Consider the following 144,179-nt stretch of genomic DNA (forward strand, 5'->3'; position numbering starts at 1 on the left):
CCGTCGATGCAGAAGGAGAGGAGGAAGAAGGTGACGAGTATTAAACATTCCATCAACCATTCTACAACTCTGTTTCCTACTAGATTGAACAATCAAACCAACTCTCAAATATAAACTCATTATTATGCAAGCTGATCGTAAACACCTTGATCCGTCGGTTATCAAGAACATTTCATTACTTTCGTGCCAAATAAAATAAGAGACACCAAAATTTAAAGTTTATTTATTAACAGTAAATGCTTTCGTGAGATTTTGAAATAAAAAAAAATATGAATAAATTCACATTTTGAAGATTTCTTTCTTTAGAGATTGTCATGCCAATCCATATTTTTTAAGGGTATTTAAACGAAATGTTGTTTGGAGACGCCTGAAAATCGGCATCACACTATTATCATGATTATGTTACACTTCAAATATCAGAAACTAAGATGATGGTGATAAAGATGATGATGACATCGATGAAGATTATTTTGGTGACGATGATGGTTGTGGTATTTTGATGTGTGATTGTAATGAATGTAAAAAAGGAAGATGAGGGGGAGAAGAAGAAGGAAAATGAAAAGAATAAGAAGAGGAGGAATAAGAGGAAGAAGAAGAAAGAGGATGAAAATAATACAAACAGAAAAAAAAGGAGAAGAAGGAACAGAAGAGGAAGAAGAAGAAGAGAATGGGAGGAGAAGATGGTGACGAAGGTAAAGAAGAAAAAGAAGAAGACATGGAAGAAGAAAGAGGAAGAAAAGAATATGAAAAGAAGGAGGAGAAGAAAAAAGAGAACAGGAAGATAGAGAAGAAGAAGACCGAGGAGGAGGTGGAGGCAAAGAATACAAAAAGGAGGAGGAGGAGAAGAAGAAGAAGAAAGAGAAGATGAAGATGAGAAAATGACGTTGTTGGTGATAATGATTGTGACAGCAATTAATAGCTGCCAGTCATGAGTGGTCATTAGCTGAAACTTTTAATTCGATTGCCCAGCGAAAGGACTCCGGTTGTTTTGCAGGTTTATTACTATAAAGGCCAATCTGATATATTAATAACACAACTTAGGCATCTGTCTAATTAATGTTAAATTAATAGTGAATTACCAAAATACAAAGAGTCTTATTGCAGGAATTAAGCATGCTCTTGATGTTTTTGTTTTATTAGGCCTACCCCAAAACACACGGAGCATGAAAAGCTCCGCTTATACACTTTAAACTGGATTTATATTACACACAAAAAATCTGACCCCGGCCATGGCCGCACACCGGATTTTTTTGCGGGGGGGGGGGGACAGGACGCATGATTTTTTTTGGAAAAACTCGAAACTGAGGGAGCGAGCTTTTCTCAAAATCCTCCCCTCCCCCGCTGCGTACGGACATGACTCGGGCCACCGCTGTACTTTCTTGTGCTTGTCTTCCCATACTCCATATCCATGAATCTACTATAATAAGCGGTCTTTTTCTTTAATTTTTCTTATCATCATTAGGTTCAATGTATTAGACTCATTTGCTCATTTTGTTCGCATTACAATTTATTCAGTTATTCATTCACTATTCAATTTGTTCACATTTTATCTTTATTCACACGTTTGATATTATCCCAGTAGAACATCGTCGATGTCATTAAGTAGGAATATTTCTCATGAGGGATATCTTATTTACAAGCTGTGCTTCTTTGGGGTCCCAAACCTGTCATTTGTTTTAGTTCTTTATAATGTAACCATTTATTTTGTTTGTATTTTGTTCTCCTTTGACTGGTTTGAATAAATTCAATTCAATTCAATTCAATATATTTATTCATTCATATGATGTTTTCTTTATAAAAAGCAGGGTAGTCTGAGGCCTGCTTTACAAGGCAGCCCTGCTATCATTCACAATTCGACGATTGTTCCCCCCCCACCCCCGGCCCACACCGGGCCCACACCCCTTTTCTTGAAACTCACACTAACCTGCATATGATTGTACTCTAGAAATTTACACTTAAAATATGACGCATACTCCTTGTTTGCGCTCGCCGATGACAAGGGCGCGGAAATGTAGTTTGATTAATCGAAACTGTATACCAAATCAATTAAGAATTGATGCGGTATACTGTTTCTGAAATAGACCATTCTCAAGTCTATATTATGACGAAATGATACAAAACATACAGGCCTTAGGCCACAAATGAAACTTAATTATGGAACATTATTGAATTATAACATATTTGGTATTTAAACATCTCCAATAGCAACGGGGTCTATTTTTAAGCCCCTCGAAAGACTAGGAAATGTTAAATGCATCCACCCACTGTACATCAGCTGGTATATAAACCCACGCTAACCAACTACGGTTTCATTCATTTGGTTGCTGACGACACATCACCGCCGTGAGCAAGCCTGTGATCAACCGATTGTTACTCTTTTATACATACAGAAACAAGAAAAACTCCAACATGGTAAGCGGAATTATATTCATCTCTTTCTCTCATAAACTAATGTAAATAATTATTACCACAGTTGATTTATAATCTTGAATTACAAATTATTTCCCCGGGAATCTTCCGAAGTTGTGCGATTGCGACATTCAGACTTTCAGTTTCAATGCAGTATGCGCGGCCAAGCAAAATATATTTGTCATCATTTTTAGTGGAAGCTTACATTTTCTATTGTACATGCATATTCAAATGATCCATGGATACCTTATTATGCAGTACCTGAAATGACGTCTTGATGAATCACGCGTTTTCTTCAATGATATAAGTGAAGCCAAAAATCATCAAATTTGGATATCGCCATTTTTTACGTGTAAAGAAAAAAAAAAATGTGTACTCGACCATCGTCTGGACGACAGCCAAAGGTCACACTTTGAAAGGGCGGGATATTTGACGGAGGACAAAGGATTCGTGCCGGATTTGTGTTCCTCTCGAATCCACTGGAGCATCTGAAAGCTCGAGAATCGAAGTCCAAACTCTCAATGCAAACCACGATGTAGAGTAGAGTGCAAGAGACCACAATCGTTTTAAATATTTCGGCAGATTGTTCAGGGTTTTTTTTGTTGTGAGGATTGAGTCAGTGCCGAGTGTCTGTGTGTTCACCTGATATGGGTTGGGTGGTTACGCATGAAATACAGTATAGTGTGCACGCAAACAAAATATATGACGTGGTGTATATGTTACATGTACAGGTAGTCTGGCGGCATCTGCGACGGCCACGTGCGTGGTTTCGTGTGTATAAAGGAGTGGTGCTCGCTTTTGATTGTGATATGCACGAGCGGGTGTTTGGGTGGGGAGGGGGGGGGGGGGGGTAATCGCGTCCTTGATTTTGTCTAGTGTTATAACTTATAAGAGTTGAAAGCAGAATAGACCAGTTCGTAGTTACTTCAGGGACAATTTTGGTCAAATGACCTTTCATTTCTTTCATTATGATGGGCAGATTTCAAAGCAAGATATTACGTAAGCATGCCTTACATAGCAGGATGAAGAAATTGAATAGACCAGGTGACTAGAATAGCACACAAATGAACACTTTACGAAGGTATTTGTTGCATTCCTACTTTGAATGCATATCATAGCATGTTGCACAATGTACTAGCTTGGCAAACTGTGAAATACCAGTCGTTCGTCATGGACGCATTGTTGTTTTTTGTGGATGTACATGATAAACACAATTCAAAAGAATATATGAATAATCAAGAAATCAAAGTTGGTGCTTATCTGATTAGATTTTAAACCACCATGTCACTTTAGTACAAATGACCTTCCTCTGATCATGCGCAGAATATTTTGATCATGCGCAGAAAGGAACTACGAACTGGCTTATAGAAGAAAAATACGAAAAAACATAGTATAAAAGAAGGATAGAATGAAAAATAATTATGGAAAGTTTTTAGCCTATTTTAGGATATTTCTTTACTGTAAGGGATGGTCCGGGCTGAAAGTATTTTATAGCTTAATGAATAGAGTAGAATTCACTGAGCAAAATGCCGAAAATTTCATCAAAAACGGATAACAATTAAAGTTATTGAAGTTTAAAGTTTGGCAATATTTTGTGGAAACAGTCGTCATGAATATTCATTAGGTGGGCTGATGATGTCATATCCCCACTTGTTCTTTTGTATTTTATTATAAGAAATTAGGTTTATTCAAATATTTTTCCCCAAGAACTAAAAAAAAATGGATTGACAACTGATTTAGTGCATTAGATATTTATTACTGCAACTTATTTCATTATAAGGGAAATATATTATTCACACAAGTATGAAATAATGAAACAAATATGATTTTATGTAATATAACATAAGAAAACGGAAAGTAGGAATGTGACATCATCAGCCCACCTATGAATATTCATGACGACTGTTTTCACAAAATATTGCTAAACTTTAAATTTCAATAACTTTATTATTTGTTATCTGATTTTGAGGAAATTTTTGCTCAGTGAATTCTACTCTATGTATTAATATATAAATATTTCCAGCCCGGACCATCCCTTTAAAAATAAAGAAAGAAGCTACAATATCAATATTTTGTGAACACAGTCATATGCACATCGTCATGAATATTTATTAGGTGGGCTGATGATGTCGCATCCCCACTTTTATTTTTCTTATACATGAAATCATAATTCTTTCATTTTTAGCTCATCCGGCCCGAAGGGCCAGATGAGCTTGTGGCGTGGCGTCCGTCGTCTTTCGTCCGTCCACAATTTCAAAATGCTTCTTTTTCGCCATTTCAAGTCCGATTTCAATTCTGTTTGCCTTATATGATAGCACTAGGTAGGGGATTCAAAACTTCTACACAGAATTTTAAAACTCATTAAACATGCTAATTTATGCGCATTTTTCAAAATTCACAACAAATGCTTCTTCATTTGTTGTGAATTTTTAATTTTTTGCTTCCATCTGGTAGAGCTTTATGAGGTTCACCAAACTTCTACACATATTTTTGAAATTTTGAGTAGAACAATTTTTATGCTAATTTATGCGAAATAAATTTATGCATATTTTGAAAATTCTCATAAAATGCTTCTTCTTTATTTGTTGACCGATTTTGATTTTTTTTTCTTCCATCTGATAGAGCTTTATGAGGTTCACCAAAATTTTACACAGTTTTTAAATTTGGAGTAGAAAATTATTTATGCTAATTCATGCGAAATTCATAATTCACAGAAAATGTCTCTTTATTTGTTGACTGAATGTCAAAATGCTTCTTCTTCGTCATTTCAAGTCTGATTTCAATTATGTTTGCTTTATATGATAGCATTAGGTAGGGGATTCAAAATTTCTTCACAGAATTTTGAAACTCATTGAATATGCTAATTTATGCGTGTTTTTTTTAATTCACATAAAATGCTTCTTTAATTGTTGACCGATTTTGATTTTTTTTCTTCCATCTGGTAGAACTTCATGAGGTTCACCAAACTTGTACACAAATATTTTGAAATTTTGTCTAGAAAATTATTTATGCTAATTTATGCAAAGTTTATTCATATATCACACAAAAAAAAATTCTTCATTTATTGATCAATTTCAATTTTGTTTGCTTTATATGATAGCTTGAGGTGGAGATACAAAATTTCAACACAGAATTTTGAACTTTGAAGCTCATTAAATATGCTAATTTATTCATATATTTTCAAAACTCACAAAAATACTTATTTATTTTTGATTGATTTTGATTATTTTTGTTCCATCTGAGAGCTACATGAGGTTCACCAAGGTTCTTCAGAGTTTAGAAATTTTGACTAGAAAATTATTTATGCTTAATTTATATGAAATGTATTCATAGATCACAAAAAATGCTTCTATGTCATTTCTTCATCAATTTCAATTTCATATCCTCAAATTATGTCACCAATGTAATTCTCTACAGTGTCAACTGGGCTGAAATTAAAATTGTGTTAGATTTCGTTGCGAGATGCCGAATGAGCTCCACATCATTGAGGAGCTAGTTTCATACATGTGTAAATGATGTCTCTCCATTATGAAATGAGTTGTGGCAATGCACTTAATCGGTTGTCAATCCAATCGTTATAGTTCTTGGTAGAAAAATTTTGAATAAACCTAATTTTATATAATTAAATCCAAAAGAAGAAGTGAGGATATGACATCACCCCACCTAATGAATATTCATGAAGACATGCCTAGAAATGTTTCACCGGAATAATGCAAATCTTTAAAATTCAATAACTTTGTTAGTTGTTATCCGATTTGGATGAAAATTTCAGCATTTTGCTCTGTGAATTTTACTAAATTTATTTAGATATAAGTATTTTCAACCCGGACCATCTATAAAGAGCCTTGATCAATTAATCTGTCAAGACTGAGTAAACAGTGCCCTCTGGAGGTGATGAACAGTACATGTTGTCACCGCATGCGGATGGCTTGTTGAAACTGTAAGGCCCAACGTAATAAATACCGAGTACTACCACCCCCCCCCCCCTGTTTATACAATTTTATTTATTTTTTTTACATGGAAATTTGAAAATGTCAATAGCTCATCAATCTTAAAAAAAGTAAATAATTTTTAATTTTATATCTAGCGTGAATGTATCTCAGTCCATATCGGCCAAGCCGGAGTCCAGATGGGCAACGCCTGCTGGGAGTTGTACTGCCTTGAGCACGGCATCCAGCCTGATGGTCAGATGCCCTCAGATAAGACCATCGGAGGTGGTGATGACTCCTTCAACACATTCTTCAGTGAGACAGGAGCTGGCAAGCACGTCCCCCGTGCAGTGTTCGTCGATCTCGAACCGTCTGTTGTGGGTAGGTATTACGTCGACATAAACATTTTTTTGTCCTGTTGGATCTTACTCTGCCTAACGACATGTCTAAATTGCGTCATCTGTATATACCGCAAAAGTTCAATTTAAAAAGGAGTTCTACCATTCTGCAATCACTGTCAGTAACTGGTCTCATTTTCCCCAACTTTTTAATCACACGTTGGCCTCCAATTATCTATGTATGCCTATTATAGTCGCGCGGGATTGACTGGTATATTTATTAATAGAAACCCTTGATAAAGACTGCATTGGTTGAAATAAAGTGAAGACGATAAGATAAACGCTGATTTATAATTGATTTCCAATGCACATCATTTCACTATGTATAATCAAAACATCTTATTTCATGCGTTGCTAATTTTAAACAAAAATCGTTCCAAGTTTTCGGAAGCCTCCCTCATCCTCTTCCACAGGGAGAAAAAAAAATCATTTCGGTTTATAGCGAGCTCAATCAATTATGAAATACAAAATCGTAAATCCAGTCATCAAAAAGCCAAGATCGTTTTAGAGGAGTAAATTGTTAAGCCGTTTGAAATTGAAATGAATGTACTACCAGAAATTTAAGAAGTTTATTTTCAGCATTTTCAGAGATGTCTATTTCAAAGATTTTTTTCAAACTTTTTCTTTGTCATCTATTTTGTTTTTTTGTTCAGATGAGGTTCGTACTGGTACATACCGTCAGCTCTTCCACCCTGAGCAGCTGATCACCGGCAAGGAGGATGCTGCCAACAACTACGCCCGTGGTCACTACACGGTCGGTAAGGAACTAATTGACCAAGTTTTGGATCGCATCAGGAAGCTGGCTGACCAGTGCACAGGTCTCCAGGGATTCCTCATCTTCCACAGCTTCGGTGGTGGCACCGGCTCTGGTTTCACCTCTCTGTTGATGGAACGTCTCTCCGTCGACTATGGAAAGAAGTCCAAGCTCGAGTTCGCCGTCTACCCTGCACCGCAGATTTCCACAGCTGTTGTCGAACCCTACAACTCGGTTCTCACAACTCACACCACACTAGAGCACTCCGACTGTGCCTTCATGGTCGACAACGAGGCAATCTACGATATCTGCAGACGTAACCTTGACATCGAGCGACCTTCCTACACCAACCTGAACCGTCTCATCGGCCAGATCGTCTCCTCTATCACTGCTTCTCTACGGTTTGATGGCGCTCTCAATGTTGACCTAACAGAGTTCCAGACCAACTTGGTGCCATACCCACGTATCCATTTCCCTCTGGCTACCTATGCCCCAGTCATCTCTGCTGAGAAGGCCTACCATGAGCAGCTGACCGTCGCAGAGATCACTAACGCCTGCTTCGAGCCTGCCAACCAGATGGTCAAATGCGATCCCCGTCATGGGAAATATATGGCTTGCTGTCTTCTTTACCGTGGTGATGTCGTGCCCAAGGATGTCAACGCCGCCATTGCTACCATCAAGACCAAGCGTACCATCCAGTTCGTCGACTGGTGTCCAACTGGCTTCAAGGTCGGAATCAACTACCAGCCACCCACCGTCGTCCCTGGTGGTGATCTCGCCAAGGTTCAGCGTGCCGTCTGCATGTTGAGCAACACCACCGCAGTTGCAGAAGCATGGGCTCGTCTCGACCACAAGTTCGATCTGATGTACGCCAAGCGTGCCTTCGTCCATTGGTACGTCGGAGAGGGTATGGAGGAAGGAGAGTTCTCTGAGGCTCGTGAGGATTTGGCTGCTCTCGAGAAGGACTACGAAGAAGTCGGTGTTGATTCTGTTGATGCACAGGAAGAGGAGGAAGCAGATGAAGAATACTAACTGCATACTCACCCGTTGCCCATTTTGTCAGTGTAATGTAATATCCTACACAACCAAATGATTTTTAAGATTAAACCATAGGCCTACCTATTAGGAAAAATGCGATTTTCGCCCTCAAATCGGGAGAGAAAACTTATTAAAAACAATCCGAATTAAACACTTTTTAATCATTTCTAAGGACCCATGTAAATGTAAGAATACTAGGGACATTGCGATTTCATAAGTTCTGAATTTTTAAGTCCATTATTATGAAAGGATGAAATTTGTGGAATCACTGTGTAGGTAGTCCTGAAAAAGATGTGTTCTCTCTTTCGGTAACACTTTGGGCAAAATAATTTTTCAATTGTTCTTTAACTTGTTGACCGGATTGGCAACTGCATTCTCTTTCAGGAAAACTTACCCGTGTTCAGGGGCGGAAATCTCTCCCAAAAGGTAGGGGGGACAAGGGGCTGGAAAATTTGACAAGCAAAAAAAAAAAAAAAAAGTTATCACCCCAAATTCAAGGTCATTTCGAAAAAATTAATTTGACAAGCAAAAAAAAAAAAAAAAAAGGCTATCATCCCAAAAGTAAGGTCATCTCGTCCTAAAATACATGTTTTATTTCGATTTTGAATGATGTATTTCTTACCATCATAAAAGACCACAAATAGTAGGGGGGACATTTGATATTGTGTCCCCCCTACTATTTTGAGTAGGGGGGACACGTCCCCCCTGTCCCCCCTGGGATTTCCGCCCATGCCCGTGTTTCTGCAAAAGGCACCTTCATATTCATGCAATACTTCAAAAGCAACAACAGTAAAACATTCCGGATTTCTCCAAGTAAAATTACTTCTCTAATTATCCATGACTTCAAAGAAAATATGAGAATAAAATTGACCAATTTATTTCTCTAAATCATTGTTTCTGATGTTTTTTAGGGAGACTGAGTGATTGCCCAAAGTGTGGAAAGGTGCTGATGGAACTCTTTGAAAATATAAAGAATGAGAGAGATCAGGGGAGTGTTTCATCAACATTTTCATCTGACAAGTTGTCAGATCTGACATCTTTCTCTGATGTTGATTGGCTGAGAGGTACTGTTACTATGGTAACTGTCGGATAAAATGGGACTTGTCGGATAAAACGTCCGACAAGTCCTTTCATGAAACGCTCCCCAGGGGAATAGGATGCTGCTAGATTACGCAAAGATTGAGATGCAGAACTGGGGAATGTTTCACGAAGCATTTTGTCAGTGATCCCCCCCCCCAAAAAAAAAAAAAAAATTAGTTCTGAGCCAATCAGATGCAAGGATTTCAGTAGCTTTTAACAAATAGCCATTGAAAAATCACGGATTAATTTGTCCATGAAATGCTCCCTAGATGCCATAATGGTCGTGGTGGATGACACGGTTGACGATCATGTCGATGGTTATGCCGATGATAATAGGATAAACCAATTAGCGACGTTTATTGCGATGATGTTAATGTATGAAGACTCCTGATATTTATGTGGAGGATGACGAAACCTACTATACAGTGCGTCCCACAAAAAAACGAAACCGAGATTTATCGACGATTTGTCATAACTTAATCACAAATACAACAAATGACCTACCATTGTAAAGCTTAGAATCTCCTTTTTCACCTGAAATTACTTACATTATTTCTCATTCACGCATGAGCGAGAAAAAAAATTTGAAGAGGGATTACCAAAATGTCATTTGGCGGGCTGTATCTGGGTTTCAAAAAGAAAACCACATTTTTTTAATGTCAATATCTGCTCTTTAATTTGATACCTCAATTACAGAAAATGGTCAAGAAATAACAAAGGTCTGGTTATTTTAAATAAGGCTTGAATTTCAATAATTTCATAAAATGAAGAGGTTTTACAGGCTAGCGTTCAAACTCTCTCGACACTCCGTTTTGTTGACGATCAGCCATGCATTAAGTCTTTTGTTAACCATGCGATAGCTTCTGTGGGAAACCAGTGAAAACACGTTTAATTATTATTAATGAAATTATGGGAATACAAGCATTGTTTTGAAGGAACATAACTTATTTACTTCTTGACCATTTTTTGTGATTAAGGTATCAAATAAAAGAGCAGATATTGAACTTTTTAGGCATGTGATTTTGTTTTGGAAATTCAGATACCCCCCGCCAAATGAGTTTTTGGTATCCTTTCTTCAAATTGTTTTTGCTCACTCATGCGTGAATGAGGAATAATCTAAGTAATATCAGATGAAAGAGGAGATTTTAAGCTTTACATTGGTAGGTCATTTGTCTTGTATTTGTGATTAAGTTATGATAAATCATCGCTTAATCTCGGTTTCTTTTTTTTTCTGGGACGCACTGTATATAAGAATGATGCTTGTGAATATGTTAGTGGTAATGATGTAATCATGTTGAAGTTGAGGGGGATGATGATGCTGAAGTTGATGATGATGATGATGATGAAGAAGAAGATGATGATGGTAATGATAATGCTGATGTTGATGCCAGTGTTGATTTTTGTGGTAATGCTCATGTTAGTATCATTGATGATGGAAATAGTGATGGTGGTGGCGAGGGTGGAGATGTGTCCGTGATGGTTTTTTATGGTGATGATGGTAATGGCGGTGTTAGTATCAGTGTCTATGATAATAATGAATGTGGTAGTGATAGGAAAGATTCTGCGACTGCTGCTGCTGATGATGAGGAAGATGATGATAATGCTGGCCCTCGTTTTTATGGTGATTATGGAATGAATCGTGATATTAATCATGTTCACGTTAGTTTTGGTTTTAATTATAATGTTGAAAGTGGTGATGAGGAGGAGGATGATGATGATAAAGATTTTATGGTGGGTGAGATGATTATGGCAGGGGGCGCGTATACCGGGGGACTGAGGCCCCCCTTTTTTAATAATCGTGTACAAAACGTAAAATGACCATCAAGATTGTGATTTTCTATTTGTCGATTTGTCCCGCTTTAATTTGGACAATAAAAAAGGAAGAAGATTGTCAATAAAAAATGAAGGTCATTTCGTATACCACGTACGATTTTACCAGAACAAAAAAATAGGTTGTCAATGAAAAATTTAGGTAATTTTGTCCCACGTACGGTTTGACAAGCAAAAAAAAAAGGTCCATTCAAAAAATTGCCTGTGATTCTCAAAGGGGGGGGGGGAGGCACACTTGTGTATGAACGACATATTTACATTAAAAATATTGACTATTACTCTCAAAAAGGGGTAAGATTGGTAAGATTTCAGGTATGGGTTGATAACCATGGTAACACTTTTTTTATTAACCACACAATGAATTAGTTAGAAAATTTGTACTTGACTTGGATAGGCCTATTAATTACCCTCATTATACAGTGCATATAAAAAACGGGACAGTTTTGAAAAGTCTATAAAAAATTTGTTTCAAAATATTATATCTATATTTTGATGTTAATAGATGCTCTGAAATCTTATCTTTAAAATGCAATTTAAAAAAATAAATTTTGTTCATGCTTGCGCCAGAATAGCAGAAATGAGTAATATGCTGATCAGCAGACTTCCTCTTAACCTTTTCATTATCTGTGCCATAATTTTCGAATTATGCTGTCAAATTTTATTTACTTGAATTATTGTTATTTTTTTATTTAAACTTCTTTTACCTTATGAATTTTCCTTCATAAATAAGAAAAGAAGACTTTTTGTCAACCGTATCAAGAAGATTTGCATTATTAAATGGGAAAACTGGTAATTATTCAAATCCTTTTATTATACGAAACAAATCATGTTATGGTACCTTAAAAGACATGAATCCATTTTTCAAGGGGTTATTGATTCCTTGACCAAGTTTAATTATATGCTTGACAGGACAAACAAGAAGGGATTCATATCTTTCAATAGCAATGGTGTATTGAGTCAATTTTGAAGTAGCTAGATATGGCAGATCGGGTAAAATGTATTATAAAGTTATGAGAGAGCGAAGCGAGCACGCAAATATTCCCACTTTTTTATTACAATATCAAATTTTGTGATAGATTTTGACATGATATTCAGAAAATAAAATCATATTCTACTTTCTATCTTTCCTTTTATTTCCTTTCCATTCTTCTTTCTTGGTCATTATTTTTTTTAATTGAGGGGGGGGGGGGAACATCCCCGAGCCCCCGCCCATCTGTATGGCACTGTTCAAAAGGCAACATAACCTTTGTAGCACACAATGAAAGGATTTGAAACAAATACACGCTCTCCCATACTTCGGTTGAAAAAATTTGTTTTTGCTTGAAGAATAAGGAATATTCAAAGCTAAAAGAGAACATATTAAAAAGAAATAACAAACAATTCAAGCAAATAAATATATTTGAAAATGAATTTTGAACGCATAATTTGAAAATTATGGCAATGATAATAAAAAGGTTAAGAGGAAGTCTGCTGATTAGCAAGAAGTCAGATCATCATATTTTTTTATCATTTTATGCCAGTTTGGAGCAAGCCTCCTTTTTAGCTCCAGACAAAAACATTCCGTGTTCGCTCAAGCATGAACGAACTACATTAAAAAAAATAAAATTTGAAAGATAAGACTTCAGAGCACCTATTAACACCAAAATATAGACATAATAATTTGAAACAAAAAAATTATAGACTATTCAAATATGTCCCGTTTTTTTTATACGCACTGTAGTTGTATATGGTCAAGATGATTTTTGTCATTCAAATTATAAACTGAACCATCTCAATGCTGATGATGATATATTCATTTCAAATTATTATTTCAATTAAAAAACAAAGAATATGGTACATTAATCTTCATCTAAAAATTATTTGGGCATGTAAACAAAGAGGGCTACATAATTAAATGTAGTCCTTTAGCTTGTTTCCCCCCGATGGCTACAACAGTTTGCTCCAAAAAGCTTCCTTGTAAAAACCAACATAGCAGTGGGTCCTCACAAACTCCCCTACCCATCGCCAATCAGCTCAGCCCATTATCCATCTCAGCTTTCGGTCAGTGGTCAAACCATAGCTCTATGGTCACTGGCTCCAAATATGAAGCATGTTGACTGAAAGGCACATGCTGAAACAGGGTATCAGCCAACAAAAATCAAGACCGGGAAACTGTTCCGTCTTTGGGTGATCAGATACGCCTTGGTAGTCATGGTAACTGCTATTGTTACAACACCTGTATGTTCTCATTAAGATGCTCATAACCAGGCGACGGTGACTATCATTGGACCTAACACCAAACATGGAGCTATAGCACTATGCACCAAAGAAATGCTTGCATCAATCGTCCATCTCTAGCTCTCTTCATAGGGCAATGATATGTCTGTATGTGTAAACGGACAGGGCCACCGTACCAGGGCCTCGCTCACATTTGCTCTACGGCGGCCGCACGGCGAGTATAAAACAGCCGTTTTAACATTTTTTGTACCAGCTATACATAGGTGGTTTGAATAAAAATGAATAAAACGGCTGTTTTCGACTCGCCGCACGGCAGCCGTAGAGCAAATGTGACCAAGGTATTGCAAGGGATTTGATTGTCCTCGTCTTACGTAACGGTTGCAGCCTCTGTCGCGTGTGCGACCTCAAGCTGAGGACAGACGTGTGTTAACAGACGTGTTTGTATTTGTCCAGAGACTTGCTTGTCAACAGAGTCCAGTTCAGGGTCTGTCCTTGAGTTACATAATATCAAGGTCAGACGTTTAGTCGCGTGCGGCCTTCAACTCGCGAGGACAGGTATCTGTCGTGAGCGACCTCTCTTACCTCAAGCTGAGGACAGGGAAAGGGGCACGTTTATCGTGGAATAATTCCAGGGTCTTGCGTGTCAACAGAGCTCGTCCTTGTGTTATATAACATCAAGGACAATCAATCAGTCGCGTGCGGTCCCCGGATGATGGGATAGGGTAGAAACATACAGATGTATACTAATTATTAGTATATATCTCTATGGGTAGAAACTAACTTCAAGAATGTTTCGCTCAATAGACCAGTTCGTAGTTACATCAGGGACAATTTTGGTCAAATGACCTTTCATTTATTTCATTATGATAGGCAGATTTCAAAGCAGGATATAACACATGCATGCCTTACATAGCAGGATGGAGAAATTGAATTATACCAGGTGACTAGAATAGCACACCATTGAAGACTCCATGAAGGTATTTGTTGCATTTTTACTTTGAATGCATATTATAGCATGTTGTACAATGTACTTGGCAAACTGCAGTGAAATACCAGTCGTGGACGCATCTTTGTTCTTTGTGGATGCAAATGAAAAACACAATTGAAAAGAATATATGAATAATCAAGACACCAAAGTTGGTGCTTATCTCATTAAAGTTTAAACCACCATGCCACTTTAGTACAAATGACCTTTCTCTGATCATGCGCAGAATGGAACTACGAACTGGCTTAACGGCCATGCCGGGGCGCGAACATGTCTATCTCGCTAATGTATATAGATATATACCGGGGAGTTACAACTTCTTGCTTGGGAGTCTGAGATACAAAAGTAAAAAAAACAAACAAAAAAAAACACACACACACGAAACTACAACGAAGTGAAATGAAAGCTTTTACAACATTATTTCTCCCTACACATAAGCTTGGAGCTTGAGTAACAAAGAAAGTCAGAAATTTCGATATACCTCGTGTGTTTGCTGTGTTCGTCGACAGTGTTATTGCTTATGAGAACCCGCCTTGTCGTTACATTGCCGACTAAAGGGCATTAATGTAAACCTAAAAAGTCAGAAAATTAACTGGTGTCCCCGAACAGATCTGATAATGCATTTATGTCGTTGGGCATATTTAAAGAGAACTAAGACGGTATGACACCTTCACGTTTTGTATTGGTTGACGAGCAACCAATCGTGGCGGAGTGCATCGTTAACCATAGAAACGACTTTTCTTATCTCATTTGCATTATACACGGCAACGGAGTTATGGTTTGCCCAAACAGGTGAATAGTAAATAATAACGCCCTCGAGAGGAACCGTCATTTTGGTTGATTGCTCGCGGCACATCAGACGTCGAAAGCAGTTGCGAAAACTTCTGTTCATCTTATTCACACAAACTGTACAAAGACTCATTTTATCATGGTAAGATAATTTCCATCTTAATTGATATTTTTATCCTACCATCATTAATTTACCAAATATTGATATATATCAATAATTTACAAAATATTGCGAAAATGTCAATTAATTACCACTATTGATAATCATCTTTACTTGTAGGCCTACATCTGGTGATTCTTGCGTCTTTATTATTCACCATGTTTACTATGCCATGAAATTATGTTTTTTTAATTTCACCCGATTTCGTAACACTTGTTTTGCAATCTTCCCCTCATTTTCAATAAAATTCCTGATATTCATTTATGGAGAATGATGTATAAATTGCACCTTGAATTTGTGTTTTAATCATAATTAATGAAGCGTTTAATATACATGTACTTTAATCTTCGTTTCACGTTTAAACAAAATTCATTTTATTATTCATTTAAAATTATACTTGATTTATGCCATGAATGACCATTTCAGCCAAATTTGTGCAATATTCATTTAACTTTTCCATAATTCCTACCATGATTCTTTTTTAAATAGGCAGATTTTCCCAAAAATAATTGTAATGATTTGATTCGAATTCTCGAGCCATTTTTGCGATATTCTAAGTAAGAATGATTTCTTGATAAACCCTGTCTCCTATTTACAATCGCGGAAGGGGGAAAACATTCAAAATTCCCCCAACCCTTTCTTACTTGTTTGCTCTAAACCAAATCAGATTCATGATCTCAATGTATTCCTATTTTTAGAAGCAATTGTTTTAAGAAACTTTGATTTTGTCAAAATCATAGAGGATCATTTGCTTTTGGTGAGAGAAACTTTAAAGTGTCGTATGTTGCATGCATTCTTTGAAATGAGATAGCGATACATCTAAACCAAACAGCTCGTTTGATATGAATCTGAACGTCTTTAATGATCCACATACAGACAATAAGCTGGCTAATCAGTAATTGGAGCTTGTTCTGTTGTTTAATACCAATGACAAGCCATTTTAGTCTCAAATTCATGTGCAATTTCAATTGGACTAACAAGATTTCTCATTGAACCGCTGTCACAATCTCTGTCTTGAGTAAAACAGAGACCGTTATAAATGAAGTGAACTCGGAAAATCAGAGCCTGGAAAATCCTGAATTCTATCATTTGAATTCTCAAAATGGCGTATTTCCACAATTGCTATGCACATATTTGCCTATTTGCCAACCTGTCTGTTAGTGCAGTCCAAAGTACAGGAGATATCTCGAAGTAAAAATCACCCCATTCGACGTTATCTCTTGGAAACCGCAAATATTGATTATGATTGTCATGATCCGTGAACTTTGCATGCAACATTCAAATTAAAGCAGTTGATCAATTGGTTCCAAGGGCCCATCACGTGGCAACGGCTATAACATGTCCATGCCAAACACGTGTCAAATTTCTTGCTGAAAATGCTTAGAAACTTGAAATATAAATATATTTATAAGGTCATTCAAGAAAGTCCATATTGACTCAACATAATTCATAAAGTTTACATAATCTATACACAAACATCGGAGAAAAAGAAAATTACTTAAAAAAACATTAACCTTATATAATTATTAATTAGCTGACAGCATTTTGAAAAAGAGATTCACCTGTATGTTTATGAATAGAAAGATATATTACAGTACGCACGTTGTATTGAAGTCATTTATAAGAAGACAAACAATACCTTCTGAGCATGCCATGGGCGGAAATCAGTCCCCAAAGGTAGGGGGGGGGGGGGACCAGGGCCTGAAAAATTTGACAAGCAAAAAAAAAAAGATTTTCACCCAAAATGTAAGATCATTTAGTCCAAAATACATGTATTATTTCGATTATGAAGTGGCGTATTTTTATCCATCATTAAAGACCAGAAATTGTAGGGGGAACATTTGATATCGTGTCCTCCCTACTATGGACGCGTCCCCCTGTCCCCCCTGGGATTTCCGCCCATGCTTCAGAGAATACTGGTAAAACGGTTTGAGAATACTGAGTCGTATTATAACTTGGACATGGATAAATTCATTACTTATCATGCTGACCGTCAGAAATTTATGATAAGGAAAAAAACATACTAAAAAGCAAAATAGATTCTTTCAAATTGATAACTCCTGTTGACTTGAAGTGGGGTTATCTGATAATAGTGGCCATGAAATTTTAAACAACTCATCTTTGATCAAGAAGTGTAAATATCTTCCTTGATTACCCCCATGCTTTATGTGACATCACTATCTACTTATAGCATGCACTCCCATCGTGCCCATAGCAACGGAAACGTGGCATATACACTAAAAGTTTACCTGTGCAACGGCACGTCTTACGACCAGTGTATGAATTGCTGTGAAAGGGTGAATCATATTCTTAAATGACAAATATATATTTCTTTGATATCTTAATCTTTATCTTAAAATCATATTTCCAATCTACGTTGTTTGAAATGTCAGACTGTTTCACCCCACCCCTCTCACAATTATCACTGTACATATATTTTTTTAAGGATACTGTTTAGTTTAGGTTGTGCCGTTGTAGTAGGTGAATAGTCAGATGGTTGTGCTGACAACAGTGGAGCATTTCACGAAACAACTAGTCAGAGTTTTTTCACTGTTTGTTATAAGCTACTGAAATCATAGCATGTGATTGGCGCAGTGCAAAAAAGTAATTGAAATATATGACTAATTGTTTCATGAAATACTCTCCATGCTGATCCCTTGACAGATACATCAACCCAACTAAACTTCCTATTAGTGACAACTTTGAGACCTTCAAATCCGAACTAAAGACCCATCTTTTCCAGCAACTTTTTGAATAATTTGTGACATCTTGGGGAGCTGGCGCCTTTGAATGATTTTTACAGATATGGCGCTATACAGGCTGTTCATCATCATCATCATCATCATCATCATCATCATCATCATCATCATCATCATCACCATCACCATCATTATCATAAACACCACCATCATCATCACCATCATCATCATCATCATCATCACCACCACCACCGTCATCAGCAGCAGCAGCAGCATCATCATCACCATCATCACCATCACCATCATCACCATCATCATCATCACCATCATCACCATGTGCAGAAGGGAGGGGTGGGCGGTTGCCAATAATAAATTACTTGCCCCTTCCCTAATTGCCAAGAAAAATTCTAAAATTTCAGTAAAAAAAAAGCATAAACGCCGACACGATAAGCTCGATCGATTTGCTCTTTCGTTTACATATATGTCAGGTATGTTGTTCCATGTTACGTTATCCCATGCAATTATAAATGTTCGCTAGTTTCCAGCTTTAATAATCTTCTTTTCATGAAGTCACCTTCAAATTAGAACATAATTGGATTTGGAATAATCCACATTCCACATAACCCCCTTTCCTTAATTTTTTTTCAGCGTGAATGTATCTCTATCCACGTCGGCCAAGCCGGAGTCCAGATGGGCAACGCCTGCTGGGAATTGTACTGCCTTGAGCACGGCATCCAGCCTGACGGTCAGATGCCCTCAGACAAGACCATCGGAGGTGGTGATGACTCCTTCAACACCTTCTTCAGTGAGACTGGAGCTGGCAAGCACGTCCCCCGAGCAGTGTTCGTCGATCTCGAGCCGACCGTAGTTGGTAAGGTTACTTCCAAGGATTCATTTATGATAAGCTCCTAAACACGTCAAAGGCAGATTCGTTTGATGTAAAATATGCTGAAGTATGATATTGACCAACTTAACTTAATATATTGGGTGAACATACTTTTGAACAATGAGATCGAAGATAATTTATTTCTCCACAAACATGTCCAAACAAGGCGATTGTGGAGCGTTGTGGCCGAGTGGATTAGTCTCCGGACTTTGAAACAGAGGGTCGTGGGTTCGAATCCCAGCCATTGCGTAGTTTCCTTCAGCAATAAATTAATCCACATTGTGCTGCACCCAACCCAGGTGAGGTGAATGGGTACCTGGCAGGAATTTATTCCTTGAAATGCACCGAGCACTGGAAGGCTACTTGAGCTACAGCCAGGGTAATAATATCCAAGTCCTTTGGAAGCGCATAGAGACGTTATTCATAATGTGTTATGCGCTATACAAGAACTGACTATTATTATTATTATTATTATTACAATAATGAGAACACCTTTATAATATGATGTAATTTCAGATGAAGTTCGCACTGGTACCTACCGTCAGCTCTTTCACCCTGAGCAGCTGATCACTGGGAAAGAGGATGCTGCCAACAACTACGCCCGTGGTCACTACACCGTCGGAAAGGAACTGATCGATATTGTCCTCGACAGGATCAGGAAGCTGGCTGACCAGTGCACAGGTCTCCAGGGATTCCTCATCTTCCACAGCTTCGGTGGTGGCACCGGTTCTGGCTTTACCTCCCTGTTGATGGAACGGCTCTCCGTCGACTATGGAAAGAAGTCCAAGCTCGAGTTTGCCATCTATCCCGCTCCCCAGATCTCCACGGCTGTTGTCGAACCCTACAACTCAATCCTGACCACCCATACCACCCTCGAGCACTCCGACTGCGCCTTCATGGTCGACAACGAGGCCATCTACGATATCTGCAGACGAAACCTTGATATCGAGCGACCTACCTACACTAACTTGAACCGTCTCATCGGCCAGATCGTCTCCTCCATCACTGCTTCTCTGAGGTTCGATGGCGCCCTCAACGTCGATCTTACTGAGTTTCAGACCAACTTAGTGCCCTATCCCCGTATCCATTTCCCACTTGCCACGTATTCACCAGTCATCTCTGCAGAAAAGGCCTACCACGAGCAGCTGACCGTTTCCGAGATCACTAACTCTTGCTTTGAGCCTGCCAACCAGATGGTAAAGTGTGACCCTCGTCACGGCAAATACATGGCCTGCTGTCTCCTGTACCGTGGTGACGTCGTCCCAAAGGACGTCAACGCCGCCATCGCTACTATCAAGACCAAACGTACCATCCAGTTCGTTGACTGGTGTCCAACTGGGTTCAAGGTCGGTATCAACTATCAGCCACCCACCGTCGTCCCTGGTGGTGATCTTGCCAAGGTTCAACGTGCCGTCTGCATGTTGAGCAACACCACCGCCATCGCCGAGGCTTGGGCCCGCCTCGACCACAAGTTCGATCTGATGTACGCCAAGCGTGCTTTCGTCCATTGGTACGTCGGAGAGGGTATGGAGGAAGGAGAGTTCTCCGAGGCTCGTGAAGATTTGGCTGCTCTCGAGAAAGACTACGAAGAAGTCGGCGTTGATTCCGTCGACGCAGAGGCAGAGGAGGAGGAAGCTGATGAATATTAGAAGTTGCACTATCTGGTTGCATTGTAAAGATTTCCAGCGGGGGGTGGTTGAGGCGGTGTTCCGAAACAATGTTTACATATTAAATCACTTATTCATAGCTCACTGTATCCCCTTCGGTTTATCCATTCTTCGTATCAAGCAATTTACAAAAATTAAATGTTCAAAGATTGTTTGTCCTCGCTTTCTATTTACATTTACATTCAGGTTATAATAATTTGTTCAGCCTCCAAAAATCATAACTATTCCTGTCCGATGGATTTCCTTCTTCAGCTGTTTAGTAAATTAAAAGGCAAACATAGTACATATCACCACCAGCGTAATGCTATCACATTATCATGATCATTATGTTTGACGGCCATGATCATGATGACAATTTGTCCTAATCAATTACCACTTTTTGAAGCTCATGGATTTCCAGCTGTAATCATCAGTGATTTTGTATTAGCCAACCATTTATAAGAGTAGGTTACAACAAGCAATAAGTGCAAAGGTTGTGCAATATTTCATTTTGTTTTTAACTTTCTCCCCCACGATAAATTTTTAAGCAACAATGCGAGCTACATTATTTTGCCAAACAGGCCCATATTATCGGAGACATATGAAATTAAGCCATAAACGTTTGTCCCTTTACCACCCTGTCAGTGTTTAAGTGACTTTACGTTAATTGACGGGAAAGTTCATGAGATCTTAAAATACTACAAGTATAATAGAATCAAGCCGAACATAAAATTACATATATAAATATTGCCTTTACGCAAGATGACCTCTGATTGCGGTGCCTGAATAACACCATTGAAACGCAGGAGATGGAGAACAGTATCGTTATCGCATGCAAAGAACGGGGGGGGGGGGGGGCGTTTCATCAATATTTTCGTCCGACAAGTTGTCAGATCTGACAACTTTCCTGGATTCTGATTGGTTGAGAAGGACTGTTACTATAGTAACTGTCGGAAAAAAATAGGACTTGTCGGATAAAACGTCCGACAAGTCCTTTCATGAAACGCTCCCCTGGAGTTCCACTTGGTTCAATTCCATTAAGTATTTATTATTCTCGGGACCCCACCTTAACGTCACTTCCCTTTTGACTTGTGGGCCACTCTCCGGGAGGGGGGGGGGTGGCACTCGGAAAGGGTAGGGGTGTGTGGCCTCAAACTCTGAAACCACACCCATAAGAACGGTAGTTGCTTATGGAAGGAGGGGCTTAAGAACTAACAAGTTAGGCGTATTAGGTGGACCTCTGCACATGGGGGTGCTTGGGAACTGACTCATGAAATGAGGAGTTTAAGAACGGGGGAGAACGGGTTGGTCAATGAAAAAAAAAAGGTTAAACGATATGCTTATGAACGGCTGGCAAAGTCGTGAAAAGGGGCTCTTAAGGGTTGCACATACCCATATACTGTCATTATGTGCGAGCGCCCCCCTCCCCTCCCCCGACTACTCAATTCATCATGTTCACGGCCGTTTGAATATTATTATGTGCAAGCTAGTATGAAGTCATTATAGGATTCTCGTATGTTAATCGCCACTTTGAATTTCATCTTTTTATTCTGAATGCTAAACCTTGAATTGTTAATGTTTCGTGTATAATGAAAAATCTAAATAAACCTTGAGAACTTTCCTTTATCGTCTGTGTACTTGAACGATTATGACGCCCTCTCGCAACAATAATATGACATCCAAACCATATTATTATTTTAAGAAATTCTATAAATATATAACTAGTAGCCGATTGGTTAGCTGGTGTGCCCTTTTTTACGAACAATCATTTAGCACGCGCGATATTTAATTTCTCTATTTGTATTGAAGTGTTATTCCTCGAAGATGTTTAATCTTGTAGGACCTACTAATGTAATAGGTGGATGGGTGACTAATCTATATTAATAATTATGTCATATAATCGTCACCAATGGTTTAACGTCGTATGGACCGCCTTTGCCGACGACGTCCTACTTACGAAAGCGACTGGCGCGTATAATCTGGAGAGATTGAAGAGCGCCATCATATTCAACAACAACAACAACAACCAGCATGAGTCGTGTGATTTATTAAATATGTTTGTATCAATATGAGCTATATTAAAAGGGAAAAGAGAAAAAAGGGGAGGTAGACAGAGAGGAAGAGGGGGGGGGAATAACTAGGGATATCGAGATGAGAGGGGAAGAAGAGAGAGAGAGAGAAATAGAGTTTAAAAAAAGGGGGAAAAATAGCATGAAGAGGGAAGGAGGATTAGGGGGGTGGGAGGGGGAAAGAGTGAGATGTATAGTATAACGAAAGCAAGGGTAGATGTCTTTCTACTTAAATCGGAATCAGAAAAATTGGAAGAAAAAAAAATCTTTGAATGACATATCACCAGTCGTTTTCATTAGCATGATTGGTTTAGCTGCAATATAAATGTATGTGAGAATATTCTGTTCATGAAATGTTTTTGCGGAGGTAATGGGTGAACCAATACGAACTTTCGATTCACATTCAAATCGTTGCCGAATACTAATCATGCTGATGATTGAATAATCTCAGTCAATTTCCTCGACAATATCTCTATATTGACCCCCCCCCATGTATCTTCATTTATAAAGTGACAATCTCTTTTGATCAAATAATCCTACTTCTTGATGTCAAGAAATCGGATTTTAGAAATTATGAATGCTTTCATGATGATCAAAAAATAATTTTGCGTTGTTCCCGAATTACATTATTGATATCAAGGATATTAGGATTCCCAGAAGAAATACGATTATTAAAATGATATAACTGCTTGACATAACCATGATAACTGTATGGGTATAACACGCAAACACATGTCTAAAACTTGTAGGTGTGACAGGCCCGTCACTCACCAAGCCTCATCATCAATTTGATATTTTCCCATCTATGCCTTCTCTCTATATTTAATGATATACCCCCATCTTTCTTACCAACAACCTATCTCTCTCCACCTCCTTTCTCTCTATTTCCCTCCGCCTTTGGCTTTCAGTATCCTCTCCCCCATCATTACCTTCTCCTATGTACCCTAAACATTTCCCCCTATCTTTCTCTCAATCACCACTTTCTTTCATTATTTCTTCTGGCAAACAAAAATTCTGATGCAAACAAATTTTCGGCATTACTCGATCGCATGCTCGATCTGTAATGAAAATCATAAGTCAGACAAAAATTTGGAACCAGTGGGATTCGAACCTGCCATCTACTGCTTTCAGGGCAGCGGAACATTACAGATCGAGCATGCGATCTTAAACACATAGGAGTAATGCCGAAAATGTGTTTACAAATTATAATTTCCTCCTATTAAAGCCTCTTTATTTACAAGTATTCTGATGTTATCTAACCCCGTTTCCAATCCCTTTTCCCTCTATCATGTATTACCAAAATAAGATTTCAAGATTGGTATGTATAAGGTGGACATTTCTCTACAAACATAGTAGATTGTTCGCTCAGCCCATCGTGTCCTTTGCAGTTTCAACGTATACACAATGGTATTTTGCAGGTCATCTTAATGATAATTAGGGAGTTTTTTTTTACCGCAACGCAGAACGAATCCAGAACAGAGTAAACATGTTGAAAATGCACATTAAATGACAATGGACAGATGGGCGGTCTTTGTCGAAAATTGGCAAACCGGAACTGTTTCGTCATACGTTTCATAGGTGACGAAAAATAGCATATATATATATTGCTTGTCCGGATTCCAGAACGAAACTGCTGTTTTGATTCACCAATTGTCAACAAAGACTTCTTGGTTGCTCTTTGTAATGCATGACGCTTGATAATACATTTTCTTTGTTCTTAATTCCGTTCTGTATCGCCGTGCGAAAACTCACTAATAAGGATATTTAAAAACGCCATCATCGCCATCCAGGTAACTTGATAATTGCCGTCACCACATCCAAAACAATTTCTTTTCCCTACCACTCGCCATAAATCATATCATCTTCATCATCATCATCATCATCATCATCCTCTTTCTCGTCGTCATTACCATTATTATCGCCATCTTCATTTTCACCATCATCTTCATCATCACCATTATCATAATCATCATCATCATCATTCTATTCTCCATCTTCGTTATCATCGCCACCACCAGCACCATCCATCATCATCACCACCATCAGCATTGTCTTCATTACCATCACCCTTCATGTCAGTAATCATACCCTTCATTAACATCGCCGTCGTCATCACCATCGTAACTAGTATCATCATCATCATCATCATTATCATCGTCATTATCATCGTCATTATCATCGTCATCACAATAGTCGAACAAATCCAACTGGTTTCACACTAATATAGATCAGTCCTGCATCAGTCACTGCATTTCACTCGCACATCTCGAACACAATGAAACGACTGATTACAAATTTGATGCCAGGTGTCCTTTTTGCCAAGACTGCAAGAGATATGTCAAAGGTAGACATTTATTTCAAATACTGAAATGGGAATCATATTTTCCCTCCCACATGGGAAAGCTTTAGGAATTAGGTAGATATTGTTTTAGGTGAAACGATCAATTTCTCAAACCAAATCTATGACTTCGGGTTTAAAGGCAAGCTAATATTCGTCTCCTTCCTCCTCTTCTCCTTCCCCTTCGACGGAATCGGTTCCAACTTCTTCGTAGTCCTTCTCGAGAGCAGCCAAATCCTCACGAGCCTCAGAGAACTCTCCTTCCTCCATACCCTCTCCGACATACCAATGGACGAAAGCACGCTTGGCGTACATCAGATCAAACTTGTGGTCGAGACGGGCCCAGGCCTCGGCGATGGCGGTAGTGTTGCTCAACATGCAGACGGCACGCTGAACCTTGGCAAGATCACCACCAGGAACGACGGTGGGAGGCTGGTAGTTGATACCGACCTTGAACCCAGTTGGACACCAGTCGACGAACTGGATGGTACGTTTGGTCTTAATGGTAGCGATGGCGGCGTTGACATCCTTGGGGACGACATCACCACGGTAGAGGAGACAGCATGCCATATATTTGCCGTGACGAGGGTCACACTTCACCATCTGGTTAGCGGGCTCGAAACAGGCGTTGGTGATCTCGGCAACCGTCAACTGCTCGTGATAGGCCTTTTCAGCAGAGATGACCGGGGCATAGACGGCAAGAGGAAAGTGGATACGTGGATAGGGCACCAAGTTGGTCTGGAACTCGGTAAGATCGACGTTGAGGGCGCCGTCAAAACGAAGAGAAGCAGTGATTGATGAAACAATCTGACCGACGAGACGGTTCAGGTTGGTGTAAGTAGGTCGCTCGATGTCGAGATTACGACGACATATATCGTAGATGGCTTCGTTATCGACCATAAAGGCACAGTCGGAGTGCTCGAGGGTGGTATGGGTGGTCAGGATGGAGTTGTAAGGCTCGACGACGGCAGTGGAAATCTGGGGAGCGGGATATATGGCAAACTCCAGCTTGGACTTCTTTCCATAGTCGACGGAAAGACGTTCCATCAACAGAGAGGTGAAGCCAGAGCCGGTGCCACCACCGAAGCTGTGGAAGATGAGGAATCCCTGGAGACCTGTGCACTGGTCAGCCAGCTTCCTGATCCTGTCGAGGACAATATCGATCAGTTCCTTTCCAACGGTGTAGTGACCACGGGCGTAGTTGTTGGCAGCATCCTCCTTGCCGGTGATCAGCTGCTCAGGGTGGAAGAGCTGACGGTAGGTACCAGTACGAACCTCATCTGGAGAAAGGATATAAACATGATAAATTTGGTGAATCCATAAAATATTAGTACAATGTAAGAAAGAACAGTAATGTATATAACACAAAATAACCCAGAACAATTTGTTTAACCACGTCAGCGCTTTACTTGATTTTTTTCCTACTTAACAGTGGTATTGTTGGCGTTTTACTACTTAAGGTATATTGACATTTGTCTATGATGTAGCCCTTTATTCAGTTATTGATTTTGAAGGTTCGCTTCTATTGATCTGCTTGGCTTTTATTTAGATCTCTATCGATTTGAGAGTAACACCATTGTAAGACCATCAATCAAAATGGTATTCTCTGCTGGCATCCATCTAGTCATGTCTAGTTAATCATGGTTATGTGAAATCAAGATATGTTTTGATGTACAGTTGCTTACCGACTACGGTTGGCTCGAGATCGACGAATACGGCACGGGGGACGTGCTTGCCAGCTCCAGTCTCACTGAAGAAGGTGTTGAAGGAGTCATCACCACCTCCGATGGTCTTGTCTGAGGGCATCTGACCGTCAGGCTGGATGCCGTGCTCAAGGCAGTACAACTCCCAGCAGGCATTACCGATCTGGACTCCGGCTTGGCCGACGTGGATAGAGATACATTCACGCTAGGATATGAATGAAATAAAATACATTGTAAGGATAGATTCTGTGTGGGGAAGTGGGTGGTGGTATTGGCACCTGATCGTTAATCTTTTTGTTACAATGAAAGCTAATGAATAGTGTACGTTGTCATGATCATCGAGAGCATGAATTATGTAAGGATAATTTGAAACAGTTCTAGCACCACGAAAATGATTGGACTGTTTCAAAGGTAACAAGTGTGTGTAATTATTCCCCGTATTATGCTACTGCCCGATCAAAATGATGTGCATAATTTTTTTTTTAATAAGATAGTGATATGGAACCTTGATAAGTCATCGTCATATCAAAACAGTGACCAATCGATAGAACCAATCATTAGTGATTTTCCGAAGCACTTTTGCCTGTTAGCTAGCCTAAGAATAAATATCTGGTCACGTGAAGGATTTCAGCCGATCAATTGACCAGGATCCATATCACCATTTAATAAATAGCAATATCAGTTGCACTATCAATCTTACAAGCCCGTCGACACCGGGGCAGATTGCGGTCTGACAAGAGCGTCACGTTTTCTATGTATACCATGAATTATTTTAACAACGGAGAATCGATTTCACTTTCTAACTAGGTAACAATTCGGGCCTCATTAAACCACGACACCACCTGCTTGTACGTTGCCATGGCAACGGCGATGAAGAAATATTGCCGAGTTAATCATGGTTTGGAGTTTGTAGATTTTGATAGGGGCATTCTATAAGCATGATAAGGAGGTGGTGTATAGGGGAACATGCAATCAATCGCAAATTAATTTGAAGTTTTAAAAATCAATCGTAACAAAGAAAAACTCCAAGTCGAGTCATATGGTTGGAGTTCAAAATTTCGGTCTTTTAATTCAGATCATCAGGAACTGAGTTGACACAAATCTTGCCATGTATTGTGTACTTACAATGGATTGTTAATCTGTTTTCATCACCAACAATAAATAAAAATAAACCGATTTGCAAGAAGTATAAATAGATCTACCGTCAGATGACTCCGAATTTGAAACTGATATTGGCATTTGACCGAAAATATTTTTGTTTCTACAGCCGTAAAGCCCTACCCTTTTAGTAATGGACAAATTGTGAGTAAGGGAAGAAATAAGAAAAGCACGTGACGTCACAAAACTTATACCCATCATGAATGTTAAGAAAAACTATAATGGTAATAACAACACATAACAATAACTGATAGGGCGCTAACTATGGACGTTTCTTAGAGCGCTGTTTTGTGACTAATCATGTTAATACTTTGGGACAAAAGGAAATGGGCATGATGAAAAAATTCATGAAAAGGAATCCAACTTCCAAGATTAAAATGATGGAATTCATTATTTATTATAAAACATAGGCAATGTATTTATGCTTTATAAGCCAGAATAAAGTGTATTTACTTATAGATAAGCCAATAATTCAATGACATCGTGTTTTTATTGTTTAGGAGTGTGCAATCAGTCAAATAATACAAAAGGACGTGATGAAAGTCAATAATATTACAATGAAAATAAGGCAACGTACCATATTGAAGTTCTTGAGTTATCAAGTGTTCAGGAAAAAAAATTGTTGACAGTGATGTCCGAAATTCACAAGATGCCTTCGACGTGCGATGTGTCTACAGCAAAAGATGAAAGTATGTCCACTCACTGAATGCGATGCTCGTTTTATACAGTTCTCCCGTTGCTATGGCTCTGACCATCAACAGTTTGTAGATAGCTCTCAGCCAATGGGGGTTGGGGCGACACCCACTGATCTGGGGAGATCAGAGACTCGACCCAATCATCGAAGAAAATGAGGCCAGTGGTCGCCTTTGATCTTGCCTCGATACATGCTATATGAATTGAAAGGTGTCCGGATTCGTACTTGAGGTTGATTCATAATCGATATTTCATTAACTGATTTCTTTGTTCGTGCAGACAGACAGACCACATGTCCAATACCGACCGCTGGCGACGCTCAAACGTCCCTCGACCTTCACACAATATCAATATTTTTGTGAAAGACTCATCCCATGTATCTTTGCATGATTCGCACGTGTAGGCCGTTGCATGAAACGCAACTAAAACAATCAAGCGCAGGTTAAAAAAATGCGCGTTTTCGATTGGTTGAAATTCAAATTGCAATTGAGTTTTTGAGTTGTGTTTGATTGCAAGACTTTCTGAAACGGCCTCCCAGAATGCTGCAGCCACACCACCGAGACCGAAATCAAACCGACCGATGTTCTGTCATTCGATATAACGTAAAAAATTGAATGGTCTGAAATCGGTCTCTTTATTGTGACTGAGCACTAGCCATCGGGTCATATAATCCAGTCAAACTGGGATAAGCTGACAAACTTTATACCTCAGTCACATTTTCTCTACAGGGGGTCGTCCGGCGATTGCCGAAACAGCAGTTTTAACATTTTTGTATCAGCAGCTCATATGTTGGTGGTTTGAATAGGAATGAATAAAAACGGCTGTTTTCTACTCGCCGTACGCGGCCTCCGTTGGGTAAATGTGACCGAGGTATCAGCGGAGCGAATTGGCTCAGTCGGTAATACCTTGGTCACATTTGCTCTACGGCGGCCGTACGGCGAGTCGAAAGCAGCCGTTTTATTAATCTTAATTCAAACCACCAATATGTAGTTGGACAAAAAAATGTTAAAACGGCTGTTTTCGACTCGCCGTAGAGCAAAAGTGACCAAGGTATAAAGCGTCTACCTGTTGAAAAACAGATCAGGGTTCGAGTCCAACCCAGACGGATAAGTGGATAGTGTGCGTGTGTTTATAGACGTGTTCGATAGAATAGCCCCTTATCTATTGTATATCCTGTGGCGGATGGGGGGGGGGGGGGGAGGAGGTAGACACCTGTTTTCTATTTTTTCTCTCTCTTCCCCCTGTTCTTAATCTCTCTCTCCCCTCCTCTCTCTTTCTCTCTCCCAGGTCCTTTATGGATATCATTGGCCTACCATCGTTCACTGATCTGTACATCAGTACCACCATTGCATGACCATCATGAAGTAACAATTACATTATCACTTCAATGGGTTTTCAGGGCCCCGTCTTACAAAGAGTTACGATTGATCCGATCAATCACAACTATGGACGGCTAGCAACGTCAACATCTATGTTAGTTCAAAATATTTTCTAACTATGATGTATATTCATGCATTCATTGTTTTTTTGAACATTTACTGTGTTTCTCTTTGTTTACAAAGAACAGTGGCGTAACTACGGGGGGGGGGGGCATGGGGGTGCACGTGCCCCCCCCCCCAATCGGCTGGCAAAAAAAACGGGGGGAAAGGAGAAAGAGAAGGAGAAAGAAAGAGAAACGTAGTGGGGAAGAAGAAATTATTGTATTTTATATATTATGTTATGTAATATTCTACATATTACATCATATTACATAAGAAATATTTTTCATAAATTTATGAAACATATGTCTTAGGGCGTATATAGAGGGCTAATATGTTCATCATTTCTGGTGCTCGCATTGTCTGAGTAATAAGATAAATATATATATATATATATATATATATATATATAATCCTGTTATACTAAAACATCCCGTTTTCAAGTCAATATACACCAAATATATTTCCTCGCATTTTGGGTATTTATTGTTTTATGTAGTGACATATGCTTTTTTTAAATGACTATTTCATGATTGCCCCCTTTTAAGGTCTGAATATCAAACATTTCCTGTCCGTGCTTGCGTTCGCATTAGTGGACTGGCGAGATGTCTGCTCTTCATATTAAAAAAAATCAGCTCGCGCTTCGCGCTCGCATCATTTGGTTAATGAAATACGTATAATGGTCTAAGTGAATTCCTACAAACAAGCCTTAGAATGGCCCTCTTCAGGTCTGAATTTCAAAAATTTTCAGCTCGCGCTTCAAGCTCGCAATACTTGAGTAGTCAGATATGTATCATGTTCATGATTACAATGACTACAAAAGGTGTTTCATAGGTTCGGTGTCATTCTAACAAAATCAGAAAGCGCTTGCATGGCGCTCGCATTAGATGACTATGGTGAGATATATATGCTCTTTATGAATTCCCTTAAACAGTCCCTGTTTCGGGTCAATATATACAAAAAGTTTCAGCTCGCGCTTCGCGCTCGCATTGTTCGTTTTGTGAGAGAGGTACGTATCATGATTACAAAACTTTGCTTATGATATCCTATCTTAGGTTTGAATATCAAAAATTTTCAGCTCGCGCTTCCCGCTCGCATTATTTGATAAGTGAGATACATATCCGTTTAATGACACCGTCCTTAAAATATCTCTATTAGGTCAGTATACCTTGCAATTGAGCGCGCTTCGCGCGCCCACTAAGTGACTCAACATTTTTGCTGGTGCCCCCCCCCCCAATGCCATGACCCACGGTAAGCCACTGACAAAGAACATTGTGCAAATTTCCTGTAGAAAAAAATATGGTATGGATGGGTTTCCATAGAGTTACGATTGATCGGATCAATCGTAACAGCCCTGGGGCCTGTCTTACAAAGAGTTACGATTGATCCAATCAATCGCAACTATGGACGGCCAGCAACGTCAACATCTATGATTCATGTTTGTTCAAAATATTTTCTAACTATGATGTATCTTCATGCATTCATTGTTTTCTTGAAAATTCATTGTGCTTCTCTTTGTTTGCAAAGAACATTGGGCAAATTTCCCGTAGAAAAAATTATGACACTGATGGATTTCCATAGAGTTACGATTGATTGGATTAATCGTAACTCTTTGTAAGACGGGGCCTTGATCTACATTTGATCATGCACAGATAACCCTCGACGAAAGTTTAAGACCGATTATTGTACGGTTGAAAAAAAACGTTGTTTATTTATTTCTTTAGGTATCTATAGTTACAAAGATTTGGTTCAACAGACAGCGCTTGCATAAAAAACAGGAATGTGTGGACCGTTATTGTTATTTTGCTGTTTTTTGTTTTCGATGACAACAGGGCTCAGCAGTCAACCAATATCAGAGTTTCAACCATTAGCATATAGAGGGGGTTTGCGCACTGCCCCCTCCCCAAAAAGTTCCACGACCAACAAAAGTGAAAGTATACTATTTTATATATATATATATATATATGTTCATGATTTTAAGTCAAAATCACGAAATTAATCTTGATTTTAATATATATAATATAATAATAAGAAAACATTTATAATGCGCAAAACATATCCACCCAATTAGGGGTGCTCAAGGCGCTTACATTAAACTTAACTCACTACTGGTACAACTCCCATCTTTTAACGGCTTTTGGTCTGACGCGGCCGGGGTTTGAACCCCCGACCTCCCGGTTGTGAGACGGACGCTCAACCAACTGAGCCAACACATGCTTGTTTGATATGTTCAATGATAGATAGTTCAACATTATTTGAGGAAGATATTAAAGACGTGGGACGTCTTCTGCTCCCTCATTGCTTAGCCTTACATCCCCCCCCCATCTTGATAGCAGACGTGGTCATTATGACGTCATAAATTTGCCGTTAATACTGGTCACATGTCGTATGCACGTCGTCTTTACGACGTTATTTAAAAATAACTAATTACTAATTTTCCGAAAAACATCGTTGGGCATTATAATTGGGAGAAAACACCCGTTTGCAAATTGCCTTGCTTAAACCGAGGTACCCCACATAGCGATGTATCTAACTCACCTGTTATGTATGAAAGCATCATAAGGATTGAATCCATACGTCGATAATATTCATTGCTATGTCAGGTAATCCTCCGGGACAAGTTTTAGCCAAGCCATTGAAACCCTGTATTCAAGAAGATTTAAAAATAATCAGAATATCGGCGGTCGTGTTCAGATGAAAAACCCTGTTCGTGCTCAGTCCTTCCATTTGGTCCAGGGGTCCATGATATCGTTTTGTTGTCATGGGCTCGTCGGTTTGTTGTTGAGGTCGTTAGAGTTCACTTTGTATTAAACCGCGGAATTTCATTTCATTCTAATCCCATTCAGTTATCGCATACCCCAGAACCATGCTAAGTGGGTGTGGGGTTTAAAAAAATCACTGTTTCGTAGTGCTACAGAATACATTGTTTTCATGGTTACTTACGTCTACATATTCATGGCTTACGTCTACAGATTATCCCCGATTACTCAAGTGTGCACCCTGGGCAGTGAAGTATCAAACTCTATTCAGATATTTCCTATAACCTGAAGGGAATTTGCAGAGCCAGTTTAAAGTCCGATATTGCCTCATACGCATCGTACGTCGAGGTTATCGTTTGAATTAATTCTTCAAGAAGTTTGGAATCTTACTATAAACACATCTCAACATGGTAAGTCAATAGTTCTGTTTTGATTTGTCATTTTCTGCATATTAATTTGTAACATTTCACCGTAACTTTTCGTCGTAACAATGTTGTATTAATGAAAGATTTAAGATTCCCATCGCAAAAGTGGATGTGGCCCTTGTGCATCGGCATCAGTTGTGACGTATTCATGATATGTATCCGTTGCATCTTTCGATGAAAAGTTTGAAGAAAAAAAAAGAAAGAAAAAGCAAGAATTCGGGGAATTGGAGTCCCTTCCATGTAGAGTAGCCATAAAGAGGAGGGTGCTCTCCGGGTTGCTCTTTACCTGGGGACGGGGGGGGGGGGGGGGGGGGGGGGTTAGAAGTAGAACATCACCTCTTTATAATTTTTTCTCTTGTCATTTGATACATCTTGTCAATATTTCATTTTGCAATTGTTGAATCGCATCAGTATTAATTTCCAGTATATTTGAAGTTTGATGTATAATTTGTATAATCATATGGGATTTGGATTTATTGTATAATTTATAGTCGTGTTTCAAATAATTTGTACAACTTGTTTATAGAATGTGATTGTGGACTTTGATTTGAGAGAATACAATAAAAACATCTTTTAAAAATAGATATTCTAGATGACTAGATCATCATTATTGTTTTAAAGAATAGATACCGAGTTGTTATGCCCCAGTCGACCTGCTATATACTATACATATATACATTTTTTAAAGTTGATATTTATTGACAATCACAAATTAAATATGACGAATGACATATCGAACTAAAGCTTAAAGTGTGGAAAGGGCAATGCTATACTTTAGTGATCATACATACCAAAGAATGGCAATCAATTTAAAAATGGTTTTATAACGCCTCTCAGATTGATAGCCGAAAGCTGCGGTTCGTTTTCGAGGTTTATTTCCAATTCGTCTAATGCCAATTCATCCAATTGCCAACTCGTCTACTATCATTTGGTCTATCATCAGTTCGTCTACTCACCACATGGTCTACTCTCATTAGTCTAATGCCATTTTTTCTAATAACCAGTTGGTCCAATAGCCATTTAGTCCATATACCATTTGGTCTAATCAATCTAAAGTGTTAATTGTGCAAAATGAATGAGAAGAAAATGGGTATCAGACCAACTGGTTATTAGACCAAATGTTTGTTAGACGAAATGTTGATGGACGGAATGGCATTAGACTAAATGAAGGTAGACCATGTGGTGAGTGGACGAGTTGGCAGTGGACGAATTGGCAATTTACCGTTTCGAGGGTTTGAGGATGACGTCATTAAGTGTATAATCTAGGAGAGCAGAGATCTCGATCATGTCATACAAATGCTACGTGCTGGCCACACATCCAGACCGAGACCTTCAACAAATCCCACAAAGCCTCACAATGAAAAACACAGAAAATTGCTGAACAAGAGCATGCATGATGAAATATTAAAATAAAACTACATGTTTACACAATTCAATGAATTTGATGTATTTCGAAATGGGTTTTAAAGAGGCCAACCAACTCTGTAATAAGCTTTTTTTACACGGGCCGTGTCGGTGTCATCTATCGAATTTTATCGTCCAAAATATATATATATATTTTTTTATATTTCTGTCCAAAATATTTTTTTTCTCAAAAAAAGGAAAAAAAATCTCACCATCAGTCAGTCCTGTCAAACTAAAGAAGGAAGCTTCACAATTACATTAAATATACAACGTGAATATTTTCTGTTTTCTGCCATCAAAATATGACGATAGCTGGGATTTTTCTGGTTAGCTCAGATTCTAGTTAGGAAGCCTTTCGTGAAACGGGTTTATCAAGATTGGTACTAACTCCGTGGTTGGTGGATAAAGATATGACTAACTTGTGCAGGTGTTGAGGAACGGGCCCCTGAATGACAAGGATTGATTTATTTTCCTGTGGGATGTGCGGGTGTGGTTTTCTTTGTTTCTTTTTTTTCTGTATTATGTTTCTTAAATTTCATTCAGTGAATTTTTGAAGGGGGGGGGGTGAACAAACCAAAATAGCATGGTAATCTTTTTATAAGCGTTTATTTTGAAATGAGGATGGATGCTGAAGTCCCTCAGCCGCCGTGGAACCACGGCCCCTGTCTTGGAACAGCGAATTCTTATTAAACATGTACATTTCGTTAGACGAAAAGTATTATGTAGTACAATATTGTTGACCATTCCTTAATTATCATTTTTGAAATTTATTTTACTATAGCGTGAATGTATCTCTATCCACGTCGGCCAAGCCGGAGTCCAGATCGGTAATGCCTGCTGGGAGTTGTACTGCCTTGAGCACGGCATCCAGCCTGACGGTCAGATGCCCTCAGACAAGACCATCGGAGGTGGTGATGACTCCTTCAACACCTTCTTCAGTGAGACTGGAGCTGGCAAGCACGTCCCCCGTGCCGTATTCGTCGATCTCGAACCAACCGTAATCGGTGAGTAGTAAGTAGCCTTAGCCCGGCCTAAGGTGATAAACAGGCTTTCTTGTTTACGGTTAAATCTAAATATTTTTTTCATTCTTTATTATAGAAAATAGGTTAGATTTATATTTATTTATTTCCGTTCAACAAAATTTTCAAAATATAATCAAAGTAACAATACATATTCAATATAATGACATTTCGTAACACATATTGAAGATAAATTAAACAAAACTAAAGTGTGTTGCAATTATTTTATCTATGAAAAGAATGTAGAAATTACTTGCCAAGAAAAGCAAAGCTTGTATAGAAGGCAAGTCCTTAAACTTAGTTTCAATACTAATTATAAACAAATTATATATACAACTATATACAAAAATGGAGACGGACAAGGAAGACGAGCTTGAAACAAGTAAACAAGTAGATTTGTATGAGAAGTTATTTATATTAACAATAATGTGTACACTGGTATAAATCCCGGGAGGATATTGGTGGGATATATACCCCATATTTTCGGAAAGGCAGGGGTGACCTGTACAATTATATCCCCTACTTTTCAAACCACAAAAAATGATTCTTCTAATCATGAAAATGGTAATACTAACAGTTAATGCGCAGATTCATCTTTAAATCCTCTTAAAATGTTCCAAATTGCTGCCTAAACACTCGCGTGAAAGGGGGGGGGGGGGGGTGTTTGTACAGGTGTAACCCTACACTTCACGCTTCAAGTAAAATTTAAAATAAGATAATGATAATTAATGGCGTACAAATGGGAAGGGATGGACTCCAAAAAATCACGACCAGAAAAGGACTAAAAGAAAGAAAAGCAAAGGAATGATGTTGAAATAATGGTATCATTATTTCTAAATATTCTTTCAAAATCACAAAGTTATTTAAAAAAAAAAGAGGAAATGTTTGCCCCATACGCAATATCTGCCCCTCAAAATCATTGGCTCAGTACGCCACTATTATTGATGGATTATTAAAGAAGACAAATGCTCAACTTGTTTTTCTATATAGATGAGGTTCGAACTGGTACCTACCGTCAGCTCTTCCACCCTGAGCAGCTGATCACCGGTAAGGAGGATGCTGCCAACAACTACGCCCGTGGTCACTACACAGTCGGGAAGGAACTAATTGACCAAGTTCTGGATCGCATCAGGAAGCTGGCTGACCAGTGCACAGGTCTCCAGGGATTCCTCATCTTCCACAGCTTCGGTGGTGGAACTGGCTCAGGGTTCTCATCCTTGCTTATGGAACGTCTCTCCGTCGACTACGGAAAGAAGTCCAAGCTGGAGTTTGCCATCTATCCCGCTCCTCAGGTATCTACCGCTGTCGTCGAGCCTTACAACGCCGTCCTTACTACCCATACCACTCTAGAGCACTCCGACTGTGCCTTCATGGTCGACAACGAGGCCATCTACGATATCTGCCGTCGTAACCTCGACATCGAGCGTCCCACCTACACCAACTTGAACCGCCTTATCGGCCAGATCGTCTCGTCCATAACGGCTTCTCTGCGATTCGATGGCGCACTAAACGTCGATCTTACCGAGTTCCAGACTAACTTGGTGCCTTACCCACGTATCCATTTCCCTCTTGCTGTCTATGCCCCAGTCATTTCTGCTGAGAAAGCATACCACGAGCAGTTGACGGTTTCCGAGATCACCAACGCCTGTTTCGAACCCGCCAACCAGATGGTCAAATGCGATCCTCGCCACGGCAAGTACATGGCCTGCTGTCTCCTGTACCGTGGTGATGTCGTCCCCAAGGATGTCAACGCCGCCATTGCTACCATCAAGACCAAACGTACCATCCAGTTCGTCGACTGGTGTCCAACTGGCTTCAAGGTCGGTATCAACTACCAGCCACCCACCGTCGTCCCTGGTGGTGATCTCGCTAAGGTACAACGTGCCGTCTGCATGTTGAGCAACACCACCGCCATCGCCGAGGCTTGGGCCCGTCTCGACCACAAGTTCGATCTGATGTACGCCAAGCGTGCCTTCGTCCATTGGTACGTCGGAGAGGGTATGGAGGAAGGAGAATTTTCCGAGGCTCGTGAAGACATGGCTGCTCTCGAGAAGGACTACGAAGAAGTCGGTGTAGATTCTGTCGACGAAGAGGGAGAGGAGGAAGAGGACGAATATTAGAAGTTGCACCGTCTGGTTGAAGAGAGGAATATGGGGGGGGGGGGGGTAGCAGTTCTTCGCACATTCACATGCTTTGAATAATTTATTTCATGCAATTCACCAATTCATCTTTGTTCTAACAGGGCTATACAAATAGATAAATATTCCGGAAAAAGTAAATATTTAACATAAAATTATGAACGGGCTAACAACAAAGGCCATGGGGTGGTTTCCTTTGTGATAGTTTGAATTAGCAACAAACGAAAAATGTAAGAAGGATAAGAGGAACAAAAAGGAATAGGAATGTAGGGAGAAAAGCATCGAATAAATAAGGGTATTGGGAAGAGGAGGAACTGCCTTAATGTTATATATCTATATATCTTTATAAAAAAAAGATGAAAAAGTCTCCTTGTAGGCCGATCATCTGGATTGAATTCCGTGGTTTCGCTACACATTTCTTATGGTGGTAGATCATGTTGATCGCCTAATATATAATTCCCATTTTCAGGAAGCCATTGATTTTCTGGCTTCATCACATGGCTTCATACAGTACAGATGCACCAGGAAATTAACATTCTAAAATGCAGTATATCATTGTATCAGCAATAAATGAATTGTACTAATTCTCAATAAGGCGTCGGAATCCTATTGTTGTCGCTATGCTGTTGTTAAGGAAGGAGAAAACGATGATGATGATGGTTATAATGGTAGTGATGGTTGTTGGTGATGTGTTGATGGTGATGATGATGATAATGATAATGATAATGATGATGGTGATGATGATGGTGAGCATGATGATGATGTTGATGATGATAATGATGATGGTGATGATGTGGTGGTAGTGGTGATGATGGTGATGTGGTGGTGGTGGTGGCGGCAGCGGTGGTCGTCGTGATGATGTTGGTCTTGATGACGATGATGATTTTGATTATGATGATGATACCGACGATGTCAATAACGTCAGCGACGAAGATGATGAGGATGACAGTTCTGGATATTCACGGGTGTCCATTTGTATTATTGATTCAATGTCCAGAATATATGCACGGTCGTTAAAAAAGGTTGGAGAGGTTGTACTATGCAAAACAAAGAAGAGATAGATCTACAAATTATACATGTCATAGGAAAGAGGGGTATATAGTGTCATATGAGGTCCAATATGTGCAAGGTATCTGATTATACCGGTCAATTATATGGTGACGCAGCATTTGCTCCTGCGACATTTGCTCTGGTCTTGATATCCCAGAGGGCATAGGATTAGAGTCATGATTGTAAATAGTTTTTGGTTCAGAATAATGTAAAGATAATGATAATGGTTTATTTAGTTTTGTAGGTTAGGTTTCATGTTCGGCTAAACCTGCAGATTATCCGTCGGAGCAATTGTAGTCGGACCTAATGTCATGGAACAAATCATATACTACGAAATAGCGCAGCGAGTGTGTACTCTTTTGTGGTAGACATGTTATTGCATAATCACAATACGGTGTATAAATTAACATGATTAAAGGAGAATGAAACCCTTGAAACTAGCTGAATCCATATCAAAGAGAAAAATCAAAGAAACATATTGTTGAAAGTTTGAGGAAGATTGAATGAATAATAAGAAAGTTATGAGCATTTGAATATTGAGATCACTAGTGCCATGTAGATCCTCCCATCGGCAATGCGACCAAGATCTGTGATATCACACACGTACAACTCCCTCATTACTTTAGTACTTATTTCACTTATATTCTCACTTTTATAGAGTCTATCACAAGGTTAGGTGTTTTCTTTATGAGATGACAAGTACAGAGGTTTCACAACATTATATCATTGATGAATCGTTTGTCATATGATTAGAATGAGCAAAAAGAGATGTTTTGGGGTATATTTTCAGTGTCCGAATGGGAGAGTTGTACGTGTGTGACATCACAGATCTTGGTCGCATTGCCAATGGGAGGATCTCCATAGCATTAGTGATCTCGACATTCAAATGCTCATAACTCTTTTATTGCTAGTCCTATTTTACTCAAAGTTTTGTTGATCTTATTCTTTGATTTTTCTGCTTTCACAAAAGCTAACTTGCTCCAAGAGTTTCATTCTCCTTTAAAGGGGAAGTTCACCCTGACCGTAAAGTTTATCGTAAAAATAGCAGGAAAATAAATATTGGTGAATGATCGAGGGAAATCCATCAAAGATTACTTAAAAAGTGAAAAAAAAACTTAAAATTCTAATGAATTTCCTAACCCTTGATGGATTTTCCTCAACCTTCATTAATATTTTCTATTATTTTTTCTGATATTTTACAACAAACTTTTGTTGGGGCGAACTTTAAGTTCCAAATTTATTTATTTATTTATTTATTAATTAATTAATCAATTAATTAATTCCTTTTAGTTCCCAACCCGATTTTTTTCTCATTTTGAGGAATTAATACTGAAACTACTGATGGGTGATTCCCTGCATGCTGGGTCGTTCGAGATATATTTTGACAACATTTTACTTTTTTTTTTTACTTTAAAAAACAAATTAGCATTTCTCTTGATTAATGGTGATCCAGAAGGGAACAAGAACCACGACAAGTTCACCCCAGGAAAATTCTGACTTGAATAAATAAAGAAAAATCAAACTAGCATAGTGCTGAAAATTTCATCAAAATCGGATGTAAAATAAGAAAGTTATGACATTTTAAAGTTTCGCTTATTTTTCACAAATATGCGCAACTAGTTAAGTCAGCTGATGATGTCCATCACTCACTATTTCGTTTGTTTTTTATTGTTTGAATTATACAATATTTCATTTTGTATAGATTTGACAATAAGGACCAACTTGACTAAACCATATAGCATTAAACAATGCTAATTCCACATGTTCAGGGAGGAATTAATCCTATCACTTGACAATGAGGAGAAAAATAGAATATTTCTAAATTCATATAATAAAATACAAAAGAAATAGCGAGTGGATGACGTCATAGTCTCCTCATTTGCATACCAGCCAGGATGTGCATAAAACTTTTTTGTGAAATTAAGCGAAACTTTAAAAGGTCATAACTTTCTTACTTTATATCCGATTTTGATGAAATTTTCAGTGTTATGCTTGTTGGATTTTTCTCTTTTTATTCAAATCAACTTTTTGTTTGGGTGGACTTGTCCTTTAACTTGACTCGGCTACATATACTCCAGAATTTAATTGCAAAGCAGTACAGTGCCGTGGCGGGACACAAAAGCATAGAATCGCCCCGATGATAGATTACTTTTAGGCACGTTTATTATTATTCAAAACGTCAGTTTGGGCAACAGCACCACTGTCATTCGGTGCATTTGAACTCAAATGGCATGATGGTTTGATAATCAATGAGGAAACCCCTTTTCATTAGATTCGCTAGAAAGCATCAATGCGTCCAATAGCGACTGGTATTTAACAATTTGCCTAATTTTGATACATAGCCTCGTTGGGATCCTAGTCGGAGTAAAATTATATTATGAATGGATTAAAATTCCATTTTTTTTTAACCTTACCACGACCCAGACGTAGGTTGTTTAGCTCGGAGGAAATTAAGGTCGGAGTAGTGCCCCTCTGGACATAGTTACACAGACCTTCCTCCGAACTAGTTATACTCCTGGAAACAAGTAGGAGTACACTCTTAAAATGTTGGGCAACATACCGTCCACACAACAATTGGTTGAAAATTATCCAACTCTAGGTATTTTTCAACCAATACTGTCTAGGTTTCACCCAAGGCACAATTTTTTGGTTTAAAACTACCCAGATTTTGATGAATTTTTAACCAATTGTGGTTTGGACAGTATGTTGCCCAACATTTTAAAAGAATTTATCTTGGTCAGAGGAAGGTCGGAGTTCACCATGACAAAAAATATATTCTAAAAATAGCAGAAATAATTAAAATATTGGAGAAGGGTCGAGAAAAATCCTTGAAAGATTTATAAAGCTATTCTAATTTCAATTTTATTTCTTTGATTTGTGACGTCATATGCGAGCAGCTTCCCATGTATCATGATTTTGTTTAAAAAAAATAAATCTGAAATGTAATTTTCTATTTAAAAAAAGATCTAAATGGGTTTCTAGTATTTACCTTTAGAACGTCAACAGACGAATTATTTCAAACCCGCTCCTGAAAAAAGAAAATTTTTAATCCTCATAAGAATTCAAAAAACGACATCTGTGCATTTTATTACATAAAATATGAGACAACTGCTCGTATAATAATAATAATAAAAATAATAAGGTTTTATTTATCCAGGGTAGCCACTTCGATCATAAGACTGCTCTTCTAGTGGGCCCTGCGTAACATAAATGTTATCATTACCCTTCTCCAGTCAAAATGCTGAGCGCCAAGCAAGAAGGCAGAAGGTCCCATTTTATAAGTCTTTGGTATGACTCGGCCGGGGATCGAACCCACGACCTCCCGTTCATGAGGTGGACGCTCTATACCACTGAGCCACATGACGTCACAAATCAAAAACTTGAAATTCCAACAACTTTCAAAAATCTCTAATATATTATTTTCCTAAAACCTTCAACAATATGTTTCATTTTTTCTGGTACCTGTACAACGAACCTTCGTCAGGGCATGGACCTGTGAAGAGATGGACATTCATCGATTTAATAATGAATTCACTAACAGGTGACTGTTATTATCATCTGATCGTCACCGAGAGAAGGGGCTGAAGGTGTTCGTGATTGGACATATATATTTATCATATTGTTTGCTTGCTTTGTTTGCTTGCATTTATTTCTGCGTTCAAAAACACAATACAAAAATATTTACAATTACAAAATACAAAATAATTCACAATATAAACAATGTAGTCATATTACATTATAAATACAAATAAGAGACAGTGTGAGTATAAATTAATCTTTTATAAATGTAAACATATATATATATAATGTAATAAATGAACGCAGGAGACCGCCATCGTGAGCGGTTAGGCTTGAATTGATGGCGGCCTCATATGATATTGTATGCGCAGTGGATGATAAATCACTGAAATCATGGAAAATCGATATGCAGTTCTTATTTGCCTCTGGTAATCCCAATTCCATGTGTTTTAATTAAAAAAAAGTCTGCATATTTTAATATAGAGGCAATTTGGTGATTGATTTTTTTTTACCATTTGAAATTACATGCTCCCAAGTTTCTTCATGATATTCCAGATGTACGTGGCACATATATAGATCGTGTATCTCTCAGTGTTATTGAGATCGTTATGTGTGAGCGGAGGTGGGTGGATCGAATGGTATCATATTTTATATCACAAAAATAGTCTGCTTCTCAAGTGTGCTGCTCCAAATATGAAGCATATTAATTGAAAGGCATATGTTGAAAAAGGGCATCAGCCAACAAAAATCAAGATCATCAGGGAAACTGTTCCTTCAGATATCTCTTGGTAGTCATCCCGGGTAGTCATGGTAATAGCTATTGTCACAACACCTGTGTGTTCTCATTCAGATGTACATAACCAGATAACCAGGTGACGGTGACTATCATTGGATGAAAGAAATGCTCGCGTTAATCGTCCATCTCTTCATAGGTCCATGATCATATCCATTGACAAAGAAGTCACTCAGCCACGTTAGCAGCTGAGGCATTCGTGAAAATTTCCTCTCAGTCTAACGTGAACAAAATGGAATTCGTTCCTGATGTCTCCAACATCAATCAGTTGAGTCATGAGCGGTGTACAATGTACAAGTAGGGTATCAATAAGAAGCTAAGGGGTTACACATTCTGGTATATTTGAAAATGAAATATTCAACGATCTCTGAATATTTGTTCCCTTTTGTTGATACGAATTATATGATGGCGCCTTTGCCTATGGGGCTATTTCCATGACTGTGTCTGCCGTATTGTCATTATCATTTTCAATGGGATTCGATGAAAAATAAGACTATGTTATATCACAAAAAGTGCAAAGCAATTACGTATTGAATGAAAGTATAATCATGATAATTGTGTCAGTATAGACATGATAGAAAAGCTGTCGATTTATCTCAGTGAGGTTAAATGTCACAAAACCACTTTAGTCAATGAAACTTCGATCTATTTTTCCCCCGGCAAGTACACGTTATTCACCAACTCATTCTCACCATCATATAATTGAGAGTCCCATTACTATATGCTTTGTTTCTAATGCAAGGTTGTGGATTCCATTGGGTTAGAAAAATAAAGAGGGATCTATTTGTAAATTGTAATCCATGAAATTTGGAAAAGGGCCCTCAAAAACCCATCTCCATGCATGATCGAACCACACGTTGATGACATATTTCAGGAGCTTTCGATTAATTTCAAGCGATAATGGTCAGCTCAACGTTGCGTTGCCCACAGCAACAGTGTACACAGTCATCTGTCACGAGGTTTGCATTTCAAATGGACAAAAGAATTGACCATACATACCGGTGGTGATTTTCGATCGATCGCACAATATAGGCAAACGTTAGGCGAGGACTGATGAATGGGAAGCCATTGACCCCCCCCCCTCCTCCTCTTCCCCCTCCTTGCAACAAAATACCAAGGGCAATCGCCTGGCGACCGTTGAGAGGCGCCAACCGTTAGCCAATCACAGGCCGTTGTTTGGTTGTTCAGGTATCGGGGAGAGAATTGTATAAATAGGAGGGTCCCGTTAGGCCAACCACCATTCATAACCTGCTTCAGACACATCGCACGTCGGCGGCACTAGTGAATTGTGACTTTCAAGTCAACTTTTCGACAACATCCCAACTCAAATACCTCAATATGGTAAGTTCACAAGCTTTCATGTCCGATGTTATATAGTTAACATTATGTGGAGTTTTATCGAATTAAATGTTCAGTAATGTAGCATGCTATTGGAAGAAACTCAGCCAATTCGAATGACAAATGAATGAGGAGACATGTAGTTCAGAATTTCAGAATTGAAGAGTCGGATATCCCGGTCAGATATAAACTTCAATAGATTTTTTTTAAACTTTATGATTAGTATTCCTTAATAAAATCAATAAAGTCTTTTTCATTTTCATATAAATTTGTTTTCTTTTTCTCAATCCCCGGCTACGATCAGCGTAATGATAAGACACGAATTTCGAGGGGGACAAGAATAGCGTATGGGGCAAACTGCAAACTGTCCAAAGGCAAAGCCACTTCGCATATGTTGGAATAAAAATGGAGTAGCGAAATGTTGCAGACATCTGTTTGTCCGCCATTCGTGCATTTATGATGTGGAATAATCTAAATTCATGATCATGTAGTTGACAGAAAAGGGGAAGTGAACGTCTCGCCCGTAATTAAATAAAATATCAGAAGCTTATGTACGAATGATGAGACCTCTTCTAATTTATGACTTTAGTTTCAAACGTTCGGGTACATGTGATCTTTGGGCTAGCGCGTTCGAGCAAACGCAGAAGGAAATATGCGTGGATCTAATTTTTTAAAGTTAAGAAATTGCACGTGTTTGCATTTGCAACTTCTAGCAATGGTGTGCCCCGGCTCAGAATATTTGGCTCATTACGTCAAAATTTATTTTAGTTTGTAATGATAATAGGTTTTTTAACTTAAAATATTTAGTCCAATCTGCAAGTTATGTCACTTGTTGCCATTTAAGGGGAAAAATATTAGAAAATTGTCTTTAGAGTATATTCCTGTTTAAAAATTACCTTAAATGAATATGAGGTTTTTTTTACATTAATCTTCAAATTTCTTATGTTTCATTTTAGACGGATCGAATGATTAAAATGAATTTGGGAAAGAACACGAGAATATTAAAAAAATAAGGTCGAGGGGTCTTTACATCATAGAAGCACAATGCCAGACAATCACCTTAACACAAGTTTTGACACCAAAAGCTATTCAATTGAATTAGGAAATGAAGATAGATGAAACATTAATATTATAATTACAAATATGTTTCCTTGTATTACAGCGTGAATGTATCTCTATCCACGTCGGCCAAGCCGGAGTCCAGATAGGTAATGCCTGCTGGGAGTTGTACTGCCTTGAGCACGGCATCCAGCCTGATGGTCAGATGCCCTCAGACAAGACCATTGGTGGTGGTGATGACTCCTTTAACACCTTCTTCAGTGAGACTGGAGCTGGCAAGCACGTCCCCCGTGCCGTCTTCGTCGATCTCGAACCAACCGTAGTCGGTAAGCAACAATTATAATCAACCATTTTATAGGGCATAATAATCATCTCGTACATGCCATGAATTAAAAACTAAGCTCTTCAAAGGACTCTTAAATTCCAATTTAATTGTACTCTCCAATTTGTATTAAAAAATGAACTATTCATGCGATTTCTTTACCCGAGTAGGTCTACAATAATACCATTATTACTGTTTACAGTACGCCCAAATACTTTATCAGAAGTCTAAAATAATGAAGTAAAATAAGGCATAACCTTCCTTTAGCAGATCAACTGTGATATGTTTTTCCGAGAATAAATCCCCGTCAGGTACCTGACCAGTTAATTCACTTGGGTTGAGTGCAACACCTACATCTTTGATAAATAAAATTGACGTTAAAGATGTGTTAGTTCATATTCATGTATAATGTCCAATATATTATCAAAGCAGTACCATAATCATTTGTGTAACTGTAGTTCAAATTTACAATGTATATTTTGACACCATTTGAAATGGATTAGGGCTCAAAACGGCTCAGAAGTGATCAAGTTTATACTGTCCCCAATTTACGAAGTGTCGTGGAAAGAGGAGATAATTGAGTATAAGAATTTAATGAAATCATGCAAAATTACTTGGGTTCACGAGAATTATATGACTTCGGAAATGTGTTTTGAAAAATAAGAGACCACTACGTTGACATTTTTATCAATATCTGTAAATAAAAACGATTTTTTCCCCCCTTTATATTTTGTTTTTCAGATGAGGTTCGTACCGGTACTTACCGCCAGCTCTTCCACCCTGAGCAGTTGATCACCGGCAAGGAGGATGCTGCCAACAACTACGCCCGTGGTCACTACACCGTCGGAAAAGAACTGATCGATATCGTCCTCGACAGGATCAGGAAGCTGGCTGACCAGTGCACAGGTCTCCAGGGATTCCTCATCTTCCACAGCTTCGGTGGTGGCACCGGCTCTGGCTTCACCTCTCTGTTGATGGAACGTCTCTCCGTCGACTATGGAAAGAAGTCCAAACTGGAGTTTGCCATCTACCCAGCACCTCAGGTATCTACCGCTGTCGTCGAGCCTTACAACTCAATCCTCACCACTCATACCACCCTCGAGCACTCAGATTGCGCCTTCATGGTCGACAACGAGGCCATCTACGATATCTGCCGTCGTAACCTCGACATCGAGCGACCTACTTACACCAACCTGAACCGTCTCATCGGCCAGATCGTCTCCTCCATCACCGCTTCTCTGCGATTCGATGGTGCCCTCAACGTCGATCTTACCGAGTTCCAGACCAACTTGGTGCCCTACCCACGTATCCATTTCCCTCTTGCCGTCTATGCCCCAGTCATCTCTGCTGAGAAGGCATACCACGAGCAGTTGACCGTTGCCGAGATTACTAACGCCTGCTTCGAGCCCGCCAACCAGATGGTGAAATGCGATCCTCGCCACGGCAAGTACATGGCCTGCTGTCTCCTGTACCGTGGTGATGTCGTCCCCAAGGATGTCAACGCCGCCATCGCTACCATCAAGACCAAGCGTACCATCCAGTTCGTCGACTGGTGTCCAACTGGCTTCAAGGTCGGTATCAACTACCAACCACCCACCGTCGTTCCTGGTGGTGATCTTGCCAAGGTTCAACGTGCCGTCTGCATGTTGAGCAATACCACCGCCATCGCCGAGGCTTGGGCCCGTCTCGACCACAAGTTCGATCTGATGTACGCCAAGCGTGCTTTCGTCCATTGGTACGTCGGAGAGGGTATGGAGGAAGGAGAGTTCTCCGAGGCTCGTGAAGATCTTGCTGCTCTCGAGAAGGACTACGAAGAAGTCGGCACTGACTCCGTCGACGCAGAGGGAGAGGAAGAAGAAGGCGACGAGTATTAAAGTATAACGCAAAATGAACCCAATCTTTCAGACCATCATCGGCAAAACTTCCTCTAAAAGATGAAGATATTCTAAGAATACCTTAATCGAATTTCCGTCCACATAACTCGCGACTTTCAGAGGGAAAGTAATTGTTCAAAACAGTAAAACGATGATACCAATACAGTATGTGATCATTAAGATTAAATCATGATCAACCTAAAATTTTCCTCATCTTGTTTTAGTAATTTTTTTGTTTTGCTTTGAATGGTCTTGCATGAGGTGTCTTACTTTGTGGGGGTGTGTTCAGAATGAGTTGGGTGTTGTAGGAGTGTCCGCAATTTGGGCAGGAAAAGTGCAAGTTTGTATATGTAATAAAATATTTAATTTTGTTTGACAAGTGTGCTAATGTCAATACAAAATGTCATTAATTTTGGTGAGAGCGATATAGATGTACAGATACTGCCTTACTTAAAAGAAGCAAGTAACATTTGATTTTCTTTTTTGATTCAATCTGTTTATGATTTCAAAATTTTAAGATTTTATCTAGACCATATTGGCTGGTTACCCATCATGCTATTACATTTGAATTTATGTAAATTTTGGACACATTTTACTCTTGTTGTAGGAAGTTACACTTTTGTTACTTGCTTTCTTCAAAGTAGGGGAGTGTAAGTGTATGAAAGTGATGCTGGCTGAAGGAGACAAGAGGGGAAATATGAGGAAGAAACGGTTGAAATATGACAATGCGCTATGGAAAGTGAAAGACGATGCGACGGACATGAGGGATAGTTTGTGATGAGATGTGAAGAGGTAGAAAATGGGAGGAGTGGGAGAAGAGAGATATGGAGAGAGTGGGTGGAAGGGCGAGCTATCAAGGTTTGAGTGGGGGTGCTTATACATGTTATGTGACCTATCCAAAGAGCTATATCCCCAACATGCCCAATGCAATCAAATCTATTCGATTCTAGCTACAAGCTATTGCATGCATCATTCATATTTTTTTAAACAAAGATCATAGAGAATAAAATCTCGAGTGGTGGTGGGTAGGGATGAGGGGCTAAATGGGATTCAATGTCGTAAAAATGTGGACATAAAACACGCCCCGTAAAGGCTATAAAAATGCCAAAATCAGGGGAAAGGGGTACGATTTTCAAAGATATCCAATCATGAAAATTATGTAAAATAAGAAAGTTATAACATTTTAAAGTTTCGCTTAATTTCTCAAAACAGTTATATGCACATCCTGTTTGGTATGCAAATGAGGGGACCGATGACATCACCCACTAACTGTTTCTTTTGTATTTTATTATATGCAATTTCATCATTTTAACATTTTGTGGTTCCAGCAAGGGGTTCCTAATTGTCAAATTCGTAAAAATTGAAATATTGTATAATTCACACAATAAAAAACAAAAGAAATAGTGAGTGAGTGACATCATCGACTCTCTCATTTGCATATCACTGAGTTGAGCATAGAACTGTTTTATGAAAAATAAGCGAAACTTTAAAATGTCATAACTTTCTTATTTAACATCCAATTTTGATGAAGTTTTCAGCGTTATTCATGTTTGATTTTTCTCTATTTATTTAAATCAACTCTTTCGGGGGTGGACTTGACCTTAAAAAAAAAAAAAAATCCTTTTTTCTTCTGGGGCATCCGTCCGTATATTCTCTGCTTGTGAATACATTTTGCCTGGATATTGACATGATCGAAACACTCATTTTGCGCACGAAATGGTAATGGTATTATTTCGAGCAATACAGGGGGCTCGTCATCAGAATGATTCGTCGCCGAAAAAACTCATTACCGAGAAAAAAAAAGGCAAAAATGGGGCAAAGGGGGGGGGGGTAAAAATTGTGACTTATTCATATCCTCACTTTCGGGGGGGGGTCGATCACTGCCGATTAAAGGTACTGGGCAAAGATTGTCAGTAGCGTAAAGAGAAACAAAAATAGGATCCAAACATGACGAAGGAAGCAAAAGTTCTCAAAAGATGCGAAAGAGCAAACATTTTTTTTTAACTTTGGGGGCAGTGGCGGACCGTGACCCAGAGGAGACAAAACATGGAGGGGCACAGCATTGTTCACAAAAAATACAGTGCCCCTCCAATGCTTTGTCTCCTCCGGGTCACGGTCCGCCACTGTTTGGGGGTATGACCCAAAGCCCCCCCACCCCCCACCATCTGTGCGCCACTGCTGATCGTGACAATCTTTGGCTAAAATCCGGGCCAGGAATGAATGTCGATATGTTATGATGACCTTTTCATGAAAGATTTCTATACTTTTATTTATAGCAAACACCCTCTTTATACTATTTCTATACGCCATCAATAATATTCCAATTTAAATGCGTAGAAACCTAACATTTATTTCAAGAAAAAATAGGCCTATACAGTTTCCATCGCTGTTTTGCATTCTTTAAGTATCGCGTCTATAATTGTTAATATTATGTTCAATCCTTTATGCATGGCACATGCAAACATGTTTTATGTATGTTTTATTTTACATATTTGTTTTATCTGTTCCATGACATTTGCTCCACCGACAATTGTTGTGCTCTAAATTCAAAACACATCCATCGAATGCCCTTCTCCAACCCTAGATTTAACACTATACCCTACCCTAAACCTAATTATAAAAACCCTATTGTATAACCTTATATCCTAGACGAAATAAAGCCCGATGGGCAATTGTCGCCTGAGAAAGTGTCTTGCCACCGTTTTATCATTTGATTGAATAAATAAAAATAAACAAGGAAACGTTTCAACATAAGCACCCCTACTCGTTGGACTACGCCCCAATTCATCACCAGGTTTGGATCCCCTGTAACCATGGTAACTGCCTCCAATTATTGTCTCATTCGGACCGGACACACAATGGACAGAATGTGATTCACGTTTCCCTTTGTCAGCATTTAAAAAAACATTTTTTAAGGGGGAGGGGGGGGGGGGAGTTCAGGCACCCAACTTTTTTTTTAATGTTTTTTTTTAGCATCCATCCGGCATTAATCGAAGGGTTATTGTAATTCACACCGTCATGCCTGATAGAACGGTTACACTTCGTAATTCCGAAGGTTCTTTATTCCGAAGGTTCGTAACTCCGAAACACGTAAATTGCCTTTACCTCGATGTTCGTTAATCCGAAAACGTAAAAGGGTTCGTTAATCCGAACATTTGTGGCGTTATTCCGAAGGTTCGTTATTCCGAAGGTTCGATAATCCGAAAACGAAATTAGGTTCGATGTTCCGAAGGTTCGTTAATCCGAAAACGAAATAAGGTTCGTTGTTCCGAAGGTTCGTTAGTCCGAAAACGAAATAAGGTTCGTTAATCATTTAGTTTTCGGACTAACGAACCTTCGGAATTACGAACCTCATTTCGTTTTCGGACTAACGAACCTTCGGAATTACGAACCTTCGGAAATACGAACCTTCGGAATAACGAACCATCGGAATATCCGAACCTTCGGAATAACGAAGCTTCGGAATTACGAATGTATGCGGATAGGACAGAATGACTTGGGACAGTAGATTAACAAGCCGATAACGATCCAGTATGCAGTACACAGGCATAGTATTCTTTTAAAAATTGTTATAATTGTAAAATTTATGTTTTAAGTAATGAACCCTCCACATAAGAGGTAGAACAAATACAAAAAGTGATGATGATGATAATGATGATGATGATGGTGATGATGATGGCGGTGTAGTGGTTGTGGTGAAGATGATGATCTTGGTGGTGGTGGTGGTGGTGGTGATGATGATGATGATAATGATGATGATGGCGATGGTGATGATGGTGATGATGGCGGTGGTGGTGGTGGTGGTGTTCATGGTGATGATGATGATAATGATGATGAAGATGATGAAGATGATGATGATGATGGTGGCGATGGTGATGATGATGATGATGATGAATTGATGATGATGGTACTATAATGGTTACGAAATCCTTCCATTGTTCAAGATTGCCGAATTCATCATCTGCATTCATGACTCCGATGATGATGATGGTGATGATGATGATTATGGTGATGATGGTGATGATGATGATGGCGATGGTGATGACGATGATGGCGGTGGTGGTGGTGTTGATGGTGATGATGATGATAATGATGATGAAGATGATGATGATCAAGATGATGAAGATGATGATGATGATGGTGGTGGTGGTGGCGATAATAGTGATGATGTCAATGTTGATGAACCTGATGGTCCCGATCATCTCCATCAACCGAATAATTATTATGGTCATATTGCGCTAAAAGCACAATTCATCTATTTCCTCCGGTAAAAATTTTGATTTAAAGTCTCCAAAAAGACAATTAAGGAGAGTATTCCAATCCCGGGATTTCAGTATGTTTAAGAAGTCAATGATGTTTGTCAATTTGTGTATTTTTTTTCTCTAATGTGCATCTTCTTTGTACTGTTTTGCTTGTACCATGGTCCAAGCATTTCGTGCAGTGCCGCAAAAAAATAAAGAGCCACATTAAAAAAAAGAAGAATGTCACCTTCAGGACCTATCAAAGAAGGTTTTTATAATGATTACGAAATCCTTTCATTGTTCAAGATTGCCGAATTCGTCATCTGCATTCATGACTCCGAAACGAAAATCGAACGCCATGATGCCTTAGCACGGCTATAGCAACCAACTCAATGGCGTTCTTTGTGTTTACTATAGGCAAGGTAAACAAAAGCTTTCGCCATGTGTGCGAGTGTGTTGTAAATGCGTGTATCGCTTTTTGTATTGCTCTAGCCATTTTCGCAATTATTTCTCAACTTGCTGATAGACACAGCGCACGTCAGAAGCATTTTGTGGAAATTGTGTACACCTTGATTTATCATCATGGTAAGTATATATCTTTATTTGTCATCCGACACGCTTCCATATGATATTCCATTATCATTTTACTTAAATTTACTGTAATATTTCCTATTCATTGAATAATTGACAGAATTTACTTTTGCCATGATATTGCATACTACATGTACATGTAGTCTTTACCGACATACGAAATCATTGTAATTTTGTTTTATCACCTTCGCAAGTAGAATTGCGTTTTGTATCATCGATTTGACAGATATTCACTCACAACCTGGATAGGGACAAAATGATGATTATAATAATGATGATGATATAAAAATAATAATAATGATAATAAATAGTAATGATAATAATAACGATAATGTTAACATTAATGATAACAATAATAATGATGGTAATAATAAAATTAGTAATAAGATAATAATAATAATGATACTGATAATAATGATAATGATTATAATGATGATGATGAGGATAATGATGATGATGATGATGGTGATGATGATGATGATGGTGATGATGATGATGATGGTGATGATGATGATGATTGTGATGATGATGATGATGATGGTGATGATGATGATGATGATGGTGATGATGATGATGGTGATGATGATGGTGGTGATGATGATGATGATGATGGTGATGATGATGATATGATGATGATGATGATGATGATGATGATGATGATGGTGATGATGATGATGATGATGATGGTGATGATGATGATGGTGATGATGAGTGATGGTGATGAGGATGATGATGATGGTGATGATGATGATAGAAATAACGGTAGTGAGATAGTGATAATATGAATGATTTTAGGAACAACAGAAATGACAAATCAAATGGAGATATAGGCCTACTAGTACTATTACAACATCATTAATAAAAAAAATACCAATTGTAACTGTAATACAGTTCTATATTTTCATGAAAATTTCGCGATTATTTTAGTCAGTTAGGCCTAAACTAGATAGATTTCCAACATGCATGTAAAATCAAACTTTCAAGATTTATTATCATCATTAAAGGAGACTGCAATGAAATAGTTGTTCTATATGTGTAGCCTATTTTTACAAATTGTTTGATTGTTGAAATTAATATAAGCTTATATATCTCCGATTGACGGACTTGTTCTAATAATGACAGACCACTCCTTGGTCTATCATACTGTCCATTAATAAACACATAATTAAAACCAAATTATCAAAACAATTTCTACTATAGTATTAGTGTATATGTTGCCGAATCAACAATATTAGCACAGAGGTTCGTATTACTCAATACCCATTGCAACCGCTATAACAAGCACCTCGACATACATGACATATGTGATGCTTTGGTTACCATAGAGATTGGAATCTAACATTCTATTTCCGTGGTGTTACTTTCATGTCATGCATGCACGGTCCTGTGGGATAATTTAATTGCCTGGCGTAGATGCTTTTATTTAAAGAAGAAAATAACACAGAGATGCAAATGTAAATTATCATTTGCACCAATGCATTTCAGGAACATAAAATCCGCAGGAGAATGATGAATGCATGAATCGACGAATGAATGAATTGTTATCAACTGGAATGATAAAGCTAATATTTTTTTTATCAGAATGGTAGTTCATTAAATTATAACATTATCAACACGAAATCGAATACGATATCCTCTTGTAAGGTTTCGTTGGGAGAGCCTCAAATGATAGATAGTCACTCCCGACAAAGCATATAGTAAATTATGGATATTTGAAAAGGAGAGAAGATACGGGCCGTAATAATTCACACATAAAATGAGGGGTCAAAATTTCTAAAATAATGCGAGAGAGCGACGCTAGAGAGCTACAATGATCTTTTCTATTTTATAAAAAATATGATAAAAATCAAATTTTGCGATTGATTTTGACATGATATTCAGAAAAAGGTATGATTAAAAATCATAAACCACCCCTTTTCACTTTATTTTCTCTTTTTTTTCTTGGCCCTGAAGCTTTTAGGGCTCAGTGCCCCCAAGCACAGTGTAGTGATGACAGGTACCAACATTTATATCACTGAATTCACTTTCTTTCCTCCCTCAATACAGCGTGAATGTATCTCCATCCACGTCGGCCAAGCCGGAGTCCAGATAGGTAATGCCTGCTGGGAGTTGTACTGCCTTGAGCACGGCATCCAGCCTGATGGTCAGATGCCCTCAGACAAAACCATTGGAGGTGGTGATGACTCCTTCAACACCTTCTTCAGTGAGACTGGAGCTGGCAAGCACGTCCCCCGTGCCGTCTTCGTCGATCTCGAGCCAACTGTAATTGGTAAATATACATATTCTACATTGAAACAATTGTAGTCGGTAAATATACATATTCTACATTGAAACAATTAATTGCCTCCCTCTTTGATCTCCTGTGTCAAACTGAATCTATACTCCATAGGAGCCTTGATTATGGAGTGCAGCTCCAAGAGCAAACGCAGCTTGCTTTCAAACTGGTAAGGAGAGCTTTGTGTTTGTATTTTCTTTTGTTGTTGCGTTCGAACGCAACTATTTCTACAACTGACACCAGGGGAGCGTTTCATCAACATTTTCGTCTGACAAGTTGTCAGATCTGACAATTTTCCTTCATTCTGATTGGCTGAGAGGCACTGTTACTATGGTAACTGTCGGATAAAAGAGGACTTGTCGGATAAAACGTCTGACAAGTCCTTTCATGAAACGCTCACCAGATCTTTCATCTGGGTGAAGTAATCCCCCTTAAAAAAAACAGGAGCCAGAAAGATTTAATGGCTTCACCTATGGGGGGGGGGGGGGCTATTTCGTGTTTTAAGGGCGTTGGACCTAAGGGTGGTATCCTTTTTTGGAGAAATGAATCTAAATTGATGGGTACCTAAGATCCAGGTCTATCTTTCCTTTCCCCTATCCTACCTTTTATTATTTTTGTATAACTTTCCTATATTTACTATCAAATATAGTATTGAAAAAAATCAATAACTTGAAAACAATACCATAGGGAGTGTATTCCTTCCACCCCTTGTTATGGCACCGCCTCTGGCCTCACAATGTTTAGTATTATGTCTGTTTTAGGAAGGGGACTGGCGAGTCATTAAGTGAGGGTTCTATAAAATATTTAGTGTTCTGTTTTAAGAGTGGGTAAATTCGAAAGGTTTTCCTCATACAATGATTACTAGGGACTTAAAAATGGACTGATGAAAAGTCGAATGAGAGTAGATTGCAATCATATCAACCATACAAGTGATATATATATTTTTCATTATTCAGATGAGGTCCGAACCGGTACATACCGTCAGCTCTTCCACCCTGAGCAGCTGATCACTGGGAAAGAGGATGCTGCCAACAACTACGCCCGTGGTCACTACACCGTCGGAAAGGAACTGATCGATATTGTCCTTGACAGGGTCAGGAAACTGGCTGACCAGTGCACAGGTCTCCAGGGATTCCTCATCTTCCACAGCTTCGGTGGTGGTACCGGCTCTGGCTTCACCTCTCTGTTGATGGAACGTCTCTCAGTCGACTATGGAAAGAAGTCGAAACTTGAGTTCGCCGTCTATCCCGCTCCACAGATCTCAACTGCCGTTGTCGAGCCTTACAACTCCATCCTGACCACCCATACCACCCTCGAGCACTCCGACTGTGCCTTTATGGTCGACAACGAGGCCGTCTACGATATCTGTCGTCGTAATCTCGACATCGAGCGACCTACTTACACCAACCTGAACCGTCTCATGGCCCAGATCGTCTCTTCAATTACTGCTTCTCTGCGATTTGACGGCGCCCTCAATGTCGACCTTACCGAATTCCAGACCAACTTGGTGCCCTATCCTCGTATCCATTTTCCTCTGGCTACTTATGCCCCTGTCATCTCTGCTGAAAAGGCCTACCATGAGCGGTTGACCGTTGCCGAGATCACCAACGCCTGCTTCGAGCCAGCCAACCAGATGGTCAAATGCGACCCTCGTCACGGCAAGTACATGGCCTGCTGTCTCCTGTACCGTGGTGACGTCGTCCCCAAGGATGTCAACGCCGCCATCGCGACCATCAAGACCAAGCGTACCATCCAGTTTGTCGACTGGTGTCCAACTGGCTTCAAGGTCGGTATCAACTACCAGCCACCCACCGTCGTCCCTGGTGGTGATCTTGCCAAGGTCCAGCGTGCAGTTTGCATGCTGAGCAACACTAGCGCCATTGCTGAAGCATGGGCCCGTCTTGACCACAAGTTTGATCTGATGTACGCCAAGCGTGCTTTTGTCCATTGGTATGTCGGAGAAGGTATGGAGGAAGGAGAGTTTTCCGAGGCTCGTGAGGATCTTGCTGCTCTCGAGAAGGACTTCGAGGAGGTCGGTGTCGACTCTTGCATGGAGGGAGAAGGTGAAGATGATGAACAGGATGAATATTAAAGTTATTCTCCCCTCTCTCTGAGCTTTAAGTATAACACTTTTTATGTTATGATTGTATGTTTATTCATTTGATATTTATTTCATATGCTTTAGCGTTGGTTGTTCATGTTGATCATGTTACATTGCCTTCGCCACCTCATCAATGATGTCAATGCACAAAATGATGATTGTTAAATAGAATTCCAAAATTCATTAAGTTTTATGATATGTAATATCTGTTTAAACTGTTCGAAGGTGTAACAAATTACTTTATACCAGACCCGATTCATATCCGGGCACAACTCCAACAGAAGACAACTCTCGAAGACACCTTTCCCGAATAGTCAATCTCCTGACGACAATACCTGCAGTTCCCGGGGAAGTCGTCCTCCTTGAGTAGTTGTTTTAGCACCATATTCACAAACTTAAGAAAAGGTGACAAAAGGAGTGTAATGGCAACGGGAATGTTGCAACGAAATTTTGCTATGTTGGTGGTGATGGTGATAGTGATGATGATGGTGATATCGACGTTTGTGGCTGCGATGAAAATGATAAAAGATGATGACGATGATAAATGATGATGATGTTGACAGTGCATGATAATGGTATTGACGATGATAATTGTGGTGGGGATGATACGACGACGATGATGTTAGTGTTTGTGTTGTTGTTGTTGACGATGATGCTGCTGCTGCTGATGATGATGGTAATGATGATGATGATTATGATGATGATGATGAAGATGATGATGATGAAGATGATGACGATTATGATGATGATAAAGATGATGATGATGATAATGATAAAGGCGGTGGTGGTAGTGTGAAAGGTGACTTAAATGTTGGTGTCAATGATGATGTAAAAGATGACGAAAAAAAAATTGTTTTAGTTTTGCTTTATATTTATGTAATTAAATGTTGGCAATAGTGTGACTACTGATTTTACATGTATATATGCGTTCAGTTGTTCAACATGCATTTTATGTTATCATTAAAGGCCAAGTCCACCCAAAAAATGCTGATTTGAATAAATAGAGAAAATCAATCTAGCCCAACACTGAAAATTTCATCAAAATCGGATGTAAAATAAGAAAGTTATGACATTTTAAAGTTTCGCTTATTTTTCACAAAACAGTGATATGCACATTTGAGTGACATATGTCCCTCACTCACTATTTCTTTTGTTTTTTATTGTTTGAATTATACAATATATCATTTTTTACAAATTTGACAATAATGACCAACTTGACTGAACCATATAGTATTAAACAATCCTAATTCCACATGTTCAGGGAGGAATTAATCGTTGTTTCACTTGGCAATGAGAAAATTAGAATATTTCATATTTCATATAATAAAATACAAAAGAAATAGTGAGTGGATGATGTCATCAGTCTCCTCATTTGCATACAGACCAGGATTTGCATATAACTGTTTTGTGAAATTAAGCGAAACTTTAAAATGTCATAACTTTCTTATTTTACATTCGATTTTGATGAAATTTTCAGTGTTATGTTTGTTGGATTTTTTTCTCTTTTTATTCAAATCAACTTCTTGTTGGAGTGGACTTGTCCTTTAAAGAAGGAGTCGACTTTTCCAATGACTAAAGGAAAGAGTCGATTTCCACCCCGATTTTATCGCAACTAGATCAGAGTTAATTTTTAAGAATGAGATGAACACAACCTTAACGATCAGTTACGCAAAAAAAGAAAAAAATAATAATTGACTTACCAAAAAAAGGAAAGTCTTGTAGTTTTATTTCCCGGCGTTACACGCAAGCAGACTCCCACTTTTCATGTAATGTAAATTTCATAATAAATTATTACATTTTTTTGTGAAAAGAAATGAAAATAACTTCCCCTATACCTCCAATATATAATCAGGTGTATTTCTTCATACATCTTTATAGATAAGGAATTAAATTTTTATGACTCATTGGCAAAATCGTTATGAAATTCATATCATGACGTGTGATACAGCTGCTCGCATGTGACGACACAAAATGGAAGTCATGAAAACTCAGTTTTTTTATGACAGATTTTTACCAGAAATTCATCAGTATTTTATCCTATTTCTTGCTTTCAATAGAGATAGTTGAGGTGGTATTGATTGTCATATTTAGACATAACCCCTGCAAATACAGTTCTATTTATTTGAAACAACTTCATCGTATTTATGTTATTGAACTCGATTCATATTTATATTATACACATAATGTGTTCTTACATATTTGTATATTAGTGGATTAAAGTAAATTTAAAAGAAAAAACAAATCATTTGCCAGATGAATATTTCATTTTTGATAGATTTGGTATGATATGTATAAGATGATTGAATGGGAGAGAGCGTATACGGTATAAGGATAGAGAGAAAGGGACGTGCAAGAGAGGGGGAGAGGGAGGGAGAGAGGGAGAGAGGGAGAGAGAGAGGGAGAGGGAGAGAGGGGGGGGGGTTACAGGATAGACTACTATCTAATCATTAATAGTAATGGAAACAGCAGAAGCCATAGAAGTATTAATTTTGTCACCCTTTTAGTAATTATTATCATTACTGTTTTGCGGTGATGTTTTAATCATTTTGAAGTGGTTCTCATCAGATAGGAAAGGGGGACGTGGGGCGTAGAGAAGGGAAAGGTAAAACCACTTGATGCATCATCTATCACCACTGCCAACAGTAACAAAACCCACTTCTACTCTCTCCCTCTCTCTTAACCCCCATTCCATATTAGCTCAAACATATTTCAATATCATTGTTGATAGTTGCACACCACAGGTGTAGGGTATGAATTTAATGTGCTAAAATTACAGGTGTGCAGGGCGCCATCTCATTGCATCTTCCTAACTTGAGAAATGAAGATGATGAACTTTGGATAATAACATAATATTTGTAGATAGATGACTTGGTCGTAGTGAACAAGAAATGTAATCTTCACTAATACTAATTTATCCCTTTCGAACCTTTTTTTGTTTTCAATTCTTTTTACTTTTCTTGTTGTTTTTCTTCTTTTCTACATCATCTTATTTTTAATCTTCAGTAATAAATCTTCTTTTTCTTATTTTTTTCTTCTTCCTTTTATTCTCTTCTCCTCCTTCTTTTTCCTCTTTTTCTTCTTCCTCCCCTTCTTCCTCTTCTTCTTCTTCTTCTTCCTCTGCTTCCTCCTCCTCCTCTTCTTTTTCTTCTTCTCCTTCTTCTTCTTCTTCTTATCCTCCTTCTTCTTCTTCTTCTTCCTCTTTCTCTTCCTTTTTTTCTCCTTCTTCTTCTTCTACTTCTTTCTTTTTTCCCTTTCCCCCCCTTTTTTTCTTCCTCTTCTTCTCCTTCTTCCTTTTCTTCATGTTATTTTTCTTCTCTTCTTTATTATCATTATCATCATCATCACCTTCATCATCTCCTCCTCCTTCTTTTTCCTCTTTTTCTTCTTCCTCCCCTTCTTCCTCTTCTTCTTCTTCTTCTCCTTCTTCCTCTTCTTCTTCTTCCTCCGCTTCCTCCTCCTCCTCTTCTTTTTCTTCTTCTCCTTCTTCTTCTTCTTCTTATCCTCCTTCTTCTTCTTCTTCTTCCTCTTTCTCTTCCTTTTTTTTCTCCTTCTTCTTCTTCTTCTTCTTCTTCTTCTTCTACTTCTTTTTTTTCCTTTTCTTTTTTTTCCTTTTTTTCTTCCTCTTCTCCTCCTTCCTTTTCTTCATGTTATTATATTTCTTCTCTTCTTTATTATCATCATCATCATCATCACCATCATCATCAATCACCACCACCACCATTATCATCATCATTATCTATCACTAATGTCGCCATTATTGTGATCTGCCCATTATCATTGACTAAGGCATGTTGAGGTTTTAAATAAAAGTGAATACTATACCCCCAATCATGGGTTGTCATCGACTTAGAGGGAAAAGTGGCAACCGGATAAAGAGGAATTAATGTATCTAAAAATATGATATTATGTCCTCTATGATTCAACATTCATTGCCATGGCGACTGCCATGATGCAACGCGCGTTAATTGCATCGAACATGTTTTTCGAAGTTGTTAATTAAAGTGATTGGCTAACATTGGTTTGACTTTAAAAAAAACCTGAGCTAGAAGGTCACACTTGTCACCTGTGTGTGTGTGATATGTTACAAAAATGTAGCACAGAAAATATCGCGTCTGGAAATCAATATTTGGTGCTTCAAAAAGTGAAATATAAAGTGACCGGAAACACCATCTTAATTTCATCCCATACACTTATGTGTTCTATTTAAGCGTCTTTAAGACGCCTAATTACAAAATTGGGTTTTGCCTTGTATTTTTAGCTTTTCATTTTCAATAATGGTTGTTTCAGGGTTATTTTAGTTCTAATACATGTACTTGTACACATGTTTCATCTTGGTTTGAAATTTTTTTAAATCGGCTGCTCACAAAGTTAAATAATACCTTTAAGCCATTAATATCTTCGGGGTTCGAGATTGAACTAATTGGATAATTTTCTTACGCTCGTCAAAGTATGACAGCAAATTTGTAAAGCTGTTAGAAACGAGATTATTTAGAATTGACGTATGTATAACAATATTTATTTATCGTTGTGGAGGCATAATTTGCATGGGTGGTGATCCGGGGGAAGGGGAGGAGTAGTCCTCGAATTTTGAATATGTACAGCAGCCTATGGTGAGAATCGCCTCACCCCCTCCCCCCCCCCCCCCCGTCCCTTCTAAGAGACCAAAAATCTAACGAAATCTTCTCAGACCTGTTGACTAAAAGGAATAAACTGAAAAGAAGGAGAAAAAACCCAACAACATTAAAACGCAAAAAGGGTCTAGGAATCACTGCTTGGTCAGTTAGTCCTAATTATGTTTTACCGCGTTCAGACTGTTCCCCTATGTCATGAATGTTGAGGATGTAGCGGGACATCCTCTAACAAACGCAAAGCGTGGACGCTCGCTCGGACCCCCCCCCCCCCATGAATGCAATTATGTTGTGAGGAGAGAGAGAAAGTGATAGGGTCCCACTTTCACAATCACTCAAAATCACTTTCGAAAATGATATTATCCTTGTCGGTATTGCGTTCCAAATTATCGAATACTAGTCTGCTGTACATGTCATATGTTTAATTCTGATTGTAAAAAAATCCTTCTTTAGTGATTCACGAACTATATGACTGGTATTTCAGTGTAACCATGGACCTACTAGTAGGTCCATGGTGTAACTAACATCAAAATGGGATTCGCTTAATTACGAATATGATACGAACAGAGGCGATGCCACAAAGGGCGAATGGGGGGGGGGGGTAGGAAAGCTGATCCTGGAAAATATGCGATCAATACAAATATCAATCTTTATTCTTTATTGCAACAATATTGCATATTTTACAAAGTTGGATTATTTACAGATAAAATGGTTGACAATTGTACATTTCACATTTTAAAGATTGATATATTTTTAAAATGACGAGAATATAGTAGGGCCAGAGGAAAAATGGATGGTGAAAGGGGAAAAAAAGAAGGCAAACACATGACGAGCGTAGAAAATGAAAAAAATCTCATCCTGTAGACTGAATTAACACCCATATCTCTTAAATGTATTGATGAGAAAAACGCCTATGTCGACTCCCCGCCCCACCCCCTCCTCGAAATTCACCGGCACCCCCTGATACAAACAAACTTGCATATGTACCTCGTAACGGCATTGTCAAACATTCTCTGAAAAGTGATGCGTTAATAATATGTCAAAGACAATCACAAGCATTAATAACCTAGCATGATAAAGTGTAAGTTTAGTGCGATATGGTGTGAGTAAGCCCATTTTTAATGAAATGTCATTTAAAAAGACCTTGTCACACACGTTTCCAGAGTAAGTGGATATAGACCCCGTAAAACTCAAACCTACATTAGTTTTGACATCTGATACGACCTTGTGCGAAAGCAGCATTCCGTGAAGGACGACAACTGTTGAAATTTTACTAGGTTTTTAAAAGCCAAGACCACGAGTTCTTGTCCGTTTTTATTCAAGAGTGTATGAAAAGAAATCTGCCACTCATTTTATTACAGCCATTACACAAATTATATTCAATACTCCATGAGTGGCATGGCAATGGATGGAGGTCGTGCGTTTACTTTAAATCTTCATTTTTAAAAGCTGATTATGATATCATACTTGTATCATATAAGAAAAGAAGTCCGCAACTAATATCGTCATTTCACACATTATATTGCTCCTTATTGGTGCAGATGGAATCTGTACAGTGGCGTACCGTGGGTCACAGCATTGGGGGTAATCATTATACGTATCTGTCTCACTTAACAAACAATGCGAGCGCGAAGCGCGAGCTGAAATTTTTTTATATATTGACCCCAAACAGGGACATTTTAAGGACTATTTTTTATGAATTCATAAAGAACATACATATCTTACCATAAAGTCATCTAATTCGAGTGCCAAACGCTTGCTGATTTTGATAGAATTACACCTAAAACACATTAAGTACTTTTTATAGTCATTATAATCATGGACATGATACGTATCTCACTAATCAAGTAATTGCGAGTGCGAAGCGCGAGGTGAAAATTTTTGAAATTCAGACCTGAAGAGGGGCATTCTAAGGCTTGTTCGTAGGAAGTTTTGATATTCATACCAGAAAAGGAAACATTTTAAGAACTTTTTTAGGAATTCATGAAGAGCTGACATATCTCACAAATCCACCAATGCGAACGTAAGCAGGGACTGGAAATGTGTTATATTCAGGCCTCAAACATGTCAAAAGGGGGTAATTACTTTAAGTAGTCATGAACAAGAAGCATATGTCTCTACATAAAACGATAATAAGTCGAAGTGCAAGGAAATATATTGGGTGTAGATGGACTTGAAACCTGATGTTTTAGTACACAGGATTATTATCTCATTAAACAGGCAATGCGAGCACCATGAATGATGAACACATAGGCCCTAAGCAAATTATGTTTCAAAAAGTTATGAAAAAAATATTTCTTATGTAATAATATAATATATATAATACAACATAATATATAATAATATACAATAATGTCTTCTTTCCCCACATTCGTTCTCTTTCTTTCTACCTATTTTTCTCCTTTCCCAGTGCCCCACCCCCGGGGGGGGGGGCACTGACTCCGTATCTCTAGAGACTGCAAAACTCTCGTTTCGTTTTACCGCGTTCTTATAATTTTCTCTTAAAAATACTTTCTTTTTTTAATCACACGAGAACGAGCTGCAAAACTGCCAACCCATCAGCTCAACACAATGTATTAATCACTACTAATCTGTGATATTGTTTGCTGAATGTGCCTATTAGTAGTCTACAACCCCCACAAGTCGGCAATTAGCGTAGCGATGGCTAATTTGCTCTCTCTCCAAAGAACTGTAATCTGGGTCCCGTAACACAAAGGTTAGCGATTAATCGGACGCTTGATTTTTACGATTGATTGTACATTGTTGTCAATGCAATCAATCGTTAAAAAATGTTCTACGATCATTGCTAAGCTTTGTGTCATGGGCCTCTGGTGTGACTTCGGGGGACGTCAGCGCTTCTCTTTGATTTTGGTTGCCATAGTTACGGGAGTAATGTTTACATGATACAGCGGAGTAAGCAGTCACTCGATCATTACAGCTTCCTAACATACCAAACTTAACATCGTCTTCACGACACCATGTTGACAGCGTCTACCAATGGAACATCGTCGCCGACTTGGTCGTGGGATGCGATTGATTGGGGCGATTGGTACACACTGCTTCAGTTAGTTCCTGCATGTTTAGGATGTCTTGGCAACCTAGTGGTCATGGCTATCCTGTTTCCACGAAAGTCACAGAATAGATCTACAGACACCCTGATCGGCCATCTTGCTGTGGCCGACTTCCTAACATCAGTGTTTCTTCTACCAATCCCTTCGGTTAGGAATGTTCCCCAGAACTGGGCTGGGTTCTTATATTGTGGCTTCATACATACAAAGAGCTGCCGTCTGGTATGCATCTTCTCCTCGATTTACATACTCGTCGTTATCTGTTGCGATCGCTACGTTGCGGTTGTCTACCCTCTGCAGTTCAATCGTTGGCTCACGAGAGGGCACTGCACCTTGTCCATTGCTCTCACCTGGCTGGTATCCTCCGTAGGCCAATTCACAGCGACTTTCACCACTCTGGATATATCAAAGAGCGTTTGCAGGTTGTCGTCAGGGTATTATAGTCGGGTCATCGGTGGTTCTCTGAATTTCTTCTTTGTTTTCGCTTTACCCGCCCTGGCCATGCTCACCTTACAACTCATTGTTGCCCATAAGTTGCTCCGGAAGTCCCGACGTTTCAACTCCGCAATGAATGGCCCATCTGGTATCCCTTCTTTTCACTTGGTTGCACGACGGAAGGTGCTGAAGTTGACGGCCATCGTAGTCGCCATATTTGTGACCACCGTTGGCCCCAACCAAATAAGTTACTACTGCTACAACGTCGGGATGTTGCCTCGGGAATACCTTTCGGGAGAGTTTCATCGCTTCACATTTCTTCTCGCTTGCTACAACTCGTGCGCCAACCCATTTATATACGCCTCACAGAACAAGAAGTTCAGGGAAGCATTTTTGAACATGTGGCCGATATGGAAAAGGCCCAAGTCTCGTGACCTTCCTATATTTTAAACACTTATCATAATCATTGGATTAACACTTTCTGTTCCAGTGTTACGAACATTATCCATGACTAAATTTTGTTCGCTATATAGTACTTTAAAAATAATCTTTAAACTTGAGATGTTCGTAAAGTATCAAAGAGTACCGTATACTGTATTTTGATATTTTTATTGAATGATTTACATTCTCTGGTATAAACCCCAATCATTCTCAAAAAGGAATAATAATCCAATAGAATCATAAACATTTATAAACTGAAACGATTAATTTTCACAACGGAAATTATACGATCTGCCAAGTGGCATACGAAACATTTGATATAACATGCATGAATATAAACATTTCTGTACAAAAATGTTGTCCATACGCAGTGTGATCGAGGGGGGGGGGGGGTGTGGGCTTTGGACGAAGGGTTGGGTTCGCGTCAACGCGACGATACCCACCCTTTCTGTACAGACAGTTGAGGTCTAATCACTATAACAATGATATGAAGAAAAGAAGATAGCCATTGCTCCCTCTAGACTGGAGCCAAGAGCGGACACACATTTGACGCAATGATTAAATATCATTTAAAGGGGTTTTGTTTATTTGTTGCTGTCGTTATTGCTTTTTCGATCGGTATTTCGCTAATAAAACAAAGTAAACTCTGCTATCTCATATTATTCCGCTGTTTTACTCTTGTTTGACGTTTTACACACACCAATTTTGGACACAGAAACTATATTTTTGTTTGTGTGCATGGGGTCAGCACTCGTGTGTGCGTGTGATATAGACATACTAGAGAGAGAGAGAGAGAGAGAGAGAGATCATCGACCGATCTCTGAGCGGCCAGCGGCCGGCGCGCCGCGGCGACCGCCGGTGACCGCTCGATCCAACAAGTTCAAGTTTTGATCTGTTTCTGTTTATGGTAACTCCCGTAGGAACCCGGAAGAACAGCGTTTTGCTGGTAAACGCCAAGCTGGTATATAACAAATAACCTAGGAAACATTTTACGTCTAGGTTAATCAGTCATAGTGGCTGACGTTATAGACGACATGTATTACTCTCGGGTCTTTTTATCAAAGTGAAGACAATGGCAGAGTAGGGATTCGAACTCTCAACCTTGCGATTATGAGTCCAATGCTCTAACCACTGGACCATACGACCCGTGTGGACCTAATTCGATTACGTCGGCTCCCGGACGGCGACTACCAGGGCACCAAGCGTACTTAGGGCGGCGAGTGAAAAGTGAGCAGGCGCCACCAGGATTTCAACTCCGCGCTAAATCTTGAGCAGCGACCGAGCGATATCCAAACCAGTGGTGCCCGGCCGGCCACCGTTCGGTACACGGGCGAAATCAGCTAAAAACTCTCGGTCGCCGAGCACGCTAATTTTGGGGGTCGTGACCTTAGTCAAAGTGTGGACTGTGGATTGATGCCTTGCCAAAGGACGCTAGGCCATGGTTGGATTCGAACACACGACCCTATCTTATTACAAGCCGAGAGTCAGAACCGCTACACCACGGCGCTCCCACTAAAAATATAATTAGAATGTAAATCATTCAAGGTATTGAAATCTATCAAGTTCCCCTTTTTTCGGGATACAGGAAGCAGTGGAGAATTTTCACATAAATTATTTAACGGACCTCAATGTAGTCATGCGATTCTTTGACGGATTGGCCCTCTATCGGCTTTGATTGTCCATTGTCGACAATTCATAGCATGAAGCCCAGTCACATAATAGACACTGACTCCAAATCGATTAATCGACTGATGCACTGCAAAAACTCCGGTGTTGATTAACACCAACCCAGAATCTATAAATTATGTCCACACCAGAGAAGTATTGAAACAACACCAGTTTGAAATCAAACCGATGCTGTTCTAATACTAACTGGTGTTGTATAAACACCTATGGTGTTAGACCAAAACGAAACTGGTGTTAATTGTTTAACACTTCTCTGGTGTGGACATATATAGATTCCGGGCTGGTGTTAAATCAACACCAGAGTTTTTGCAGTGTGGTTCTGCCAATGCGGAGGTGCCGTGGCCGAGTGGTCTAAAGGCGACCGCACACCTTATGATTGGTCTGCGACCCGATTGCAGAATAAAATGTAGTATAATTTGATGCTAATATTGAGACTTGGAATATCTTACTATGTAATGTTCTAAATCATCGTACGAATACCTATGTACAAATCTGTGACTATGCTATCATCCTTCTTAGAATAAAAGCGAATTTAATATCTAGTCGTAATGACGTCATAGCAGTCGTACGATTGGCTACGATTTGAAACTAATTTGGCCTTTACTCCAAAATAAAGGCTTGTAGTCTTTCAAAATGGTTATATTAGTATTCTTTCAATTAATTTTAACCTTAAATAAAATGATATGTTCCATTCACATTTTCAGAAAATGAGCAAAATGCGATTTGTTCCAAAATCGGATTGCGAACAGTCGTAAGGTGTGCGGTGGCCTTAAGGCGCTTGACTATACATTGGAGGTCCGGGGGTTCGATCCCCGGCCGCGGCTTCTACGCCTTCGCTCGTGAGCGAGGGATGCTCTTTTATCCTGTATTTAAATAAATGGAAACGCAACTCTTCCTGGTAACTAGGTGAGCATTGTTTAAAAAAAATGATTAGCGTACTATAGAGAACCGAAGCGATGACGTAAGTTGCCATGGTAGTCCAGTCAATATAGGGTTTGACCCACCACTAATTGCAACACGAGATATTCCACTGCAATGCTTTCAAGGAAGGTCCCCTAAACAACATACTAAAAGTCCCAAGAAATCCAAGCAGTGGAAATTTATGAAATTTGCATATTATGCAAATTAGCCATAAAAAGTTAGAAAAATAAGGAAAATAGCCCAAAGATTACAAATTGAGTGTCCAAAACAATTCAATTTGAGCGAAAATTCATGATAAATAACTGTATTCAATGTTTTTTGTCAAAAGTGCAAAAAAATCTACCTCATTTGCATAATATGCAAATAAGCATCCTTATATGGAAAAATGTCAAGGTATTGTGATTTTTCTCTCATTATCTGCTTGAAAATTTCATTAATGTTGGAATTTACATGCTGCAATCACTAAGGACTTTGAATACATTTGTATTCAGCTTGGTGTCTGTAGTGTAATTTGCATATTATGCAAATAAAAGTATCTAACATGTTATAAATATTCAAGAAAACACACCGGTGATACATCCCTAAAAAATTGCAAGTATATTATCTATTGAAATTGGAATATGGCAATACCTTACAGGAAGGTTTCCTAAACACCATATTAAAAGTCCTTAAAGGAGAATGAAACCCTTGAAACCAGCTGAATCCATATCAAAGAGAAAAATCAAAGAAACATATTGTTGAAAGTTTGAGGAAGATTGAATGAATAATAAGAAAGTTATGAGCATTCGAATATTGAGATCACTAGTGCCATGTAGATCCTCCCAACGGCAATGCGACCAAGATCTGTGATATCACACACGTACAACTCCCTCATTACTTTAGTACTTATTTCACTTATATTCTCACTTTTATAGAGTCTATCACAAGGTGAGGTGTTCTCTTTATGAGATGACAAGTACAGAGGTTTCACAACATTATATCATTGATGAATCGTTTGTCATATGATTAGAATGAGCAAAAAGAGATGTTTTGGGGTATATTTTCAGTGTCCAAATGGGAGAGTTGTACGTGTGTGACATCACAGATCTTGGTCGCATTGCCAATGGGAGGATCTCCATAGCATTAGTGATCTCGACATTCAAATGCTCATAACTCTTTTATTGCTAGTCCTATTTTACTCAAAGTTTTGTTGATCTTATTCTTTGATTTTTCTGCTTTCACAAAAGCTAACTTGCTCCAAGGGTTTCATTCTCCTTTAAATATACAAGCATATGGAAAATCACAAAATTTGCATATTATGCAAATTAGCAATAATAAATTACAAATAAGGAAAATAATCAAAATATTGGAAATCAAGTGCAGAAATCAATACGAATTGAACTGAAGCCCATGATAAGTTTTACAAATTTATTTATTTTCAAATGAAAAAAAAAAATCGTAAATAAATCTACCTCATTTGCATATATATGAGCATCTTTATATGGAAAAAAATCAAGAAATTTTTATTTTTCTCACAAAAACAGTTATGAAAACATTTCAGTCTAGATCAATATGATGTGATCACTAAGAATGGCTAATACATTAATAATCAGCTTAATATCTGAAGTGTAATTTACATATTATGCAAATAAGCATCCGACATGTTATAAATATTCAAGGAACCACATAAGTGATACTTTCCTCTAAAATTCCATGTAGATTATGTGTATTAACCATGATGACCTTCCCTACACTTCTTGCTTGGTTGATATTGACTTTTGTCAGGAGCAGTTACCCCACTCATATTGTACAATGAGGAGTCCATTCTACATGGATCCCACTCCTTGAATGCTTCATTATTTCCATCCAAGTCTTGCTCTCTTCTTGACTTTGTAGAGACTTTGCGTTTCTTGCGAGTATAGTTCACGCTAGCAACTCCTGGATTGCCAAGTGATCAGCACAAGATGTCACACCCGTACAAATAAAAGCCCATTAGCTTCGAATATTTGGTCCTTGTAGCACACCTATTCGCTTATAAACTTGGGGTCCTTGTATTCAAAGCGCTTAACGATAAATCTCCACCCTACATCTCAGAGCTCTTATCTCAGCATAGACCAACACGCAGTCTCAGATCAGCAGCTCAAGCATTGCTGAGGGAATCTCTCAGCCACACAACCTGGGGTGACAGAGCCTTCTACATCTCTGGACCAAAGCTGTGGAATAGCCTTCCCCAATTTATCAGGAGAGCAGAGACACAATCAACTTTTGAGTCTTACCTGAAGACCTTTCTGTTCCCCACTCCAACATTATCCCAAGACAAGAATAACTCAATTGTAGCATTACTAGGACAGTACTTGAACTGAATGATGATCTAAGCACTGTTTGAAGACATTGAAATTTGTGAGATATTTCCTATTTTTGAGCAAGCGCCATGAGCGCCCAGCTGAGGCGGATACCGGCGCTTTACAAGAACCCATCATCATCATCATCATCATCATCACTTGTCTTGGTGGTGAATATGAGTACTTGCTTGGATCACAAGATCTCTGGGCATGCTTAATAAGAGTAACAATGGGCATTTGCCTATACGAGCGACATGAAAGCCATTCATAAATTCATGCTGAAGGCTTAGAGTGCATTATAGGCATCTTTCTCAGATACAGGAATCGTGATTAGACGTTCTTGCTGAATCCAGTTGCTGCTTCATGATGAAGCATCCATTTTCTGTTCTTTCCTCTTTGATCTCCTATGGCAACCATCTCCAAATATTAAAGCTATAGTTTCTAAGTAAGTCGTATGCAAATAATAATATTAATTTCCTGATATTTATGGTAAACAGAAATTCCTCAGTGAGACAATGAACAAACCTGATGGAGGACTAAGCCAGATTATTGCCTTTCCAACAAGAGGACACAACATAATGGAACACCCTTAACATCACCATCAAATACCATCCAACATTGATTAGATAGTGTGTACCACTTCCAGGATTTATTTGCCACAATGTGCTACTCATGGGTATACTGTGAGGTTGTCCAGAGGAATGAACATTTTATGGTACAACTAAGGACGTTCTTCTGGAGGAATGCTGACTTTGATAGTGTCATGCAGATGTACTTTGGACAATCATATATACAACTCTCTGTACTGAAATCCGACAAGTCGAGCATAGGAGACTGAATGCCAATCAAGAGGACTTTAACAGGAACACACCGTTAACCATGTCTTCTTCCGACACAAGTTGCCTCAATGAGACAATGGACATAAGTTGTGTCGGAAGATGTCAAGAGTTTTAGAGAAAGGCTAGGAAGGCTTGCACATTTTAGAGCTCCAAAACCATCAGTAAGGTAAAGCTCAGAATTGCTACAATGCATTAAAGAGGACCATAAGAGGGTTTGTAGACAAGCCTATAATACATAATTTGTTGACCGGATTGACAATGATCCAGGCTGTAACAATTAGCATGTTGGAAGCCCTTAATATCTATAGCTATGACTACATTGGAATATCATTATTAAAGGAAGGCAAACATTTTTAGTCTTAGTATTCACCACTGATCATGATGATGATGACGCTGAAGTCCTGGGACCCAGTCCTGACCCAGATATGGCCAGATAACATATTGTTTAGTCAAGCAGGTGTAGCCAGACTACTGAAGAAAATGTTAAAGAAAACCTGCATGAAGCTACTAGGCCAGACGGAATCTCTGCTGCACTTCTTAATGAGACTACTCATCAGATCTTACCTGCCATAAGTTTGCTTTTCCTGGCCTCACTTTATCATGTTTATGCGGTGAAATTTCAAGAAAGTCTAAGTCGTTCCCATCCACATAAGAAAGGGTTGTCAACTCTAACAAACTACACACCAATTCAAATACTGTGCTTTGTTCTTGCCAATCCCATCATCTTGTCAGACTAACGATTAGGAAGCGAAGAATGTATTTCCAGTATTTTTCCTTGAATATAAATCATATTATGATAGATTTGAATGCTTAGTGATAGCAGCATATTAATTTGAAAAACTGAAATGTTTTCACTGCAGTCAATGTGATAAAAATCGAAATATCTTTACATTTTCCATATAAGGATACTTATTTGCATAATATGCAAATGAGGCAGATTTGCTTGATTTTTTAAATAAAGACATTGAACTTATTTATTCATCATGAACTTTTGTTCAAAATTACTTGCTGTGGACATTTAATTTGTAATCTTTGGATTAATTTCCTAATTTTCTATTATTTATAATGGCTAATTTGCATAATATGCAAATTAATTTTCAGGCATTGGGATGAATTCTCATGCTTAGTGATATAGTAGCATATTAATGTCAACATTAATGAAATGTTTTCAAGCAGTCTATATGAGAAAATTCACAATATCTTGACATTTTTTCAATTTAAGGATGCTTATTTGCATAATATGCAAATGAGGTAGAATTTTTTGCACTTTTGATTAAAAACATTGAATTCAGTTATTTATCATGAATTACCATTCAAATTAAATTATTTTGGACATTTAATTTGTAATCTTTGGATTATTTCCCTTCTTTTTCTAATTTTTCATGGCTAATTTGCATAATATGCAAATTTCATAAATTTCCACTGCTTGGATTTCTTGGGACTTTTAGTATGTTGTTTAGGGGACCTTCCTGGAAAGCATATCAGTGGAATATCTTGTGTTGCAATTAGTGGTGGGTTACCCCCCTATTCTGGCTAGATTGACTGGACTATGGCGTCATGGCGGTCTGGTTCTAAACAAATGAACCTGCCGAATAAAAGCTTGCGATTTTCATAGGAGAAAATGGCTACTATTAGATTTGATAGTGTTAAATTTCTGCGTTAAAAGACCCAATCAATATCTTTTCTTATTAATCCTAATTGACCTTTCTAAGTATTCCATATAGACTATGATATTACACTAAACCATATACTCGCTGTAATTAATTCTTGGTATTGTGCATTGGCAGTGACCGCGAGGGGGGGGGGGGGGGACTCCTCCTCCATTTTAAAATTGTGTACATTAGCATATGGGGAGTTGAAGCATATGTATTGCACCGGGAAATAGTTTTACCATTTACCATTTATCACGGGCTACCATAGCCTTCCCATGTTTCCTTCCTGATGATAATCTACAAACAATCACTTCCGGCAACGTGTTTTCCTCTTATTGTTATTTCCTGCAAAGGCAAGTGTCCTTCATGTTCTTCTTTGAATTGTTATCATGGAACTTAGATCATTGTCCACTGAGATAAAAAAAAAAAAGTAAGAGTGGGGGTAGCTATATATCCCAATTCAATTTCAATAAATTTTAATCCAGTCAAAACACACGTATATTAAAAATGCATTTTTTCCAAGTCTCGATGTCAAGGTACAAAATACAACTGCGATAGGAAGGTCCAAATAGAATATTGCAAATATTGCACAGAGAATATCAATAAAAATAATGAATAACCAAAAATATGATAGATATGTCCCCAAAATGTTTTGAAAATGAAAGTGCAAATAGCACGAATTAAATCACCATTTTCGGGTTGTTTATATATGTCCGTCATGAGATCCAATAAATCCCCCCCCCCCCGTAATAAAAAAATTATCATGCCACTGTCATGTAAGAAAAATCGAGGGGAAACAGGTTTTGGTTTTGTTTAATGTCACATATCCGTGATAAGTACACACATCGTGACAAACGTTCTGCCACAACACTCTCTTAATATTAATCTTCATTATTTGATTATAAGATATACAATTCACGCTCTCAATATTATTTTAGATATTTTGAGCTTAATTCCAACCTAGATATATTGAAGGAGGATTCAGATACATGGAATAGTGTTGAGATAAATTCCATTTATATAATCGAAATGAGTCCCTCCTCATTTTTTTCTTCACAAGACTGCTTGCGATTATTTCTGAATCCATGCACCCCTTACTCCAAATAAACTCTAAAATTGATTAATTGATTGATTAATTAATTCATTGATTGACTGACTGATTGTTTCTTTGATTGACTGTTAGATTGATTTATTGATTGATGTTCCATTCACATTTTCAGAAAATGAGCAAAATGCGATTTGTTACAAAATCGGATCGCGAACAGTCGTAAGGTGTGCGGTGGCCTTTAGATAACAGTAACTGTCATTCTGCAGGTATAGCTACCAATGAAATCTCGCATTTGATTGGATGCAGGGCCCTGCTATACCACAGTTAATATAATGCTAAGTAAGTGTATTACGTTATGGAACTGACCCAAGATCTTAAAGGGATGGTCCAGGCTGGAAATATACTTATCTCAATAAATAGAGTGAAATTCACAAAGCAAAATGCTGAAAATTTGATCAAAATCAGATAACAAATAGCAAAGTTATTGAATTTTAAAGATATGCATTATTCCGGTGGAACAGTTCCAGGCATGTCTTTATGAATATTCATTAGGTGGGCCGATGATGTCATATCCCCACTTGTTCTTTTGTATTTTATTATATGAAATCAGGTTTATTCAAAATTTTTCTACCAAGAACTAAAACAATCGGATTGACAGCTGATTAAGTGCATTAGTTATTTATTGCTGCAACTTATTTCATCATAATGGATACACGTCATTTACACTTGTATGAAAAAATGAAATATTTATGATTTCATGTAATGATATAAGAAAAGGGAAAGTGGGGATGTGACATCATCAGCCCATCTATTGAATATTCATGACGATGTGCATATAACTGTTTTCACAAAATAATGATAAACTCTAAAATTCTATAACTTTGTTATTTGTTATCCGATTTTGATGAAATTCTGAGCATTTTGCTCTGTTAATTTTACTCTATTTATCTAGATATAAATATTTTCAGCCCGGACTATCCCTTTAATAAACAGATCGACAATAGATCAATGAGATAATTTTTTATATTATAATATTTGTGCTATCATTGCTGAATAACGAATTTTAATTGAGCCTATAATATCTAAAAGGGGATCCACACTTTACACTGTAAAAAATGAAGTGCTAATTTAGCACTTACAGTGCTTGTTATAGTGACTGCACTGCGAGTGTTGATTTTCTAGTTCAAATTTAAACTAGAAAATCAGCACTTGTAGTGCAGTCACTATACAAGCACTGTAATTGCTAAATTAGCACATCATTTTTTTACAGTGTACATGGTGTACAAGCTTTGCTTTTTAGTGGACCCCCCCCCTCATTTCCATTTATGCTCAATATTATACTGTTTTTTGTTTTACAAAGTAAGAATGCTCGTCTGTAAAATTGTATTTGATTTGTATTACTTTGTATTTTGTTTTGAAAGGAAATGGAATAAAGAATTGAATTGAATTGAACATGTGAAGCTGCTACACCCAATTCACCAACAAAAATTGATTAGACACTTACGAGTAATCCATTGGTTAATATACGGTTACATGACATTAATTTTGTTCCTGCGACAATATTGATCCGCTGTAAATTCCACACACTAATAAATAATAAGTAAATAAATAAATGATATAGGATTTGTATAGCGCACGTATCCACCTTGCTAGCTGCTCAAGGCGCTCCTGTATTACCCCGACTAAGCTAGCCTACTAATTCCGGTGCTCACCAGTTTTTTGAGGAATTACTTCCTGCCGGAAACTCATCTACCGCACCTGGGTCGAGTGCAGCACAATGTGGATAAATTTCTTGCTGAAGGAAAACACGCCATGGCTTGGAATCGAACCCACGTCCTTCAGATTGAAAGATGAGTCTTAACCAATGGACCACAACTCCCCCACTAATGAAATGACCAAATGTAATCCTCGATTTAACAATATCATGAATATGCCCTATCCTAAAAAACCTAACCCTATATCTTAGACGAAATATAAGCCCAGAGCAATTGTCGTGTCACCAAATACATATGTCATCGAAATTGGAAGGGGGATGGGGTCTCAAATTTATCCTTTTTTGTAAGTATAGGAATGGATCTTCGCCTATTCCCCTCCTTTTCATCCACGAAATTGCCAATATCATAGGCATATACAAGCTGTAGATTTCCTAAAATTCAATTAACAAGTTCATTTTCATAAAAAAAATCGAGGTAAATAAAAATTAAACATTTTCTTGGAAGTGACTCGCCTGTCCTTTAAAGGGATGGTCGAGGCTGGGAATATTTATATCTCAATAAATAGAGTAAAATTCACAAAGCAAATTGCTAAAAATTTGATCAAAATTGGATAAAAAATAAGGAAGTTATTAATGATAAAGATTCGCATTATTCTGGTGAAACAGTTCTAGGCATGTCTTTATGAATATTCATTAGGTGGGCTGATGATGTCATATCCCCACTTTTTCTTTTGTATTTTATTACATGACATTTGGTTAATTCAAACATTTTCTACCAAGAACTAAAACAATTGGATTGACAACCGATTAAGTGATCAAATATTGCCGCAACTTGTTTCATCATAATGGAGACACGTTATACACATGTATGAAAAAATGAAACATTTATGATTTCATGTAATAACATAAGAAAATAGAAAGTGGGGGTATGACATCATCAGTCCATCTAATGAATATGTGGAGCGTTGTGGCCCAGTGGATTAGTCTCCGGACTTTGAAACTATGAGGCGCCGAATGTACCAATATTATATAGAACAATTATTTGTTATATAATCATTATTTATTAAATAATAACTATTATTTATATATAATTTACATTTTATTTGTAAATAACTACTATTATATAAAATATCATTTCTAATTATTTATATATAATTCCAAGTAATACTTCATTATTTGTAAATAATAATAGTTCGACATTCCATTATTTATAAATAATGATTATTTGTGTTTCATTATTTATAAATAATGATTATTTGTTTTTCATTATTTATAAATAATGATTATTTGTTTTTCATTATTTACAAATAATGATTATTTGTTTTTCATTATTTATAAATAATGATTATTTGTTTTTCATTATTTATAAATAATGATTATTTGTTTTTCATTATTTACAAATAATGATTATTTGTTTTTCATTATTTATAAATAATGATTATTTGTTTTTCATTATTTATAAATAATGACTATTTGTTTTTCATTATTTATAAATAATGATTATTTGTTTTTCATTATTTACAAATAATGATTATTTGTTTTTCATTATTTATAAATAATGATTATTTGTTTTTCATTATTTATAAATAATTTGTTGAGTTTTCCATTATTTATAAATAATGATTATTTGTTAAATAATGAAAACGTCTACTTCATTATTTATAAATAATTTTTTCGAGTGCACCATTATTCTCATTATTTATAAATAATCATTATTTAATGTTCGAGTTTTCCATTATTTATAAATAAAGATTATTTGTTAAATAATGAAATATCTACTTCATTATTTATAAATAATAATTTTGTTTCAATATCCCATTATTTATAAATAATCATTATTTATAAACAATTTTTACAGTTTGCCATTATATACAAATAATCATTATTTATATACAAATAACCATTATTTATTAAATAATGCCATTATTTATTAAATAATGCCATTATTTATTAAATAATGCCATTATTTATTAAATAATGGAAAACTCGCTATAACATGCAAATGTGGGACCGCCCATGATATGAATATTCATGATGCGATTTCCTTTTTCGTGATTTTTCTTCACAAATATTTGTCCATTTCCTCTTCATAATGACATTTCTTGAAGCAATTTTCTAGGGATATGGTCTGATTGTAATATTCTTCATTTTCTATATAACTTCGTCTTCGTAGAAATATCAAAAAGTGTAATTTTATACGATTTTTCCTACAGTTCACAATCCCCATAGGCGCGCGTGTATCGTAGGGACAACCGGTGAATCGACGGAGTGCTCTTCATCGAAATACTACGTTGGTTGGTCCCCGGAAGTGGCGGGCGGAATTTAGCCCGAATCCTCGATGGAAGTCGATCAAGTGCATATGAGCTGAGAGAGTGAAATATCAGTGTACTTGTACAGGCCCTTCTACTTTTTATAAATATTTCTTGTTGCTTTTTTTGTTAAGTTAATTTTTCCTGGTGTAGAGATAAGTTTCAGTTCTAATAATGCACTTCAAATACATTTTGGAGTGTCTGTTTGAGGCGTTTAAGCGTTTGGGGCGATTTCACCCTGGCCCCAAAATGCTCGCAACGACAATACGGGGGCATGATGACCCCTAAATTTTTAAAAACTTATTTTTCTATTGAAAATTATCACAAAATTCACCAAAAGTGTGCAAGAAAGCCTTCGTATTTCACTTCAAAAAGTGCCCAAATGACAAGCTTGGTCGCTTCGCTGTGTCGCTTTCAACTTGAGAACGTTTACGCGTCTGCTTCCCCCCCCCCCCTCCTCCGAAAGAAATTCTGTATACGGCCATGCTCTAAAGAGCCTGGCACATTGATTTATGTATACTTTCATTTTCATTACTTTTATCTCATTATCAACATGGCCTTACGCAGAATTTTTTCCAGGGGGGCCGGGGCCGGAGCATGACGCGCGTAAACTTTCTCAAAAAAATCTTGAAAGCGAGATAGCCACGGGACCAAGCCCAAATGACAAGCTTAATTGGTCGCTTCGCTGTCTCGCTTTCAACTTGAGAACGTTTACGCGCGTCTGCCCCCACCCCCCGAAAGAAATTCTGTGAACGGCCATGCTCAAAAGAGCATATGGCACATTGATTTATATGTACTTTTCATTTTCATTATTTTTATCACATTATCATCATGGCCTTACACAGAATTTTTACCGGGGGGGGGGGGGAGCAGCTAGGACGCGCGTAAAGCGAGACAGCGACGCGACCAAGCTCAAATGACAAGCTTGGTCGCTTCGCTTTTTCAAGATTTTTATTAGAAAGTTTACGCGCGTCCTGCTCCCCCCACCCCCCCCCCCCGGAAAAAATTCTGCGTAAGGCCATGATGATAATGAGATAAAAATAATGAAAATGAAGTATACATAAATCAATGTGCCAGGCTCTTTAGAGCATGGCCGTATACAGAATTTCTTTCGGAGGAGGGGGGGGGGGGGAAGCAGACGCGTAAACGTTCTCAAGTTGAAAGCGACACAGCGAAGCGACCAAGCTTGTCATTTGGGCACTTTTTGGAGTTTTAAAAGTGAAATACGAAGGCTTTCGTGCACACTTTTGGTGAATTTTGTGATAATTTTCAATAGAAAAATAAGTTTTTAAAAATTTAGGGGTCATCATGCCCCCGTATTGTCGTTGCGAGCATTTTGGGGCCAGGGTGAAATCGCCCCAAACGCTTAAACGCCTCAAACAGACACTCCAAAATGTATTTGAAGTGCATTATTAGAACTGTATTTAGAAATATTTATAAAAAGTAGAAGGGCCTGTACAAGTACACTGATATTTCACTCTCTCAGCTCATGTGCACTTGATCGACTTCCATCGAGGATTCGGGCTAAATTCCGCCCGCCACTTCCGGGGACCAACCAACGTAGTATTTCGATGAAGAGCACTCCGTCGATTCACCGGTTGTCCCTACGATACACGCGCGCCTATGGGGATTGTGAACTGTAGGAAAAATCGTATAAAATTACACTTTTTGATATTTCTACGAAGACGAAGTTATATAGAAAATGAAGAATATTACAATCAGACCATATCCCTAGAAAATTGCTTCAAGAAATGTCATTATGAAGAGGAAATGGACAAAAATTTGTGAAGAAAAATCACGAAAAAGGAAATCGCATCATGAATATTCATATCATGGGCGGTCCCACATATGCATGTTATAGCGAGTTTTCCATTATTTAATAAATAATGGCATTATTTAATAAATAATGGCATTATTTAATAAATAATGGTTATTTGTATATAAATAATGATTATTTGTATATAATGGCAAACTGTAAAAATTGTTTATAAATAATGATTATTTATAAATAATGGGATATTGAAACAAAATTATTATTTATATAAATAATGAAGTAGATATTTCATTATTTAACAAATAATCTTTATTTATAAATAATGGAAAACTCGAACATTAAATAATGATTATTTATAAATAATGAGAATAATGGTGCACTCGAAAAAATTATTTATAAATAATGAAGTAGACGTTTTCATTATTTAACAAATAATCATTATTTATAAATAATGGAAAACTCAACAAATTATTTATAAATAATGAAAAACAAATAATCATTATTTATAAATAATGAAAAACAAATAGTCATTATTTGTAAATAATGAAAAACAAATAATCATTATTTATAAATAATGAAAAACAAATAATCATTATTTGTAAATAATGAAAAACAAATAATCATTATTTATAAATAATGAAAAACAAATAATCATTATTTGTAAATAATGAAAAACAAATAATCATTATTTATAAATAATGAAAAACAAATAATCATTATTTATAAATAATGAAAAACAAATAATCATTATTTGTAAATAATGAAAAACAAATAATCATTATTTATAAATAATGAAAAACAAATAATCATTATTTATAAATAATGAAAAACAAATAATCATTATTTATAAATAATGGAATGTCGAACTATTATTATTTACAAATAATGAAGTATTACTTGGAATTATATATAAATAATTAGAAATTATATTTTATATAATAGTAGTTATTTACAAATAAAATGTAAATTATATATAAATAATAGTTATTATTTAATAAATAATGATTATATAACAAATAATTGTTCTATATAATATTGGTACATTCGGCGCCTCATATGAAACAGAGGTTCGTGGGTTCAAATCCCAGCCATGGCGTAGTTTCCTTCAGCAAGAAATTTACTCAACCCTGGCAGGAATTTATTCCTTGAAATGCCACAGCGCTGTGAAAGGCTGCGGGGCTAAAGCCAGGGTAATAATATCCAAGTCCTTTGGAAGCACATAGAGACGTTATTTATAATGTGTTATGCGCTAAACAAGAACTGACTATTATTATATTCATGACGATGTGCATATAACTGTTTTCACAAAATATTGACAAACTTTAAAATTCATCAACTTCGTTACTTGTTATCCTATTTTGATGAATTTTCAGCATTTTGCTCTATGAATTTTACTCTATTTATTTAGATATAAATATCTCCAGCCCGGACCATCCATTTAAAACGATTCCCAAATCACCCCTTCCTGTTCCTGGCGTTGGTTAACCCCGGATGTTAAAAGTTAGTATAAAACCTTGCGCCAGCCGATAAACCAAACTCACTTCTGATATACTCAGCTCGCTTCCAGCACCCTCTCGCTTCTTGGTCCGCCCATCGAAGACGGTTCTGAGAAGACGCAGGAACTTTTATCCATCGAAAATACCAAAATAACCGTCTTCTTCTTCTTCAATTATTCTTAGTTGTTGAGTCTAAATATCCACCAATATGGTAAGTCAACATCATACAGTCCTATTCGTTTTGTTCATGATGTATTATGTTCACTCTGGAAAGCTAGAGTGACAAATCATTATTCGAAGACAGCATTTTCGAATGCTAGCTTTATTGGAACTTAGTAATAATCTGAAGATTATATTGCTCAATTCGATGATTGTTTAAGTCGGGCCATTAATGTTGATCATATGAGGTGAACATAGTTTACGTTTTGAAAATGTGGTCCCATTCTGCACCCTTTAAGACATATACGTTTTATTTTTAGAGAACGATGAATATAGATAACCCTCCCGACATGTCTGCTAAATAGTTGAATTGGAACAGACGTGACTAATAAAATGACTTAGAATGGTAGCAATTGGCTAGGCATTGGCTAAGGGCATTTGTTTGTTGTTTGTGTTTCCCTATTTTTCTGTATTTGTTTGTTTCGTATGATACGAATACAAAATATACAGCATATAACATATTGCCTTCTCTTATAACGAATTTGCAACCGTCAGCAGTTCTTCACTTTGAAACACGCAATGAATAATGTACACTCTTAAATAGTATTTAAAAAATGGTAGCTAAATCGTGTAGACAGGATTCAGAACCGCTCTGTCACCATTGCCAAAACGTCAATATTCCTCTGCCATTTTGACCTTTTTTAATTTGATACTTTAGTTTTGTTGTTTACAAGAACTATAGCCTGTGTATACACTTCCGCATACAAGTGAAACTTTAACATTTTTAATCAGTTGTGAATGATAAGATAAGATTGGGAACGGGGAAGGGGCATCTATGGCCCCTTTCGTCTGGTTTCAGCAGGGACGTGAGAGATTTCAGTGGATAATATTGTATAGTGTATCCTCTTTTATGAAAGCGCCCATTTGGATCTGGGAGTGATACCCGCTTCTGCTCTCCGCCTTGACATTATGCAAAAATATGATATTTACGTACTGAAATTTTATTGGTGTAATTTTGTTTGCTTTTTTTGTGTGTAAAGAATTTCGCCCACAAGGCTGCGAATAACATCCAATTTTGAAAATAAACCGTTTTAAATAAACAAATGAATAAGTTATTCAATCGATTAAATAATAGTTTGTTTGCTTATCAGAAAGTTATTCCGAATCTGCCTCCTTTTTGAGGTGAGACCATATGCAGTCCTTTTAATGCTTGTTAGAGAGTTTTGTGAAAAAGAAGGGGTTGTAAATCTTAGATCTGTTCAGTCATTCGTTTTTACAAAGAAAAACATTTCCTGGTTTTGCACTTGACTTTAAACACGACTTGTTCAAAATGGTTGAAAAATAATACACTTTCGATTGCTAGTCATGATTATACTCGCATACTATTCGCACGAGGTATACCAAGTCAAGTTTAATAAGAGTTTTTCATCTTTCAGATTTGATATTCGATTGATTTTCGAACAATTTTCTCTTTTATATTTATGATGATATATTTGTAAAACCAATATTCCATATCTCGATTTGTAGCTTCAGTCGTTATGAATTATGGGCTATGCATTGTTAATGGATAATAGTAATTCAATATAGGCCGAAATTTACGTTTGATTTTCTCGTGATGCGTTCAATAGAAGGGTTGAAAAAACCATCTAGTTCCTACGCAAAATGATACTGCTGATAACAAAAGTATATGTGTTTTTGATGAAAAAAGAACTGTAAACTTTAAAATGATGGCCCAGGCTGGAGATACTTCTATCTCAATAAATAGAGTAAAATTCACAGAGCAAAATGCTGAAAATTTGATCAAAATCGGATAACAAATAACGAAGTTATTGAATTTTAAAGATTTGCATTATTCCGATTACAGAGTTCTAGGCATGCCTTTATGAATATTCAGTAGGTGGGCTGATTATGTCATATCCCTTCTTGTTCTTTTGTATTTTATTGCATGAAATTAGGTTAATTCAAAATGTATCTACCAAGAACAAAAACAATTGGATTGACAATTGATTAAGTGCATTAGTTATTTATTGCCGCAACTTATTTCATCATAACGGAGACACATCGTTCATACATGTATGAAAATATGAAACATTTATGATTTCATGTAATAACATAAGAAAAAGGAAAGTTGGGATGTGATATCATCTGCCCGCCTAATGAATATTCATGACGATGTGCATATATGACTGTTTTCACAAAATTTTTATAAACTTTAAAATTCAATAACGTTGTTATTTGTTATCCGATGAAATTTTCAGCATTTTGCTCTATGAATTTTACTCTATTTATTTAGATATAAATATTTTCAGCCCGAACCATCCCTTTAAGGAAATTGCAACACATACATGTACGCAGTACCATCTTGAGGGTCATGACATAGTAATTAAGTTATAATTGAAAACGAAACTGAAAATACTAGTTTATCGTCCTCGAGGATTGATTAATAAATATCATTCATTCTTCTTTTCACGGTCACAATGCCAAGTACGAGGACATAGAAAATAATACAGACATTTCAAAGATCGGCCCTAAAACAAGAGGATTCAACCGCAAATAAAATTACTTCTTTTGAAGAGCAATAAGAAAAAAATATATAACTCGACAATTTTAAAGCCCTTGATGGGAGCCCAATTTTCAGCACTATTATTTTATCGATGAAGCTGTCTTTGTGGGGATATACTTACTTTATAGTCTTTCCTTGCAGACTCTGACATTTACTGCATTATTACAGGACACCCCCCCAAAAAAAAAACCAGATAAAAATATGATTAAAAGGCTAACAAACATAACACTTGATATTTCATCAAAATCAAATGTAAAATAAGAAAGCCGTCAGATTTTACAATATATTACAATATTTAAATAAAGCAGTTATATACGCACGACACAGGGGTAGATTTAGATTTAGATTTAGATTTTATTTCCGTTCAACAATTTTTTTCAAAATATAATCAAAGAAACAATACATATTCAATATAATCGATAATACAGACAAATCAATGAAATTTCGTAACAAATGTTGAATATAAATTAAACAGAACTACAATTTGTTGCAGTAATTTTATCAATGAAAAGAAACAAGAAATGAACGGAGGGACTTGCCAAGAAAAGCAAAAGCTTGTAGAGAAGGCACGCCCCTAAACTTAGTTTCAATACTAATTATAAACAAACTATATATATACAACTCTATACAAAAATCGAGACGGACACAGAAGACAAACTTAAAACAAGTAATCCACAAATCTATGACGCCACTCACTCACCATTTCTTTATCATTTTATTGTTTGAATTATATAGCATTTCAACTTTTTGCAAATTTGACATTAAGAAGACTTAAAAAAAAAAAAAAGTCACAATAAATTACAATAAACGTTCAGGGAGGAATTAAACTTTTTTAATGTTTACATCATTATACTAAGGAGGACATTGATATTTTATATTTCTGACAATAAAACACAAAAGAAAAAGTGGTCGTGTGTGTGACATCATGGGCTTGCTTGCTTACATACCGACCACACTCTAAAAACAAATCAGTCAAAAATGACTAGTTAATAGGGTCAGCTGGTTGCAACTGTTATTTTAGTCATATTTGACTATTTTCCAAGGGGGGGGGGGGCTCCCCCACTTTTTTCCAAAACCGTGTACAAAAACGTAAAAATGACCATTATGATTGTGATTTTTTGCATGGTCAGCCCCCCCCCCCCCACTTTGAAAACCGTTCCGCGGCCCCTGTTTTCTAGTCATATTTTACCAGAACAGAGTAATTTTTGACTAGAATATATGTCAGAAATGTGACTATCAGTGATTGTCATATCAGTTGCACCCAGCTGACTACTGGTCTAGTCAATTTGACTGATTTGTTTTAAGAGTGCAGTATATGCATATAACTGTTACTTTTTTATATAAGCAAAAGCTTTGATGTCCTAACCTTTGTATGGGATTTGATAACATTTTCAGCGTTATGCCAATCTGATATTTTCCCCTTTTTCACATCAACTTTTTGGTGATGTGGACTTGTCCTTTAACAAGGGTTTGTGGCCTCACGCTTGTGGCTTTATGTCTTCCGGAAACGCCTTTTAATTCTAAACTACCCTGGTGAGTCACGTGATGTCATTTGCTCTTAATATGACAGCAAAATTAGTAAGAGAGAGAGAGAGGGGGGGGGGGGGGGTGAGAAAGTGGGAGAGAGTGAGGGCAGGGTGGAGATTGAATAAAAAGAAGGTTTTTTTCTGGCAGCAAAATATTTTAAAAGCAAGGGTCGGATGGAGGCAAAGGTTCTAACTCGAGGCCCCTAGCCCCCCTCCCCATCTGATTAGGATTGAGCAGCAGCAAGAAGAAGAAGAAGAGGAGGAGGAAGAACAAGAACAAGAACAAAAACAACAATACCAAAAACATAAAAACAAAAACAACAAATATGGTGAAAAGGAAGAAAGAAAAAGACGTAAGTATAAACAGGAAATGACGCTACCATCATGACCATTGTCCCGTTTGCCGGGATCATCCGATGTGTGTCAATTGACATTGGATCAAGGAAGTCATGAATATGATATAAACTGGCATTACAATCCACTATAAGAACGCTATACGCGATGATACATAAGATTTACAACATCAATATGCATTGTTTGCGTTGTAAGTTTTTTTCTTTCTTTCGTTTGATAAGATCTCTCAATAAATGGAGCAGATAACATGTTAATATTCATATGATTGCAATCATTTTGGATAGGATATACATAATTATATGAAACTATTGAAATAATGCTAGTACATATACCATTCGAACATCTTTATTTTTAAATATATATTAACATATTTCGGACAGTGACTATTTGTATTGAATGCCACTCAATTATTGAGATATCATTATTCAAATTATCACACACGAGATACAGTCTGATCGAAAGTCGGTTGATTTTATTGAAAATGATGATAGGTATTCACCCCCACCCCCAAAATATATAATAAAATGTGTTGGTTGAGTGCCCAATAAATAAACACACTCACCACTACCCACACACGCATTGCCTGTCTGGATACCATTATCCAGCCTTTCGAACTTATGTGCCCCTCCCTCTAAAGAGTCACACGTTTGGCCATGGGGGTGACTTTATTCCATGATTGCCTAATAGAAGTTAGTCATCTGAACTCTAAACATGAAGAAGTATTCCCCCTTTATGCTTGAAATCGAACTATTGTATTTCACCATTAAAATATTATTATCATGATTACTGTAAGTTAACTTATCTTAAAAGCTTATCATGATTTTCATCTCGTAAGACTGTATACCAAGCAAATGTGTAAATTTGATGAACGAAGTAATAATTTTATCTCTTTAAAATGTATAGAAGTCAGGGGCCCGGACTCGACATTACATGTCACACGACGGCTGTAGGTGCCACGCATTATTTTTTTCAAACGTGGCAAAATGCCGAATGTCTGTGCTGCATGTGTGACTCTTTCCCCGCATGGTAATTAGCAAAATCCCGTGTCACACCATACATGCAACCTGTCGCGGAAGTGATTCAAAATATCCAATTTAAGAAACGTCTTACTCCTAATCTGTAGTATCCTTAACACCACCTTAATATGAAGGGACCCTGCCTGGAATCCTACATAGGCAAGTCATTACTAATATTTCACCCACAACGTCGAGAAGAGTTGTATGGATTACATTGGAAATTTATGCGACAGAATTTATATATTTTTGGCAAGAGACGAGGAAATTCCGAGAAAGGTATAAGGATTTTTATGTCTGGAGGCCGATTATCATTTTTATTGAGGAAACGATTTTTGTACCATGGAGAAAATTACGAAACTTTACACAAAGCAGGCTCCACAGGTAAATGCATTTATTATCATGCTCATCGTTTGCATATAATTCTTGTTGTAGATTCAATTCATTTTGGTCTGATCGTCTACGGTCTTTTTTGCAACAAGTGTACGACTTCGCTTTCGACAACAACCAATTCCAGTTTGTGACCGTCAATTTTTTACGAGTGCTATTTTATGAAGAGCGCCCCCATATGTAGTAAAATTTGCATAAATCTGTCAAACTTCCCGTTGTACAGAGACCGAGAGAGAGAGAGAGAGAGGGGGAGGGGGGGGGGGGGAGCTAGCACTTTTGACTTCATTGCAACTTAAAACACACCCATGTCTTTTTAGTTTTACAACATTTGTGTTGCCGACGACACTTCGATTACCCTAGCGTTTTATGTTACAGAGCCGACAATTGGAAACTTAAAAAACAAAGACGATTTGGTTAAGTTAATTCCACGACCAATAAAGAAACATAACAATTATGCGTACAGGTTGCATGTTGCCCCTGAAACCATGGAAAACAATTGATATCATGCAGTACGCACCAAAAAGCTACCGGGTCGATCTTGGTAAAGAAAACGGCGATTATTAACAAAATGGAACATAATTGACGTTGTCTGTATTTCTGGTCAGGTGACGAGGACGCTGTAATGATAATCACCGGAAACTCATTTTAGGGAATTTAATCGATACTTAACCATTTTTACTTTCATTTCGTAATTTTGTTTACCACAGCGTGAATGTATCTCCATCCATGTCGGCCAAGCCGGAGTCCAGATGGGCAACTCCTGCTGGGAGTTGTACTGCCTTGAGCACGGCATCGAGCCCGATGGCAGGATGCCTTCAGACACCTCTGTCGGCAAGGAGAACGATGCCTTCAACACCTTCTTCAGCGAGACCGGCTCCGGGAAGCACGTCCCCCGTGCCGTCTTCGTCGATCTCGAACCGTCTGTCGTAGGTAAGATTCGTTACCCCTTACATTATTTTCCAAGCACTTGCGGCAGACACGGTGACATGGTATTTTAATGGGGGAGGGGTGCTCATGACGATCTATTATGACGTCATTTTTCATGATGGAGTTACATGTCGATGACCTAGGCTAACTTTTTATTATCCTCTAGTTTTCTACCTCCTTCTTTTTCTTTCTTTCTTTTCCTTTTTCTTGCACTACCTACAAAATAATATGGGCCGGAGAGTCGCCCACTCACCCCCTCAGTAGCATTGCTCCCGACTTGGAGTCGAAGAAGTGAGCTGAGGTACTATGGGGAGAGAAGGTACGATTTTAAGGGTAGAACAATGAAGTGCGAACACGAGTACACCATTTACCTTTCATCCAACAATGTTTCTAATATCATGACAAGGAATGCAAGGCTCGAGGCTTCTATACGAAAGGATCAAATACCTGTAAAATAGATAAGTAAGATATCAACGAGAAGTTATAACCAATGAGGAGGCGGAAAGTAACTTTGTGTTTATAAATCGCTTACATAAATACATCTAAAAGAGTAAGATTTTTCATGTTGTACCTACTTTCATTTCAGATGAGGTTCGTACCGGCGTATACCGTCAGCTCTTCCACCCTGAGCAGCTGATCACCGGTAAGGAGGATGCTGCCAATAACTACGCCCGTGGTCACTACACCATTGGTAGGGAACACATCGACAATGTCATGGACAGAATAAGGCGATTGGTAAGCCCCCCCCCCTATTTTAAAGATGAATACTTATAGCTTTGTTGCCAGTACAAAAGATTGAGGCAAAGTACGAGATTTGATGATAAGTTTAAAACAATATCACTCCATTTAGTGTAAGACCATTACAACCCAACACGTTGGCGTATACCGTCGCATTTAGGTTTAGATAAATACATGAGAAAAAATCAATCGATGTTAATTACAATAACATTTCTTAAAAAGGATTCGCGTTGGGTCAACAACGTCGTGCATTTCTAACACAGACATCACCATAATGTAATAAAGCACAAATTTAATTTTCATCGAAAACGTGGAAGGTATCTGGTAAAGGTTCTCAGATCGTCTCAGACTCACTCTAAAATCGTGTTGATGATAATGAGCTCTTGGATTGATAAAGCAATTTAGGAGATGGTGTTACACGGTAATCATCGTCTCCTTTCAATTTTCTAATTATAGGCGGACAATTGCAGTGGTCTTCAGGGCTTCCTGATCTTTCACAGCTTCGGAGGCGGAACTGGATCCGGACTAAACGCTCTCCTTATGGAGCGTCTCTCTGTCGACTTCGGCAAGAAGTCTAAGTTGGAGTTTGCCATCTACCCAGCACCTCAAGTTTCGACAGCAGTCGTCGAGCCTTACAACTCAATCCTCACTACCCATACCACCCTAGAGCATTCCGACTGTGCCTTCATGGTCGACAACGAGGCGATCTACGATATCTGCAGACGCAACCTCGACATCGAGCGGCCGTCGTACCAGAATCTCAATCGCCTGATCGGCCAGATTGTGTCTTCCATCACCGCTTCTCTGCGTTTCGATGGCGCCCTCAACGTCGACCTGACGGAGTTCCAGACCAACTTGGTGCCCTACCCCCGTATCCATTTCCCCCTAGTCACCTACGCTCCAGTCATCTCTTCTGAGAAGGCTTTCCACGAGCAGCTCAGTGTTTCTGAGATCACCACTTCCTGCTTCGAGCCTCTGAACCAGATGGTGAAGTGTGACCCTCGACACGGCAAGTACATGGCTTGCTGTCTCCTGTACCGTGGTGACGTCGTCCCCAAGGATGTCAACGCCGCCATCGCTACCATCAAGACCAAGCGTAGCATCCAGTTCGTCGACTGGTGTCCAACTGGCTTCAAGGTCGGTATCAACTACCAGCCACCCACCGTCGTCCCCGGCGGTGACCTTGCTAAGGTGCAGCGTGCCGTCTGCATGTTGAGCAACACCACCGCCATCGCCGAGGCTTGGGGTCGTTTGAATCACAAGTTCGATCTAATGTACGCCAAGCGTGCCTTCGTCCATTGGTACGTCGGAGAGGGTATGGAGGAAGGAGAGTTTGCCGAGGCTCGTGAGGATTTGGCTGCTCTCGAGAAGGACTACGAAGAAGTCGGTATCGACTCTCTCGAAGGAGGAGAAGAGGAGGAAGAGGAAGACTATTAGATATCCAGACGATCGGGATTATGTTTCCTGAAATTTTTATAAAAAAGCAATTTAACTACAAATTTGATATCAACCAATCAAATACTATCATTTCATTAGCCTTTAACAGCTATCGTATTAAACATCAGGTTTTACATGTTTTATGAAACAAGACCCAATTGATGTTCCATATTTTATTTCTACTGCCTCGTCGTGACATTCTCTCAACAACAAACTTTAAACTTTCTATTACCTGATAATGTACGTACACCAGAATTTATTCATGAGAAAGGGGTAGGGTATGATTGTTGAAATGTATGTATCAAAATGAAAGAGAGAGAGAAAAGCAGCCGAGCTGATAATGAATGCATCATGGGGGGGGGGGGTAATTCAAAATTAAATTGAAAGATATTATGCATAATTTGGGTAATATGTTTGTGAACTCACCACAAAAGACTTCTATTCCCAGATGATATCTTGAACAATTTTATGAAAAATCGGGAGATATTTTTTTTCAATATGAATACTATGTTATGATAATGAGTCCAAATATTGTGATATTTTTATGATTATGTTCTACTTAAATTATATGATCACACTATCTTTCTGTCGATGATGATTGTGTGATGTATAATCCTCTAGCTATGTTTCTTGCCAATGTCTTTCTTTGAGATTCTCCGGTTTAATTTGCTCTTTGTAAGCCTCGACTCTTAACACGCCAAAGCCGTCAACCTGCGCTTCAGGGTCCCGTCTTACAATGAGTTACAATATTGATCCGATCAATCTTAACTCTTTGGAAATCCATCAATGTCATATTTTTTCTACAGTAAATTTGCACAATGTACTTTGTAAAGAACAAGAAGCACACTAAATTTTAAAGGAAACAATGAATGTATGAATATACATCATATCTAGAAAACATTTTGAATTAACATGCATTTTAGATGTTGACGTTGCTGGCTTTCCATAGTTGTCGTTGATCGGATCAATCGCAACTATGGAAAGCCAGCAAAGTCAACATATAAAATGCATGTTTGTTCAAAAAAATTATAGATATGAATGTATATCCATAAATTCATTGATTTATTGACAATTTGGTGTGATCTCCTTTGTTTACAAAGGACATTTTGCAAATTTCCTGTAGAAAGAATTATGACACTGATGGATTTCCATAGAATTACGATTGATCGGATCAATCGTAACTCTTTGTAAGACGGGGCCCTGGTGTCCATAACACGAAGCTCAGCAATCATCGTACACGAATATCTTTACGATTGATTACATTGACTACAATGAATAATCAATTGTTAAAATCAAGCGTACGATTATTCGCTAGCGTTTGTTTACATGACCCTGCTATCATCACATTCACACCAACATAGAAGAGTTGTGAACTCCTATGGAGTCGTACACTCTTGAAAACGATTAAGTTGGTGAATGTGAATCCACCGAAAACAATTGTCAAAATCATTGTTTAGAATGTCCCAACATTTGGGCTGATTTTTTTTCAATTTCATTTTTCTGTCGGATATACATTCTCCAATATATTTTGACCATTTCAAGAGTAATTTCTTTGCCATTTGATGAGTTAGGCTGCTTCTTAGAGTGAAAAACCGAGACTCAATGAGGCTTATTTCGAATATATTCTATTGATTTATTGTTGTCATGTCTGTGTCAGTGTCTGAATATCAAATAAAGTTGATAAAAGAACTATATTTCGAAGCGAATTAGTTTTATTGCAAGTTTGCGGTAGGTGCCGACTCATCGATTGTGAAAATAAAAACGATTTACGTCTGAAATCGACTGTGGATTGAACCCGTAAAGTGGGAGAATTATTAAAATTCTGAGAAGGAAAATGTATGTCTGTGATAAATATGTTGTCACAAACAAACTGATAACGACAACAACAATGGTTATTAAAATAAAAAAAAGTAATTTTGCACTGCACATAATGTTTTTACACACAAAAAACGCTGCTACATAAGTTATACAACGCTGTTTAAAAATAAATCTTACAGGGATTGTTAAAAAAAATTAAACAACCATTCTTAATTTACTGAGAATGAAATATTGAAAACAAATTTTTTTGTTTATTTATAAAAACACTTGTTTAAACTAATTTGTTTCATCTACTAAACAGCGTTATATAGAAATTAAAAAGTGTTTTTGCTGTGTAATATAATTCTGAGTTAAAGGGAATGTTCATCAAAACCGTACAGTTAATTTCAATACAAGCATAAAAAATAAGAAAAACATATATGAAGGCAAACAAGTAATGTGTAGGAATTCCACGTAGGCGAATTTTTTTGTCAGATTTTTTTTATTATATGAATTCAGACACATTTTTCTATATTCACTTTTATAAGAGTAATAAAAAGACTATGTTAGCATAAATAATTGAACAATTGTAATTGATGATTTATAGCATAATTTGGCTCTAATGTGACGTCCCCATTTTTTTTTTTTGGGGGGGGGGGAGGAGGTAGGGTGAGGGAAGTGGAGAGAGAGAGGGGGATAAAATATTTATAATTATGCACATTATTCGTTATGCAAATGCAGGAACAGATGACGACTGAAGTCGCGTCTTCCACTCTTTTGCATTTTGTTATAATTTATGAAATATGAACTTCTTATGATCAGTTCCTTTGGGTGGTCCTTTTCAGGACCAACATTTGCCCAAGAAAGATACACGTCCTGGTGTATTAAGGCGAAACCTACTACATTATCAGCCCCTCGTTATGAAACAAAGTGTGATTATCCCCCTTTTTAACATGTCGAATTACCATTGCCATGGTTACTGTAACCATATCCTGTAACCTGTTATGCGGTTGATGCCTGTTAAGTTTTCAAATGAAGTCAATTGTATCGAAAAGGATTCTAAAGAGCTCACTGACAAAACAGGTAATCGCAGATGTATTTTACTCATTCTACGTAGGAGGAGGGGAGGTCCCATCTTACTAGGAAAATCTTATTTTGTAAGACATCGATATGAAGATTTACATCGGGAATCACAATTTTACTTGTAGCTTTGAAAATGTGACAGAAGAGCAAATAATAAATTGAAGTGCTTAAAAATCTTCCTCCTAACATGCCAAGAAAACGTCTGGAAGCAGCAATATCCCCCAGCCCTTAGTGTACTAATATACCTATCGCAAATATAATTTCTAAACCCCTTGCTCACTCACATCTTTTTATTTAAGCCCAGAAACCGTACTCATTCCATCTCAGTTAAAACGTTCTTAAACCTATTTACAAAAAAGGACAACGACCATTAATGGGAAACTACCGACCAATCTCAGTCCTACCTGTAATCACAGACACGGGCGTAAATCCCGGGGGATGGGGGGATACATCCCCCGGGCATCCCCACAACTTTTCGGAGGGGGGGAGGGGGGACGGCATGTACAATATCATCCCCCCACTTTTCAAGATAGATAAATATGTTTTTAATCATCAAAATAATGCTTATTACTACTGTTAAAGTGTGGATTCATCTTTAACTGCAGTCAAAAGTGCTGAAACTGGTCTTAATTTGCATTCTAAAAATGAAAAAAAAAATCTTTATCCATTTATATGGGACTTTAAATCACATTAATTAACGCAACACTGTAATTAATATTTCAAAAATGATTTTTCTTTCTTCAAATTTTGGAATGTTGCATCATCTCCCAACTTCTTAAAGATTATTCGGAATCTAATCTTTTCCTATGTATCAAGTACTTCCACGATTTGGGAGGTTTATATTGTGGCCTGTGATGGCCTATGATCATTTCATATGGCACCCTTATTCCCGATAATCATGATCCTATTTTTGTTTTCATTCTCATCTCATCTGTAACCAGTGAGCAAATGAGTTTTCATTGAAGAAAACTCGACAATTAAATCCCTATTTGCACTTTATATATATTTCTTGTTCATTTCTTCTAAAGTTTACGTTATTTATAATTTACCCTTATCATCCTCTGTATTTAGTTCATTATTTAAACGACTTAATCAACTCTTTTGAAGGCTCGCTAACTATACGCTCACCGCCGAAATTTCTCCCATAATTACACTCCATTGAAAGACGATTTGGTTATCATAATTTCATCTGGAAAATTTGCTCACTCGCTTCGTTCGCTCGCATTTGCATACTACACTGTAACTGTAACCTAGTAGTTTCCGTCAAAATAAATCACTGTGCTCATTCGCCGCATTATCCAATAATCACACCTCATAAAAGGCAATTTTGGTCACTAGTAATGTCTGCCAACTACTGAAAATTTGCTCGCTCGCTTCGGTCGCTTGTATTAGGATTATAACTGTAGTTCAGTGGTTTTTATCACAACAAATTCATTACATTTATTATTTCAGCCATGGAGAAGAGGCATTTAACTGAAAGATAAAAGGATTATGTACACAGTTACCCGGCCCCGTATACACAGCCCTATGTGTGCGGGGGTGTCCCCCAAATTGTGAATTTCACAGGTCAATATTGCTTTCACCTCCCCCCCTCACTGCTTGGACCGGATTTACGCCAGTGATCACATAAATAATGGAGAAACTTATCTTTAACAAATTACATAGCTATCTGTCGTTTAACAGAATCATTCATATGTGGTTTCACAGGGGCGGATCCAGCCTTCGCCAATAGGGGGGGGGGGCGGATTTTTTCAGCCATATTTTCCCCGATCGGCTGCTTGAAGATGATTTTGGGGTTTCCTTGAAGGGGAAGTCCTAATAGTCACTTCTCAGCTTTATTCTTATAAATCGAAATAAATATATCATATCATAATCCTTATTTCTATATTGCGAGCGCGAAGCGCGAGCTAAATTTTTTGGAATTTTTTTTTTCCTGAAATTTGACAATTCTGGGCAATGTTTGTTATCCTGAAAATGATGTGTTTGCAACTTAATAATTACTACGAACGCAAAGCGCGAGCAGAAATGAACTGATGGAAAAGATACCTGTTAAAGTAGCATTTAACAATCAAATAATGTGAGCGCGAAGCGTAAGCTAATTTTTTTTTACATTTCACCCAAAGAATGGAAATTCTAAGCACTTTTTGTAACTCAAGCAGAATAGGTATATAAGTAAACAATTGATGCGAGCGCGAAGCGCGAGCGGAACATTTCGAGATTTAGTCCTATATTTACTCATGGACCTATTACAATAGGTCCATGATTTACTGAACGAGACACTCTATTCATGCTTTGTAAATCATGAGAAGGATGAGTATTAATAATGCGAGCGCAAAGCGCGAGCAGAAAATTTTTATATACGTTTTGAACTGGTACTGTTGAAAAGGTAACTGTTAAGGACTGCTTGCACTTAGCCATGAAGGCGTGACATATTTCAACAATCAAAAGATGCGAGCGCGAAGCGCGAGCTGAACAATTTTGAACTTTCTAAAGAAAGAATGGAAAATTTTAATCAGTTTTTGTAATCGTGAACAGGATAGCTATATAATTTAATAATTGATGCGAGCGCGAAGAGTGAGCAGAAGAAAAAAATTTAGATTTAGACCAGCGGCGTAACAAGGGTCGATGGCCAGGGGGGGCAAGAGCAAAAAATTTCCCGGTCATGTCATGACATGAACAGGCGTAATGGTGTAATGAGCTGAGGCGACTATTTTTAGAAGGCCAGATATTGCGTATCGGGCAGAATTTATCTTTTAAAAAAAGTTGCGAGCGAGCGAAGCGAGCGAGCAAAAATTTTGACCTTTTTAATAGAAAAATCAAATTTTATGGTAGATTTTGACATGATATCCAGAAAATATTTCACTATTCTTTCTTTAGATTCCTTTTTTGTGGTCTGTACGCCACTGTGAACAGGATTCTTTGCGGCAGCAGCGTGAAGAGTAAAAAAAAAACGAGGGGCGCAGTATAGCACATGTGCTAAAAAGCTGCTTCCAAGTCCCGAGCGAAGCGAGCGAGAAAAAAAATCACCTTTTCATGAGAATCTAACTTTGAGCTATTTTTTTTACATTATATTCAGTAAATAAAATCATATCCTACACTTTTCCATTGCTTTTCTTTCCTCCTTTTTTTCTTGTCTGTAGAACTATTTTAGGCCATGGCCCAACCCTTCCATATACGCAGTGCTGTGCGGTTGGGGTCCGGGGCGGAGCCCCCGGAACTTCTTGATATCGAAGCCATTTAAACCTCGCAGATTGCCGCTATTTCAATCAAATCGCGGGCATATAGTTTTTATTCAACCCAGTTGCGTAATGAAGCAACATATTTTGAGGGGGCAAAACATAGCAATGTGGGAAAAATTTGTAAAAAGTCGCCAGCGTGCAAAACGAGCTGGAAAAAAAATTGCCTATTGAAATCAAATTCTAATTATGTGATAGATTTTTCCATTATATTCAGCAAATAACACATTTCATTGTTCCCATTCATTTCATTGTACGTTGTCTCCTATAATTTCTTTTATTTCCTCTTTGGTGTGGAACCAAGACCCCCCCCTCCGCGCCTGTATGCCAGCGATTGAACGTGATTGTACGGGGGGGGGGGGGGGCGTTATAGAGCCATTTGAATGTTATAAATGAAGAACCCCTACTGCGTGGGGTCTGGGGCAAAGCCCCGGTAGCTTATTTGCATATAATTTAGCAACCTTATAGAGCAATGTTGTATGCAGTCCATTTTTCTTTCAATCATCGGCAGCCCGGTCGTGTTATTATTTTTGTTCGTGTCCCTTTTCTTTGTTTTCCACTTTAGTTTTTGACTAATTACATTCTATTTTCGCTTCCCGCTATTGTTTGCCATTTTATCATATTTTAATTTGTTCCCACCGTGCTATTGCATTACATAGGCCTATTTCGAAATGATTTGTTCGTTCTCAAATGTTCTTCTTTGGTACATTTTCTGGCTTTCCTTCCTTTTCCATTAAAAAAAATGTTTTTTCTTCGTTTTCTTTTAATTTTCCCTTTACTTTTCCCTTACCTCCTTTCCTTCTCCCTTTCCTTTCCCTTTCTCTCTCTTTCTCCCTCTTTTTTCTTTTTCCCGCTTTTCTTTTATTTTCCCGGTGAAATCCGCCAGGGGGGGGGGGGCAACTTGCCCCCCCCCTGCCCCCCCGCCTGTTACGCCACTGATTTAGACCTAAAAATGGGCCACTCCGTTCATGTTTTGTAAATAATGAAAAGGATGAGTAATATGGGGTCTTCCTACATTAATAATGCGAGCACAAAAATGTTGATATTGTGATCTGAAACTGGATAATTATTTAATTAGAGAACAAGTTGAGTATCTGAATAAACATGCGCGCGCGTGTTTTATATTTAGACCGAATCTAGGCATTCTAAATACATCTTTAATCATGAAAATCATGAAACTTTGATATTCCGATCTGAAAAAAAGAGTAAATTTCAGCTTTATATTTCAAGTACTTTGTAGAAAAATTGTAAGGTGGATATGGATCGCACTTAAAAAAGAGCTGATATTTTCATTATTATTACTCTGAGTTTTGACATAGGACCGGGACATCCTTACGACATGTCATCATATGAAAATGATGACTATCTTCCTATTCCTCTTGCTAAGCGAGATGAAACAAAAGGGACAATTTGATTATTAAATTAATATTATATTTATTAATGCCTAATGAGGGCGCGAAATCTGATGATATTATGGCATAAAAACTGGACATTTCACTTTTGTAATTATGAATAGGATGCATCAGTTAAAGTATTTAATTGCAAGCTAAAATTTTTGATAAACTGTCACGAAAAGGGGATTTTAAGTAGTTTGTTGTATAATCAATATTGAAACATATACTCGCCAATCAAAATGCGAGCGTGCAGCGCGCTAGCTCATACGTCTTAACAATCAGACCTGAAAAGGGATATTTTGAAAACTTTATGAAATACACGAAAATAATAGGTACCTGATAAATCAAAATTTGCGAGCGCACAGCGCAAGCAGCAAATGTAAATATTCAGACCATAAAACTGACATTTTTACAGAGCACTTTTTAAAAATCGATTTGTAAATCACACAAAATAATGAAAGTTCGATTTCCGAGGTGAAATATGTTTTGTATATTGACTTCCAAATTTGACATTCGAGCTCCATATTGAACAAGATATGTAAATCACCTAACAGGCAATGCGAGCGCGAAGCGCGAGCGAAAATTTTATATAGTGGCACGAAAGATTCTTTTTATTTTCCAAGTCTTCCCCTCATCTTATTTTATTTACTCGTCGTCCTTCTCTTCTTTTTCTCCTCTCCTTTCCCCCCTTTATTCCTTCTTTCTTTCCCTTTTTACTTTTTTGCCCCGCCAAGAGGGGAGGGGGGGGGGGGAGGGCCCCTCGGCCCCCTGGTCCGCCTACGGGGACAATTAGGGGCGGGAAAATTTGACAAGAAAAAAAAAGGTTATCATCCCAAATGTAAGGTCATCTCGTCCCAACTCGTCCCAAAATACATGTTTTATTTAGATTTAGAATGATGTATTCTTACCATCATAAAATACCAAAAATAGTAGGGGGCACATTTGATATTGTGTCCCCCCTACTATTTTGAGTAGGGGGGAAACGTCCCCCCTGGGATTTCCGCCCATAGTTGAACGTTGTATTCTTTCCAGTAGCGGGCTCTTCGGCCCCATGCAAGTCCAAGAGGTGGTCCTGACGTAGGCCTATGATCAAGAGAAACGTAATATTAGACGTATAATTTTTTCATGAAGAACTTTCACAGTCTTTATATTAAAAAAAAAATCTAATATCATTGTGAGAGAGAGAGCCTTGTAGTCTGCCTATCGTGCCAAACTTTGTTATACGAAAGTGAAGATGTTTATCAATCTTTATGTGTATGTTCTTTCAGAGTCACCGGATCGGCCATGCATCGCACATATCCATGCTCTTAGCTATGACCCACGACCCCGCGACGTCGGAAAACACCAATCATCAATAAAAAAAATCTATAAATTATACATTATGTAGCTGGGAGTTGCTTTGTTCGTGCATCATGATGATTGTATATACCGATATCTAATTCTTCTGCTGTGTACGGTCTTCATCGGAATTCACCGGCAAAAACATTGCAATTTTCGAAGAAGAGATCGTGCAAGACTGCAATTTTTTCTCTGTGCGAGTCTGCCCAGTCAGAATGACAACGGAACAAGGTGAGTGAGTCGCCCGGACTTCCCCCGGCCGCGCCCCAGGACAAGGCTGGCGCGCGAGGAGCGCAGTCACGTCACCGTGGCCCCAAAATGCCTGCGCACATAAAAACAATTGAAATTTGACTGAAGATTGAGCAGGAATTTTTTTGTGAAGTAACCCAAATGTTAAATGAAATTCCTTGTATTCTAAAAAAAAGCTGTGTGCCAAAATATTGGCAAAAAATGAGGGCAAAATCATGAAAATGCATTCTATTCTCGAGATCGCGATCGGACATCCTGGTGTGTGACAAAAAAAATGAAAATCATCAAATATGAATTAATTTGGTATCACATGAAAGCTCTTAAAAAGACCTTTAAAATGATACCAAGAACTTTAATTTTCATCAAAAAATTATAAAGTTATTCCACTTTAGTTTAAGTCGCGCATATTCATCCAAATTTGTGGTCATTGTCTTCATCATTCATGGTCTTAATGTAAAGTCAAAGGAGTACAGAACCGATTTTTGTGACCATTTTGTGACCATTTTGAACCCAAGTCTTCAACAGGCTCTAACTTCTTTGTTTTTTAGCCCTAAGACAAGGCTCCACATTAACTTTTTTTGGTGGTGGCCCGTTCGGGCCACCAAAACCTTCAAATAATTTTTTTGGGTGGCCCGATATTAAAGTTTGGTGGCCCGAAATATATAAAGAAAAACATTAAAAATGAATAAATGGGTATAAATGGTTTAACCACTGTCAAAAAAATGAAAGAAAATAATAAAAGGGCAAAAAAAAGTGTGAGAAAATTCCTTCCCTAAATTTGCCAAAATGTTGGAAAAATTCACATTTCATATTAATGAAATGCCTTCCCAAAGTATTTACTTTCTCAAGAGTTGTTTAAGAAGTCATTTATAAACAAGAAAGAAAGTACCTGTCTGTTTATTTTTGGCTAGAAAAGACCGGAAAAGACACAGCTTCAAAAGAAACCAAGTAACAACATACATACAAATGCACATGTGGGACTGTGATGTACTCACCTATGTGTTTTTATGTGTATTATTTTCATTTGGAAATCGGTCTTTTTGAGTCAAAAGAGAGGTCATGATTCCTCATTTTAATGCTTGCAAATAATCAGGATACACCAGATTTTAGCAAAAAGGTCTGTAGAAGGGCATTTCATTGGTGTAAAATGTGACTTTGACTTGGATTTTCACAGTTCTGTGGAAGATTTCTTAGTAGCAACATTTCGTATTGCAGCCCCCTGAGTCTGAATAGGCTGCTAACGCACAGCTGCTTCAAGCATGCAAAGCTCACGCCAGCCGGCCGGCGTGGCCGGCTGGATAAAAGCTACTTAATGCTATAGCGGTAGGCCAACTTTGTGTGTGTTTGTGTGTAGATCAACAAAAAGGGCGCATGACGAACTGGCTTGCCATTTGAACTGTAGAAAGTTGATAAATGCGTGCAAAATGGGGAGAAAAATTGCGCTATTCTGAAAATTATTGGTTGCCCGATTCGGGCCACCAAAACTTAATATTTTTCAATAATGGTTGCCCGAGGTGAATTTCTGGTGGCCCCGGGCCACCGCTAATGTCGAGCCTTGCCTAAGAAGTAATTTAGGTATCAATGGAAAGGTGAGAGAAGGCTCAATTGATGTGTATCAATTCATCTTATAATTTTTCTTATGTGTAAAATAATTTCTCCTAATTAATTCTAATTAATTATGCAAACAACACAAAATCACAATTACTCGCCTCTTTTTTTGCCAAATGAAGGTTATTATGAGAGATAATTCATATAATTTAGTTGGCATCAAGACAGCATCATGTAGATAATTTCCTAAATGAATTTGTCTAAAGTATTGTTTTTGTAATTTCTATTGTATTTCTTTGTTTTTCTGATTATAAATTACAAGCTCTTTTTCAACTTAGTATTGTAATTTTGTAAATGTTTATGTACGGGGGTCCTTTTTTACATATATATATATAAAACATTTTCTTTTGTACTTTGTATGACCAAATAAAAATATGTGTGCTTTTTTCTGATGTATTTGATTGTTTCACCAATTCCTTATGTATTCTATTGTTTCAACAATTTGTTATACATGTATAATATGTAACTTTTGATTTGAGAGACAATGGACATGTGATTACATTTTTTTAGAAGGAATGAGCAGCTGAGTGTAAAATATGTATGTAGAATTGTATGCAATTTATTTCAAGTATCAAGAAGGACGAAAATTAAGTTATATTCTATCAGTTGTCAATTTCTTATATTTGTATACATACATTGTAGTACAAAGGCCCTGTTTGAGCTCTCTTTTTAAATAAAAATAAAATAAATTCAAATTATTAGTCGAAGCCAAAAGAAAAGGAAAAGAGTGGTCTATTTCTTTCAAAACAAACAAACAAAAAAAACCAAAGCTTCAAACAAGCACTAAAAACAAGAGAATCAAAAGTGACACAAAAACTTGTACCAATCCCATCCCCATTTTCCAATTAAAAACACAACCCCCACCTGCACCCCTAAAAAAAAGAAAAATGACTAAAAAAATAAATAGTACAATTAATAATAAAGAAAACATAAATACAGGACTTAGACCCATCTGGAAATGAAATATTCTTTCCTCTGAGTTTTCATGTATTTTCTTACAAGAGTGAAAAAAATTACAACAAAAAAATAAACAACATCTAGTTCGTGCATTTTAATAAAAAAATCAACATTTAAGATATTCTCCTTTCAAAAGCAAATCCAGTCTCCAAATAATGAAATATGACAAAAAAATGAAAAAATAAACAATACAATAATTTAAAAAATAAACTTTAAAAAATATATAAAAAAGAAACTAAAAAAATAAACATATATTTTGCATTTTAATTAAAAAGTCAACATTTATGATATTCCCCTTTCAAAAGCAAATCCAGTCTCAAAATAATGAAACATGATTGAAAAGTTTCAAAATATATTTTTTTCTACAAAAGAAAAAAAAGAAACACTATAGATTTTGCATTTTAATTTAATAAGTCAACATTAATATTCCACTTCCAAAAGAATCCAGTTTCCAAATGATAAAACATGATTGAACAATCAAAGTGAAACATCTTGACTCTATAACCTTAGGAGGAAAGAATGTTTTTGTGACAAAATGTATATATTTAAATCAATATCAGAATAACAATCTACGGTATAATGACAGACATTTTCAGAAAAAGGCACAATATTATCAAGTAAACAATTTAGATCCAGTTCAATCCAGCATGATGAACGACTCACTATCGACCGCTCCCGTCACCAAGCCCTCCGCATCGGGTACCGGTAGCTCGACTGCCGAAAGACCGACGGGAGCCCAGCTCGACTGCCGAGAGCGGCTGTGACAAGGGTAGCTCGCTCCTCTTATATCTGGACTGCTCCACGATTCAATCTTTTAATTTTACTTTTTTTGTCGATTTGAATATATTCTATAACAATTCATATACATAATTGGATCGTACTTCTACTTACCATAAAAAAATTTCAATCATTTGTGCATCCAAAAATTTGATGAACTTTCAAGCTCCGATATCCACACTTTACAGGCGAGTATCCACATTGAAACTTACATGTATATGTACAGAAAGAGCACATTTTCAACTGTCTGTATATATAGGCACGAGATTGCATTAACTATGTGCGCATGCGCATGAAACCCCATTTTCGATGAGCCGCCCAGACAGAGGCGATGCCACTTGCAGCAAAACCCGTGCGAAAACCGTGCAGCCAAAACCAGCGCTCGCGATGCGCCCGTATTCGCACATACCTACATCCGCAGATTTTCACTCACGAAAGTAACTTTCGCATATCAACCGATCGCGAAGGTGCAAACAAAGCCAGAAGACTCGCTGTACAAGCCGGGCGCGCATAGGTACACTGTAAACACCTAATTTTCATTACCCTTCCTACGTGTTTTTTATTACTTTTCGGCCAAGTTTTCGAATAATTTTTAAAAAGAAATATAGTTTTTATTAATAATAATAAATATTAATCAAATATGGCATATGATATTATGATTATTCTGATGGCCTACCTGGTGATTCATTGCGGAGATATAACCAGAAATTAGCAGTGTCTTGACGTCTCAAAGCCTTAATATTCTATTTAAAAAAAATATTCTAAAAATAATAAAATATGGTCAAAATACAATGTAGCTCATCAGTGATTTTGTTGTTTTCTCAACTTTTCCCATAGAAAACACAGTGACACGTTCGGTAATACGATACCTTTTTCAAGTGACTGAAATATTTCACATGCGAAGAGGTGTCCGATTGGAAGCTAATATCGTAAAAAGGAAAAACGATTTCGGCAAAATTGTTACATATTTGTATTTTGTAGGTAATTGTGTATTTATGGTGAAAGTTTGGTGAATTTTATGAGAATAATGCGTTTGATATGATTGAATTCATGAAAAATGTTCGGTAATACAATCCACTACCATATGCTCGCACCCTTTGTTTGCACCTTTGCCAAGATGGCCGATTGCGTTAGGGAAATCATGTGACTGTGACGTCATGCTGACCTCACGAATCTAATCAGCTAGCAGCTGTCTGTTTCGACACGTGCATTTTCGAGGAGTTTTTTAAACATTTTTATTTTTTCCATTTCTCCTCAAACACAGACAGCTCGCGATCGTGCAGCCGCCATTGGGGGTTAACAATGCAAAATCCCCCCTACGGGGCTCATCGAGTTTTGTCTTTATTTCATATTAAAAATATGTAAAAAGAACTGGACCAAAATAAAGAGTATTATTCCGTTTTGGCCTGAAATGCACCAAAACGGGGAAAAATCAACTTAAAAGGAAAAAAAAAAAACCCCAGTGACTTACCTCGGCTGTCGCGCAACTCCCACTTCCTGGTTTATCCGAACTTAATACATAAACATATGGCTATTGAGTCCCTGTACAGATCGAGTTAGAACTTCGGTCTCTAGTTTAATTGGTTAGTGGAGCCAACAGAGTTCAGCGGAACAACCAATTTAACAGAGACCGAAGCTTTTGGTCTATCTAGATCTAGATCTACTGCTATGCCTTACCTCACTCAACTCAACCTCAAGTGATGTTCGTGTAGGCTCCACCCCACTTCACTACCGCTACACTTACCCGAACATCAAGGTGGAGAACTCTCTCTGATACTCCGAGTGACAAAGGTGGGATTTTATTGGGGGAAAATATAAAACTCGTGCACTAACACAATTTTAAAAAGAATAAAAAACTTAGCTTCCTACATGTACTTTTCATTCTAATTTCACTCCATATCCATCCTCCAGTTAGTCTTAAATTTGGTGATTTAGAGCCAGTATCGGGTTCCTCACACGTTTTAATTCACTGCCGATTCCAAAACAAATTGCGCATGCGCGGAAATCGCAGCTCAAATTATGAATATTCATGATAGGACTAAGGTCTATACTATAGATCGAGATGTGTGCAAATGCGAAATGATCCTGATCTAGGCCTCTTTAGTCCTATTATGAATATTCATAAATTGAGGTGCGATTTCCGCGCATGGACAATATGCATTAACATGGCCTGAAGTCTGGAAACAATTTTTTCTATCAATGGCTAATCAAGCCCAAAAGCTTGGGTTTCTGTTTTATTGGTTGTTCCGCTGAACTCTGTTGGCTCCACTCGCCAATTAGGTACAGAGACCGAAGTTCTAACTTGATCTGTACAGGGACTCAATGCCCATATGTTTAAAGTTCGGATAAACCAGGGAAATGGGAATTGCGCGACAGCCGAAGTAAGTCACTTTTTTTTCCTTTTAAGTTGATTTTTTTTCCGTTTTGGTGCATTTAAGGCCAAAATGGAATATTAATCTTTATTTTGGTCCAGTTCTTTTTATGTATTTTTAGAAATAAAGGCAAAAATAGAGGAGCCCTGTCGGGGTTGTTAGTATTGTCAACCCCTTAATGGCAGCTGCACGATCGCGAGCCGTCTGTGTACGAGGAGAAATAAAAAAATTAAAATTGTTTAAAAACTCCTCGAAACAGACGGCTGCCAGCTGTCTATGGCTAATCAAGCTGAGCTGATGTAACCATCAATCTTGTAAAAAATGTGATAATGACCATTCCAAAAAGATTATTAAATCTGTTCTTTCTTCCATGATGCAAGACCTAAAATCTTAAATGCACACTGCACTTCACCAGTATGATAATACACCAGACGGTGGCATGTACTGTTACCGGAAGAAGAAGAAGAGAAGTTAGCTGATAGTTAACTTGAACTACCATCTTGGCTTTGGTCAAACTGAAAGTAAACTCCTCAAAAAAAGTTTGGAAATCTGACTTTGATCGATAATCCCTCCTCGGTTTTAGTAAATATCATTATCAATGTGTAATTAATATCAATGAATAGATCATTTAATTCTCTTTAAAATGATACCCTACAAGATATGATTATGGTTCACATGGAGGTGCAATGCCTTGAAATGTGGGGCAAGGTCAAAATTCAAAAGTTGCAAAATTACACAATATTGAAAGTCACTGTTCTTTTTTCTGTGGTGATGAGTGAGTTTCTCAGCGGTTTCTTTTGACTTTGATTGATAATCCCTCCTCGGTTTTAGTAAATATCAATGTGTAATTAATATCACTGAATAGATCATTTTATTTTCCTTAAAATCATACCCTACATAATCTGATTATGGTTCACATGGAGGTGCAGTGCCTTGAAATGTAGGGCAAGGTCAAAATTCAAAAGTTGCAAAATGACACAATATTGAAAGTCACTGTTCTTTTTTTCCGTGGTGATGAGTGAGTTTCTCAGCGGTTTCTTTTGTTTTAGCACCTTAACATCAACATTAACATGGAATCAAACACACCTCTGCACAAGCAAACTTAACAAACAAACATGCATGGGTATTTCAAACCACGACTCAAACCATGTTATCTCACAGAACCATCACTACATAAACCACATCAAAAACGAAGAAGCAGGGGCTTGATCATGTTGATTTGAATGGATTTTCATCTCTATTGACACAGACAAAAGAATCATAATCTGTATTGACCCTATTTCTGCTGGTTTTGTAGCTTTTCAATTCAGACCTCATCCAACACTTTTGAATCCTGCTATTTTCATGATGGTATGATCATAACAAGCATGGTATCATTTAAAGAGAATTAAATGATCTTTTGAATGATGTCAAATATGCATTGTGTAAAATTGGGAGTTGAGAGAAATTAATGGCCAAACTCAAATTTCCAAACTTTTTTTGCTCTTTTTGCAGCTTTTCAATTCAGACCTCATCCAACACTTATGAATCCTGCTCTTTTCATGATGGCATGATCATAACAAGCATGGTATCATTTAAAGAGAATTAAATGATCTTTTGAATGATGTCAAATATGCATTGTGTAAAATTGGGAGTTGGGAGAAATTAATGGCCAAACTCAGATTTCCAAACTTTTTTTGCTGGTTTTGGTGCTTTTCAATTCAGACCTCATCCAACACTTTTGAATCCTGCTCTCTTCATGATGGCATGATCATAACAAGCATGGTATCATTTAAAGAGAATTAAATGATCTTTTGAATGATGTCAAATATGCATTGTGTAAAATTGGGAGTTGGGAGAAATTAATGGCCAAACTCAGATTTCCAAACTTTTTTGAGGGGTCTACTTTGTGCATCAATGGGTTGATTGTTCTGCCTGACAATTGATTCACCCAGTAGTAGTCAAAACAAGGATCATGTGGATACCTGAAAGAGCAGCTTTAAATGAAATAATTGCTTATGAAAATGGTGAACTATCTTATTAGGAGGTCTGATATTATTGATGTGTTCCAATACCCTATAGATACTCAATCCAGTACCATGAAAGGTGGAATATGATGAACTCTTATCAATCTAGCAACTTGGGTTCAATAGTAAACCAAAATTGAGTTAAATTTTGATAATATGCACATGATCGATGTTATGTCACCAACTTACAATCCATTTTTTTTTGGTCTTCTTTTACACCAGTTTCAACTGCTTCTGTTGCTATCGAGCAGAAACTTCAAGAAGATGTTTTCCAACAAGGTAAGAGATCATCATTTAGCCAACAATGAACAAAGGTAGTCAATCATCAGGCAGTTATGATTAAGTGAAATTCAGTCTCAAACTACAGTATTTGCCCACAACTTCAATGAAAAAAAAAACCCAGCTAAAGTTGATATGATAACATGTGAACTGAAAAATATCTTTAAAAACTCACCTGGATCTTCGATAATATCATTTATGACCTGCCACCTCAAAACCAACAATAAGTCGACCAAAATGAATATTGAAATTTTTATTGAGCTCAAAAATTCACTTCCTAAGCTTTAAAATGGTGTACAATATGTAAAAATTGACCAACAATAACCATTACAAGTACTTGATTGAATGCAGAGGAAATTCAGCAAGAGCTTAAAAAATAAGGAGAAAACAGGGTTTGAAGTTTTGGGTTCACTCAAGCATGAGATGTGCATACTGTGTAATCTCAGTGAAACTTCCAAGCAGTCTGAAAAAGTAGTGTCCAAGAAACTAATATCTTTTCTTTTATTCAACTTCACGACTTCAAATTTTCGCAGTCTAAAGAAGAAGAATTGCTCTTTCAGATAAGCTATTTTTTTTATTTTTTTGGATTTTGGAGACTAAATTACTATTTTGGCTATTGACAGAAAACCTTACCTGGCGACTTATTGGTGGTTTTGGGGTGGAGGTCACATTTGTTCATTAATAAATGAATTCATTCTGCATGCGTCAAAATCAACCAAGTACATTATAGCATATACATGTAACTTGTTGATTTTAGGGTGGTGATTGATGGGTACAAATCATAAAGGAATGCCTTTGTTTAAAAAGCTCAAAGTGTGCATTCGCCCCTCTGGCAACTCGAATAAATCATTTCCATCACTTTTATCTTTTGGATAGGAGGGCACATACAAAATTGCATTATGCTTAGAAAACATAAATTAATGCATCTACATGTACGCTTTTAAAATTAGGGGGGGGGGTAATCCTCTCCCCGGAAAAAAGAAAATGAGGGCTGACCTATAAAGGGATCATTTTAATCTGCATGAATTTGTTTTGCTACTTATGTTCATGTATAATCCTCATGTACATGATTCATTTCAGAAATTGGCCAAGGCAAGACTCAAGACGAGGTATTAAATGAAATAGATTCTGATGTGAATACCAGTTCTCAAGCAGAAACAGAAGGTATGTAAATGAAGATTTTGAAATCAACTTCTACTACTAATCTGCCACGTCCCTGGGAATGATCTTTTTTTCACCAGGGGTGCTGGTAATGGTATTTGGGGTACTAACAGAAATCAGCCATTTTGCTGAATTTTTTTTTTTTCAAGGCTGGGTCACCAAAAAGTGGGAAATTACTTTGGTGTGATTTATTTCAACCTTCAATAATGCCCAATGTTCTTGTAAAAAATCCTTCAAGTTGGGTAATTTTCTCAAATTCATTGTTATGATTCATTATTATTGATATTACTTCATCTTATTATGATGCAACCTGTATTATTGTATGAAAAGAAATATTGATTCTACATATAAATGAAAGTGCTGTTTTGTGTAAGAATGCAATATGTGTTTAATAAACAGTGATTACAATCCCATGTGTTGTGAATAAAAAAAAATTGTCAATTGAATAATAGAAATGACAATCATAAATGATAAGAAGTGGTATTTTCTTTTATTTTCTGTCTTGGCAAGAGTGAGGAGAGTATCCTGGTTCATAGTGAAAATTGCAGAGCAAGTCGAGTGGATGTTAGGCTGCTTATCAATTCTGTTTCTGTTTCTGTTTATGGTAACTCCCGTAGGAACTCGGCAGGACAGCGCTCTGCTGGTAAACGCCAAGCTGGTATATAACCAATTACCTAGGAAACATTTTACGTCTAGGTTAATCAGTCAAAGTGGCTGACCTTATAGACGACAGAAATTACTCTCAGGCCTTTTTTTATCAAAGTGGAGACAATGGAACGTTAGGAATTCGAACTCAAAACCTTGCGATAATGAGTCCAATGCTCTAACCACTGGACCACACGACCCACATTAAGAGAGATGATTGTGAAAGATGGAAGAAAATCTAGAAAAAATCTAGAGGGAAAAGAAAGTGTGCTGAGGAGGGGGAGAATGATTGATCAATGAGTGAGAGAAGCGGGGAAGAAATAACACGGGGCTTCGGGTGATTTCTCCCCTGAAAAAAACTGCCCCCAAAATGCTCAAAAGAGCCGGGAACTCAAAAGGAGCACTGGAAAATTCAAAAGGAAAAACTATGTACTGTACTGAATGATTGATACAAGTTCATATGATTCTGTAAAAGAAAGTAAAAAAAAAAATTAAGACAGGATTTGTGATGGTCCGCAGCGTGATAAGATTTTTTTTTTTTTTTGGGGGGCACTTCAGTAGCACCAGTACAGTACAGTATTGTATACTGACTGTATCAGTATTTGGTAAATACCAGTGTTGTAGCTATGCCGTGCTGCGCTGAGCAGGCCTACCCAGTACTTCATTCATTCCAATATTTTCTCCCTCCATTTGATGATTGTAGCCTCTAAAAGTTCATGTTACACTCGTCATATACATGTACACTTTGCCCGGCACTGAAAAGTAAATGAATCTTTAACATGTAGCAAATTTTTATGAGCAAAATAATCATAGCATTCCTGCCTGTTTAATGTATCTTTTGCCAAGTGCAGTAGTATAAATGTTGTACAACGGTTGGGGTCTCGCTTGCCACACAAGGAGCACAAGTTATTCCAGTTTCGTTATTCAAATTTATGTAATTAAAATCTTCCCTGTACAGATCTTGGAGTGTGCTATTCTAATCTTATTGCCCTCAGCCAATGAGACACAAGGAATTTGGTCGCTTTAAATATATTAAACGTGTATCAGCACTGAAATCACATTTAAGCTCCTTTGTGAATAGTCCTCTGCTCGGCTGCTTTTAGAGAAGTTCTATACAGAATGCAAGCCTTGTAGTTTCTCAGATGGTCCTCTGCTCAGCTGCTTTGGAGTAGTTCTATACAGAATGCAAGCCTTGTAGTTTCTCAGATGGTCCTCTGCTCAGCTGCTTTGGAGTAGTTCTATACAGAATGCAAGCCTTGTAGTTTCTCAGATAGTCTGACAGTCTTATCTTTTCATCTACTTGTTTTCAGATATGGCTCATCATAGCAAGAATCCTGTTGAGCTTTCCATGGAAGAAGATTCAGCAGCACTCTCAAATTCAGAAGAGCAGCCAGTGTTACTGGCCACAACAGAAGGTACTATGTTTCATTCTCAATCCAAAGGACCTTGTCCTTTCCAAAGTCCTTTCCGTTGCTTCGCTGGCAGAAAGGCAATTTAGGTATCCATGTACGTCATTTTCCATTCAGGAGGTTAACTCTATCACACACGGTACATTTCTTGTACATTGTGCTTGAGCTAAACGCACCTACATGTATGCCAGCCCCACAAGAACCGAAGAACACCACATACAGGTAACTTTACTGGACTTGTGCCAGCTAGGCGACAATATGACCAATGGCATTCAACTTCTGCACAATTGACGGGTCAAGGGTTAAAAAAACCATCTTGATCATACTGTCAGCTGTTTATATGTACCTTATGTGTTACCTGTTATAAGGTTTGAGTTTGCATTCAATTTTTTTCTTATTTTTTCCTCTTTCTCTTCCACCCCCCCCCCCTGCTTCATTTTCTTCTCCTCATTCTTCTTATTCAACTAATTGGTAAAGCTTATTTTGTGTTGAGCATACCAAGGGCCATCTTACAAAGAGTTGCGATTGATCCGATCAATCGCAACTATGGAAAGCCAGCGACGTCAACATCTAAAATAAATTTTTTACTTGAAATGACATACATGTATTTTCATACATTCACTGTTTTCTTGACAATTCAGTATGCTTCTCTTTGTTTCAGTATGCTTTTCTTTTCCAAAATAAAAAATTATGACATGGATGGATTTCCATATACTTGAGATTGCTCGGATCAATCGTAACTCTTTGTAAGACGGGGCCCAGATTGACTGACACTCTGTATATATTTGTTTATTTTCAGTGATAGGTCATAGCCAGAATCATGGAGAGATTTCTTCAGGGGAAGATTCATTACTCACAAATTCAGAAGAGCTACCTTCATCACAGACTACACCAGCAGGTAAATACATGAACATGAAAAAGTATATGTATACTAATCAAAATATATATTCTATGCTTTCTTTTCTAATACAGACAATTGCAGCATGCTAATGCTACATTCTGACAGGCCAAGTGCATTTTTAGAAAATGTTTATTAATTCTGTACATGCTTACTTGATACCAATGGAATGATAATGCCAATTGCAGGGTGCTACATAACTTTATTGAAGCACTTGCCCAGTCGGGCAAGTAAATTTTCAAATAGTTGAAAAATACTTGCCCGAATATAGATTTCACTTGCCCGAAAAAATCCTTCAAAACAAAGTTACAAAACAAGTTATAGGCGTACGGTTTTACATACCATACCATTGACGGCTTTATTAATATATTTTTCAACATGACTACTGATGTACCTTGTAGCTGTATTTCTTTTTTTTAATGATTTTTATCTTGTACATCAAGACAAAATGTATGGTCAATATGCTCTTTAATTAATTTCCTAATCTCATATATTTTCCATATATTTTGGAGGGGACTAGGACACACAATAAAAAAGGGGAAATCACTAAAAATAACCAGAGAAAAAGAAATTAAGAGAGGGGGAGAGAATGAAAGAAAAAAATAAGAAGAAAGACAGAAAGGAGGAAGAAATAAAGGAAGGAAGAAAGAAAAAAAAAAAATAAAGAAAGAAAGAAAGAGAGAGAGAGAATGGCTGCGGGGAAGAGAAAGATGGAAAGAAAGAAAACGAAAGGAAAGAAGAAAGAAAGAGAAGAAAGATAGAGTGAAAGACAGAAAGAAATGAAGGAAGGAATGAATGAAGGAAAGAGATGAAGGAAGGCAGAAAGAAAAAATAAGGAAAAAAAGAATGGATGGATGGAAAATAAAAGAAAGATCAAAAGAACAAAAGACAGAAATAAAGAAAATCAGAAAGAAGGAAAGAAAGAAAGGAAGAAAGAAGGAAGGAAAGAAAAAAAAATAGAGAAAAAAAAACTGAGGGGAAGAGAAAGAAAGGAAAGAAACAAATAAAAAAAGAAAGAAAAAAGGTAAAAGGAAAGAAAGGAGGAAAGAAAAGAGAAAAGAAAAGGTAAAGGATGGATGGAAGGAAGGAAAAGGGAAAGAAAGAAAATGAGAGAAAGGAAGGAAGGAAGAAAGAAAATATAAAAAGATAGATGGAAGGAAGGAAAAAAAGAAAGAAAAGAAAGATAGAATGAAATGAAGGAAGGACTAAAGAGATGAAGGAAGGCAGAAAGAAAAAATAAGGAAGAAAAGAAAGGATGGATGAAAAAAAAAGATCAAAAGAACGAAATACAAAAATAAAGAAAATCAGAAAGAAAGAAGGAAAGAAAGGAAAGGAGAAAGAAATAACGAAAGACAGAGCAATGTTTTATACATAGCAATGTTTTCCCGGCTTTCAGCCAGGAGAAAGGAAGGAATGAAGGAAATAAATAAAGAAAGAAAAGAAAGAATGAAAGGGATGAAGAAAGTAAGGAAGAAAAAAAGAAAGGAAGAAAAGGTAAAGAATGGATGGACAGAAGGAAGACAGTAAGAAAGAATGAAAGGAAGGGAAAAAAGAAGGAAGTATTGAAGAAAGAGGTAAACAAAGGTTGGATGGAAGGAAGAAAGAAAAAAAGATAGAAAGAAAAGAATGACGAAAAGAAAGACAGCTATAGTAACAGAAAAAATGAACGAAAGAAGGAAGGAAATTTAAAGAAATAAAAAGAGATTCAGAAGAAGGAACGATTGAAAAGAAAAGAAGGAAAGAAAACAGAGAGGAAAAAAGCTCAAATTATCCAGTCATAAATAAAGAAGAAAATTTATCAATTTCCTTGGCAAAAAAAAAAGGTTACGAAAGAAACCACGTTTATCAACATACACACAAATGCATATTGTGGGACTGTCAAACAATGTATTTCAGTGTGTGATACAGACGATCATTCGCGAAACCCAATCTTTTTTAAGCATAACAGAAGTGAAAATTTCTCCTTTTACTGCTCATAAATGACAGAGCTACCCTATTTTTTAGGAAATATGGAAATTACAAGAGTTTTCATTGGTAAGAAATGTGAATTTTGACAGTTCTGTGGGATATTTCTTCCAGAGCAAACTTTGTTCGTGCAGCACTGTAGAACCTTGACTACATGCATATGCATGGCTGCGTGGACTCGACTAAGCGCTAGCTAGCTAGGTATGCTAGACTGCCATGGATTCTCTGTGTGTGTGTGTACGTGTCTGAGCTGTGTGTTTATTGCAGAATATGGCGCAAATTTTGCAATTCGAATCATGACTTATTACTTTTTTGAAAGAAGAAATTAATGATATGGCTTTTTTTGTCTCTTTCTTTTCTATATTTTTTATGGTGAAATATGGGGAATCTTTATAAAATATATAAATTTCTGTATGAGAATTTTGCTTGCCCGATTCGGGCAATTAGTTTTTGTCTTTGCTTCAAAACACTTGCCCGACTCTAACTTTTACTTGCCCCGAGCAATCGGGCAAGCGCTTATGTCGCACCCTGCAATTGCTATTTTATATTTTTATTAAATCTTACTTTCCTTGTTGCATCATTGATACTGGTATGGTACAATACTTGTTAAAAGCATTATAGCTGTTTAATAGATTCTCTGGTGCAAATATGGCCTATAGTCTGGGCAGAGACTACAGCTTTTTTCTGCCTTGTATGAGTCTGATGCTGTTGCTCGAAACGTCAGCAATATGTCTGATGCGGAAGACAGGTGGATGCGAAGCAGCCACTGTCTATGCACTCTGGTCTTGTGTTTTTTTATCAACTAGGATTTGCTGTGGGAAAGTGCCACCGGACATTCGTTGATTAATTTATCTTTTATTCAAATCTGTTTGATCAGTGCGACCTCGAAACATGTTTCAAAATGCATTCTAGTACGCATTGTTTTTTCTGTTGTTTATTCTCTCCAGAAATTTGCAATATTGAGCCACTTGGTAAGATATCTGGAGAAGAAGCTTCAACACATGAAATTTCAGAAGAACAACTCACACCAAAAGAATCAGCCAAGGGCAACTCAGCTGTCGCAATGGAAGCAGCATCTAGATCTCCAAGTCATGAAGAATGTAGTGAGGAATCCAGAGAACAGTTGGACTCGGCTATCACGATGGAAGCAGCATCTAGCTCTCCAAGTCATGAAGAATGCAGTGAGGAAACCATAGAACAATTGCATTCTGAAATGGATGCAACTAGTTCTGACCAGGATGAGAAAGTAACAATTATGAATAGTCACTTGAGAATAAAACTCAGAGACAGATCTCCAGCTTGCCCAACAGTGGACGAGAACCTGCAGGGGAAGCCGCCACCCCGTGGACGTGGACGGCCTCCCGGAAGGGGACGTTCCCCTGGCGGGGGACGTCCCCGAGGACGGCCTCCGGGAACTGGGCGTCCCAGAGGACGCCCTCGCAAGCCGGTGGAAGAAAACGAGAACCTTCAATGTAGTGTGTGCGAGAAGGATTTTTCCAATAGACATAATCTGAGGAATCACATGAGGATTCATATCATGGATAAACCCCTGCAGTGCTCAGTGTGCGGGAAAGGTTTCTGCTTCAAGTCAGACTTTGAGCGTCATATGAGAATCCACAGCGGGGAAAAGCCGCACCGGTGTGAAGAGTGTGGGAAGGAATTTACCCAAAGAAGCCACCTGTCGGATCATATGCGGATTCACACGGGGGTTAAGGAGCATCAGTGCCCCGTCTGCAAGCAGTTCTACGCTCGGAAAACCCACCTCAAGACTCACATGCGGATCCACACTGGCGAGAAGCCATACGCGTGCACTCTTTGCGAAAAGGCATATTCCCGAAGGAACGATCTCAAGAAGCACATGCGCTCCCACACGGGAGAGAAAGCCCCCCACGTGTGCTCCGTGTGTGAGAAGGGGTTCTCACACAAGAGCCATCTGGCTCACCATATGAAATGCCACACCGGATCCGAACCGTTCCGTTGCTCCGTCTGCAACAAGGGTTTCCTATTCAGATCTGATCTGATAAGACATGAGAGGATCCACAGCGGGGAGAAACCACACAGCTGCGAGATATGTGGCAAGGTTTTTGGCCAGCGATGTCATCTAACTGATCATATGCGCACCCACACCGGCGAAAGACCACATAGATGCATGTTGTGCGGTAAGGGGTTTTTCCGTAAAAATCAGCTTACGGCACATATGAAACATCACGCGGGTGAAATGCTACCTGTAAACTGTGCTCTCTGTGGTAAGGAAGTCCCCATTGAGAATATAGAACACATACCAGAATATTGCGTTGACTGTTGTAAAAAACTCCTCTCGCAGGGTGATGCCACGCAGGGGGTCAGAGCGCAAGAAGGCCCACTCCCATTCAGCTGCCTCGAGTGTGACAAGAAGTTTTTATTGCATTCCCAACTTATGGAACATATGAATTCGCACACAGACATGAAACCGTTCCATTGTCCAGACTGTGATCACCAGTTTGATAAGGCATCGGATTTTATAGATCATATGGAATTGCATGACAGTGGAAAGTCGTTCCAGTGTCTAGACTGCTCTCAGAAATTTCCTCTGCGTTCCGAACTCATGAGCCACAGGCAAACACACAAAAAAGATAAGTTGTTCAATTGTTCTAAGTGCATGGAAAAGTTTCACACAGACTCCGATCTGACCACCCATAAGAAGTCGCATCAGGATGAAACGCCTTTCCCACCTACCCAATGCAACGAGAAACTTGATGTAGAAGCTGATCTTCGGATGCACGACAAGTCACAACTGAAAGAAAAGCCGTTCCATTGCTCAGAGTGCAATAAGCAATTCAAAGTAGAGTCCGACCTTCATGTCCATGAGAAATCCCACCTCAAGGAAAATCTGTTCAATTGCCCCGAGTGTGATATGAAGTTTCCCGTACAGGAGAACCTCATGGTTCATATGAAAATGCACAAAGGTGAAAAGCCTTTCCATTGTCTCGAGTGCAACCAGAAATTCCTCTTGCAGCGTGATCTGTTGGACCATGTGAAAACTCATCCAGGAGAGACCTCATATTATTGCTTAGAATGCGATAAGGGGTTCGGTACGGAATGGGATCTGATGAGCCATGTCAGTATACACACTGGAGAAAACTAGTGAACAATTTTCCCTACTGCTTGTATATTCTACAGTAGAATGCAGTAATGCTGCATATTGCATAGGTTATATCGATTCGAATCAGTGATAGGTCAATACGCCATGATCATAGCTGCAAGGATCGCATTTGTTATATTCTAGGTTTTGAAGTCACCTCAGTGAATATAACTGCATTGTATTGTTAATTGTGGCCGTATATTCACTGAGGTGACGTCGCTCATTGCTTATAAGCCAACTTTGCCAAGTAATCAGGTACTTCACTTGATATAATCCCTTGTGTGTATATGTAGATTGCATGAACCATGTGCTAGTTGTGTTTTTCTATTATTCCATAGACTGATCAGAGCTGCATGCGAGTTTACCATAAAGTCATTGCAGGCTCTGATGGCGATTCAACTTACGCTACATGTTATTACCTATACAAGACATCTTAGCAGATAGGTAAATGTCATATTTCACTCACTACTTTCAATCCGAGACCAACGGGGTAAACATTTGCCATGTTGCCCTCCCCATGCTTTTGCCCATAGGAATACTGTACAAAAACAGAGGGCAATATTGGCCATATTTCTGCTAGTGTGCTTGCACAGTAGGAGCCGATTTTGGTCCTTATTTTCAGAATTTGCGAAATCTGGTTAGAACCAGTTTGCGAACCAACGCATTGTAGACTATCGCCAGTGCATATGCATTCCAAGCTGATTAGACCCAAGCGCAAGATTTTTAGGTGTTAACTGTATGTGTGCGCCACGCATGATGCGCAACTGTACAGTAACTAACTATGTCACAATTCTCGCTACCCCAAATAGCGATTTCGCCGAGATCCGGGAAAATCCCTGTAACGCGCATTGCATTATGGGATAGCTTTTCGGTATTACAACTTCCTGTTCGGAAGTCCAACGCACTGTTTTGCCATTCAGATCAACAGTGCCGTCATGCACAACAACACAACGTCGCTTTCGCTCGGAAAGTTCGTGATCACAACCTTCTCTTTCACGATACAGTTTAACGGCCTTTTCTGCTAAAGTCACTAATTCTGCCCGACACTTTCCATTGCACGGTATTCCTCTGTCAGTTAAGATTTTTTAAAGTTCCGAAACTTATTTTTTATCCATTTTGTGGTCGACGAAAAATTGAACGGAATTAATGCTGTATATATTTAGCGTCTAGTCGAATACAATCGTGATGTCAGGCCGGTCGCTTAATGCAAAATTTTAAGATATTCATTTTTTGTTTACTTTTTTTTATAACCAAATAAAAACATGAATAAAAATTATTTTCACGTGAAATATATTTTTCATTTTTATTTATAATTCAAATGGAATCAAAACTGACCAAATTAAATAAATGTATTATAATCTGTACGTATTACGCTGATTGGCATCGATTTCAGCGTGGTGGAAAACTCAGTATCGCGAACATCGCGCGAGCATGACTCTGAACCGGAAGTGGGGATGACGACCCGATGGAGTGAAAATTATCTCGTCTCGCGCATTATGAGATTTTTGTTCCTATTTGGGGTAGCGAGAATTGCTTAGCAAGGATTAATTTGCCAAGTTCTTGCATAACCTGACATTAAAATAAGTGACAGGCAAACAGGCATATAAATTTTTCTGAATTACAGCTTGAATTACACATTATACAGCTGTGGGTTATAATAATAATAATAATATTTACTGACTCATCTTTTGGGAAACATCAAATATATTGCCCTTAAAAGAACCATACTGCCCTTGCCTAATGGCTCTGGCCAATATGATTTTGTTGTGGGCAACATATTTGCTGTTCCCCTCAAGGCCAGTGAATATTATATAAATATAACAGATCTTGCCTTGTCTATCTGTTTATTAAATAACATTTCAACCCCCCTTCGAAGCTACATTTTCCCCTTACGAGGATATTTTCCCTCATCGTTGTGTTGTTTGGACAAACTTCAGGCAAAGTATAATCACTTGGGGAAATCTATAACTCCTTCGGGGAAATGAAATGTTATATTCATCCAATAAGTAGGCAATATCTGTGTAAAATTTCACAGGCTCAGGCAGTATAGGCATTTCCAGGGTCCCTGACATAAAGCTTAGCAATCAATCATAGGGCTGACTTATGATCTATAATTGATTGCAATAGTCATTGTTAATGATCAGTTGTAAAGCCAGTCCAAGATCAATCACTATTACCTACTTCTCACAGCAAACATATCCCATAATTCTGTGCTATAGATGAGCTAAATGGCAAGTTAGCCCTACCTACAGTTTAGTCCACAATTTTACTCACAATGTTTTTATTTTGTAAAGTGGGTTAACCCCACCAATAGTACAAAATTATTTTGGCCCTTCAAAATAGCAGGGTTAACCAGCCAATTTCGTAAGAAAAGAAACCAAGCAAGGACGATGTCCCATATTATGCCGTAGGGGCAACGGAGTCAGTGCTATTGTCCAATCGGAGATGAGCACGGGATTAGGCAGAAAATTTGGCAGGTGCAAACAGTTTGGAGTTAACGATAGTCCATGGTTTATGGCTCAGTCAAAGATACCATTAAGAACTGCCCTGAACGCCATGCGAACGATTAATAGACCATTTCGTAAGATCTTCTAATGAAGGCCATAATAAACCGGCGTTCACAGTCCATTGTAGACCGTTCACGAGTTCTCAGCTTGGTCGATGGTCTAGTCCAAGATTTTTTTAATGTGTGCTAAACCCTCTTTTCGTAAGGTTGGCCATACGAACATCGTAAGAATATGGTAAGAACCAGACGAGATAATGTAGGTTCAAGAGACAATCCTAGAAGCTTCATATTCTTACGATGATCATAAGAACGCCCTAAGTTCCTAGAGGGCTCTTACGTCATTCTTAAGAACGCTTTACGATTGGAGATTCGTATGGCACTCTTGCAGATGGCTCTTGGCGTTAGTAAAGGTGTTAAGGTGTTCCTAAGGGAATCATAAGGCCTGGGTACAAAATAATTGCAACTGTATTAAAGTAAATCATCTAACGAATGACGGGAGAATGCAGTGTTGCACGTTCAATCATCTTTAGATGAGAAGTCGTAAGATTGCCATAAGTCTGAATAAAGAATAACACTCGGCATTCTTACCAAAAAAACGTACACAGTCTAGGGCCATTGTTTAATCAAAAAGCATTTCGTTTCTCAAGAAGGTCTTAAGTTGTTCTTAACCAAAACATCAATTCTAAACTTGAAATCACGCATTGTTTTGGGTCACACCACATCATAAACTATATGTCCACTGTACAGTATCATGTTATCTGTTGTGAAAGAGACACTTGTATCTCCTTTACTGTTCACTTGCATGTAGAATATTATCAAGCACTCGAAAGTGTAGCTCACAATCTATCCAATACAAAGAAATAGAATGTTTGCACTACTTGTGTGTACTGTAGAAATGGGGGGATACCTTCTTTGTGACTAGCCACTCCTTAACTATCAATTTATCAGGGGCCACTGAGCCGGGGGGGGGGGGGGGGGGGTGGCGGGATTTCAAAAATGTAAATAACTTGTTTTTTACATTTTTGTGCATGGTCAGCCCTCCCCCCCCCCCTTACTTTAAAACCCATTGAAAGGTTCTCTGTGAATGGTCCAAATAGTAAATTTTTTAATAAAAAATTAGAAATAAGAAAATTAGCTTATCCAAAAGAGTAATTCTTCATACTGTCAAACTGTGAAGCTGTAAAATTAAAGGTCAAGTCCACCCCAGAAAAATGTTGATTTTTAATCGATACAGAAAAATCAAACTAGCTCATTGCTGAAAATTTCATCAAAATCGGATGTAAAATAAGAAAGTTACGATATTTTTATAAAGTTATGCTTATTTTTCACAAAACATTTTTATGCACAACTCGGGGATATGCAAATGAGAGAGTTGATGACGTTTCTCACTATTTGTCTTTTATTGTTTGAATTGTACAATATTTTACAGATTTGACAATAATGACCAACCAGACTGAGCCATAAAATTATAAAACAATAGCAATTCCACATGCTCAGGAAGGAATAAAACTTTGTTTCACATGCAAATGAGGAGAAAATAAAAATATTTCATATTGTGAGTGGATGATGTCATCAGTCTCCTCATTTGCATACTGACCAGGATGTGTATGTAACTGTTTCGTGAAATTAAGCAAAACTTTAAAATGTCAACTTTCTTATTTGACATCCGATTTTGACGAAATTTTTACTGTTACACTCATTTGATTTTTCTCTTTTTATTGAAATCAACTGTTTTTTTGGGTGGACTTGTCCTTTAGATAAAACACCACTTCGTATGGACTGCTTGGGAGTTTCACTGAGATTGCATAGTGAGTGAACCCCGACCTTCAAACCTCGTTCAATTCTTGAAGCTCACCCTGAATCTTATCTGTAGCCTTCTCATGCTCATATGGCTATTTTTTAAAATAAATATAAAAACATTACTAAGAGAGGGCACCTGTTGGGTGTTTCATAAAGCTCTTTGTAAGATGCGAATGACTTTACGCACGACTGGTGACCCTTTTTTGCGCTAAATGGTATATCCCTATGTAGCTGACTTAGCACCTAAAAACATGTTCCAGTCGTGTGTAACTTTACGGACAGCTTTATGAAGCACCCACCAAATTTGAATTCTAATGACTTAAAAAACCCATATATGATCACTAAATTTTCGTAGTATTGGATCACTAGATGGTACTAAATCACATTACTGACCCAGTGGGCTTTAAATAGATATTTTGCACATGGGCGGAAATGACAGACAGCGGGGACGTGTCCCCCCTACCATTTGGAAAGGGGGGGGGACACAATATCAAATGTCCCCCCTACTATTTGTGGTCTTTTATGATGGAAAAAAAATACATCATTCAAAATCGAAATAACACATGTAAGATCCTATTTTGGATAAAATGACCTTACATTTTAGGTGATAACATTTTTTATTTTGTATTTTTTTTGCCTGTCAAATTTTCCAGGGAAAAAAATCCTTGAGCCGCCCCTTGTGCCCCCTACCTTTGGGGAGAGATTTCTACCCATGATTGTGCAGGTATATTGAAAAGTAAGCTTCGTTCATATTGGCGGGTAAAAACCTATTGGCACTGTAAGCGATGAATTCTTGATGTCGCTGAAAACCATCATGTGAAAATGAACATTCAAGTGTTAATCATTGCTTAAAAAGTGCTATAGGGTCGATCGGTGTTTATGAATTGTTTTCTGTTTATGAAGACATGCATGTATTTATCACTATTATCATACAATGTATTGTGTATAAAAAGGAATAATTTTAGTGAATGGTTATAACAACTACACATGTACTTTTACATGGTCATGTGTGTTTTTGACTATTTGAAGATTCTGCCTTTATTGTACATGTATTCTGTGTGAAGAAGTGATGTCATTCTTAAGGCGACCGCACACCTTCCGATTGGTCTACGACCCGATTTCAGAATAAAATGTAGAATTTTATGCTAATATTGAGACTTGGAATATCTTACTGTGTAATGTTCAAAATCACCGTACGAATACCTATGTTCAAATCTGTGACTATACTATCATCCACCTTAGAATAAAAGCGAATTTAATATATTGTCGTAATGACGTCATGGCAGTCGTACGATTGGCTACGATTTGAAACTAATTTGGCCTTTACTAAAAAATAAAGGTTTGCAATCTTTCAAAATGGTTATATTAGTATTCTTTCAATTAATCTTAACCTCAAATAAAATGATATGTTCCATTCACATTTTCAGAAAATGAGCAAAGTGCGATTTGTTCCAAAATGGGATCGCGAACAGTCGTAAGGTGTGCGGTGGCCTTTAGGGTGACCAAATTGAGAGATTTATCACTATGACATTGATGCATCAGATTAAAACAGTAAATAAACAATGTTCACTTACATGTATCAATGCACAAAGACAACTCAGTCTGATGCCAATATTTCAACACTTTATTTTTACTTGACTACTGTATACTTGCCTTCAGTTTTTCATCATGTATTGAGCTACATGTAAAATCCATGCTTTATCTAGAGACTACAGATTATGATGACCTCTCACTTGCCAGCAGAAACATCTAAAACTACAGATAAAATGAACCAAAAGTGATAAGTGATTGATAATACAGATATAGGTACAGTGGCGCTAAACAGTTAGTGAGCCCTACCAGAAAATTAACATATTTAAAAGTGTTCAAGTTCTGCCATGTTATAGACATTTAATTGTGAAGTCAGGTGATAAAATATTACATTTAATATACTTTGTTTCTCTGGGCTTGCCGAACATCATAGTGTTGTAATCTGCATTCAACACTGAATGAAGGAGTGCATTTTGTGGCGGGGCTCACTAACTTTCTACTGTACATGTAGTTATCATGCAGTTCATTGTCATTTAACCCTAAAAAGACTGGGGGGGGGCTGATTCAGCCCCCCCCTCGACATTTTTCGCGATAAATCCGCCGCGCGAAATTTTTTGACCACGTCGCTCGCTGACTTTTTACCTTCAAGTCTCGCGCAACTTTTGAGACCAAAATTGTGACCCCCGGGTACGCGGTTCTGAAATTACGCAACATTTCGTAAGTGCATGCAGACCCAAAATTTCTCAAAAACGTGAATTTGTGTACAAATCCAATGCAAATAGTGTTTTTAACCAAAATTCATAAATGTATCATTATTTTTCCTTTTACTGCTTAAAATCAATTAATTTTATCTTTTTTATGGTCAAAATAAAGTCCCCGACAATTTCCATTGAAAAAACAATAAAAAACAAAAAGTCGAAAAACAAGGAAATACATAAGAAATTTAGAAAACAATAGAATACATAACAAAATAAATGTGATGTTGAAAATTTTGAAAAATAAATTTGATCAGATGCCTATCTAGAGTATGTGAAACAAAAATTAGCATTTTAGGGGCATTATTTTATTAATTAGAGCAAACTTATGATTTTACGCATAAATTAGCATAATTAATGAGCAATGAGATATTTCGCAGAATTTGATATTATAGTTTTGTAGATAATGCCATGGGTAACGCGCGTGCCAATTTTCATCGCAATCGCGCGATCGACGGCCGAGATCATAAGGGGTGGGCTGAATCAGCCCCCCCCCCCCCCCCAGTCTTCTTAGGCGTCGAAATAGCCCAGTCTATTTAGGGTTAATGAGGTATTGATCTTATTTCTGTAAGGCTTTTGAAGTTTTGGAAATATTCAATGTCATAATTTGATATCAGTGTTAGCATCCTACCTGGTACCTATTCAACCCTCGAGTAGAGAGTTGCCAAGTGATGGTAGTGCTGCAGTGGGATTTGAACCCTGGAACTTGTGGTTCAAAGTGCAGGTACTCATCCACTGACATCAATACATTATTAAAAAAAATTATGGAGTATTTTAGAACAAATTATTTTTACATTCATCTGGACCAAGGAATTTCTGTCAGTGATAATTCCTTAGAGTGCATGCTTACATATATTCTGGGGATTTTGTGCATATTTAGACAAAGAAACCCATGGCTTGTGCAACATGAAAATTGTATTTGTTTTTATTTATATTCCATCATGATAAATTTGAAAATAATTTTGTATAGACCTTAAAAAACTTTGATAGCGGGGGTATGAGCAAATTATTATAACTACCTGTACGCTATTCTATTGTTAATCAGACTTCTATAACACCTCGTACACAAGACCAACGTCAGTCAATTGTTTGTATGGGGAGGGGGCAAGGTTCTTGAGCAGTCCATAATTTGGTGGAATATCCCATGCCCTTGAAATACATGGAAATCAAAATCAAAAGCCATTTGTTTCTCAGTTCATGAGATTTGCATGGAAGTTGTATTAATGAGGTTGAAATCTTGTTTGGTGATATTTTCACTCGGCCTGTCTTTTAATTTTGGAAAAATTAGAGTTTATTACAGCTGTTGATAGAGAAAACACAGTTCACTCTGTCTACAATCAATTTAGTCTAATTGCCATTTGGTCTACACTGTATTTGGTCTAAAACCATTTTAGTCTTATCATTTAGTCCAATGCCCAGGTGGTCTGATTTTCACTTTGATTCCTTATTATTTTTTTACTTTGTCTATTGAAAATTTGGTTTATAGACTGCCCATCAAAGCATATAGGCCCGTATTCTGAAGTCAGGTTTAACTTAGACCACGGTCTATCTCTGTGCTAAAATTATGGGGAGCCAAAAATTCAAAATTTTTGTTTATATTGTGTATTTCTTATGTTACTATTTTGTTTCCTTATGCTTTCATGATGAAGAAAAATACTTCAGTTATCATTCCAAGACAATTATGAACAATTTGGGTATCATATGAGTTAATAAATTCAATGTGTACTGTTAGGGATTTGTGCTCCAATTGGCTCTCGGTCTCCATAGATAACCAGAACTTTTAAGGCATTGGTTGATATTGATTTTACTTTTTTTTTAATCTGAGCTGCGAGGTCCCACTTGTCACCTCTGTCTGTAATTTGTTTTACAAATGAAGCCCAGAAAAATTGCGTCCGAAAATCACTATTTGGTGCTTCAAAAGTGAAATATAAAGTAACCGGAAACACCATCTTAGTTTTTTTTTTTTTTTTTTTTTGGGGGGGGGGGCTGATAGAAAGGAATCCATGTACATAATTCATCTCTCCTTTGTTTTTGTTTTTTTAATTACATGTCTATAATGTTAACTTATGCCTTTAAACCAGGGTTTAATTTTAACCCGAATTCAGAATACGGGCTATAGACTAAGCGGTGTTAGACCTAGTGGATATTATACAAAATTGGTAAAGCCGCATTAGAAATTTTCCAGCATTTCAAGGAGGCTGCGATAGGTTTCTATGTCATCAATTTGATGTATTGTACATGTTTTACAGGTGACACGTCATTTGCTCTTTGATTTGATTTGATTTGATTTTATTTCACATATTTCACAAGTACAAACAAAATTATGAAACAATATCAGAAAACTAATGAGAATACAAATCAGACAAGGCATAACAATTAATTCAAATTAAACAAAATAGCGATTTGGAATTAAAGACAATTTAAAAGAGTGAAATATGAGGGAACCCGCATAAAAAAGCAAAGCTTGTTAAGTCTGCAGGATCCAGAAAAAAATCGGTCTTAATGAGGAGAGGACAGGTAAGTAAATTGATTATAACAAAGTAATGCCAAAAATGTGACGATTGTGTAAAGAATACAAAAAAAATCAAAAAATAAATAAATAAAAAAGAGTCCGCCACTCTATGACAATTATTTATTACTCATTACTCGGCCAGAGCGTATTAACAAAGTGCATGAATATAAAAGTTTACAAAGGGAAATTGGGACAATTGCTCCAGGCTTCATTTCGTCTGAGATGTAGGGTTGTACGTAATATGGTTTTATGTTTGGTTTAGGGTTGGGTTATCTTGTTAAACTCAGGGTTGAAGTTGATCATTCGATTAGTGTGCGAGATTCAGACAGGAGCAATTGCCACTGGAGCAAATGTCATGGAAGTGTATTACAAAGATGTACTCTAATTTTGTTTCAATGTTATCATTATAACATTATTTCCGTGCTCTGTAGTCGTGCATTGTAAATTTTGAATGATTAAATGTAAAACCTTACATACAAACATGTATATAAATGTATATAAAAGTTTCATTACTTTGGGCGTGTCATTTCGTTGTGAGTTCTCATTCTTAACGTGGAGAAGGTTTACGGTTACCATGTGTAATATGAAGAAGGGAAGGAAATACAGGCAGAAAAATTGAAATGGAAAGACGAGAAAGGATGGAAAGAGGAAATTATGAGTATTCTTTTCTTGAAAGTGAGTTTTCTTGAAAGTGAGTGAAGTCCTGAAAATGACTGTAAACCAAATGAGATGAGCTGAATATGACTTGAGTAGCAACAGTTTGAGTAGTCGCAGGATGAAGCGAAGAGAGGTTACTCAACGTTTCGTGCAGGTTGACTGTCCGTCTTCATTCTTGTTGGATCTAGGGGGTGGTTTTATAAAGGTTGATTTATTCAGTGATATGTACCCTATTCAAGGATTTGAGCTCGGCTTGAAGTTTTCCGTTTGAAGGTCAGATTAGGTTTTTCAAAAACTCACTTTTCGTGCTTTAATTATTTGTTTAGTGATATACATATTCCATTAATGAATTCAATTGGTGCCTGAAATGCCCCCGTTTTATAGGTCAATACATATTTTATAAAATCAGCTAGTATATTTTTATATCTTTTTTAAGTTGCTCGCTCTTACTTACTTACTGCCCATTATGCCGGGTGGGCACGTAGGGCAGCAACAAAAGTCCTCCACTCCACTCTGTCCAAAGCCCGGCGCCGTAGTGTCCCCCAGGTGCAGGTCAGGTCCCTCATTTCCCTCTCTACGGTCCTTCTCCAGGTGTTCTTGGGTCTCCCCCTCTTCCTCTTCCCTTCTGGAGTCCAATAGAGTGCCGTTTTGGTAATGCTACCATCCTCTTTCCTTAGCACATGGCCAATCCAGCTCCAGCGTCTTCTTTGTATAATGCCTTCCGTGCATCCCAATTGGCATCTATCATATAGTTCTTCGTTTGATATCATATTCGGCCAAAAAATGCGACATATTTTCCTTAGAGATTTGTTGTGGAAAACTGATACCTTATGAAGGTCTTTCATTGTAATTCTCCAGCATTCTGATCCATACAAGAGAGTTGAAAGGACGCAACTTTGATAAATCTTTAGTTTGGTTTTGATACTCAACTGTTGTGACTTCCAAATAGGATTCAGCATAGAGAATGCAGTCCTTGCTTTGTTCAAGCGATTCATTATATCTACTCATGCACCTCCATCATGTGTTACAATGCTTCCAAGGTACGTGAATTTATCTGTTGTTGGAAGGTCTTCGCCATTGGCTTGTATACTTGAGGGGTTTTCAACATTAAGTGTCATTACTTCAGTTTTCTTCTGATTGATCCTCAGCCCAATTTGATGTGCAAAGTTAGTAAGGCGGGATGTCTTCTCCTGTATGTGACGGTGGGTATGAGACACCAGAGCCAGATCATCTGCAAAGTCTAAGTCTTCAAGTGTTGAAAAGAGTGACCACCTAATACCCCTTTTCTGATCTGCAGTAGCCTCCCTCATTACCCAATCAATGGCCAGGTTGAACAGTAATGCAGACATAACACAACCTTGTCTCACTCCAGTTTTCACCTGGAAACTCAAGTCACTATTCCCAACCCTGCAAATGAAGTTGTCGTAGAAGCTCTTGATAATGGCTACTACCGGCTGGGGAATGCCGTAATTACGCAAAATTATCCATAAGCTGTCTCTGTGTAAACTGTCAAAGGCCTTTTCAAAGTCTACAAAATTAATGTATAACTGCCTTTGCCATTCTGTGCATTGCTCAATAATGTTGCGCAGGACAAAAATCTGATCAATGCACCCTCTTCCTCTTCGAAAACCAGCTTGTTCTGGTCTCAGTTGCTCATCGACAGCCCTTGTTAGTCTCTGGATAATAACTTTTGTTAGAATCTTGCTTGGGATAGACAATAGTGTAATACCCCGCCAGTTGCTACACTTTCGGAGTGAACCTTTCTTGGGTAGTTTGATGATGACCCCTTGTAACCAATCATCTGGAACTTTTTTACCTTCCCATATGTCAGTGAAGAGAGGATGCAATATATTTGCAGCCAATTCTGGATCTGCTTTAAAAAGCTCAGCATTAAGGTTATCTGGTCCTGGTGCCTTACCATTGTTCAAGGATTTGATTGTCTGGATGATCTCAGCTCGAGTTGGTGGATTTGTATTGATGTCTAGGTCAGTTTCTGCTTCTTGAATGTTAGCTTCAGTGGCAGGAGGTGGTCTATTGAGGACTTCTTCAAAGTGTTCAGCCCATCTAGCATCCTGTTCTTTTTCAGTAGTAAGTAACCTACCATCCTTGTCTTCTATTGGTAAGTCTGCGTTTTTACTGTATCTGCCACTAATCATTCTGGTCAACTTATACACTTTGCCTTGCTCACCAGTCTTTGCAGCCTCTTCTGCCTGGCTAGCTAGGTTGTCCATGAAGGCTCGTTTGTCAGCTCTTGACTTTCTTTTAACTAATCTGTTTACGTCTTGATATTTAGCTTTAAATCTCTCTTTTAGCCTATCTGACTTTGCACTCAAACAATGTTTTTTCGCTTCCCTACGTTTCACTACAGTTTGCCATGTGTCTTCAGTCATCCACTCCTTTCTCTCTCTCTTTTTGGTCCCTAGACATGTTTCACTTGACTTCTGGTATGCTGTTTTGACCCTCTGCCACTCCTCATTGATCTTGTCCTGTTCTGTCTGAGTTTCTTCTTCAAGGTCTGCTAGAACCTGAAAACTGTTCCGAAGCTCTAGTAGAAATGCGCCTTTGACTCTGGGGTCCTTTAGTTTGTCAATATCATATCTTGGCTGTTTTACTTTACTTGCACCTGTTTTTCTGAGCTTGAGCTTAACTTGTATTACTGCCAGCACAAGATGGTGGTCACTAGCACCATCTGCCCCCCTCAAGACTCTAACATCTTGGAGCGATCTTCTCCACGTGCCATTTATCATGATGTGATCAATCTGGTTTCTGTCCCTTCCATTTGGTGAGTACCATGTCAGAGTGTGAATGTCTTTATGCTGGAAGAGTGTCTCCCCAATAACAAGGTTGTTGATAGAGCAGAATTCCACGAGGCGTTCCCCATTTTCATTCATCACTCCACATCCATACTTCCCCATAGCCCTATCATAACCGGTGTTGTTTCCGACCTTAGCATTCAGATCCCCCATCACAACCTTCATGTCATGTCCAGGGATACTGTCAATCTCACGCTGAAGTTGCTCATAGAAGGCATCCTTGATTTCGTCGTCATTGTCATTGGTTGGAGCATAACACTGAATAATAGTTGTGTTGATTTGTTTTCCCCTGAGTCTTATCTTCATAATCCTGCTATTTACAGGTTTCCATTCAAGAAGACATCCTTCGATTCCTTTCTTCAGAATGATGGCAACTCCTTCTGAATGATGACCATCCTCCCTCCCTGAGTACAGGACAGTCTCACCTGTATTGGTTTGAAGACGTCCTGATCCAGTCCACCTGCCTTCACTTATACCTAAAATTTGTAACTTATATCTTCGCATTTCTGCTGTGATCTGATTTAGTTTCCCTGCTTCATACATGGTTCTTACATTCCAGAATCCTACTCGTGTTTTACATTTGGCGTTCATGACTTCCACATTCCTGCCGATGGCTTCCTTTCGGCTTTGACCATCGCCAATCATCCTGATACCATCTGGTATACCAGGAGGCCAATCACACCTGGTTCTTCTTTTGACTTTTGTTGCTGTTTCCGTAACAAGATATTTTTTTTATAGGACAGGGCTGTTAACCCTGTGCCCAACCCCCAACCTGGAGGGCCAGGGATCACATTTCGTCTGGCCTCTACCCTTCGACCTGTCCGGCATGGGTGGCCCTACCAGGAGAATAATCTCCGGTCGGCATAGCTCTAGGGGTCACTGAGACACACAAGCTCTCCCGACCACGACAAGGTTGTGATCCCTCGCTCTACTCACACAAAATTAGTGTATTTTGTCTGTGGAGACTTCCACATTCTCAGTGAGTGACGTATGTAAGTTTATACAGTACTTGCGTATCAGTCCTTGCCCAGACACATTATACCAGGTAGGCTTATGCATATGTACTATGACAAAAATCTGCAGTCATGGCAACAAAAATTTGCCCCTACACCCCCCGCGAAATGATGTAACAGCCGGAACGTAGCCCCCCCCCCCCCCTTGGCGGATTTCAGGAAAAATGAAAGGGAACCAAACACATGTATGACCAAACATATAAGAAATAGACACATTTAGGATTGGGATTTTATTATGCATACCATATTATAGATCATGCCTATAACCTTATAACAGTGCTAAAACATCAAATCCTTCTTAACTACAATAACTCCAAATTTAAGCCCATAACTTAACACATTTATAATTTCTGTAGCCAGAGATGTACATGCAAAACTTGGTCAGGAAGAGAAAAAAATGATATAAAGCCCCCCCCAAAAAAAAAAATTTCTGTATCTATGAAACTCCAATAACTTTTAAACGCTGACATCTCTGCAACTTGGCGATTCTTAAGTAAACACCCATGTGTAGCCCAACATGTCAACATCCCATTTGAAGATATCTGAATGGAATTATAGGTTTCATTAACTACCGTGACTACCGCACTTCAAAAGCATCTGATGATAAGTTACTTGACGTGGTTTGGTTTTATTTACCGTTTAAAAAATGATCAACATAATGTACAGTGTGTACAAATGAAGAGTAATTGAATATTAACATAAACTTTCAAAGATACGGATGGATCACTCTATTCAGATCCATCTTATATAATGGCTCTGTTCTTCATAGAGGTCCAATAAGCTTATGAATACGTTTACAAGTTTTAACAAGAGGACAAAATTACCCTTAATACCCTTGAATTTTGATAAATATAATCTCATCACCAATTCAGTATCGATAAATATAAACTCGTCACCCCTTCAGTTTTTATCAATATAGACTCGTCACCCCTTCATTTTTTACAATTATAAACTCGCACCCCCTCAATTTTTAGAGATATAAACTCGTCACCCCTTCAATTTTTATAAATCTAATCTCGTCACCCCTTTAATTGGTATAAATATGATCTCGTCACCCTTTCAATTTGTATGAATATGAACTCATCACCCCTTCACTTTTATAAATCTAATCTCGTCACCCTTTCAATTTGTATAAATATATCGTCACCCCTTCAATTTGTATGAATATGATCTCGTCACCCTTCCAAGTTTCCGATTTTTATAAATATGATTTTGTCACCTCTTCAATTTTGATAAATATGATCTCGTCACCCTTTCAATTTGTATGAATATGAACTCATCACCCCTTCAATTTTATAAATCTTATCTCGTCACCCCTTCAATTTGTATAAATATATCGTCACCCCTTCAATTTGTATGTATATGATCTCGTCACTCCGAGTTTTATAAATATGATTGTCACCCCTTCAATTTTGATAAATATGATCTCGTCACCCCTTCAATTTTATAAATCTTATCTCGTCACCCCTTCAATTTGTATAAATATAATTTCGTCACCCCTTCAATTTTCATAAAGCTAATCTTGTCACCCCTTCAATTTTTTATAAATCTAATCTCGTCACCCTTTCAATTTGTATAAATATATCGTCACCCCTTCAATTTGTATGAATATGAACTCATCACCTCTTCAATTTTATAAATCTAATCTCGTCACCCTTTCAATTTGTATAAATTTATCGTCACCCCTTCAATTTGTATGTATATGATCTCGTCACTCCGAGTTTTATAAATATGATTGTCACCCCTTCAATTTTGATAAAAATGAACTCATCACCCCTTTAATTTTATAAATCTAATCTCGTCACCCCTTCAATTTGTATAAATATGATCTCATCACCCCTTCAATTTGTATGAATATGAACTCATCACCTCTTCAATTTTATAAATCTAATCTCGTCACCCTTTCAATTTGTATAAATTTATCGTCACCCCTTCAATTTGTATGAATATGATCTCGTCATCCTTCCGAGTTTGATAAATATGATCTTGACACCTCTTCAATTATCCGATTTTTTATAAATATGATTTTGTCACCCCTTCAATTGGTATAAATATGATGTTGTCACCCCTTCATTTTGTATGAATATGAACTCATCACCCCTTCAATTTTATAAATCTTATCTCGTCACCCCTTCAATTTGTATAAATATGATTTCGTCACCCCTTCAATTTTCATAAAGCTAATCTTGTCACCCCTTCAATTTTTATAAATCTAATCTCGTTACCATTTCAATTTGTATAAATATATCGTCACCCCTTCAATTTGTATGAATATGAACTCATCACCCCTTCAATTTTATAAATCTTATCTCGTCACCCCTTCAATTTGTATAAATATGATTTCGTCACCCCTTCAATTTTCATAAAGCTAATCTTGTCACCCCTTCAATTTTTATAAATCTAATCTCGTTACCATTTCAATTTGTATAAATATATCGTCACCCCTTCAATTTGTATGAATATGAACTCATCACCCCTTCAATTTTATAAATCTTATCTCGTCACCCCTTCAATTTGTATAAACATGATTTCGTCACCCCTTCAATTTTCATAAAGCTAATCTCGTCACCCCTTCAATTTTTATAAATCTAATCTCGTTACCATTTCAATTTGTATAAATATATCGTCACCCCTTCAGTTTGTATGAATGTGATCTCGTCATTCCGATTTTGATAAAAATGATTTTGTCACCTCTTCAATTTTGATAAATATCTCGTCACCCCTTCAATTTGTATGAATATGAACTCATCATCCCTTCAATTTTATAAATCTAATCTCGTCACCCCTTCAATTTGTATAAATATGATCTCATCACCCCTTCAATTTGTATGAATATGAACTCATCACCCCTTCAATTTTATAAATCTAATCTAGTCACCCCTTCAATTTGTATAAATATATCGTCACCCCTTCAATTTTTGTATATGATCTCATCACCCCTTCGATTTTTGTCTCACCTGCATAGCAGAGTGAGACTATAGGCGCCGCTTTTCCGACGGCGACGGCGGCGGCGGCGTCAACACCAAATCTTAACCTGAGGTTAAGTTTTTGAAATGACAGCATAACTTAGAAAGTATATGGACCTAGTTCATGAAACTTGGCCATAAGGTTAATCAAGTATTACTGAACATCCTGCCTGAGTTTCATGTCACATGACCAAGGTCAAAGGTCATTTAGGGTCAATGAACTTAGACCATGTTGGGGGAATCAACATCAAAATCTTAACCTAAGGTTAAGTTTTTGAAATGTCATCATAACTTAGAAAATATATGGACCTAGTTCATGAAACTTATACATAAGGTTAATCAAGTATCACTGAACATCCTGCATGAGTTTCACGTCACATGACCAAGGTCAAAGGTCATTTAGGGTCAATGAACTTTGGCCGAATTGGGGGTATCTGTAGAATTACCATCATAACTTTGAAAGTTTATGGATCTGATTCATGAAACTTGGACATAATAGTAATCAAGTATTACTGAACATCCTGTGCAAGTTTCAGGTCACATGATCAAGGTCAAAGGTCATTTAGGGTCAATGAACTTTGGCCAAATTGGGGTATTTGTTGAATTACAGCCATAAATTTGAAAGTGTGTTGGTCTAGTTCATAAAACTTGGACATAATAGTAATCAAGTATCACTGAACATCCTGTGCGAGTTTCAGGTCACATGATCAAGGTCAAAGGTCATGTAAGGTCAAAGAACTTTGGCCACGTTGGGGGTATTTGTTGAATTGCCATCATATCTCTATAAGTGTATTGGTCTAGTTCATAAAACGTGGAAATAAGAGTAACCAAGTATCACTGAACATCTTGTGCGAGTTATAGTAGTTTTCAAAATCAGCACTGCTGCTATATTGAATCGCGTGATGCAGGTGAGACGGCCAGAGGCATTCCACTTGTTATCAATATGACCTCGTCACTCCTTCATTTTTTGTTGTCTCGCTAGCATAACAGAGCGAGAATTTAGGCGGCGCTTTTCCAATATATAGTTAATGAAATGTGGACATAGGGGTAATCCAGTATCATTACTCATCTTGCACAAGTCGTAGGTCACTTGATCAAGGTTAAATGTTAGCTCTGCAGCACTGCTGCTATATTGAATCGCATAATGCAGGTGAGACTGTCGGAGGCGCTCCACTTGTATAAATATGATCTAGTCATCCCCTCAATTTCAATATATATTATCTCGTCACCCCTTCAACTTTGGTAAATATAAACTTGTCACCCCTTCAACTTTTTATAGATATGATCTCGTCACCCCTTACAACTTCAATAATCTAAATTATTTACCCCTATTACTTTGACAAATCTAAACTCATCACTACTTTAAGTTTGACAAATATAAACTAACACCCTTTCAATATCACAAAATCTATACTCGTCACCCCTTCAATTTTGATTAATTCAAATTCTCCACTCTATGAACTTCTTCAAGTATGAAATCTAAGTTCGCCATCCCTTCAATATTGATTATTTGACACCCAGCACCCTTTCATTTTTTTTTCTAAAAGCTTCAGCCTCGATTAGGGGTTCAAAATTATTCACCAACGTCTATTTTTAATTGTTTAGACTGGATACATGTGTATATCGTAGGAGGGCTATCATTTATGGGGGACATAGTAGCCTTCTGGAGATCATGGACTTCTTCTGGCTGCCAAAGAACCATAGAGGAATATTCACATTCCCAAATTTATACAAGAGTGATTATTCAAATTCAAATTCAAATTCATTTATTTCACATCTGTAAAAAACATACAAGATACAATATATCGAGATCAATCAAAATGATTCCATAGTAAAGGAGTAAAGGAGTAATGAATATTGTAAAATGACAAATTAACAAAAATAAAAAAATACAAAGGGTAATGAATGCGATGTGGGGGAATAGCAAAAGCCAAATAGACCTATCTAGGCTACTCCCTGATTAACATTCAATACCGAAAAAAGACCATCCTGCAATCAATTGATTAGATTGCAAGAAACACACATTTCAAAATAAACGAAATCAACAAACTAATGAAAAATTTGAAGAAAAAAAATAACAACTACATTACAAAAAATATGTTTAAAAAACATACACATAAAAGCAAGCAAGCTTATTCACTGAGAACATGGTGAAGTATACATATTTAGAAGGTAAGACTTACATCTTACTTTAAATGAATTTAGCGAAGGACTTTCTTTTATTTCAGGGGGCAAACTGTTCCATATGAGTGGTCCTCTATAACTTATGACTGTTCTTGAGAAAGAAAAGCGGTAAAAAGGAATGTACATGTATAAATTATCAGAATTTCTCGTATTATATTTGTTTACACTGCGATTTGTTTTAAAATAACTGTTGAATGTGTCAGGCAACTGATTCTTGTAGTATGAATGTATGAGAAACAATTCGACACTGTAAAATTTTAAAAACTCCAACCTTGATTCGTCATTCGTCAAGTAAACACCCATATGTAGCCCACCATTTCAACATACCATGTAAATATATCTGCATGGAATTATAGGTTTCATCAACTACCATGACTACCACTCTTGAAAAGCATCCGATGATAAGTAACTTGATGTGGTTCGGTTTTATTTACCATTTAAAAACTGATCAAAATAATGTACAGTGTATACAAATGAAAGGTAGCTGAATATTTACATGAAATTTCAAAGACACGGATGGATCACTCTATACAGATCCATTTTATATAATGGCTCTGTTCTTCATAGAGATACAATAAGCTTATGAATACGTTTACAAGCTTTTACAAGAGGACTATATAAAACAGGTATGCTTTACGACTCCTCGACTCTCCTGAACACCAAAAAGAACCTATATCCAGTCGACAGAAAAGAATACATACAGAAATACAGACAATCCTATGAGAATGACCATATTGATATATATGAAGATCTTCGCGCGCGGATCCTGCTCGATCGACTTGATATGGCGGATTCTCTTCTCTTCTTCCCGCGCTTTTCGCTGACTCTCTGTACTCTCAATTCCATAGCCACAGAACCATCCAATGAGACGGTTGCAGCCATTCATCCGTCGCTGCCCCACAGAGTGGAAGTCGGAAGCTGTTTAGATGCAATATAAAAAAATGTCAATATAAGTGATTTTTCACAATATGATGGTTATTTTTTTATACTGAATTATGATGACGAATCAATAGATCCAACTTCTGCTTTACATGTTTTTTTTTCAATTTTAATTTTACTGATATTCATATTTTGTTTTCTGCATTGTAAAACAGAAATCTACACCAACTATTATGTGCTGAATAAGCATCCTTTTATATATGCTCAATAAGTATACATTTTTATCGTTATTATCATTATCAATATTATTATTAGTAGTAGCAGTATTATTATCATCATCATTATTATTATTACATTTATTAGTATTCTCAATGTTATTATTAACATTATCATTATTAATCATTATTATTATCATTATTATCATTATTATTGTTACTATTATTATTACTACTATTAATATTTTCATTATTATCATCATTATTATTATTAATTAAACTTTATTTATTTATTTATTCGCATTCACTTATGCATTAACTTTATTCCGCTATTAATGAATACATCATGCGTTTTTACACACTTTTTTTATTACTGACTTATTACTAAAAACAAAATATATATATATTTTTTCACGTTTGACTACCAAACCCATGCGTACAATTTTACAACCCCCCCCCCCAAAAAAAAAAAATGCTGCCTTCATAATAACATGAAAATAGTGACTACGATTTTGTGACTAACCATGATTGTCTGGTTTGGCGTTTTCGGCTGATCCCATCATCATCATCTCTGCTTCATCGGCTTCATCGTGGTCATCGTCGTCGTCTTCATCCTTTCTCTTCTGCTTACTGAACCGGGTGCGGAATGTAGTACGAATTAACTGATCAATAAAATATATATTTTAGGAAAGGGGGTAATAAATCTAAACATTTCAGCCATCGTATGCCGGCACCTTAGTGTCGTTTTAAATTGTTTATTCAACATGATTTATGTCATGTTTATCTTTCGCACAATGAGTGCATGATATTGCATAAAGTTTTAGCAATCAAATATATTTTAATGCAACCGAATGATTCATTTCTGGCGGGAGGCTTACTTATCATTGTTATTCATCATCATTAATGTCCATGTACACGCCTATTGAGAAACGCAACTCTTTCTGCAACTTGCATCCGAGGTGACTATATCTTTACCATTTCTTTCGGGGGTGGTTCGGTGAGGAGACTGACGACGATGTCAACCACTAGCACAACGGAGAAGAGAATCAGGTTGAAATAGAAGTAGTGTATTCGGATGACCTTTGGCCGGGTGTCCTCTTCCCAGCAAACTGGTTCCGGCCAGATGAAGTCGAACGCTAATCGGATAAAACCGGTGATGGCTCCGCTCATCAGTCCCCAAAATGCTCCCTATATAAAGTACAATATGATATCAAGGAGCTCATTAAAAAAACACAACGGTAGAGTCTTTAATTCAGCGTCTCATCTTTCCTTTATTGTATTGACAATGAAACACTTTGCACTGACTTTGTTATTTGCATAATTATATAACTCTATATTAAATTTGAAATAAACTTTAGATTACCTATTTTTCGGAATTATAAAGTAAAACGAATACTTTTAAGAGGGTGTTTTGCCTCATCATTAACTAATTTCTCTCTTATTTTATTTCTTCATTACATTTATACTATTTCTTTAATATAATTGTAAATTCAATTATAATTTCTACCTTCATTTTTTATTATCATCATCACTATTACTTTTATTCAATTAATTTATTCATTCATTTATGCATTTGTTTACTTATTAAAAATGGGGAATCATAATTAGGGCCTCATGGACCCTGCATCTACGCTTATACCTGTTCATTAGCTCGAGGCCAGAGCAATGCCAGGAAATAGACGGCACACACAGCTGGAGTAATGCGACCCTTGATCTGAACAAAGTAACGTAACAATCCATCCCCTCCTTGAAGTAACTCAATAGCTGGAATCCACAAGATACTCAGGGCAGTGATTACCACTACACATACCCTGATAAAACAATAATACAATAAAATGACATAATCAATCAACATTATAAAATGATACTTGCGGGGTGCATAATTATTCTCTGAATAAGGGCGTTGATTGACAAATGTAAACTCGGCAATCCTTCGACAAAGGCTAATATTATAATACTTCAAATAACTGGGCGTTGTGGCGTGCGCCTGTAATCCAAGCTATGTGGGTAAGTTACAAATTGATGCAGAGGTTTGAGGTTCGAGCCCTGGTCACGTCTTTCGGATGGTGACGTTAAAGGTCGGTCCAGACGTAAATAATCATATCTGATTGATACACGTCTGACAAAACTCAAATACACACACACACATTTTGACAATTCTAAACTCGTTAGCGCTTAATAGTCAACATATCTATACCGATCACTCATTTAATTTCAATTAATCTAAAACCTTCCATTTCGATAAATCTAACTTGTCAACCACTCTTCGATTTTGCTAAATCTAACTTGTCAACCGCCCTCCGATATCGATAAATCTAAACTAGTCACACCTCCGATTTGAATAAATCTAAACTCATCACTACATCGACTTTGGCATATCTAAACTCGCCATCTCTATTAAGATGTTCTTGTCACCCCTTCAACTTAACAATTCTGAACTCATCACCTCTTAAACTTCAACAAATCCAATTAAGTCACTTCTCCAACTTTAAGGAAGTTAAACTTGTTACTCTCTTAAATTTTGATCAATCTCAACTCGTCACCCCTTCATTTTCGATAAATCTGAACTTGTCATCCCTTCCATTTCAATTTCAATTATTATAAACTCGTCACCCCCTTAATTTTCATAAATACAAACTCGTCACCCATTCAATATTCATAAATACAAACTCGTCACCTCTTCAATTTTCATAAATACAAACCCGTCACCCCTTCAATTATCATAAATACAAAACTCGTCAGCCCTTTAGTTTCGATAAACTAAACTCGTCATCTCTTCAACTTCGATAAATCTGAACTCGTAATCCCTTTAATTTTGATAAATCTAAACTTCACCTCCGTAAATTTAGATAAATCTTTACTCTTTAACTTCGACATATCTAAACTCTCCATTGCTATTAATTTTTAGATCAACTCGTAACTTTTGCCACTTCAACAAATATGTCTCGCAAACTTCAATTTTTCGCAACTCAAAATTTGACCCCTTTCAACTTAGGGAAATCTATAATATTCATACGTTCAACTTTAAGAAACCTAAACTCGTCAACCCTTCAATGTTGATAAATATAAAATCTCCATCCTATGAATTTTTATAAATCTAAACTCGTCACTCCTTCAATTTTAACAAATATAACTCAAAGCTATTTCATTTTTGACAACTAAAAATTCGGCACCCTTTCAACTTCGGGGAAAATTAATTCATCCCCTTTCGGTTTAGATATACATAAACTTTTCACCTCTTGTATTTTGATAAATTTAAACTCGTCAGCCCTTTAATTTTGATCAAACTAAACTCGTCACCCCTCCAACTTCGAAGAATCTGAACTTATCATCCCCTCAATTTTGATAAATCTAAAGTCCTTTTCCCGTCAATCTAGATAAACTAGTAACTTCTCCCACTTCAACAAAAATGACTCGGAAACTAACATTTATGACAACTCAAATTTCAACTTTGATAAATCTGAACTCGTCATCCTTTTAAGTTTAATGTACACTTACCACTATTTTAACTTTGGGGAATATAAACTTGCTCCCTATCAAAATATGTATATCTACACTCGTCACCCCTTCAGTTCTGATGTATTTAAGCTCCGTCACTATTACAACTTTGACGAATTGAAACTCGTCATCCCTTCCATTTTTACAAATCTAAACTCGTCACCCTTCTTCTTTGATAAATCTAAAGTCGCCAACTTTAAATTTTGATAGATATAGATTCGTCACCCCTTCAATTATGATAGATTTAAACTCGTCACCCCCTTCAATTTCAACTCTTCTAAACTCGTCATTCTCTTAATATCCACAATTACACTCGTCATACCGTCGATTTGACTAATCCAAACTCGTCACCCTTTTAATCTTTATTTTTCTAAGCTCGTCATCTCTTCAATTTATGATAAATCTGAACACGTCACCACTTTAATTTTGATCAATATAAACTCGTCATCCTTCAATTGTAATAAGTATAAACTCGTCATCTCTTCAAATTTCCTAATTATAGACTCGTCACCCCTTCAATTTATATAAATATAATCTCGTCACCCATTCAAATTTGAAAAATATAAACTCGTCACCCTTCAATTGTAATAAGTATAATCTCGTCACCCCTTTAAATTTGATAAATATAAACTCGTCACCCCTTCAAGTTTTATCAGTATAATGTCGTCATCCCTTCAATTTTTATGAATGTAAAAACTCGTCACTTATTTAATTTTTATGAATATAAATTCGTCACCCATTAAAATTTAATGAATATAATCTCGTCGCCCCTTCAATTTTTATAAATCTAAACTCGTCGACACTGGTGGATCCAGGGGGGTTAACACATCCTGCCTTTGCTTCCCCCTTGAAAATTTGTAATGTAATTTTGCCGTTCTAACACAAGTGTGGAAACTTTTTTTTGCTTGCCTCCCCCCTTGGAAAATCCTGGATTCGCCGCTTCTCGTCACTCCCTTATTTCTTATGAATTTAATCTCGCCACCCCTTCATTTTGTTATGAATATAATCCCCTCACCCCTCAACTTTAATATAAACTCGTCACCCCTTCAACTTTCATAAATATAATCCCGCCATCCCTTCAATTTTTATAGATATAAACTTGTCAGCCATTCACATTTTTGAATATATATAATTTCGTAACCCCTTGAATTTCGATAAATCTAAATTATTTACCCAAATCTAAATTATTAACTTTAACTCGTCGCTTCTTACAAATATAAACTAACACCATTTCAATATCACCATATCTATACTCTTCACCCTTTCAATTTTGATAAATCTAAATCATCCACTCTTTCAACTTCGAAAAAATTGAACTCGTCATTCTTCAATTATGAAAATATAAGTTTGTCACTCCTTCCAATTTGATCAATTGACACCCAGCACCCTTTCATTTTTTTTCAAATTCTCAAAACTTCAACCTCGATTCGGGGTTCAAAATAATTTTTCACTAATGTCTATTTGTAATTGTTCAGACCGGATACATGTGAATCTCGCAGGAGGGCTATCATTTATTGGGGACATGGTAGCTACATAGAAACCTTCTGAAATTGATGGACTTCTTCTGGCCGCCAAAGGACCATAAAGTAATATGTACATACCCCACTTTTACAAGGGTAATTATGTGACACAAATCAACATTGTAAATTTTTAAAACTTTCAACTTCGATTCGGGGTTCAAAATTATTTATTTTGTAATTTTCAAGACTTGATTTGTCTTAGTAGGGCTATCACTTTTAAAAAATCCACTTTTCTGACGGTGCTAGAAGTCATTATTTCTTGCTTGAAAGGGTAAGGTCCGCTATGGTGGTGATCAGGAGATAAATGTTAAGCTCACTGGGGAAATGGCTCGTAACCACTATCTGCACAGAATAAAGATAATTTTTAAGCAGCATTTTCTCTGGCTCATAAACGAAATTATTATACTCTATAGCATTCATGGCAATTGGCGGGGACAGCGCCAAGGATTTCTAATAGACAATCTGAAATTGACTAAATTTCTATATTTATTAGCAGGGATAAAATAGTTTTCCATGATCCAGATCATTTCTCGTTTATACATGTAGTCTTCTTTCTTCCCTCTTCTTCATGATTTTTTCTCTTATATGTTTTATTACTTAAAAAAAACCCTACACCCCTCGTAGTACAACAACTGAGTCATGATGATAGATTTTACATGTACATATGTATTGGAAAAAGACTTTCATGCGGCACTTTTTACCGAGAGTCGTGTAGTTATAAAAGCTTTGTGAAGGGGGGGATAAAATCCTTACCTGCCGACAATCATCATCTCCCGAACTGAAGGGACTTTCTTCGAGAATTTGATTCTGAAGAAAGACCATACATCCACTGTAAACAGAGTACTGACGCTGTTAAAGAATGATGTCAAGCTACTCACAACAGCCGATAACATCACAGCTAACATCACCCCACGGTAGCCTTTTCATGTAAAGGTACAAAATATATATATAAAAAGGAAATGCTATACTATTACGTGATTTTTCATACTCTTGATATAGGGGCATTGTTATCTGAGAGATTTATTAATTGTTATTTGTTCCAGCACCACAAATGGGTCATCTATCAAAAAAACGTAATGAACTATTCTCTGACCAAAGATTATCAAAACTACATTTTGATATCTTGCTTGTTTGATTATTTTCATTATTGAGTCATTTATTTGTTTTATTTTCTATTATATTATTTCAGTTTTGGAATGTATTTCAGTTTTGTTTGTATTATTTTATGTATTCATTCATTTATTTATTTAATTTATCTATTTACCTAATTTAATTAGATATTTATTTATTCACTTATTTATCTATCTATATATTGATTAATTTGCTATTGTGGGTGCACCTTTTAAGAAACACACTCACCAGTTAGCCAATGTTGTCTTACAAAACGTATATCATATGATACAGCATACTAATCGTATGTAAATATGCAGTATCCATACTGAATTCCAAAGCTATTCATAACCGCATCCATAAAGTTTGATGTTTTATGCAGGTATGAAATTTCATGATAACCTCTTTTATCCGACAGTTACCATAGGAACAGACGGCTTCTCAGTCAATCAAAACAAAGGAAAGTTGTCAGATGTGACAACTTTCTTGTCGGATACGTTGATGAAACGGCTCCCAAGAAGTCGGTTTTGGTTCCGTTGTGACCGTAGGATAATGTCGCAGTCCCACTGGTTAAACCGATTCCAAACTAACCGATAGTACACCATAAGACACACTGTACTAGGTGTGATTGGGTTTGGAATTGGTTTATTGGTGTGAGTGCGGCATGAGAATTGGCGCATACCTGAAGGTAAGAGGTTCAATACCAGGGAAGGAAAGGCGTAGTTGGCGCACCCTTTCTCATTGCCGCAGGCTGCTAGACAGGCCTCAGGCGAAGCACATGCTACCAAATCTGTATTACGAGAAAGGAAAACAAAATATGGGTTAGCTGTCCTAATTATTTTTTTATTCCCTGAATTGTCTTAAGGTTATATCTACAACATTATTAAAATCTGCTGAAGTCTTGAAGCCATTTTAAATAAATTTCTTGTAATAAAAAAATTAAGAAAACAGTTTTTATTTCATGGTGGCATAAACAATCGCGGAAGTGGTTTATGGTACACCATGTGTGAAGTCCTGGAAAGGACTAAGAGAAAGTGGATGGAGGTAGAAGTTCCGTTTTGCATCAAATTATGAACATTCAGACAAATAAGATCTTTTTCAAGAATTAATTTTAATTTAGAACCACGCCTTTTGTATTATTTGTAATTTATTAGAGAGGTGTTTTGGCTCAGTGGATAAGTCTCCGGACTGTGAACCACAAGGTCCGGGGTTCAAATCCCACCGCAGCACTAGCGCCCTTTGGCAAGGCGTTTATCTGCACTTGCCACTCTCAACACAGGTGTAGTAAATGGGTACCCGGTAGGAAGGAATTCCTTGAAT

General features: G+C 37.4%; 11 protein-coding genes across 15 annotated transcripts in view; 9 read left to right on the forward strand and 2 right to left on the reverse strand.

Annotated features, from left to right (window-relative positions):
- Positions 1 to 278, forward strand: part of LOC129258850 (tubulin alpha-1 chain) — a 3,872-nt gene extending 3,594 nt beyond the window's left edge. Inside the window, exon 3 of the mRNA XM_054897086.2 lies at positions 1 to 278. This exon is cut by the window's left edge and continues 1,089 nt beyond it. Within this exon, the coding sequence (XP_054753061.1) occupies positions 1 to 44 (44 nt within the window). The 3' untranslated portion in view covers positions 45 to 278.
- Positions 279 to 2,249: 1,971 nt separating this feature from the next.
- Positions 2,250 to 9,089, forward strand: LOC129258849 (tubulin alpha-1 chain-like). The gene is made up of 3 exons (XM_064098606.1): positions 2,250 to 2,412; positions 6,497 to 6,719; positions 7,390 to 9,089. Exons 1-3 carry the CDS (start codon positions 2,410 to 2,412, stop codon positions 8,520 to 8,522), a joined length of 1,359 nt encoding a protein of 452 aa, XP_063954676.1. The 5' UTR covers positions 2,250 to 2,409; the 3' UTR covers positions 8,523 to 9,089.
- Positions 9,090 to 14,966: 5,877 nt separating this feature from the next.
- Positions 14,967 to 22,446, forward strand: LOC129258844 (tubulin alpha-1 chain-like). The gene is made up of 3 exons (XM_054897083.2): positions 14,967 to 15,571; positions 18,937 to 19,159; positions 19,691 to 22,446. Exons 1-3 carry the CDS (start codon positions 15,569 to 15,571, stop codon positions 20,821 to 20,823), a joined length of 1,359 nt encoding a protein of 452 aa, XP_054753058.1. The 5' UTR covers positions 14,967 to 15,568; the 3' UTR covers positions 20,824 to 22,446.
- Positions 22,447 to 25,198: 2,752 nt separating this feature from the next.
- LOC129258841 (tubulin alpha-1D chain) lies at positions 25,199 to 33,070 on the reverse strand. The gene is made up of 4 exons (XM_064098607.1): positions 32,798 to 33,070; positions 28,666 to 28,975; positions 26,913 to 27,135; positions 25,199 to 26,507 (listed from the first exon to the last, which is right to left on the reverse strand). The coding sequence occupies exons 2-4, from the start codon at positions 28,666 to 28,668 to the stop codon at positions 25,375 to 25,377; spliced, it is 1,359 nt and encodes a 452-aa protein (XP_063954677.1). The 5' UTR covers positions 28,669 to 28,975; positions 32,798 to 33,070; the 3' UTR covers positions 25,199 to 25,374.
- Positions 32,986 to 38,598, forward strand: LOC129258843 (tubulin alpha-1 chain-like). 2 transcript variants are annotated; one of them, XM_064098608.1, is made up of 3 exons: positions 32,986 to 33,428; positions 35,629 to 35,851; positions 36,857 to 38,598. In XM_064098608.1, the coding sequence occupies exons 1-3, from the start codon at positions 33,426 to 33,428 to the stop codon at positions 37,984 to 37,986; spliced, it is 1,356 nt and encodes a 451-aa protein (XP_063954678.1). In that variant the 5' UTR covers positions 32,986 to 33,425; the 3' UTR covers positions 37,987 to 38,598. The 2 variants fall into 2 exon arrangements, with proteins under 2 accessions (XP_063954678.1, XP_063954679.1); XM_064098609.1 differs by lacking the exon at positions 32,986 to 33,428 and adding an exon at positions 34,810 to 34,927 and having other exon boundaries at positions 35,490 to 35,851.
- Positions 38,599 to 43,521: 4,923 nt separating this feature from the next.
- LOC129258842 (tubulin alpha-1 chain-like) lies at positions 43,522 to 48,163 on the forward strand. The gene is made up of 3 exons (XM_054897080.2): positions 43,522 to 44,707; positions 45,867 to 46,089; positions 46,827 to 48,163. The coding sequence occupies exons 1-3, from the start codon at positions 44,705 to 44,707 to the stop codon at positions 47,957 to 47,959; spliced, it is 1,359 nt and encodes a 452-aa protein (XP_054753055.1). The 5' UTR covers positions 43,522 to 44,704; the 3' UTR covers positions 47,960 to 48,163.
- A 4,358-nt stretch (positions 48,164 to 52,521) lies between these two features.
- Positions 52,522 to 59,108, forward strand: LOC129258840 (tubulin alpha-1D chain-like). The gene is made up of 3 exons (XM_054897078.2): positions 52,522 to 52,785; positions 54,838 to 55,060; positions 56,023 to 59,108. The coding sequence occupies exons 1-3, from the start codon at positions 52,783 to 52,785 to the stop codon at positions 57,156 to 57,158; spliced, it is 1,362 nt and encodes a 453-aa protein (XP_054753053.1). The 5' UTR covers positions 52,522 to 52,782; the 3' UTR covers positions 57,159 to 59,108.
- Positions 59,109 to 64,773: 5,665 nt separating this feature from the next.
- Positions 64,774 to 65,748, forward strand: LOC129259382 (galanin receptor 2b-like). The gene has a single exon (XM_054897676.2). It carries the CDS (start codon positions 64,774 to 64,776, stop codon positions 65,746 to 65,748), a length of 975 nt encoding a protein of 324 aa, XP_054753651.2.
- Positions 65,749 to 67,548: 1,800 nt separating this feature from the next.
- On the forward strand, positions 67,549 to 92,300 carry LOC129258838 (tubulin alpha chain-like). Of its 3 annotated transcripts, XM_064098610.1 has the most exons (7): positions 67,549 to 67,782; positions 68,200 to 68,331; positions 74,473 to 74,545; positions 81,412 to 81,710; positions 88,212 to 88,434; positions 89,018 to 89,166; positions 89,626 to 92,300. In XM_064098610.1, exons 4-7 carry the CDS (start codon positions 81,708 to 81,710, stop codon positions 90,604 to 90,606), a joined length of 1,356 nt encoding a protein of 451 aa, XP_063954680.1. In that variant the 5' UTR covers positions 67,549 to 67,782; positions 68,200 to 68,331; positions 74,473 to 74,545; positions 81,412 to 81,707; the 3' UTR covers positions 90,607 to 92,300. The 3 variants fall into 3 exon arrangements, with proteins under 3 accessions (XP_063954680.1, XP_054753052.1, XP_054753051.1); XM_054897077.2 differs by lacking the exons at positions 67,549 to 67,782; positions 68,200 to 68,331; positions 74,473 to 74,545 and having other exon boundaries at positions 81,067 to 81,710; XM_054897076.2 differs by lacking the exons at positions 67,549 to 67,782; positions 68,200 to 68,331; positions 74,473 to 74,545; positions 81,412 to 81,710 and adding an exon at positions 87,207 to 87,498.
- A 7,107-nt stretch (positions 92,301 to 99,407) lies between these two features.
- LOC129258837 (zinc finger protein 345-like) lies at positions 99,408 to 119,388 on the forward strand. Its single transcript, XM_064098611.1, has 7 exons — positions 99,408 to 99,685; positions 107,646 to 107,702; positions 108,783 to 108,866; positions 110,819 to 110,923; positions 111,717 to 111,815; positions 114,728 to 117,684; positions 118,426 to 119,388. The coding sequence occupies exons 1-6, from the start codon at positions 99,670 to 99,672 to the stop codon at positions 116,902 to 116,904; spliced, it is 2,538 nt and encodes an 845-aa protein (XP_063954681.1). The 5' UTR covers positions 99,408 to 99,669; the 3' UTR covers positions 116,905 to 117,684; positions 118,426 to 119,388.
- Positions 119,389 to 134,556: 15,168 nt separating this feature from the next.
- Positions 134,557 to 144,179, reverse strand: part of LOC129258835 (sodium/myo-inositol cotransporter-like) — a 28,440-nt gene continuing 18,817 nt past the window's right edge. For both annotated transcript variants that reach the window (XM_064098612.1, XM_064098613.1), the window contains exons 12-17: positions 143,542 to 143,649; positions 142,503 to 142,668; positions 138,371 to 138,542; positions 137,707 to 137,919; positions 137,255 to 137,393; positions 134,557 to 136,555 (exon numbers count right to left, since the gene is read on the reverse strand). In XM_064098612.1, coding sequence (XP_063954682.1) covers positions 136,308 to 136,555; positions 137,255 to 137,393; positions 137,707 to 137,919; positions 138,371 to 138,542; positions 142,503 to 142,668; positions 143,542 to 143,649 — 1,046 coding nt within the window. In that variant the 3' untranslated portion in view covers positions 134,557 to 136,307. The remainder of the gene's footprint in view (positions 136,556 to 137,254; positions 137,394 to 137,706; positions 137,920 to 138,370; positions 138,543 to 142,502; positions 142,669 to 143,541; positions 143,650 to 144,179) is intronic.

Source organism: Lytechinus pictus, chromosome 4 (genome assembly GCF_037042905.1).
Source record: "Lytechinus pictus isolate F3 Inbred chromosome 4, Lp3.0, whole genome shotgun sequence".
Classification (NCBI taxonomy): Eukaryota; Metazoa; Echinodermata; class Echinoidea; order Temnopleuroida; family Toxopneustidae; genus Lytechinus; species Lytechinus pictus.

Bases quoted from the DNA above. Each gene is read 5' to 3' on its own strand.
- LOC129258849 (XM_064098606.1), top strand. The intron at 6,720-7,389 runs GTAGGTATTACG...TTTTTTGTTCAG, and splicing joins TCTCGAACCGTCTGTTGTGG to ATGAGGTTCGTACTGGTACA.
- LOC129258844 (XM_054897083.2), top strand. The intron at 19,160-19,690 runs GTAAGGTTACTT...ATGTAATTTCAG, and splicing joins TCTCGAGCCGACCGTAGTTG to ATGAAGTTCGCACTGGTACC.
- LOC129258841 (XM_064098607.1), bottom strand. The intron at 26,508-26,912 runs GTAAGCAACTGT...TCCTTTCTCCAG, and splicing joins TCTCGAGCCAACCGTAGTCG to ATGAGGTTCGTACTGGTACC.
- LOC129258843 (XM_064098608.1), top strand. The intron at 35,852-36,856 runs GTGAGTAGTAAG...TTTTCTATATAG, and splicing joins TCTCGAACCAACCGTAATCG to ATGAGGTTCGAACTGGTACC.
- LOC129258842 (XM_054897080.2), top strand. The intron at 46,090-46,826 runs GTAAGCAACAAT...TTTGTTTTTCAG, and splicing joins TCTCGAACCAACCGTAGTCG to ATGAGGTTCGTACCGGTACT.
- LOC129258840 (XM_054897078.2), top strand. The intron at 55,061-56,022 runs GTAAATATACAT...TTCATTATTCAG, and splicing joins TCTCGAGCCAACTGTAATTG to ATGAGGTCCGAACCGGTACA.
- LOC129259382 (XM_054897676.2), top strand. From the start codon at position 64,774: ATGTTGACAGCGTCTACCAATGGAACATCGTCGCCGACTTGGTCGTGG.
- LOC129258838 (XM_054897076.2), top strand. From the start codon at position 87,457: ATGGAGAAAATTACGAAACTTTACACAAAGCAGGCTCCACAG. The intron at 88,435-89,017 runs GTAAGATTCGTT...CTTTCATTTCAG, and splicing joins TCTCGAACCGTCTGTCGTAG to ATGAGGTTCGTACCGGCGTA. The intron at 89,167-89,625 runs GTAAGCCCCCCC...TTCTAATTATAG, and splicing joins TGGACAGAATAAGGCGATTG to GCGGACAATTGCAGTGGTCT.
- LOC129258837 (XM_064098611.1), top strand. The intron at 107,703-108,782 runs GTAAGAGATCAT...GATTCATTTCAG, and splicing joins AGAAGATGTTTTCCAACAAG to AAATTGGCCAAGGCAAGACT. The intron at 110,924-111,716 runs GTACTATGTTTC...GTTTATTTTCAG, and splicing joins GTTACTGGCCACAACAGAAG to TGATAGGTCATAGCCAGAAT.